At 39.5% G+C, this 142,711-nt stretch overlaps 8 protein-coding genes and 1 long non-coding RNA gene across 14 annotated transcripts; 3 read left to right on the forward strand and 6 right to left on the reverse strand.

Annotated features, from left to right (window-relative positions):
* Positions 1-1,378: 1,378 nt before the first annotated feature.
* Positions 1,379-24,998, forward strand: nt5c2b (5'-nucleotidase, cytosolic IIb). Of its 3 annotated transcripts, none has more exons than XM_032561882.1 (18): positions 1,379-1,617; positions 3,806-3,925; positions 9,820-9,893; positions 15,859-15,976; positions 16,561-16,656; positions 16,797-16,888; positions 16,977-17,034; positions 17,641-17,734; positions 17,853-17,906; positions 18,028-18,111; positions 18,241-18,282; positions 18,390-18,497; positions 18,744-18,810; positions 18,916-19,086; positions 20,145-20,196; positions 20,570-20,630; positions 20,813-20,989; positions 21,617-24,998. In XM_032561882.1, the coding sequence occupies exons 2-18, from the start codon at positions 3,825-3,827 to the stop codon at positions 21,839-21,841; spliced, it is 1,674 nt and encodes a 557-aa protein (XP_032417773.1). In that variant the 5' UTR covers positions 1,379-1,617; positions 3,806-3,824; the 3' UTR covers positions 21,842-24,998. The 3 variants fall into 3 exon arrangements, with proteins under 3 accessions (XP_032417773.1, XP_032417775.1, XP_032417774.1); XM_032561884.1 differs by lacking the exon at positions 1,379-1,617 and adding an exon at positions 1,630-1,962; XM_032561883.1 differs by lacking the exon at positions 1,379-1,617 and adding an exon at positions 1,977-2,283.
* Positions 24,999-25,766: 768 nt separating this feature from the next.
* cnnm2b (cyclin and CBS domain divalent metal cation transport mediator 2b) lies at positions 25,767-83,257 on the reverse strand. Of its 2 annotated transcripts, XM_032561880.1 has the most exons (8): positions 79,902-83,257; positions 40,870-41,013; positions 39,944-40,081; positions 36,218-36,387; positions 33,340-33,433; positions 32,622-32,684; positions 30,405-30,583; positions 25,767-29,532 (listed from the first exon to the last, which is right to left on the reverse strand). In XM_032561880.1, exons 1-8 carry the CDS (start codon positions 81,385-81,387, stop codon positions 29,251-29,253), a joined length of 2,556 nt encoding a protein of 851 aa, XP_032417771.1. In that variant the 5' UTR covers positions 81,388-83,257; the 3' UTR covers positions 25,767-29,250. The 2 variants fall into 2 exon arrangements, with proteins under 2 accessions (XP_032417771.1, XP_032417772.1); XM_032561881.1 differs by lacking the exon at positions 32,622-32,684.
* On the forward strand, positions 43,508-56,623 carry LOC116719386 (uncharacterized). Its single transcript, XR_004339173.1, has 3 exons — positions 43,508-43,520; positions 52,164-52,168; positions 56,564-56,623. It is a non-coding gene; the product is annotated as an uncharacterized LOC116719386 (long non-coding RNA).
* Positions 83,258-85,549: 2,292 nt separating the features above from the next.
* Positions 85,550-90,091, reverse strand: as3mt (arsenite methyltransferase). The gene is made up of 11 exons (XM_032561887.1): positions 89,980-90,091; positions 89,635-89,683; positions 88,688-88,815; positions 88,430-88,580; positions 87,902-88,038; positions 87,756-87,825; positions 87,569-87,650; positions 86,989-87,120; positions 86,101-86,240; positions 85,909-86,031; positions 85,550-85,817 (listed from the first exon to the last, which is right to left on the reverse strand). Exons 1-11 carry the CDS (start codon positions 89,994-89,996, stop codon positions 85,728-85,730), a joined length of 1,119 nt encoding a protein of 372 aa, XP_032417778.1. The 5' UTR covers positions 89,997-90,091; the 3' UTR covers positions 85,550-85,727.
* A 1,238-nt stretch (positions 90,092-91,329) lies between these two features.
* Positions 91,330-106,034, reverse strand: wbp1lb (WW domain binding protein 1-like b). Its single transcript, XM_032562977.1, has 4 exons — positions 105,566-106,034; positions 97,566-97,668; positions 96,054-96,215; positions 91,330-94,605 (listed from the first exon to the last, which is right to left on the reverse strand). The coding sequence occupies exons 1-4, from the start codon at positions 105,650-105,652 to the stop codon at positions 93,803-93,805; spliced, it is 1,155 nt and encodes a 384-aa protein (XP_032418868.1). The 5' UTR covers positions 105,653-106,034; the 3' UTR covers positions 91,330-93,802.
* Positions 106,035-106,563: 529 nt separating this feature from the next.
* LOC116720010 (zinc finger protein OZF-like) lies at positions 106,564-110,439 on the reverse strand. 2 transcript variants are annotated; one of them, XM_032562975.1, is made up of 2 exons: positions 110,175-110,439; positions 106,564-109,140 (listed from the first exon to the last, which is right to left on the reverse strand). In XM_032562975.1, exons 1-2 carry the CDS (start codon positions 110,215-110,217, stop codon positions 107,840-107,842), a joined length of 1,344 nt encoding a protein of 447 aa, XP_032418866.1. In that variant the 5' UTR covers positions 110,218-110,439; the 3' UTR covers positions 106,564-107,839. The 2 variants fall into 2 exon arrangements, with proteins under 2 accessions (XP_032418866.1, XP_032418867.1); XM_032562976.1 differs by having other exon boundaries at positions 110,180-110,280.
* A 1,507-nt stretch (positions 110,440-111,946) lies between these two features.
* poll (polymerase (DNA directed), lambda) lies at positions 111,947-117,797 on the reverse strand. 2 transcript variants are annotated; one of them, XM_032563303.1, is made up of 9 exons: positions 117,727-117,797; positions 116,813-116,956; positions 116,068-116,365; positions 115,406-115,526; positions 114,954-115,307; positions 113,727-113,900; positions 113,158-113,286; positions 112,595-112,763; positions 111,947-112,503 (listed from the first exon to the last, which is right to left on the reverse strand). In XM_032563303.1, the coding sequence occupies exons 2-9, from the start codon at positions 116,925-116,927 to the stop codon at positions 112,142-112,144; spliced, it is 1,722 nt and encodes a 573-aa protein (XP_032419194.1). In that variant the 5' UTR covers positions 116,928-116,956; positions 117,727-117,797; the 3' UTR covers positions 111,947-112,141. The 2 variants fall into 2 exon arrangements, with proteins under 2 accessions (XP_032419194.1, XP_032419195.1); XM_032563304.1 differs by lacking the exon at positions 117,727-117,797 and adding an exon at positions 117,030-117,050.
* Positions 117,798-117,961: 164 nt separating this feature from the next.
* dpcd (deleted in primary ciliary dyskinesia homolog (mouse)) lies at positions 117,962-121,257 on the forward strand. The gene is made up of 6 exons (XM_032563306.1): positions 117,962-118,083; positions 119,368-119,448; positions 119,546-119,667; positions 119,759-119,892; positions 120,056-120,158; positions 120,499-121,257. Exons 1-6 carry the CDS (start codon positions 118,020-118,022, stop codon positions 120,601-120,603), a joined length of 609 nt encoding a protein of 202 aa, XP_032419197.1. The 5' UTR covers positions 117,962-118,019; the 3' UTR covers positions 120,604-121,257.
* Positions 121,258-122,530: 1,273 nt separating this feature from the next.
* On the reverse strand, positions 122,531-127,436 carry fgf8b (fibroblast growth factor 8b). The gene is made up of 5 exons (XM_032563305.1): positions 127,269-127,436; positions 127,098-127,134; positions 126,389-126,569; positions 123,503-123,609; positions 122,531-123,336 (listed from the first exon to the last, which is right to left on the reverse strand). The coding sequence occupies exons 1-5, from the start codon at positions 127,325-127,327 to the stop codon at positions 123,040-123,042; spliced, it is 681 nt and encodes a 226-aa protein (XP_032419196.1). The 5' UTR covers positions 127,328-127,436; the 3' UTR covers positions 122,531-123,039.
* Positions 127,437-142,711: the final 15,275 nt, after the last annotated feature.

Here is a 142,711-nt window from a genome sequence, read left to right on the forward strand (position 1 = left end):
TATTGATCAGTTAATAGTTGGATTGGAGCAGTCTGCTTGAGGCAGAATACTTTCATGTCTAGTATGGGGTTACTGTCTAGAATGAATGTCACTTAGCAATCTTCTCAAAGCTGCAGTTTTCTGTGTTCCCGGCACATCTTTTCTAACCAGACTTCCTCCTTCCACTGAATTTTCTGTTAACATGCTTGGATACAGAACTCTGTTCTTCAGGAGTAAGCTTTGTGTCTCCACCTCCTTGTGAAGGGTGTCGGTGACACAGCTAAACAAACAGAGTCAGAAGCTTCAAATACATCTGTGATTTTAATGAAACTGTTTGAGTTTCAACTGATGACTGTCTTCTGGACAGACTGGACAGACCGTTTAAAGGCTTAAGAAACTTTTATAGGTTGACTAGGGTGTGACACAGCAAGTTTCCATTAATCATTCAATCAGTCAAGCTTATTTGCGTAGCGCATTTCAGCAACAAGACAAGTTTTACATCATAAAAACACAGAAATTCAAAGTCATAAAATACACCACACAGTAAACCGGTTAACGCTGCTTTTTGCTCTGTGCCATCGTTCCACATCAAAATGTAGGTCAGTGTTTCATTTATTGTGGTTTAAAAACCAACTCTAAACAGGTAGGTTTTTAGTTAAAGTGACTCAGTGTTTCAGCTGTTTTGCAGTTTTCTGGAAGTTTGGTCCAGATTTGTGGTGCATAGAAGCTGACTGCTGCTCATCCACGATTGGTTCTGGTTCTGGGGATGCAGAGCAGATCAGAACCAGAAGACCTGAGTGATCTGATAGGTTGATACAACAACAGCAGATCTTTAATGCATTTTAGTATCAGTGATTTATTAAAAAAAACAGTATTTTCAAGACTATTTTATGAGCGACAGGGAGCCAGTGTAAAGACTTCAGAACTAGGATGATGTGCTCTGTTTCCTTGGTTTTAATTAACTTTTTTAAAGTATTTGAATTTTCTGAGACACAATTTTTTTTTTTTATTATGATTATCTGTTTCTTGTAATCATAAAAATTACAAGAAACAAATGTTGGTATTATATCGCTTTTTGTGGGAGGATTCTAGATAATACACTCATTTCACTTTCTGAGACGACTGGCAGGAAATATTTCACTTTTACACAATATTTTTTAGATATACTAGTAAAATAATGGCGGTTTACTATCTTACATGACTTTTTCTGCCTTCTACAATTTAGTATAAACTACAACCCAGAATGAAATGTGTTCCATAGTTTTCCTTATTTATTTCTTTTTTTTTTTAATAAAGAAAACGTTTATACCCTTCTTGCTGAAAGCCTCTTGTGACGCAGTCACGTGTCTCCGCCACGACGGCAGATGGGTCCGCCTCTTTGTGACAGGCACAAACAAGCGCCTCCCTCTGACCGCCTCATAACAACAGCTGGCATCTCCCGGAGACTGCTGAGAGCTAGCCGAGCTCGGACACTGATCTGCCTGGCTTTCTAGCTGAGTTTCCACCGCCGCTGCGCCTCCAGCTCGCCACTGTCAGAGTCTTAGCAGCTCCGAAAGAAAACACCTCTACTTTGACACAGCGCACCGCGCATGCTCAGACCAACGGACGGCCCATCGATTTTTATCCAGGAACTCGGAGGTGAGTGCTGAACCACGTCAGTTGTAGGAGAAATCTGCTTAGACCGTCTTCTTTGTGTTTCATCAAGGGGAGATAGTGCGATATAGTTATTTGAACCTCTGCTTCCTGTTGTCCTTTCAGTCTTTGTCAGTCAAAAGAGGAAAAAAGAAAAGAAAAAGAAAAACAGCCGACGGTTGTTAGCCAATGTAATGAGATGTTTGGAAGCGCTGCGAACAAGGTGTTCTTTGCGGCTGTAGTTTTGAGCAGATAGTTTTCAGCTGAAGCTCATCCAGCCACGGAGACGACGAAACAACTCGAACATAGAGTTGGGGAAAATCACTGAGAAGAGCTGACTTATCTGGCAAAGTCAGTCAAATCAAGCTGTCACATAGACATTAGCTAAACAACACGAGCATAAAAAGTAACCGAGGAAGGTCTCTGTCTGTTATCTCCACCACATAGAGGAATAGGTGCAGACATTGGACTATGGTACAAGCTTTGCAGTGAGAGTTTTAATCAACAGGGGTCGTTGACAGGTCTTAAAACTCGCTTCTATTCTTGCTTCCATTTAAAGTAAAAAAAAAGAAAGAAAGAAGAAGAAGAAGAAGCTACCTCTTCTCCTCCTTTCCTGCAGTATTCAGCTGAAGGAGAAACAGTGTCAGCAAGGGGAGCACAAACACAGTACTGGTAATTACAGCTAACAAAGTCAGCAAATTCACCAGACTGGTTTTTAAAAAAAAAAATCTATTCAGCCTGAACAATTTTCTAAAAATCAATATTTAGTTTGAAATGTAATGACGAAGGATGTTTGAGATGAACAGGTTTATCTCCCATGTCCTGCCCTTTTCCTCATTCTTCACTCTTTCGTCATGCAGTCAGACAAGCTGTCGGAGTTTTCATTGATGGAGTGAAGCAGCTTGTATCTGCACACTGCTAATCAGCTGGCTACAAGAAGCCTGCTAGAGTTTTCCCTTTCTTACATGATGAAAGACAAGTTTTGCTGTTCAGAATTATTATTATTTTCTGTTTCTGAGAGATGTAACACACTTGCTGGTCTGTTTTTCTGCCATTACATTTAGCAGCGTGTTCACGAGTTTGATTGACAGCACTAAGACGCTCTTCCTGGCTCTTATTGGTTGTTTTTGACCGGGAGCAATGCATTTCCTCAGACGGCAATAGGAGCTCGATATTTTCACAGATTATCTATCTCATGTTATACTGTCACTACATGGTAATAGTTTTAACTAATATCTAAAAAACACTTAAAAAGTAAAAATGAAAGTTACATACTACAGCTTTGATATGACCAAATTTGTTGTTTTTTAAAAAATTGCTTATTAGGGATGCACCATTTCATCGGAAAAGGGTTAGCATTAGCTAGTTTTCTGTCGATTGTCTCCGATCTGCAGGTCACATAGTGAAAAATCTGATTTACTTTTTTCTGTTGATGAAATGCCTCAAAACTAAGAATCCCTTTAAAATGATTAAAACAGTTAATGAAAATCAGACAACGGATAGAGAGATATGCTTTGATGCATACATATGGATAATCTTGAAATCATATTACCGTAGTTTTGTTAGATTCAAAACTAAAATCTTTAATAACATTTTTTTTTTGTACAATTTCTCAAGCATTTTAACAGTCCTTCAAATAATAAATTAGATTTAGCAGATTGGACTTAAAAAAATATCAGTATTGGTCAGGAAAACAGTAATCAGTGCATCACTGTTATTTCATCCAATATTTTTTGTTTGTGTCTTAATAGCAATAATTACATTTTATTGATTACCTCAGAAGTAATCATTGAATTCTGTTCAATGACAATAAATGCTATCTAATCTAAGTAATTAGCAGCATGTTATACTGTTCCAGCTGCAGTAGCAGTACTTAAGCAGTACTTGCTTATTTTCATGGAGCACTTTTCATTTAGTTAGACGTCATACGGAATGTTTCACAGGAAAAATATGGACAGAACAATTGGGCCAGAAAATGCTAAATGACGTAAATAAAGTCTTTATCAGACAGAACAAAATGTAGAACAGATGGGCCACAATCATAAGTGTGCATGTAGATACCGTAGAGACAGATGCTAGCAGTTTGAAAACATTAGATTAATGCTTTACTTCAGTTATAAAACAGTGATTATGAGTCAGACATACATTCAGTTCTTTCATAACCTTTCCCCACCTACTTTCTTGTTTTTTCCAGACACTGACACATTTAAAAGATGATGACTTCATGGAGTGACAGATTGCAAAACTATGCAGACCTGCCAGCCAATATGGACGGCGTTACCATGAAGAAGTACAGGAGGGAGCCCTACCACAGGTAAGGAGCTCATCTATGAATGACCTGGAGCACAGCCAGGTAGAATGACAAGCATGATAAGAACTCTGGCGCTGTCAGCTTGTGATGGATAAGACTGACTTTGCACATTTATATTATGTAATCCTGAGATTGAGATTCCTCTGTATCTATTATCATGTTTCACAAAACTGTTAGAAAAGCCAATTTTTGGGCTACATTAAACAATTTTATTGTTTTGTCTCATGAATAAAGCTAACCAGTCTTAATATATGTGGAATAAATGTCTTGAAGATTGAATCCCTCTTTACTGAGCGGATGTGTTGGCGCACGTTTTAAACAAGGGATAATTGGAACGTTTGTGTTATATTTTTATCTAAGAATTAACCATATTAATGCTTAAATTATCAGTGAATTATTATTGCAGCATGTCAGTAATAAGATACAGAATTAACTTATTAGTAATAACACCAATCCTTTCAAACACTTTATTAAATAGTTTAAAGACTTAACCTTTTTAGGTTTTTGGTGTCTGATGTTTACAGAAAGAACTGGTGGCCTAATTTTGAGTAAGATATCCAACAGTATTTTTGAATTTATAAAAAAAAAAACACCTGGGAGAAGAAAAGAACTGGAAGTGAATCAGAGAAGGAAAATCTGAGTCCTTTTCAGACCAGAACCTGAACCAGAGCAGAAGCATGGGTTTTCTTCTTCTGGTTGAAATGGTTTACTCACAGAACCTCATTTGGATCACTGCCCAGCCGGTTTCTCAGTTCAGAAATGGGGAATCTCACACAACCTGCTGTTTATTCTGGGAAAGGCTCCCCAGACTGGTGGGCCGTGGCGCTGACGGGGTCTTTGGATGTCTTTGTGGTTCCTCTCTCTGGATCACACTCAACTAAAATAAAACGGTGAAAGTGAAAAGTCTCCCCTGCATATTTGTGCAGGAAACAATACATTTTTTTTTTTTTACCAGAATTCACATGGAAACACTGGACCAAAAAATACAATGCTGATGGTGCACAAGACCTGTTACCTGCCTAATTGGATCGGGTCGATAAAGCCTGGTTCAGATTGGTTGACCACAACATCTTAATGGATTCTTTTTTGTGCCCTTTTCTTCCTGTCTGTCTGAGCCAGAGCTCGGCTGCGATCAGAGTTGGCAGCTTCCAGCAGGCAGAAGACATCACCAGGCCGTGGTGCGTTCGCAAGCCACCAGAAAAATACAATTCTTCTACTTATTCCCCACCACCTTGTTTAGACTTCAGAGAGAATTGAAATAAATTTCTGTTGTAGATGAGATCTTCCTGTTGCTGGATGGAGATTCACACCATCAGCGTTTCACGTAACCATCTAAGGAATAAAATAAACAATCTGTAAAGTGACGTGGTTTTTTTTAGGGATTATTTTATACTTGTTCATGTAGGAAATACTTTGACCTGGATGGCAGATTTTGATCAGAACAGCTTCAGTTTCGTAGAAACCCATCTTGAAAGATTTAATTTGACCATAACTGATGTTATGGTGAATTGGGGTGCGCCGATAAATCTGTCGCAATTTCCTTAATTTTGGGAGACTGGCGATCGGCCGATACTTGCATGAGAAATTGATTTTATCTACCGACGCAAACGTCAACCAAAGTCCTCTTTTGCTTTGCCGTGAGAGCAGACTGGCTTACAGAACCGCTCACCGGATCTGCACGTGCGGAGTTAGCAATACTCTCCACTGACGCAATGTAGCAAATTTCCAAAGAAAAAAGTTGGTGTCATCCAAAATTGTAATCGCCACGTCAGGCTTTTTAAAGATCGGTGATTATCTAGAACGCTGCAATCGGTCCACCCCTGACAGTGAAGGCATTTCAAAGTAGTAGAAGTAACTAAATGTGTGTAAAAGGTCAAATATGAGGAGTTTGTGTTTGCATTCTGCAATTTGACTCTGGCTGGTTAGAAAATTAATTTCTGAATGGTTTCTTTTCATTTTTAGAAGCTAACCTTCACAACGTTTGCTCATCGATTGCCCATTTTGAAATGGCACCATGTTTTTTTTTGTTTCTAGCGCATTCATTAGCATATAGAAAACCACATGCAGTTGCTTCCGTCATGCAGTTGAGGCAGCAAAACTAGAAGTCTGACTTAAAAGGCTGGTGAAGGATTGTCGGCTTGATAAAATTCCTGACATGGAGAAGTAACAAGTCTGCGCTGCTCACTGGATGAAGTGTTTTTAAATGCTACGAGCCCAAACCGAAGTGTGCTTTCAGAGTTTTTAAGTTGGTTCTGACTCAAGACACTCAAATACATGCTCTCAAGCTAAAAAAAAAAATTATATAGAAACGTGCTCTTGTGGTCTGAGAACTCAGCCACTGTGCAGAGTTTCTGTCTAACAAACTGGGTTATTGCCAGCTTTGATCGCATATTCAGTCACGTATTTCTTAAGGGCGGTTGTTTGGCTCTGTGCAGCTTTTCTTGCTGCCTGGTGGCAAATGTCATCAGACTATTGGGCTCCAGGAAATTAATGCATGAATCAAAACTTTGCTGTCGGTCAGCAAATATGTCTTGTTGCGACTGGCAGTGAATTCAAATGCATTGCTCTGTCCTTTATTTTGTCCAATCGCTGTTGCCTCTGATAGTCTTCGCTCTGTGTCTGTCTGCTGATGATGGGGTGGAGGGATCTCGGCCTGTAGTGAGGAAACATCCATTCATGGTTACAGTATTTTACTGTGAGTGGCTGTTCAATGTTTAACTCGGAGGGTTAGGGGACAATGGGCGCCGTTGTTCCTCCCTGCCATCATATCATATCCCGTGCTCAGAGGGTTTATAAAACTGTCACTTATCTGTTGGGTCTGTGTGTCCTGTCGGGGCAAAGGTCGCTCAGTCCACGACCCCTCCCATCAGATGCCCGTGCATGCAAAAGAGCCACAGGTGCTGTGCGGGACAACAATTACCTGCTGATTTATACGATGCATTTGCATAAGAAGTTCCTGATCAGTTGAAACGTTTATGTAAATGGGATTGTTTGTCACACAGAGCGCCCCCGGAGATCACATCACAACGGACGGATGACTTTGACCCGCACAGATAAAACTCCCAGAGTCCAATCGCCGACTGCGTGAGATTAGAGAGGAGTGGAAAGAATCTGGCAGGGCGTCCCACAGCTGCTTCCATCTACAGCTAAAGTAATTAAGGGCTTCTCTTGTATTCACGGCCCGTCGGAGATGTTTGTACGCTGTTGTCAGCAAGACTAAAGTCGAGGCTGACTACAGTAATCAAGTCGCCCACACCCATTTTCAATATAGACGAGCTCAGGAGGAGCACAGATTATCCTTTATGGCCGTTCATTGCCTCCCACCGCCCTCCAGCTAAAGGTTGCATATTAGATGTCATCCGCATAAAAATAGGAAAGATTTAGATTGAAATCCTTGGCTCAAAGTGACTTATAACCCCTACAGCGCTCAGAAACGTTAAAAATAAAGTAGCACACTACTCTCTGATTGTTGAGCAGTAAATACTAAAGTAGTGAAGTAAATGCTAAAGATTTTACCTCGTAATAATCAGGTAATAACATTTGTATATGTTGTTGCTTAAATGGACGGTGAAATCCATCGTTAAATATATCAGGTTTCAACTTTTTAGCTTAAACTTAAAATCTAAGCAAACATTGTATTCAGTATTTTTTTCCCCTCTTGTTTATGTTTTGACTAGAAGTTTTAAGCAGGGTTAAACAGTCTTTGGCAAAATTCTTTGTTATGAAAAAATCTCTGGTCGTGACTTTTTTATTCCATTCAGTGTGATAAACAGGTCGACTGCTGGTTCAGCTCTTTCCAGATCAAAAAATGGCGACAATCTTAAAATCCCTTTATCTTCTGCTAGATTCAAAACTAGTACATCTGACAAAGAGCTTGTGGCACTTTGTTTTTTCTGTTTTCTGTTTGTAGCCCTGCGACAGACTGGTGACCTGTCCAGGGTGACCCCTGCCTCTCGCCCGGAACGTTAGCTGGACATAGGCACCAGCACCTCCCGACCCCACTAAGGGACAAGGGTGTTAGAAAATGGATGGATGGATGGATGTTTGTAGCCTTTCATAAAAAGAACAAAAAATAGGATCGGTCAGAAATGGAAGGACAGGTCAGAAGTACAAAAATAAAAGCCAGAAATTGGTATTGGGCAGAAAAGGCCTGATTGGTTTGTCTCTATGTAATAGCTACAAGTTAATCTTGTGATAGGGTTCTTTATTATTATTACTTTAAAATCCAGATTTTCCAAAAATTAAGTCTGCAAAAAGCAGAAATGTCAGAGAATAAAGAATAAATGCTGCGTTAACTCTCACATGTAAACTAGAGTACATCTGTTTGAGCTACAGGTGACGTTATCGCCTGGGAAACATTTTGCTGGATGTTTGTCAAAGTCTTCCGACAGTTTGGAGTGTGAATAATAAATGAGTCCAGAAGGTGATTGATCTGAAGCTTATCTGTGTGTGTTCTGAGCCTCACCTGAGGAAAATGAGCAGCTGTCGCTCGGGGCGCCGGCTCTCATGATCCTACCTGACTTGGGATTATTCTAGATGTCTTTGAGGGGCAAACAAACATCATCGCACTGCTCAACAACAACCCCACCTCCCCCGACTGACAACAACAGAGAATGACGCGGAAGGGCCACAATCAGTTTTGCAACAAGTCAGAAAATTTCTGAATGACAAGAAAGCAAAGAGTGAGGGAGGGGGCCTAGCGGGTGTTTATTGTTCAGGGTGCCAGAGCTTCACCGTGCAGCTGGAGCGGATCAGACCAACGCAGAGGCAAACTAATGTTTATTTCACTCAGAATGCACTGCCAGTCGTGTCTTGGACTAAACTCTAAATGGGAGCTTGTTCACTACGGATCTGCTGCCAGGTATTTCACAACGGATTCTTGGATTTTCAACAGGATTATGTGATTCTGACTGGGAATCACATAAGCACCGAGTCAGCTTTGAGGTTATGAAAAAAATCTTTATATCAGCGACTGATTTCTGTTTGTCTCTATAACTGGATTAAGTCTCATTTCTGGCAGATTGAACTTTTGATTTGTTTGGTTTTCTGTTGTATATTCAGCTAAATCAGAGCTGTTGAAGAGAGAGGGGGTCTATTGCCCTTAGGTTGGCGGTGTGGTTCCTCTGTGTCGGCATGGTTACGTAAACATGGCTACGTAAACATTGTGTTCCCACATTTGAAAGATGATTTCAGCAATTTTTTTTCAATTACTCTTTATTATTTATATTTATAAGGAAATGCAATTTCGTCCATTTTTCCTGGATTTCACATGATTTATGACTTTCTCGAGTTTCTGTAGTTTAAAAGTTGATGATGATGTTAAATTTATAGACCAACTGTTGCCAAGATGCTCTCTGCTCCATGTGCTAGAGAGCATTACAGCGTTCCAAGAACAGCTATTCTGATACGTTTTTCATACTTTTGCAATATTAGTCACTTTTTTATTTTCAGGAGCAAAATCCTTTTTGACTTTTAATGACTTATAGAAGTTTCTATAAAGTACACCTACATTACAGTAAAATGCCAATAAATAACTGTGCAGTCTAACATTAAGAGGTCTGTTATAGTGATTTTAAATCTAATATAAACAATCAATGGAAATAGAATTTAATTTTATATTGGTAGCAGAAGAAATTGATAAAATAAAATCATATGACAGATGTGGTTATTTATCCGTCATTTATCAAAATATGCAGACACAGGGTAAATATTTTAACTTGTATCGTTAAAGACGCTCAGATTTTGTTTCACTGCTTCATTTACACTTGTGACATTGGAAAATTGATGTAAGAAAATGCAGCTTTCTTGTAGAGTTTTTATATTTTCTAACTGTCCATTTGTTAATCGTAGCAATGTAACTTACATGTTTCCACCATTTTGTTCATTTATTTCTTCAGAATCTTCGTCAATAGAAGCTTGGCAATGGAGAAAATCAAGTGCTTTGGTTTTGATATGGATTACACTTTAGCAGGTAAGTTAAATATTCATTGACGCGACTCATTTCCGTTTGCAAAAGCAGAGATAAAAAAACAATCTGATCAACTATGAAGAAATTGCACTTAATACTTAGAAGTAAAAACCTCCTCTGTATCAAGTTTTATTTTTAGTCTTGTTTAACTTTATATTTTTGGATTTATTTTAAAGCTTGTCCTTTGAAAATAAATAAAAAGATAAGATAGACTCTAGACAGTTTGGTTGACTTAATGAACGTCCCCTCAGCTCCAGATCCTGGTGACGTATTACATTTCCAATATGCCGAGGATCAGAACAGGTTAGTTAGAGTAAGTTGTGTGAATATCTTATGGGCCAAGCGTTTCTCTGTGTGCCCTACCTTGTCGTTCTCTGACTTCGCTCCAGTTTTTTGGACTCCACACGTCTAAAAATAAATGCTCACCGCCTTTGAAAAGCGGGTCACATTTGTTTGTGGGGCTCAGCAGCGGTGGCTCCCCTGAGGTAGGGATTCACTCGCGGTTCCTGTGAGGCTCTGGAGGCCCTCGCCACGTTTGGATAGCAGGATATTTTCCAGATGCTCAGCTGTTGACATGGCTCAGTTTATGGGGGGCTTGTTACCAAGTGTTAATGTTTGCTAGAAGTGCGGCTATCGTGTATCTTTGGACAGTTTTCATCACTTAAGTGCCTCATCAGTTTCACTGAATAGCTGCTGCCTAACATCGCCACCGGATGACGGCAACTGGCTTTTTTTAGGAACTGTTCACATTTGTGACGCGCATAAACAATGTTGTTTAAAGAGACAGAAAGATGTTTATGATTTGCACTCCAAACAGTTCTGATGTAATGGCTTCTTTTTTGGCGTTTATTGAATGTAGTGCTGTAAAAAGCATTTGCCCCCTTCCAGATTTATTCCATCTTTTCTTTTCTATCACGCTTAAATGTTTCAGATCTTCAATCATGTTTTGATATCAGACAAAAATAACCGTAGAAAACAAAAAGAGTTTTCAAATTATTTAATTTATTACAGGTTGCCCACATATTTAAAAAGTCTAGAATACATTGATCACAGGTCTTAAATTTTGTCTGAACTGGACTATTTAATCGCATATTCCATTTTTTATTTATTTTCTTTTAGACATTTTTAGACAATGAGACATCCTCATTGCATGTGACTCTGGTTGATGCTACCAGTAACTCACTGCTAGCATACCTCTGCTAGCTAGGTTTAAATACCTAACTAGCAGGGAGGTACATAACATGCATAATGTATGTTATTTATTCAATGTCATTTATTGGCAGTTGGCTGAACAAAGTTCATACATTTCTGTGAAGATATAGGTCTTCATTACAGGCTTCAAAAGTCTTACATTTGAGTTGGTGAAACTTGCAAATACCCTGTAATAGAGGGGAAAGACATCAAAACCATCGTTCTGCATACCCAGGGCCACACAAAGATTTGAAGCAGCTAAAAGTATTTTTATTTTGGTTTTACAAGCAGAACAATGTTGTGATCTAACTCCTAACTAACAGCTTATGAAGTGAAAACTCATTAAAGTTGGATCAGCTGCAGAAGGACCAGTGAGACGGCCCTTTACCAAACTGCGCAATCAGAAGCCAAGTTCAGTATTATTTAAAGATCTGTGGAACATGGAGATCACACATTGCTACTGCATAAAGATTTACAAGGTAAATGCTTTTTGAGTCAAATATGGAAAATTACATTAAAATAGAAATGCAGTCTGTATAAGTGTAAAACTGTAAAAAATGTAGAAGAACCAGGTCCTCATCATCAGATATAAATTGCTGGATTGGATTAGGATCCTCCTAATTGTCGCTTATCTTATATCTAAACTAAGAAATATAACTTCTTATGGAGATTTTCTTAATTTAACATTTCAGTTTAAAGATAAATATTCCAAATATTCAATTTGTCACTGGGTTTAGTGATCAGTGTGAATGTGGATATTTGACCTCATTATGTAAAAGATTGAACTAATTAGATTTTTGTGCTTTTTAAAGTGTGCTTATCTATTATTAAGATCACTTTGATAATTGCCTGTATAGATTTTCCAGTTTTTATGCCAATGTTTAATATTTAAATTAACCAAAACTAAACATTCCAGGTTCAACTATTGAAATCTGTATTTTTTTATTATTATTATTTATGTATTTATTTACTAATTAAAAAAAAAGAATTTTTTTGTAACATCCTATATGTTTTATATAAACATTATCAGAGCATTTTTTGTATATCTTGCGTAAAACTTTTTTATTCTGACAAATTTGCTTAACCTTATGAAAAATTGGAACCTCGGCGAACTCTTAAGGGAACACCCCTCAAACATCACATATTTGGTAACATTTTCTAAGGTAAATCAATATTAGACAGGTCAACCTTGCTTTATCTGTGCTGCTGCTACTAACGGGAGCACGTCCCTGCACCAGTTGCACCAGCCTGTTTAGACCGAGATTGCATTGAGATGCTATCAGTTTTGTCCTAGTTTTCCAGCAGACTTTGGGCTTAATCTCGGCCCCCGAGGCGGTGCCAGAGTCTTCGTATTTTTCCACAGTGGGCCTCACCGTGTCCTGATTCTAAAACCAAGGCTTTCATTTGCACACTGATGGAAACAGATAAATTAAGACGCACATTGTTAGCTCCTTAATATAGACGGTTATGTGACATGGTTCAGTCACTGTGTCCCCGTTTGGGAGGCTTGGATTAGATGGTGTGTTTGAAGAGCGATGCGGGTTGTTTACCTTCTGGGTGAAGGGGTGTGCGTTACATTCGGGCCTGAGCTGGGCCTACGAGACCCCGGGGAGACGACACACCGCTCAGCAATGGGAGCAGTGGGACTATAATTATCAGGCAATAATCTGATCAAGGATGTGATCGGACATATTTGTGAAGATGAAGTCATGTCTCTCTGTGGCTCTGAGCAGGTTCTGTTTGTGTGTATCAAATGACAGCAGAAGAAATGTGAGCTACACCTGGTTAGCAAGGACCTCAGGAGAGCAGAAATGCTACACTGTCAAGCACTCAACAAGAAACAGTAATATAATAACGGGCGGCACCCAAATTATGCAACCAGGAACTTCCAATCTGATTATTTTGTTGTTTTTTGGTGGATCCTTCGTTGTAGAAAAATCAGAAACTTTCTGTCGACATAGATGTGAATGAGGCTGTAAGAAAAGCTGCTCAATAATTCTCTCCCATCACGCTGACTGTCTGAAATGGCATCAAGTGACTTTAGTTACTTGTGAAAAGATGCTGTGTTGCTGTGAGAAGTTTTAAAGAAAGGCATGTTTTTTATTAGTTACTAAGAAAAAAAGTTATTTGCACTAATGATAGCCTGAATATTAACGCGCAAAGCTGGAGCTAACGCATCTTTTATTCAGTCAGCCCTCCAGCGTCCTCCACAGCTGCCAAGTGACCAAACCAACAGTGCCATGGAAAAGTGTCCTTTTACAGATTTCCCTTTTTTTTTTAATGACTTTATATTGTCACGTTTTATAAAATAAAATAAATAACTCAATAAAAATCATTTTTATTAAAGGGGAAAGCAATCCAAAACAACCTGTCTCAATGTAAGAAAAGTAGTTTTCTCCTGATCCTAATAAACGGATTCCGATTAATGCCAACAAGTCTTTCTACGTCACTGTTGAGGAATTTTGGTCCTACTTTTCTTTGGAGAATCACTTAACCAGGACCTTTCTGACGCCGCAGAGCAGGCTAAAAAAAAAAACCTCGTATTTCTTCAAAACATTGCAGAAAACATTTACTCAATAGTCTGCATTGACTGCATTGCATTGATTATAATGCAAAGGGATTTAAATGCCTTTTGAAGTTATTTGAGTTTGAACCTAGCCTGTTGGGAGTATGTGTTTCATTTGACTTATGGAGGTGTGTAATTATATTTCAAGTTTTCAAATTTAAAAAAACAAAACATAGTTATGATAGATGGCCAGCCTGATTGGCCTTTCATTCAGCCAGTACTGATTGTACTTATGTGAGGGAACGAGCACACTCAGTGAAACCACTGAACTAAATACAGAGAGTGATGATGGCAAAGGTGATCGAGGGGAAACAACTCTCAAAATAGATGTTTTTTTGTTTTCTTTTTAGATTTTTTTTCAGTTGTTTCGTATTTTGCTTTATTCCTCAGACTTTCAAGAGGATTACGACAAGTGAGCAAAAAGGAGTGGATTGGGATGTTAGCAGCAGCTCTGGGCAGTGAGCCCAAACCCTCAGTTTACTGTGAGAAAAACAGAGGAGAGGAGGGGGGCGCTGAGCTGCAGCACAGTGCATGATTATAATGCAGGAGCAGGCTTGTTCTTACGGAGAGTTTTACTTAATCCAAAAATTAGCTAGTTTTCTTCAGCCCAAATCATTTTTTAGCTTGCGGCTGTGTGTTTTTTACAGAACACTGCAGATGTTTTCCTGTTTGCTCCGTTGTTTACTGTCCCCTTAAGAATCATCAACCAGTTCAGCTCCCCTGGGTCCTCCCTGCGCCCCACTGGGAGGCCGACAACACAGAGAACATTCTTTCTTGCGTATTTATAACATCTGACATATTCCTATTTTTTCCCCCCCAGCCTAAGAAAGCATTTTAATCTTGTGCCAGCCTTTTCTTAGCATCAGCCTATGTTTATATTTCCAGAGTATGGTGTAAATACTGAGTACAGGCGATGACGAGGAAGAGCCTCATCAGTCTCCACAGAGCTCTTATGAACTGCGGATGAAATGTTAAGGTTTTATTATTTTCACACTTGATCAGCTTTCTTTACGGAGCTGTGCGCTGTATGTTCGAGCTGGCGGAAAATGGAGAGTGGCCGTCTAGAGGGGGAGGATCCGCTAGAGAGTGAAAACATGTCAACAGAATAATGATATTAGACTCTGTCTTTTGGGCATAAGTTAAAATTGGAAACATTGTATCAGGACTGAAATGATTAATCGTGATGAATCAATTATTGACGGAATTGTCAACTAATTTAGTAATCGATTAATTGTTAACTAGAGTAGGCAACAAAAAAAAGTCAATATGCTGAAAGAACAACATACTCAGAGCAGTCATTAGGCCCAAACTGTACAAAAATATATACAGTTTGAATTTAGGATTAAATAAAAACCAACCCAGAACTCCTTAGTTGACATAGTGTTAGCTTCACTTGGTTCATAATCTGTAAAAAAATAAATAAATAAATAAAATAAAATATATATATCGTATGAGGCACGGTTTGCCATCCAATTATTAATCAGTTAAACGATACGTATGAGAAGCAGAGGCCTCCTGCAAGCTAAACAAGCTACAATTGTTTTGGGAGCTTCTTTAGCCTAGCACAGCCTTAGCCATGCTCAGTATCTTCTTTTAATTTTCAAGCTTGTCTTGACAGTATTCTCTCGCCACCTACTGGTGTAGCATTGGTACTACAGCATTCTTGGTTTAAATAGCATAGATCACAGGTGTCAAACTCCAGGCTTGGAGGGCCACTGTCCTACAACTTTTAGATAATTAGGTCATTAAGGCTCTGGAGAACTGATCTACACAAGGAGGAGGTAATTAAGTCATTTCATTCCAGTGTTTTGTACCTGTGGCACATCTAAAAACTGCAGGACAGCGGCCCTCGAGGACTGGAGTTTGACACACCTGGCATAGATCATATGTTTTCAGTCCAAATCTCAATCAGACAAATTGTTTAGTTTTTTTTTAGCCAGAAAGCTAAATAACTTTTGTTGAATTAATCACTTAGGGAAACACGATGAGACATTAAAAAGACTATTAGTATCAAAGTTTCAGTTCGTAGCTTCAGAATTTGAACACTAAATGTCAAACATCAACAAAATAAAAAAAATTTGCCAATAGATTAAACACAAACCTGCTCTGCTTCTGTTAAATCCGTTAATAGATTTAATAGTTAATAGATTTGCAGTACTGTAAATCTATTAAAATGTGTTAAAGTAAATATTTGTGTGTTTTGATATTTAGTCTACAAGTCACCTGAGTACGAGTCGTTGGGCTTTGAACTGACGGTGGAGAGGCTGGTGTCCATTGGTTATCCCCAGGAGCTGCTCAGCTTCGTCTACGATCCTTCGTTTCCCACCAGGTCAGACCAAACTGGACACACCAAGAGCTGTTCTGACACTGATGGCCAACCCATTCATCCCCTTTTTCCTTAAATACTGAACGGTTCCTGTTAAACTGTAAAATGAGATGTTAAGTAAAGCATTGCTCAAGTCCCACTACATATTCTCAGTTGGAGTTAGGTCTGGACTTTGACTGGGCCGTTCTAATAGATGAATATGCTTTGATGTAAATTATAGCTCTGGCTGCGTGTTTGTCCTGCAGGAAGGTGAACCTCCTCCCAGAGAAGCTCTATTTGTATTCAGGATAATTTTCTCTCTTCATTTTGCAGCAGAACTCTGTGAAATTTCCAAAGCTTGTGATCTTCTTTTGCAATTTAACTCTGCTTTGAACTCCGCCACAACTGTATCAATGTGTGTGGGTGTCTGATCAAAGGGGGCTGACTATAAGTGCACGCTGCATTTTTCATATTTTCTGTTGTAGCATTTTTTTCCATTCGTGTCATTTCCCTGCCGCATCACAATTATTAATTTACTTGCTGATTGTCTGTCACAAAAAGTCCCAATAAAGTAAAGTTTTTGGCTTTTGTTTCCCCTTCCTCTTCAGAGGCCTTGTGTTTGATACCATGTATGGAAACCTACTGAAGGTTGATGCTTATGGCAACATCCTGGTTTGTGTCCACGGGTTTAACTTCCTCCGAGGGTAAGCAGGTTTCCTTTCTGCATCTCAGAAAAAAAAAAAAAAAATATATATATATATATATATATATATATATATAAATACGTAAATATATTTTTCTTTTCTCTCTCTCGCTGTCTCTCTCTTTGTTTTTTCTCTCTCAGTCCTGATATCCGTGAACGATACCCCAACAAGTTTATCCAGAGGGACGACACAGAGCGCTTTTATATCCTTAACACACTCTTCAACCTCCCAGGTAAAGTTGGTGGCGACTGCTCCAGAAAATTTACACCCAAGTAAAAGTCTGACTGACTTAATTTTATTTTATTTTATTCTTTTCAAAGAAACCTACCTTTTTGCTTGTCTTGTGGATTTCTTCTCCAACTGTGACCGATACACAAGGTAAGAACATCTCTGCCAGGTTACATGTCGTGCAACAACAAGTTTCTGAGTTCTGCATGTTGACACAAAGACATTTGCAAGCCACACAGGGGCGAGAGCAAATGGCCCAAAGCATGGGAGCGTCGTGGTGTCCTAAAGGCTAATGTCAGCTAATTCTTATTAAATGGTTTCCTCATGGGACTTCAGTCAGACCTGTTTATTTTTAATAGAATTACAGAATTAATACCAGATAGTAGACGCATGGATCCTTGTCAGATTAATAGCAGTAAAAGGAAATCTCACTAACTATCCACATAAAATGAAATAATCTTCCATAATCTTTTTAGCACTTCTGTAAAGGAGGATTAATGGCCTGTAATTGATTTTTAATTTCTTTTGAGAATGTAATCTGGAATGGCTGCATGTCCTTTGTCCTCTGAAACCTGGTTGTTGGTCTTTTAGGGGGAGAATGCTTTCCTGTTTGGCTGGGGACCCTCCAACAAGGGAAGGCTATCCCATTTAAAAGCAAACAAAAAGAAACAAATGTCATGTTTTTAAAGACCCTCTGTAAAGATATGGCCTGTCCGACGGCTGTGCGCGTGTCTCTCTTTCCCCCTCCTCCCCTAGCTGTGAAACGGGCTTCAAGGACGGCGACCTCTTCATGTCCTACAAGAGCATGTTCCAGGACGTTCGGGACGCGGTGGACTGGGTTCACTTCAAGGTAAAGTTCATGCAACCATTGATTTAAGTAACATTATGGTGTGGACCCCCCCCCCCCCGCCGAAAACTTTCAGCAAGCCAGAACATGTTGTGTTATACGTCTTTCTTTGTTTTTTCAGGGAACGCTGAAGGAGAAAACTGTGGAAAACCTGGAGAAGTACGTAGTGAGAGATGTGAGTACTTTGCATGCAGCAGGTGTCCTCTGCTATGAGAGCCACACACATTGTGTCACATTCTTTGTGAAGATGCTTAAAGCTTTTTTTTCCTTTTTCCTCTCCTCTCTGTTCCCATCAGGGGAAGCTCCCACTTCTCCTGAGCCGGATGAATGAAGTGGCCAAGATTTTCCTGGCTACCAACAGCGACTACAAATACACGCACGTGAGTGCAGACGGCTAACTGTTTAGACGAAAACAACAGAAATGCTTTTAGGGACTTTTTTGTTGTCTAGTTAGTTGTTATTCAGTTTTTGATACAGCTGATTTACATCCAAACACTTTTTACTCACAGAAAATTATGACTTACCTGTTTGACTTTCCACACGGCCCCAAGGTAAGATCAATTTCGCTGAAATTGCAGGTAGAGAGTGAAAAACGTGTCACTTTACTGTAAGTTTTTTGGTAACTCATGTGGTTTGTTTGGGTTTCCACCCTCCACAGCCCGGCACCGCTCACAAGCCCTGGCAGTCCTACTTCGACCTGATCCTGGTGGACGCCAGGAAGCCCGTCTTCTTCGGGGAGGGAACCGTTCTCCGACAGGTCGACACGGTGAGCGGACACGAAGCAGGATGCAGATTCCGACTCTGTGACCACGTCATATCGTCCTCAGCGTTTGGACAACTTGTCATTTTTGAAAGCAGGTTTCCTCTAAATACATGCAAAGCGATAACAGTTAATGCAATTTGCGTCCGAATGCGAAGGAAATCGATGCAATCGTTAACTTTAAAAATACAGATGTGTTTAGTCTGATGAAGATCTTTACTTGGGCCATTTTAATTTGCGTCTTCAATCCAGACCACAGGACGTCTAAAGATTGGAACCTACACCGGACCTCTGCAGCACGGCATAGTGTACTCAGGAGGTGAGACGAGCACGTCTTCAATTTTTCAGTGTTACTGCTTATTACGTCTTATTTTTAGCATTAAAGGGCCGGAGGTGTAATTAATTAACATGTTATTACCCTAAGGTTCCTCGGACATCGTGTGTGACCTGCTGGGGGCCAAAGGGAAGGACATTTTGTACATCGGGGACCATATCTTCGGAGACATCCTCAAGTCTAAGAAGCGTCAGGGCTGGAGAACGTTCCTGGTGATTCCTGAGCTGGCCCAGGAGCTGCACGTTTGGACCGACAAGAGTTGTAAGAAAGAAACACTGTTTGAATTTTATCTTTTGGTGCCATGAGAACTTCAAAATAAGACAGAATCAGGCCTGAGTCAAAATTCCTAGACAACCTCAAAGAGCCAGAAGGTGTCCGCTACAATTTCTTCTTTTTCTACAAAAAAACAAATTAGTGATTCAATCTGAATATACTTTAATCCAAAAAACTATAAAACCAATAAAGCTAAGTAAAAGTTGATTATGTCAAGCTGGAAGGTTTTGCATCATTTTTTAAATTTAATTCAACCAAGACTGAAAATGACCAAATAATACCAAACTATTTTTTAATATAAATCTGTCTAAAAATAAGGGAGAAACTGTCGCACACTATTAAACTTAAAAACCTTTAACAATGAAACGTTTTGGTCACAGACCTTCACCAGCTCTGTGTTTGCATTGCATTTACCAGGTTGCAATATTTAAACATACATAATGTTTGAAATGTATTTTAACATAAATAAAGAATTACAAACCAGAATTTTATGTAGAAAAAAATGCAGTCTGTTTAAGGGTCAAAGTTTTAAAATACTTTGATAGTTGATGATCGAATTGATGCTGGTTTTAATAATGTTTTACCATTAAGTGTGTTGACCATAAATCATACATGTTGTTTCAGATAGTAATCTAGAGTCACATCATGGCAACAACTTAGCAGGTTAGAGGTTAAAACGGTTTATTATTTGATTCATTTGATTGGGACTAGTCTTTGTACATTAAAAAATGAAAACTATTTACAAATATTTACAGTATAGTAATTTTTGTCACTGTATTTTGCTTAAAATGTTCTAAACACTTGATATTGTTTTAGTAAATGTTTTTACTTGGATATCATTAATATTTTTGTCTCCCTGTTTAGCTCTGATTCTAGTTTTTAAAAAAAAAAAGGATTTTATTTTTTATTTATGTTTTTTATTTAAGAACACATTTTTGTTTGCAGGGGATGTTTCATGTGACGTTATTAGAGACGCATCGAAGGGTTAAATCTACAGGTCCACATCCTCATCACTGACACTTTGCTTTTCCCTTTGTGTTTCGCAGCGCTATTCGAGGAACTTCAAAGCCTGGACGTTTTCTTGGCAGAGCTTTACAAGTAAGAGCTGTTCCCCTTTGGCCCTCTTTTCGTCCACTTCCTGTCTCGAACATACCCCCTGCCCTCCCGCCCCGGCCGCCCCCGCCGCCCCCGCCGCCGGCTCTGCTGCACTTTGCTCTCTGCAGGCCGTGTGAAGGCATGCACGCTGAGAGAACAACGGGGTCAAAAGGGTGAAGTGTTAAGGGGTCGGCCCACGCAGGCCACCTGATAACCACATTTACTGGCCGTATTTATAACCCGCCATGGGTATTTATAGCCCGCTGTTACACCGCCTCTTTGACTTCCTACATTTCAGTGAACTGATATGCGTTTCCGCCCCAGACCCCCGGCCCCTCGCCCTGAACTCATCGTCTTTCTCCTCGTCTTTCCTCAGACATCTGGACAGCAGCAGCAACGAGAGGCCTGACATCAGCACTATTCAGAGAAGAGTCAAGGTACAGCCTGTGTTGCTGTTTTTAATCACTGCGCCACCTTTGTTCCCAAGCTTTTAACACCAGCTGGAGAGTTTTTACAGCATCCGCCGCCTCCCAACGGCTCCTCAGACTGTTTCAGTTTGGCCGTTTTCGCCGATTCAGAATAAAAGCGGCGTTTCTTCTCACCCTTTTCCTCCTTTCAGAAAGTCACGCACGACATGGACATGTGCTACGGCATGATGGGGAGCCTTTTCCGCAGCGGCTCCAGACAGACTCTGTTCGCCTCCCAGGTGATGCGTTACGCCGACCTGTACGCCGCCTCCTTCATCAACCTGCTGTACTACCCCTTCAGCTACCTGTTCAGAGCCGCGCACGTGCTGGTGAGTGTTTGACTCCAACCGGAGGGAGACAGAACTTTAAGGTCACACTCCAGGTCAACGCTTCACTTCACTGGTGCTGATGCAAAACCTTCAACTCGGCTTGTGGAGTTTAAGCTCCAATAGAAGCTGAAAGTTTGTGTTTCTACTCGTATAAGGATTTTGTTTTGATCTCTGTGTAGAATTTAAGTGCTTAATTTGAGCAAGAAGGTCAATTAACTTAAAACAAACAGATTTGATCAATGTGATGAATAGTTTTGTTCTAATTATTATTATTGTTATTATTGATCTGTAAAATTTAAATAAGAGTGGGTTTATATTTTAAATGTTAGTCATTGAAATTGGGGGATTTTGTTTTTCTTTTTTGTTAAATTTGTGTTTTTTTTCTTAGGCCGGTCAGGTGTACAAAGTGTATGTGAGAAATTTTTCAAGACATAAAATGTATTTTTAATACTATAAGAAGAATAAGAAAAATAGCAGCTCTTGAAGTGATACAGAACAACTGAGATGTTGGGAATCAATAGATAAATAAATATTTGTATTGAAACCGCGATTGAACGCTGGACTTTAAACACCGGCTAAACGTAATTGGCTTGTTTCTCCACTAAATATTTGCTCGATGTCCCTCAGATGCCTCACGAGTCAACGGTTGAGCACGCCCACGTGGACATCGACGTGGAGTCGCCGCTGGCCACGCGTAACCGCACCCAGTGCAACGACTGCAAGGACCTGGAGTGCAAACGCAACCACCTGACCCGCTCCTTCAGCGAGATCAAGCCTCCCAACCTGTTCCCCCAGACGCCCCAGGAGATCACTCACTGCCACGACGAGGATGACGACGAGGAGGAGGAGTAATAAAACACCCTGCAGAGTTGAGCCATGTTCCCGTTCCCCGTCGCCTTGCGTTTCTTTACAGAGTCGAATGGTGATCTCGAGACGGGAAAGAGAAACGCCTCCTGTGTGCGTTTGTGTGTACTTACATTTACTGTCGATGTCAATCGATGCACACGAACACGCAAACACTCACACACACACATACTCGGGAGATTTCTAAAAAAAATATATATATAAATTCAAAGAACCATTAGGAGGAAGAGATCACTCACGTCTGTCAGAAAATAGCACGCATGCTCGACTCACGAAACGGAAAGAAGAAAAAAAAAAAAAGCCACCCTGAGCAATCATTTCATGAAACGCTAGTTTTTAACGTATTTTTATAACCAAATAATGTTTACGCTGTAATCCTGCAAATACGGTTGTTATACTATACCTCTAACCACGAGACAAGCTAACAGGGAATGCGCGGGAAAATCGTCTGTGTTGAAAACAGACATTTTTCTGCTGTTTGGGAACAACGTTCAGCTTTTTAATCCGTTTAGCTTGTTTTCTAACTCATGCATGAAGAACTGTATCTTCCCCACGGGCAGCAGGGATCGGTTTTCCTAAACCTCAGGACCTCAGTGTGCATCAGGTTCAGTGGGGAGTTGAGGACATAGTACTGTAGTCTCTGTAGGAGCCCTGACATACTGTAGTGGTTATGTAACTCTCCACATGGCAAACGACCTTTTATAGCTGCGTCACAACAAGCAGGCTGACCTGCACCATTTCATTTTAGTTTGGTGTTTGGAAGATGAAATTTGAACATTGTATTACACTATCGGGGATGTTGATGAGAAAAGTAGAACAGACTCGCTGGGAGTGAAGGGATTTTTTTTTTTTTTTTTAAGGTGCCAATATGTGAAGTTCTTCAGTGTATGAAGGTGTTTTTAGGATGTTTTTATTGTCACATATGCAGAGTTCTCAGCATCAGTAATCGAAGAAAACATGCAGGCGGTGTGTGTACAGTATTCCTCAGTCTGCCTAGTAACGCTGTGGTCATTCTAGTTAAAGCTGTGGTACTTGATTTTAATTTTTTTAAAAAGAGACCAGACTCTTAAAAATTATTATCCCATTCTAGTATTGCTATTTTAATGTTGGGAAAAATATACTTTAAAAAACTAGGTTTCAGTTATGATTCAAATGCAGTTTTACGCAAAGATTTATGGTTTTGTTCCCTAAAAACTACATACTTGGCTGTGTGACTCTGCAGCGTCAGCAGCTTGAAGCCCGTCTATGCAGTGAGCTTCAAGCACCAGATTCCCCCAACATTCCCCAACATAAAACTAAATGTTCAGTTTCCCTAGTTTTACACATTTCAGTAAAATGAACACACTTGGGTTCTTTTAACCACCTTGTTCCTCCATCCTGTGATGCCTTTTTAAATTCTGATTCTTCAGCTGCTTTAATCTTGATTACTCATTGGCTGGCAAGTGATGGCAAATAAGTCTCTGATCGCAGGAATGTTTTGTCTTCACGATGTGATTATCGCCCGATCGCAGGGCGAACTCCTTCCGTCGTCGCCACCGTTTCCCCCCAGAATAAAGAGGAGAAATTTCTCCCAAACTGCAAATAAAGAAAAATTGTCATTTCCAACATTTACTTGCGGAAAATGAGATGGATAAGTTTGATTTGGACCTTGAATTCTTCCGATTAAACGGGTTCATTTTGAATTAACGCAATGTTACCATTTTACCTGGAGGAGAGCCGAGGAGTCTCTACTTGGTGGAATATACCAGATTTTTTGGTATTTTAATAGTATTAAATTATTTTAGCTTCAGTGGGAAAATGTGTTGTTTTAAGCAATAAGATCCCGTTTAAGTGTTTGTCCAAACATGACAATAATATGAAGCTTTGGTATTTTGATCAAAGTTTCAAAACACCTGTGATCAACCGAGCTGAATTGAAACGGTCTAAAAAAGCATAGATGAGTTTTTTTGTGAGACGGTGGGTAACTGTATCGCAGCTTCTGGAGATTTTTTTTTTTTTTATCATATGACATTGCTTACTAGATGCTAAATCTCCACTGACATTTTTCTCCAGGGATTTTGCTCATTTTTACTCCACATCCAAACAAACAAAAAAAAAATCTTCAGCGGTGATCAGATTTGATTCAAGTTTTGCACGCGCAGGGAATGTGTTGCTGGGAAAAATAAGTTTTCAGGGTTTTAAACTTAGGTTTAACTGGGTTTAAAATGGTTCATGTGTGTGTTGAAACGGACTGCCTGAACTTCATTTTTCCTTTCCTAATATGCTACGTTTTCCGGTTTTATTGACATTGTACGGCTCCGATCAGTTTGGCCAGGAAAGGAAAGGTACATGCCATCTATTCTTTTGTTTTTTTTTTCATATTTGGTTTGGTTTGGCGTGGGTTGGAGGGATGTTGTGAACGTTTTTTTAGTTTTTGGGGGGTTTTTTAGCTTAAAGTGTCACTTTTTTATTTGATGTTGATAAGAAAGATCACAGCTGTTTCTTCTTTTTTTTTTCTTACAAAGAAATCTTTTATATTTTCATGTTTTCATCTTTGCAGAAGGGGGCATGTTGCAGAAGGCAGCTGTAAAGCTAATGATGAAAGTTGCATAAACTGCATACATATACATGCAGTTGGTATCCATTCTGACTCGATGGATATTTCCTCTCTAAAAAGGAAACATTGAAAGTTTTCCCAGCGTGTCAGCGTAGTTAACGCTCATAAAACACAGCAAACCTGTACAGAAAATCTTGAGGAAGTGGGGTTAGCATGGAAAGTACAATTACTATATTAGCTGAGGTTTTTATTTTTCTAAATAAGTATTTTTAAATGGTCTTGGTTTACAGAACTGTAGATAGACCTTTTTTTATTTTATTCAAAATAACATTTTATTCTCTTTTTTTTTAACCCTACCACATACGTGTAACGTTCAGACCTTAATAATAAAGCCTTGTGAAGAGCATTAGGCTATAGGAGGTTATTTTTTTTCCATCCTTGTGTTGCTTAGAAACATTAACAGCCTCCTCACATTTTCTAAACTGTCCTTTTGTTTGTATGCATATCAGATTATGTTCCTCTGAACAGTATTTGTTTCCTGAAATGTTCCTTCAGACTGTATATTGAAATCATTACATGAAAATCTAGAATAAAGATAGTTTTTCATAATTTGTGGTTCTGGTTTTGTTGGATATTGAGGGGGGAAATGATGAAATATTGCTCTTCATGCTCAAAGGATGCAAGGCAGCTGACTGAACGACAGTGGTGGCTTCTTCATAATGTAAATAATGTGACACCCCCCCAAACCTCGGCTTTACGTTTAGACTGCCGAAGTGTCAGCTGTTCTGTTCAGTCTCACAGACACTTTTGTGCAGTGCACCAGCATCCACTGACTCAGCATTTTATTTCTGCCGAGTCAGCAGAACCTGAAGTCTCCAAAAACAACCAAATGAGATTGACAAACAGTCACACTATTTTAGAGCTCTGAAATCAACGCCTTGGTACATTCTGGTCTTATACAAATAGATTTATGACAAAAAACAAAAAAGAAAACAAAAACTATCTCTTCAGGCCTTGCACACACGGATCAGCGTATTTTGGCGAACGGATTAAGAAAAAATGGCATCCACACGACAGGATGCAGCGCCACAGAAAATGATGTAGTAGCTATGTCGAGCCAGTCGGTGGCGCTGTAACACTGACAGAAAGCGACACAAACAAACAAAAAAAAAAACACCGAATGGCGCCATGTTTGTTATTATTTGAGAGTGAGGTGCGGGATAGAGTCAGATGGAGCTTTAAAATTATTGTTTCAAAAAAACAATATGCGGCTCAGGACCACAGTGACACTTGAATTTTCAAGAATCATCATTTCTGGTCTCCCAAGACGCCGGATTTGGGTGAATGCGCAACAAAAACTACGAAAGAAAACTCCTGTTTTATCTGTTAATCATTCACTTTTTTATTAAACCACCAGCTGAAAGAGGCAACAGGAATGTTGTGTTCAGGTAGAAGCATCAGAGCAGGTAAAAACACACCTTCACAGCATTCACACAAAGGATGGAGTTGTCAGCTTAAAACAAAGGAGAATGCATGTTTTCTATTTTATGGAGTATTAATATAAACCCCGTCACAGCTGATGCCCCAACACTGTTTCCTGTTGTACGTTCATTAAAAAAAATAATATATTTGTCTTTTTGAACTGCTGCGCTACTTCTTCTTTTGTTAGGCACTGGGACCCACAGCCGTGTTTAAATGTTGCAGTCAAACATTGTTTTATGTCAGGGGAGCGACTGTTCCAGCAGAGCAGGGTGGGATTGCTGCGTGGGAGCACTTTCAAGTAAACAACAATAACAGTAAAAAAAAAAAAAAAAAAAAAACAGCGAGCACAGCTGCAAACTTAGCAGACGCGATCTGTATCTGGTTAAGAAACTGGAGGGGACGCCCTTTCGTGGCGGAACCGATGGGTGGACTATGTTGTCTCATTTCCCAGGCTTTCTCACACACTCAAAACACTCACACATAGAAAAACACGACGAAACAGCGACCACCAGTGGTTACTATAGAGAATTACATTTTAAAGAGACTAATTCAGCCTTAAGAGACATTTTCATCTTGCCATAAAATAAGAAAAACACACACACAAAAAAAAAACACGTGAATGGACAGGCGTGGAAACTCCTATTTTCATTAACATCTGCACAGAGTTACTTTACTTTCCAGCACACAGTGCATTAAAACTCTGTCCTGTGAGGTAAAGTATAAAATAACGGCAAGAGACTACAAAAACAAATATACTCTTAAAGAAGATTTTGGAAAACATGAACAGAACTGCTTGTTAAGATAGATGGGAAGATGTTGGGTTTTTTTTTGTTGTTGTCTGAAACAAATAAACAATGCAACATTTTGTATAATATAAATATTTAATCTTGGTTCATTCTTGTCCTGCCTCTCCTCCAAGAGGAACTACTGTTCTGTATAAGGCAGACATCTTTCATCTGTCTCAACAAGTAACCCAGTAAATATTTTTTCCAATAAAACAAATTCTCTGAACATCCCAGGGATAGGCAAAGACTTTTTAATACTGAAGTATCTGTCCAAAGGTGGATTTCTAACATATTAAATCTGAAATGGTGCTTTTATTCTAGCTTTCATCCACCTTGTGTGTGTGTTTGTTGTGTTTGTTTCCACTATGTTGGCAGATGCTGACGTCTCTCGTGTCGACTGATGTAGAGAATTAAAAGCTTGAAAGATTTTCATCAATAAAACTATGACTGATGCCTTTATAGCATCTACGTTTTAATGCTCATATAGTCTCTACAAGCCATACAGAAAGATGTAATTCTAACAAACGCTTGACAGATTTTTCATACGAGATTTGAAGATGCTTGCTGCAGGTATTAAAATCTGGCGTTGTAGCCAGAAAGCTGGCATTTACACTGTGAAGCTGCTTTAGGATCACTTTAAAGATGAAGTTTGCAACAGTTACAGTTACTTCATAAATAAAACTGTATAGTTCACAGACACTGGAAGAAAGGGACCGTAGCACAGCTAGCTACAGATAGCTATTATGAATTCATTAGCTTTCAACAAGCTAATTTCATGGCTGAAAAAGTCTTCATCATGAGGGTTATTGATAACAAGAATTAAAGCAACATGATCAGTAATAGTTGTGCTGTGTGCTTAATGCTAGAGAGGAACAAGAGGAGATTCAGTTTTAGTTATTTTGTTGCTTTTCTGTCACTTCCCATGTTCACACCAGTCAATGTTAAAAGACTCAAACATGCAAAATTGTTGATTACAGGACAGCTTCACCCTTACTAGAAAGGTTTTAGATTTTCTAAGAAAATCTAAATGATCTGAATTATTTTAGACATCTTCAGGAACGGGTTTGTTGTTGTCCTGACACTTTTGAACTTGTGTTATTATTTACGTAAGTTATACAAGAAGTTGGGAGCCAATATTTACAAAATAATCCTCTAATCAAATTGCCCATCCCTGGAACATCCTTTAAAATATGTTTTAATCATGCAAGTTAAACACAATCAGTAAAAATCAGAACGATGTATAAATATGTCTCTTTAATAGCAGCCAGCATTGTTGAAGAACATCTTAAAATCGGATAGACTCAATAACTATTAAGCTCGGGTTATTAACTGCAATCTGCAGGGAAGCCAAAACAATGAGACAGCCTGGTGTCCAAATCAGCTAAAAAAAAAAAAAAAGGAATAAAAAAAACAGACATATTTATAAGCAAAACAGTGGAGAAGCATTAGTTGTGCATCATTTAAAGTCGAGGTTGCTCTTTCTGACGTGTTAGAACGAGGTCATTAATACTGTGCAGTTCTCACATTTGATTGAACTAAAGGCATAAAAACACTTTAACCTCACATGCATAGATACCTTTGTTGGTTGGCACTGTCACCCCCTCCCCACCCAAACTACGCTGCAGTAACTGGTGAAGGCGTCACTTGAGCCGGACGTGCTTGAGGTCAAAAACGCGACGGAGACAAAGAGGAAGAGACGCAGCTGAGCACGTCTCAAAAACAAATGTACACACAGCACAAACATACGAATACATCTGCCAACTTAGAATACACTGAATTATCTTCTTTTATAATCATCTCTTAAATAAATCATTGTTCATTGCACTTTGTTAAAGTAACTAATTATAGAATTTCTCTCCAAGGCAATAGTGTGATTTTTTTTTTCCTTTAAAAGGTGAAAAATATACTATAAGCCTGATTTAGGATAATAGTAAAAATAATAAGATCTAATAGTAAAAGACTCTCACCTCCTCAAGTACATGAGTGGGTGTTCATATATGTAGCATGTTCTGTGGATGCATGCTCTTAGTTTATTTTTCACTTCTCCACGTGTACATATATACAAACAATATTATAAAATAAATAAATACAAGAAAAAAACATTCTTGGTTCTCGGTTTAGCGGTTTATTTTGGTGCAGTCTGTGCCGAACCGTCGCTCTCTGTGTGAGTCTGATTGGACCAGCAGTCGCCTGAGCCTCCCTGCAGGAAGCACCGGAGCGGAGGGTTTGTTTCAGTGTGACGGGACGGAGGAGGATGGCGGGATGGGGGCGGGACCAAAGTCTTTGGCCTGAGGAGAAAGTCCAGCGAGCTTTGCATTATGTTGCGAGCGGACCTGCACTCCGTCGTCCTCCAGTCCGTTGAAAAACTTGTTTCACTGGTCCTGTCAGTGCAGCGGGGGGGTTCTGGTGACCCATCGTCCCAGCTGCTGCCATCGACACCTACAGTGGAAAGGTCTCACTGACTGAACTGGGGCTTCAGGTTGGAGCAGAACCCTGATTCCGCCCACTTTCCCTCTTCACCTAACGCCACTGCTCCATGCGTGTCCAGGGGACAAGGTGGAGGGTCTCCACCGGCCGCAGCGGGAGGTTGAGGGCTACATGTGTCCCTCGTTGTGGGCGCTGTGGTTGCTCCGGCTCAGGCCCACACAGTTCTGCTGCTGGTTCAGCAGGTGGGACGTCTCGTTGGCCGTGGCGACGGCCACGGCGGGGGAGGTGCTCGTGGTGCTGGCCGTGGTGGTGATGTTGGCCGGGATCTCCACGCCGTCGTGGAACTCCGTCAGCGTGAGCTCGATCTTGGTGAGCTCGCTGTCTGTGGACTGGGGGGTCTTGTCCATCCGTGACGCCATTACGGCATTGTGGTACTGCTGGCGCGTTACCTGGACAACAGAGGAGTCGCTGCTGGGGTCACTTCTCGCAACAGATACCGGACATGTTCATAAAGCATTAATGGTAAACACCATCTGCGGAACAGTGTATAAATGCAACATAATACAAAACAAGAAAATAACTTCTTTCTTGTAAACATATGAATTTATGCCACACTGTGAAACACTTGAAGGAGGTTTAGCTTGTTCAGAAATGGAGATTCATCTGTTGCCTTGAAAGTGCAAGTACCAGTAAGGTCAACCAGAAACTTGTTTAGGTTTTAACTAAGTTTTTTAACTTTTGATGTTACTCTTCAATTGGGAGTTGTTATATCTTAATACTGTCGTTTAATAATTCTTACACATTCCGCACTAGGTGGGTAGATTGATCAAAAATATTTAGAATATCGATAGAAGTTGTAGGATTTCTCATTTGTCTGTGGTAAAAGACTATGAAACATTTCTCCCTCTATCATTTGTATTTACCCAGAATGCCCTGCACTATAGTCCACTTCCTGCTTTTGGAGCTGTGTCTAGTCCGTTTGGCATTAAAAAAGTGCCAGACGTCACTTTAGTCGAATCGAGGCCTAGGTGTAGGCAGACCAGAGTTCACTTTTTTTGGTCTGCATCAGAGTGTGATTATCCGTTCAAACGATCCAGACTTTCTATCAAATGGACTGGAGTTCGATTAAACAGGGCTGGTGTGAATGCACCCTAAAACTCACAAGATTTCATTGACGTAAGGAGCAAAAGTTAGCAGACACAACTAAATGCAGCTGAAATGTTTTACAGTGCATTAATATAAACTACACGAGCTTCAGGTGTACACCTCAGGCTTTTGAGCCTCCGTGTTCTCTGGCCGGATCCTTGCAGCTGTTTCTCACCTTGATGTACCGCAGGTCCGACCTCGCTCTGACAGAATAATCGGGAACGTACATATGAAGCAAGGAGTTGAGCTGGTTGTTGCTGTTGCCCAGCGTCGGTGTGATGGCCTCTATGCGATCACTCCTGTTCAGAGAGTCTGAGTGGTTCAGGCCAAACGAGCGCGGAGGAGACTTGTTCTCTGTGAGGACATAAGAGGACGAGAAGGTCAAAACGCACAGATCTGACCGAGCAAAGGCCAACGGGGCATCACAGAGCGCTGCTTCTCAAAGATAAAAGAGAAGCACTGAAATTAAAGTCAGGTATTAAACACAGTCCAAGAACACAAATGATTGTTGTAATTATTTTTCATCTTACTAGTTTCTATCAATGGACTAATTAGACACTTATTTCACTCACAGAAGGCCAGTTTCATTACAAAGCGACTGAACAAGGCTAGCTGGAATGTTTTTGACTTGTGAAAAGAGGGAAACTGTGTCTCTATGACATCATACACACAGTGTGGATATCAAAACTGTTCACACTTCTTTTAGAATGAATGGCACCTTAAATGTAAAATATGTATCCAGTGCACTCACAGTAAAGCATGGCGGTGACTGCGTCATGCTGTTGTTCAGATAGAACAACAGGTTTGTTTTTTTTTATTTTTCAAGATGGTTTATATTATTTATAGTTCTTAATATTATTATCCAAAATGTTCAGGTTTCAGCAAGAAGGTTGAGGATGGAGAGAGATTCTAGTTCAAACACAAATCAAAAGCTACAGAAGAATTAAAGTTTTTATAGTTGTTACATATTAGCACAGAGGTTTGCTGTGATGTATGGAAATCTCATTTGTCGGTAAACCCTGCGTGTCCGGGGATGCTGCTGCTGACTTTTCATGTGCCACCACCCAGAAGATTTGCTCTGTTATTGTTTTCTTCCCTCTAATTTTTAATTAAAGCCAGATTATGTTTTCCACTCCTTAAAGACGTGGAAATCACACACAACAGTGAAAAGTGAAAACGGCTTGGCCAGCTCTAATGCTGCTACATGGACTGGAATGTATGTAATCCCACGTCAGGACGTGTGTGTGTGTGTGTGTGTGTGTGTGTGTGTGTGTGTGTGGGCCAAAGACCTGGCATGTGAACTCTAGTGGATTAGTACTCCACTTTCTAGGTATCGGGTCAACACACAAAGAGGCGGTGTGCGTTTGTCGCTGAGCCAATCGCCACATCGTAACAGGTGGAAAAAGACGCAAAGAGGCTCAATGTGGCTGTTTTTGTGCAGGCAGAAACATGAGGGTGTGTTTGTGTGGGTACGGGTGGACATGGGTCTGCACATGTGGACATACGTATGTGGATGTATGTGCGCTGTCCAGCAGGGGGCTGTAGCTGCAGGTCTTGTTTATACAGTGGGAGGGTTAAAGGTCAGGGGCTGGTGGGGGCGGAGCCTGGTTCCACTCTGGGGCCTCCAGACCCAAGACACCATTCAGACACTTGACTAATGGCTCAGGGGACGAGGCCCTTGAGTCTGTGCTGCATAAACAGCACTATGAAACAGCAGGTTTCATAGTGAGCAACAAACACCACAACAAGGATCAATGAAAACACTCTTTCAGACGTATATATACTTAAGATTACAGAATTCCTGGTATACAAATACTGATGTTCTCCATCAGTTTAGGAGATTCAGGCTGTAAAGATGAAACCTGTGAAAACAAGAGACTAGGAGAAAGGAAACGAGGTAGAATTCAAGGGAGGGAGGAAGAGAGGAACATAGGAATCAGTGAAGGAGGAAAAGAAGATACGAAGGCAAAACAAGGAATGTCGTAACATAGGTAACATTTAGTAAAAGAGGAAGAAAAGACAGGAAGGAACGAAGGACAGAAGGAAACAGAAACAAGAATGGAAGGAATAAAACAGAAGAAAGAAGGATGGAAGACAAAGACAGACTGGAAAGAGAACAAGGATTGAAAGAAGTAAAGACATTAGGTAGGAAAGTATTAAAGTAGGGAAGAAATGAAGGAAGGGCATATTTTGATTTTTTTAATACAGGACCTAATCCGGAAATACAAATATTTTTCTGAAATCTTACTTTCTTTTTCCAAACTTATCCGGATCTGTAAATCAATGAACTCAATGTCAGATTTTTCCAGATTGTGTGGGAACCCTGTTAGTTCCTGGCTGGAGATATAATTAGTAAAATGGGCATTAAAAAGGACAGAAAAAGTCACCATACCTGGAGATCCCGCTAATGATTCTGCCCTACTGACGGTGAATGTACGAGACAGAGACAGCGGCACTTGGGAAGAAGAGGGAAAGGACATCGTGAGGAGAAAAGACCGAAAGAAAGGAAGAAGAAAAAAAAGAGTGTCAATAGTGTAGAAATAATCAATAGCTTTAAAAGTTATTCAATCCGTGAGAGGAGTTTCAATCAGAAGCAATTAGTTTTCAGATAAGGAGGTCTGAAACATCCCTGGGTTTGGTTTGATTTCACTTAGAACTAGATGGGATGTATGTTCCACCATTTCACCACTAGGTGTCTCCCTAAATCCAACCACAGAGAGAATCCGAACATGGCTGTCTGTGAAGTTTATGAATGAACTGGGAGGACTGAGTCAATCACCAGCTGATGTTCTCTGGTGACGTTTGTCCATGACGTCATGCTGCCTCTTTAAAACAGCCTCAATCACTGGGTCTTTGCTTAGAAACAACAAGCTTTTTAGGTCCTCAGAACACAAAACACGAACAGAAAAGGGCTACAAAAGATATTTGCAAAAGTATAATCTCGAATTTGAGGTTAAACATAAATCATATATTATAATCTTTGGACGACTTACAATTAATTAATATTAATGACAATCAAAAAACATCCATTATGGAGAAAGTGATGGCTGATTTTTTAGTTTTCCCCCATATGGTCCCTCACCCTGACGACAAAGACCCAGCGCTCTTACCAGGTGGCGCTGTTAGAGCCATCATCCCGTAGAAGGAGAACGGTCCTGCTTCAAACTTCATCTCCTCTTTTCCTGCCTCCACTTCCACTTTCCCCTATAGCCATAAAAAACAAAGGTTATTTAGTTAGAGCACTTTTTAAATGACGACTTCATTTTTTTGAGGACAGAAAGACACCCAAAAGTAATGATCTCACTTGTTAAACCATGTATTAACTCGACTTAACCCCATTTATTTGGGAAGTTTAATTTAATTTCACTGGCCACCTAGCCTAAAAGATGTGAGAAGGCAACACATGATCTCCTGATCTAAATAAATTCAAAAATAGATGAGGAGCAAAGTCATTGATATTAATTAGTCAGCAAGGGTGACAAAGTCAAGAGCCTTCGAAGGAGTGGTGGTCGGCCTCTCTCGCATCAATTAAAGTCATTCGTGATCAAAACTGGTTGAAAAGGCCATCCAGGGGAGCGTTAAAAAAACACAAAAGCCCATCTCAAATCTGCCAATACAAATCTTGTTTTGGGAAATATTCAGTTTACAGATTAGGCAAAACTACCTTGTTGATGGCATGCGTCCCAGTACAAAACAAGGTGGTGGTAGTGTGATGGTCTGGGGCTGCATTGCTGCTTTAATGTTCTGCATGAGTTGCTGCAATTGAAGGAATCACAAATTCTGCTCTGTACTTGAAAACCTTAATGTCTGACCATCACATTAAGGATCTTAAACCAATTTATCCTTATAGGATAAATTAGGTTATGGGATCCAAAAGACTTATTAGCTCTGAGCGGCTGAAAGCAAATAAAATAAAGGTTTTAAAGTGGTCTAGTCAAATTCTGGAACTAACTTCTACTCATAGTGCCTCTTGTATGGCTTATAAGCCATACAAGAGGCTGAATTAAATCAGTTCTACAAAGAAGAGTAGGCCAACTTTCCTCTACAGTATTAGAAAAGACCAATTATCACAATGACCTCAAAGGCAGATGTTGGTCCCAGCAGTGGCATAACCAGTACTAAGATAAAGGGGCAACTACTTTTTCACATGGGGCCAGGCTGATTTTGGTAGCTTTGATAGCAGTAAACAAAATCATAATTTGAAATTTACATTTTTATTTACTTTGTCTGATAATAAAAAGCAGAAACCGAAGAGATCTGTCAAGGTGGTAAATGTCCAAAACATGGTTTGGAAACGACGGGATGGTGTTAATGAATGTGTACATTTACACCATCTCTGCCTCAACATCTTGAAACAACTTTCAGGAAGGAAAAGCGGCTACACAGTAAATTTATTGAGCCGAGAGGTGAACCAGCTTGTTTGATCTGGACCTGGACAGAACCAGCCGATGCTGTCTTCATCATCATGAGGTGTGAGAGATGAGCGTAGGAAAAGAAAACCTGGACTAATATGTGTTTTATGAGGGAGCTGTTTTAAACTGCGGCAGGACATTGCTACGCCTCCAGCAAAGAGCCACAACTGAATTCTCAGAAAGATAAAACGTCCCTCTAGAAATCTGCAACCCAGATTTTCTTTACATGCTAAGGAGTGAGTCAGTCATAACGAAACTGACAAAGTATTGAGCGATGTAAGATTGAAAAATAAAAAAAAGAACAACATAAACCCTCGTGATCCTCCATACCTGTTTACACTCCTGCTATTAATAGTTTGTACAACTAAATTTGCAGACAGGATTAGTCTAGTCTTTTAACTTTTCCTAATCCCGGAGTGTACAAACAAGGATCTTTAACCAAATCTTAGCTGCTAACTAGTCCATCTAGATCATCCAGAGTTTCTCTTGGGTTTCGGTGTGGGGACTGCAGTGGCCACAAAAGAAAGTTGATTTGATGTTTGTGAACAATTTCTGACATGGTATGATCACATACAGGCGAATGGAATCATCAGATTTTCATTTGAATTGACCTTCATCAATCAGAAGCCTATCAGTGACAGCAACACTCTTTGGTGTGGATGCTGTAACTGAGCATCCACAAAGTTATTGTGAGTGTTATCTTTTCTATTTACAGCTCGTTTTAAACATACAGAAAAAGTAGGGCTTTTGAATAACGTTTATTTTAGTAATTGATTATTTTATCAATTATTCTGCCGATTAATCAGATTTTTAAAAAATTGGCACGTGCTGCAGATTGTTTATAAATACAAACACCATTTTTACACATTATTAAAAATACATTGAAAAGTTGCAAATAAATCATTTAATCCCCTTTTTAAACAAGAAAATACTGCCTAAAATATAACAACATAGCATTCCTTTAGTGGAAGCTTGATCAATTGTAGCAATGGATCTGCAGCTAAATAAAATATGAAGCCAAAAATGCCACTTAAAAAATTCTGGGTAGAACAGATTTATTTCAATAATCAATTAACCACGACTAATCTAATTAATCGTTTCAATCCTAATAGAAGGACTGTACATTTTAAGGCTGTAAACAGGCTGGCATGTGAAAAATGATGAGGTCAAACATCTTTTACTACTCATGAGTTGTTTATCTTTGCCATTGCTGCTGTTGTAATCTAAGCCAGCCTGCATTAAAACCATAGCATGCATGTCATTTAAGGATGCATGGCCTCTGTGGGAACGAACCCCTGCAGTCTGTACAGTGGAAAAACATTATGGCCGAGGACAACAATAGTTTATTAAACTGACAAATTCATGATTGATGAAAATTCATCAATGTGATGTGAAAAGCGTGGGAGAAGCTACATCTTCTCCACTTTTATTGTCTGATTTTAAAGAGCTGAAGCGCTGACATTCACTCTTTTAAATGTAGATAGTATTTCTAGTAATGGCAAACATGCTGGATTAAAATCTTTTTAACTAAAATCATGCTTTTTTTCCCCTCCACTGTGCCCAATTGTATGCGCACCTGCAGGACCAGGATGAAATAATCCACAGGCTTGTTCCTGTGGTAGAGGTAGTGCTCTGTTGCCCGCTTGTTATTCGCGTCATATTTCAGCTCCTGGATGACGTTGGGGAGTTTCAGTAATCGCAGCAGGATCTTTTCTGACATCTGCGCCGGAAAGAACGGCTCCAGCTCTGAAAAACCAAGTTTTGGACAAAAAGAGACCATCAGGTGACTATGAAGCGGTTTTTGAAATGACCTCACATTTTATGGGTTAAATAGGACAAGATTTTTATTCAAAACATAACTGAAAAACAAATGAGTATATGCGCTTATTCATTCAAAACTGAAAAACAATGAGTGGATATTTTCTACATTTTCTGAATCCCATGACCAGACACCCTCATGTTGGGTCCTGAGCATCTGTCTAGAGGAAAACACGATGTTTGAAGCTCCATAGCAGCAAAGCAAGTGCCTTCTTGAAAAAAGCACAGCTAAATAACACAGGCCTCTTAAAGGGTAAGAGACATGGCTGCACAGTGGAACAAGTCCTGGGTTCAAATCCCAGCCTGGGATCTTTCTGAATGTTCTCCCTGTGCATGTGTGGGTTCTCTCTGGATACTCTAGCTTCCTCCCACAGTCCAAACATATGACTGTTAGGTTAATTGGTTTCTGTAAATTGTCCTTGGGTGAGTGTGTGTGCGGTTATTTGTCCTGTGTGTCTCTCTGTTGCCCTGTGACGGACAGAGACAGACACCCCCCACTTTCTAGTTAATTCAGCTAATAATCATTTGACCACCTGGGGGCACTAATGAACTGCGTAAAAAGCCTTAAACTTTAATCCCCAGATGGTCGGCCATCATTAACTATGGAGACACAACAAACAAGACAGTGACGTCACTTCAAGTGCATCTTCCTGTGTTCTGAGACAGTAGAACGTTGTTCATTTCACAGAAATAGCTACTATTGAGTTGTGTTATTTATTTCAATTTACCTCTGTTTAGTGTGAAATTCCGACCCTGATTCCAATTTACCTTTATATAGGTAGAGGGTAGAGAACCCTATTTCAAACCCTGATTCCAACTCTCCTTCTGAACCAAATTCCAACCGTACTTCCCATCCTACCTCCGACCCTAAGTCCAACCCTTCTTCAAACCCAATCTCTGAAAAAGCATTGTTTTACAATGTCCATTTTCATGCTAAACTTGCTTGTAACCTATAAAATAAATGGCACTCATTAACAGCACTTGACCCTGTCAAGGTTTTTCTTTTTAAGGTTTTCTTCAACAAGACAAGACAAAACAAGTAGGCAAACAAATAAGAGAATTGTCAGGCCTGAGGAACTAGAGCAGATAGATATTATCGGATATTCGTAACAGAGAAAAATATGAAAGTCTCACAAAATACCACAGAGCTGCATCATGCATTAGTTTATCACATACAGTGCTTCCAGTAAAACTTAAAGATTTCTTCTGTTTTTCAGTTACATTTAAATGTAATTGAAATGTTTTAAATCATCCAGTGGATTTTAGATCTAACTAATATCAGACCTTCAGAATCAAGACATCCCTTCTGGCAACATCAAGTTGACAAATAGAGCTCAAAAAGTAAAAAACAGTAAAACTTATACATTACAGAATATAAATATTGTGCCAACAGACACACACAAAAGTGGTAGTGTGTGTTGAACTCACTACAGTGTGTGTGAGATGAACAATGAATTGTGCAAAATACCAGAAAATCCTGAAGAATTCTCATCCATCAATTTATAATCTGAAGCTTAAGCACACCTGGCTTGTTCAGCAGGACAGTGATCCAAATCACACCATCAAGACAACCTCTGAATAGCTCTAAAAATGCAAGAAAAGCATTGGCCTAGTCAAAGTCTGATGTTAAATCTAATTGAGGTGCCCTGGCCTGACCTTAAACACTATACAGTCAAACTCAACAAATTAAAATGAGGTCTGATGAGGCTCATTTTTCAGATAAAAAGCTACTTTTGAAAATAACCTTTAAAAAATAACCATATGTTAAATAACATATTTAACATATGTTTCAATGAGCTTATTTTAAGTACTGTAATTCAACATCTTATTGGCATCCAACACACCTACATATGATTACTGGAAACAGTTACCCTATTGTTTATCTTTTATCTTGAAAAACTCTTATTGTGGCGAGAGCTTTGATTTATTGTTGTCATGATGAATCTCAGTCATGTACAAAAAAACTAAATTGGCGCTATGATTGCAAATGTTACTTTTGCTTTTTTCTCCACATATTGCACAAAAATATCAATAAATATGAGTAGATTCAAAAATATGATTGAATACAGTTACTGTGTGCAGCTTAGTGACAAACACATATTTATTTATGCAAGTCAGTGGCATCCTGAAGAATCATATTTCAAATGGACATGTTTTCCAAGAACAATATTTGTGTTTGTGGTGCTACGAATGCTGTACCATGCGGCTACAGTAACCTAAAAAAAGAATAAATTGGTATTTTTTATTCATAATATTTATCATTATCACAATAGTACCAAAAAATATCGCGATAAAATTCTAAGTCCTTATCGGCCGCCCCTAGAAACAACAACAAACAGACATTACACTCCATCCATCCGTTATGCATGTCCACTGGTCCTAACTCTGTTTAGCATAAGATAAGGTGCCATCCACACTCCAGTGGTCGCCTTCCAGGTAAATGTTGTCTTTTCTTTCCAAAATAAGATCATATTTTTTACTTTATGTATTTTCCGTGTGGGGTTTTCTCTCAACCACTGTGGCTCAGTCTAAGTTTCAGAATGCTATCCATAAATGTTCTGACCAAGCAATTGAAAATGGACAGAAAAATGAGGGAAAACAAGGCCAATGTGTTCAGAAGCCTAAAGAAATACTTATCGCCACCACTTAATAAAACTACACACACACCCTGCATTTTGGGACAAACTGGGGCAGAAATGAGGAAGTGTGTATCCCAACAGCAACTGGTCAGCCTCAGCCACCTGTTGGGCCAATCAGCTCCTTCAACTCAGCGGCGGTGATGTGTGTCAGCTGGCTGCGGGCGTGAGGAACTAAACTCCCTAATAGCCTTTAGAGAAACTTAATCAACGCTTAGCCGCGAGGTCAAAGTTCGCAAGCAAATCCAAATGCAACGAGGCACCGTCAGCCGCTGCCGTCGTACTACAACTCCACCGTTCTGCTGCCGCCTGCTCCGCTTCCCCGGGGAAAGCTGCTGAAATGCCTCACATTTTACACCAGCAAGCACCCAAGTATGTCGACTTGTGTGAGAACCGCGATCATAGGCCAAAAACGCTGGACGTGATGTCATTGAGGAGGAAGTGTAAGCAAACAGGGTGGTGTTTTTAAAGCTGCGAGCAAAGACTGCAACGTGTAACCTTCGGTGCATGACATGCAAGCAAATAAACGCCTGCGTTTTTTTCTTTTCTTTTTCCAGGATCTCTCCACACAGCCTGTGGACATCCCGTGCAGCACGCTCAAGGAGCCTACCACCTCTTCACCCACACATGCATACCAACACGCTTGTTGTGAGTCTTTACACAGCTCATTCCCTCACACCCACTAATGTACACCCAGATACTCATTCTACACACATACGCAGTCCTCCTTCCCTTACAGCCAAAACTCAAAGCCCGCACACTCCCACACGCACACACACAAACCTTCCCCACATTTAGGAGCTGAAGGCACACTAGGGGAAGTCAAGCAGCAACGCAGCCCTACTTGCCTGTAGCTAGGAAACGCAGGGCAGCCAGCAGAAGCTGAGGTGATATTTTAACCTTCATTTCATTGTCAGTGGGCTTGAAGGCCGAGAAGTCCTGCTTCCTGTCCCGATGGGTGATTTTCTTCTTCGTCTTGTTGTCGGCTGAGGAGAAAAGATGAAAACACAACCTGAAGCCGTTCCTCCATCAAGGAAAACATCACTTTGAGGCACGGACAGTGAGCTGGTTGTCCCAGGTCACAGGGTGCCTAAACTGGAGTTACCCAAAGCACTTTGGCTTTTCTGGAACAGTAGCTGTGGCCACGTTTTCAGAAAAGGAGACCTTTAGCGGGCGACATCGTTACCACATTCTTACTACATTCTTACCACATTCCTGACGTTACAGAAAGCCATATGTGTTAGGATTTGGTGTGGTGCATTAGAAAAGGGTTGATATTTCGGCAGATTTGTAGAACAATCTTTTGCTGCAATAGTTCTTTTTTTTTGTTTAGTTTTTTAAATCCATAGACTACGGTAAGATTATTTTCAAAGAAACATTGAAAGTAAATATGTTCCATGAAAGACCTCAACCCAAAACACTTCTGCTGGCGATTACCTTGGCAAACGCTTTGGAGTGAAAATGATTAATCAACATAAAACAGAGAAGACTGAAAATGATTAATTTAAAAAAAAAAATCTCTTTCAAATTAAAATCTGAGGATTTGTAATCGGCTCCTTTGTGTCCATACTTTGTAGAACAATCTTTCGCTGCAATCAGCCGCGAGTCTTTCTCAGCTTTTCACACAGGAGGTTAAACTTTTGGCTCATTTTTCTGTGGAACCTAGCAAAATGGTTCCACATGAAAAACCTTTTGGTAAAACAACACCATCTCATTTGACACATCTCTACATTCAAACACTGAACTATTTATGAGCTTAGAGAAGGAGACCTACTGTATAAGTCAGTCTCATCCAGGATCTCTGACTTGATTATTTCTTCAATAACGTCCTCCAAGGTGACAATTCCCAGAACCTCATAGAAGGGGTCTCCCTCGCCTTCATTGTTCACCCTCTGAACTATGGCCAGGTGGGATGTTCCTAGCAAAATATACACACACAGGTTGTAAAGTTAGGGTTATATAGTAATAAAACAAAGCAGATGTAGTTCAAGCATCAGGTTACTGGGATACAAACTGGTTGACACAAACCACTTCTCTCGAAGAATAACTTATGGGTTTTTATTACCAAATAAAAACAATCTTATGACAATCAAGTTGCATGGCCAGTTCTGTTAGGTATCAAAAATATAAAACATATTTAAATATAAAAAAACTTCCGGCACAGAAAGAGACAGATCCGACATCTCGTCATATCACATCTGTGTTCCCAGGACCCTCCCGCGTTCCGCTACCATCTGAAACACAAACAGCAGCGTACGCGGAGAATAGCTGTCAGGCAAAAACACTAAACAAATTCCTTGCTTTTTCTCAGCTTGCGATCATTTAAAAGGAATTTTCCAGAGGCCCGGGCTAATATTAGCCCCGGCAAAATGAAGTTTCCATTCCACCCCGGTGATATTCTCACTGAGCTCCAGGAACAGACCGGGCGAGGGAGTGGTGGAGTGTGGTGTGTGTGGGGTAGGGGGGGATCCTCCGTGTGAGCAGACTGTCAAGGAATGGCCGGTTCACATGCACCTGGTTGTGCAACAAAAGACGGACGCCTGCGTAGAGAAATACAGCTAGGTCGATGCTGCTTCAGCTGGCTGGGCGCTCTGACCGCAGTGGTGCAGGAAGGCGCAGGATGGAGAGACCCTAATGCTGATTACTGAGAGTTTTATCGCACTGCAGCCCTCCGCTTCCCCACAACACGACAGCGAGGCGTCCCAGTGGAGCCCACCGGGCCTGAATGGGAGAATGCAGGAAGTGATGGATAGATGGAAGACATATTTTCAGATGGATTCCTGAAGACATTGATTAATGTAACTACAAAGAGAGGAAGCACAGCCTCCTTATAAATCGTCCTCGTTAAGAGTGGTGAGCTCGTCCGTGAAAAACACACGTAGAGCTCTATGGGTTAAAGCACAGGCGTAACTTCCTGAAGGACTGGTGTGGACATGTCCCCACCATCTTTGGCCTGACGGGGACAGTCCCCACCAATATTTCCTGCTCCTTTCTTTTTCTTCATGTGCCTGCATCCATGTCCGGACAGTAACTCGGCAGCAGCTGCATTCAAAGCATTAACAGTTAGTTAATGATTTTTAAAATTCCTTTGTAAATGGTAAGTCCGCTCATTGACCTAGTGCAGTGGTCCCCAAACCCCGGGCCGCGACCGGTACCGGTCCGGGGACCAATTGGTACCGGGCCGCGCAAGAAATAATTAAATATTTCCGTTTTATGTATTATTTGAGTCTGGAGGATTTTTTATTTTGAAAATCATTTAACCGGATCCTCTCGGTTCCGTCTTGCACGCCAACATAACATTGAGCCCACAAGCAGCAAAATGAGTAAGAAACAGATCAGATGTCTTTGGAAAATTTCTTTGTGAAGGGAAAAGGCCCAGATAAGAGACAGGGGGCAATAAAACCTTCAAACTGCTTCACCAGTAGAGACCGGGCGGGCACCCTGTGCATAAGCAACACTTCGGGTGTCATTGTCTCTCATCACCCCCAGGTGGACCGTCTCGTTGCAGAGAAACAAGCTCAAGGCTCCCATTAGTCGTGATTTAAAATTTTCACGAAAGTAAAATATCCGTTTTTGTGGCGCATCTGTATCTTATTTTGAAGGGTTATGTACTGTAGTTACCATAGCGACCAGAGTCAGACAGCGTTAGGGCAGCGGTCGAGACGAGATGAGAGGAGTGGAGCTTGTGAGTCTTAAGTCTGGTTCACACGGCACGATTTAAGGATTGTCGGCCGATTTCCCAAACCTCTGTGACCACAGAACTGATAAAAGTCCAACAGGTTCGGTCGGTTCGTGTGTCCAGCCCACACGGCAGGAGCAGCACACCACACACGAACCGATTCCACTCACGAACATCCCGATTCCAGAAGAAAATCCAGTAAAACCCCCCAACATACCATATGTGAATTTAGAATAATCAAACACGGATGACGATGTAGAAGCAGCAGTGATAGTTTGTGGACTCATTTTAAGCGATAAAAGACGAAACAAAAAGAAAAGCCGTTTGATAAAAGATGGCGGGAGCAGCCACTCTATGTGCTGCTCTATGATTTGGAGGCGAGTTATGTTTGTTTGTAGTTAACATTTTTAACTGAATAAACATAACCACATATAATAAACATATATAAAAATGACCTTTACATATAGTAATAAACATTTCCACACATCACCTCCGATGTCCACCGGACTCTCGGTTGCGCCATGTCAGCTGTTTGGGATTCCCCTCCGTGCTTACGTCACGCCGCTTTCTGATTGGCTACCTGTCACATTCAACTGGCTGCGTTCTCGCTCCCAGTCAGGGAAAAAACCCCACAAGGGCAAGACAATGTTGAATGTGGCAGCAAAATTGGTAAGTCTTGACCGGTCCGCGGTAGTGGATTGGACATCACGTGACCCACTGCGCTGTTGCTTTGCATTGAGACAAGGGTTAGCTATGCTAGCTTAACTTTTATCAACATGTACCCTTGCTGTGCAGTTCGGAGTATTTCGGTTCAATTAACAGAAAATAAGGTAAACTACGCACATTTTCTGACAGATAATCAGGAGTGCAGGTGTTTAAGTTGGCTAATCAACCACAGCGAGTGTTCAGGAGTGTCATATTTTTATATTAAACATGTTTCATATGGAAGACCAAAACTGACATAATTAAAAATAAAAGCAGAAAAAATAAAAATGTAAAAAGATTTGTGGGAATAAATTAAATTGAAAACATAAATGTATCTGTGAGCAAAGGGATTTTTTGTAAAACAGTCAAATTTGTAATACGCGCTTAATATATAATTTTTGGAAGTGAACAGAAAAAATAAATGTAAATGTCAATCAAATATTAAAAACAAGATAAATTTCTCCTTTTTAAAATCATGCTGTTAATTATTTGGCCATTTATATAGTTCAGCTTTTATTTTTAATTATGTCAGTTTCTGTCCTGTATATAGTTTAACACAAACAAAGGGCTTAACAAAATATATGTTCAATAACTGAAAACTAAAAGTACTTTTAACCTGACAAATGAGTCTCATTGAAATGAATATTCTAATTTATTATGACTGAATATAAAAGTTAATACTCAAGACAACACTGTCCAGCTTAGCGGTCTTGATTTTGAGTTTAAATGAACTTAACATTTAAACGTGAAGATAAGAAACTTGAGATTGAACATAAATATTCTGACACGATTACTTTATATATCTTTTTTTGTTTACTTAGAAATATACTCTAGACTTTTTTGTAGAAAAGCTGTAGAACATTTGATTATAGGCGTGAGGCACACTACATGCAACGTATATTAGCGTAGTTTATCATAGAAACTACATTTGAGAGGGTAATGCTGCAGGTTTTAGTTCAAAGGTCAGGTAAATCACAAAACATGCATAAAAAGTTCACAAATCATGCTGCAGAAAGATGATTGTCTGGAATGAACAATAGACCTGATGACATTTAGTTATTGATATGTCTATTTGTCATTTAAACCTTTTTGTTTCTTCTGGGTTTAGATCGAGAACCTCCGTCTCAATTAAAATGTTCTAAGCTTAGGCTGAAAATTATACATTTTAAAGCTCCACAAAGAAGCAGCAGGGGTGTCCAAAGTGTGGCCCGGGGGCCATTTGTTGTCCTTGGAAGGATTTTGTTCAGCCCTCCTGGCTACAAATCAAATTGGTAAAAACCTGGCCAACAACAAAGAAAGCAATTGATGACCCCGAAAAATTGGAAATTATTTTTATTTTAATAAGGCCCCAGTCTGGCATAGCTTTATTGATATACATATTTTATTTAAAAAATGTTATTGTTGAGCAGAAGATCACAGAAAGCGACTTTTTTGCGTTTTTACTTTAATAAATGTTGTGGCCAGCCGATAGTTTAAATTTGTCATTTTTGGACAACATTTTTGTAAAAATTTGGACATCACTGCTGCAAAAGGAGGAAAAAACTAATTCTCAAAGCCAATTTCATGTGATCTAGTATTGTTGCGTAATTTTATCCATTTTACACTCCTGACATTGCAGTAAAAATACCAAGAATCAGGAGAATACTGGTAAATATGTTGACATGTTAACAGTTTACTGACAGATGGAAACATGTACATTAATTGAAAGCGTTAAACGTAAAAATGTTTCAGGTGAAGTATAATTTGCTAGATAAAAAAATTTTTGTTGTGCAGCAAGAACTGTAATTTCCAACCAGAACCATAACTACATAATTGACATCTCCAGACCATTTATATGTAAAAAAATTTTTATATTTTTTTGTGATAATTATTTTTCTTTAGCTGTACTAAGCTATGCTGAAACAAAATGGACAACCTCATATGTTCCAGGTTGAGTCTGAGTTCAGTTCTCTGAACAAAAAATATGCCAAACTGTTCCCTTGATAAAAGAGAGCGTTCGTCAGTATTAAAGAGAAACACGAGCTTCCCACAAGTGACTTTGTGTCTTTTCTGCTGAGTTTGCACCAAGAGATCGGGAAATTTTAAAACGTTTTTTAAATCAGTTAATTGGCGCAATTTTAAGCCTGGCGCTCCGGCGGCTGTAGCGCTGTTTCGTATCTGCATTTTACATTCTGCACAGTGTTCAACGAGGGACAGAAGTCATATATACTAATAGATGAAAATGGAACAAAATACCCCTTCCCCACCTGCTGCTGCACACTGCTGGCCAGCTAGTTGAAAGAGGTCTGCTACGCTTTTCCTGCTCCTGCAAGAGACAAGAATTCATCTGTTGGGAAATATTTTTGTTTTATTATGTCCTCTTGTATTTCTCTTAAAACCCTACCAGTTTATTCAGTCATTTTTGCTGCTTGGTGGAGCATTTTGATTCACTGGTTGTTTCATTGCCCAGCGAATGGAGTAATTGCAACTGTGACTGTTGATGTGGTTTATTTGCATACACTTTAAGTTGTGAGCACATTAGATTTGACTTTTTTTGAAAAGTCACTAGAGGGTTTGGAAAAGATGTTAAGTATAGCGAACTTACTGACATAAAGCTTACACCAAATCTCCATAACAAGTGAAGTAATCCACTCTTAAAAATGTTATCGGCACTAATATCAGCATCGGCCGATATTGGTCATTTTTTAACCTGTCAGTATCAGTCCAATAAATAAAACTGGGCTAATGTTAACATCAGCCCAGTTTTTACTTCCAATATAACAAATATTTACTTCCATCTTGTTGATATTTGTTTCTGGAGGGATAGGGAAGGAGATTGGTTACTCGGTATTTGGTTGTGTGCCAGTGATAGTGATGCAGGATTGTGGGAAGTTTCACTAAACCGGAAAAGTAACAGTGAAGTTGACTGTGTGGTCATGTCTTTCATTGTGTCGAAATGGTAGTGAAATATATGTAACATATACAATATTGGTAAATATAGGTTATCGGCCATATCAGCAATATTTATATCGGCTCACATTTTCATATCGGTGCATCCCTAAATTAAATCAAAACAGATAATCCATGTAGTAAGTTTTGCTTAATAACTTAAAATGACTTTGGCGTAACGAACAAATAAAGAAAGGAAGATGAAATGAAGCAGAAAAAGCCAATAAAATAAAAAAACGGCTAAAATGTGAGTTTGTTGCCTATCAGGTTGCTGAAAAAAAAAGTTGTTAGAATGACCCAGTTATTTTGAATTTAATTGGAAATCTCTGGACAAAATTTAGATCAGAGTTGACAAGAAGAAGATTCCAGAAACTTGGATAATCTAAATTAATCTACTCGGTGTATGTAATAAGTGGCTTGACTTGTTTGAATATATAACATGGGTTTTTACAGACAACTAAAATGAACGTCATGTAGAATAGACAAATACTCAACAAATACTCATTGCAAAGCTAAAGTGTAAACTCAGAGACCTATTTCTCTATGAATCTCTTACTTTATCTATGATCAATAAATCCTTTCTATCCAGGCATCATCAACAAAACCTGGCAACCTGTTGAGTACCAGTGGGAGAACATGACGTTTTCATCCGGCTTTATCAAAAGTTGAAAACCTTAGCCTCACCTGGAACATAAGAGTTGACCTCTGACCTTTAGATAAGCCAGCTGATAAAACATGGAATACCCAAGAAAACCTTTGCTCTTCAAGCAATCGCGACAACACACGTTCTCACACACTTGCACACACACAGCTGACCTGTCTCTTTCCTCTTTCTTTCCCTACCAACTTTAAAGAGCTTAATTGGAAGCACCAAAGGTCATCACTTTAAAATAAGAATAACACAGACAGCATCAAAATGAAAAGAAAGACAGTCTGTGAAAATACCACAAAAAAGCATGTTTATGCAAAGTTTAACTGTTTATTTTAGAGTCTGTCCCACGAGCTGCGATGTAAAGGGAAAGAAATTTCTCCATGGAACAGAGGGCAAAGGAAAAATTATACACAGAATATTTTCCCAATACTAGTCTACATGCTGGAAGTCACAGGACTCCATATTTATCCAGGGATATGTTGGAGTGAATAGCTTGCAGCATACCAAGCCTCCATGAAAGGCAGTGTGGCTTGGTTCTTGCAGCAGATCCGGTATATTCAGAATTTGTATTTATGGGCACATATGCTCACTACTACTAGCCCCTTTATGAGGTACGCGTAATAAATAGCACATTACATGGCAGTAAGTCAATGCTATCAGAGGGGATTTAATAGACTTTCAATGTGACGCGGATGTTGCTGCCAGACGGGCTGGTTTGACTGTTTCAGAAACTGATGATCTTCTGGGATGCACATCTCACAAGATCTAGAGAAACTCATCCATGCGTTTATCTTTAGTCGCATTGATTACTGCAACAGCGTCTTCACAAGTTTGTCCAACAAATCAATCAAACAGCTGCAGCTGATCCAGCTGCTCGCGTTCTCACTAAAACCAGGTAGATAGAGCACATAACACCAGTTTTAAAGTCTCTACTCTGGCTCCCTGTAGCTCAAAGAATAGACTTTAAAATAATGTTAGTTTATACAGTACAGACCAAAAGTTTGGACACACTTTCTCATTGAATTCAATGAGAAAGTGTGTCTCAGGTCTTCTGGTTCTGGTCTGCTCCTCATCCCCAGAACCAGAACCAAACGAGGAGAAGCAGCATTCAGCTTCTATGCACCACAAATCTGGAACAAACTTCCAGAAAACTGTAAAACAGCTGAAACACTGACTTCCTTAAAAATCTCGACTAAAAACCCACCTGTTTAGAGTCGTATTTGCAACGTAATCAATTACAAATTTCATGATGGCATTTGACTTAATGTAATGTTTTGATTGTTGAGTCCATGTTGCATGACTTTGTGTTTTTGTGTTTGTTAGGATGTAAAGCACTTTGGAATGCCTTGCTGCTGAAATGTGCTATACAAATAAAATTTGATTGATTGATTGATTGATTACACCCAACCATCTCATAAAATATTTCAAAAAGGAGAAAATATCAAGTGTGAGGAGGATATGGAAACAAAAAGACCTTGTTAACTCACTGAACTGCATGTTACACACAACATATGCAGAATGACCCGTATGAGCACACTGAGCCTGAAAGTGGCAGAATGCCACACTCGGGTACCGCTCCTCCTGTCATCTAAGAGCAGTGAACCGAGGCTACAAACTCATCAAAGTTTAACAATGACAGACTAGAAAAACATTTGCCGGCCAATTTAAACTGCAACATTCAGATGGTAGAGTTGTAATTTAGAGCAAACAACATCAAAACACAGATCTATCCTGTGCAGTATCAGTGGTTCAGGCTGCTGCTGGTGGTGGTGATGGTGCAAAGGAAAATTTATCTCAGCGTATAAAAGTTCCAAAAAACATTATTACAATTAAAAATTACTTGACCTATTTTAATGAAAGGAAACCAACAAAGCAAATATTTGAGGTTCTGTGGATGACCTACCTATGTCTTATCTAACAGGACAATATAACAGAAAGCCAACTATATGACTGTTTGACATAAATATTGTAAATAGGATTGTTAAATAGCCTAAATTATTATGGCCATGCATTATTTAAGCAGCACTAACAATAGTAGCACCAGTTATTGAATAGAATCAGTTAAATTATGTTAAATGTGTTTGATTTTATTATCATGATTCAATAATGCCATATAATTTTTGATTGAAAGAACATGCACCCATTCATTCTCTATACCCGCCTATCCTTTCAGGGTTACCTGGACCAATGGAGGTTTTTCTCCATTGGTCCAGAGGAACTTCCTTTGGTCTGTAGGGTACACACGTACCCTACAGACCACTTAACCTGATAGTTGGGGATTTGGACTGCAAGCAAGCCAGGGTCCACAGAGAGAAAATCCAAAGTCATTCTGCGTTAGCCACATCAAAATATTGACTTTATTGTCCTCGAGCCACTTTTGTAAAAAATTAAGAAGTATGCATACTATCATTGTCCATTTGGAAGACACATTTCTTGTCTTTAAATGTTGCTTTAACATTTCCATATAATGTCCTTTCCTCATGTGGAGTGCACCGGTCACTCCTGCAGCATCCTGTCACCGCCATACATCACAGTTGGAAAGGAGTTGTTAACACTTCAGACCACAGGACATTTCTCCAAGAGTTCGAGTCTTTGTCCCTGAGTGCATTTGCAAACTTAAATTGGGGTTTTATGTTTCTTTCGGATGTTCTTTCAGCTGGTTTAATCTGGTTTCAACTATTTCTAATTCTTATTTCTGTGCATTTTTACGGGTCATGAAAATTAACTTACAAAAAAGAAAACCATACTAGACTGACCATCAGACTAGCCTGACTTGAACCCCATGTGTAATCTTTAGAGTATTGTCAAGAGAAAGATGACTGACACCAGACCCAACAATGCAGATGAGCTGAAAGAAACGATTAAAGCAATCTGAGTTTCCGTTCCTACAGGCTGATTTCCTTCATGATACATTGATCAAATAAGTCATGTAAAAGGGGCCCAGACCAAGTTACTTTGCATATACTGTACAGTGCATGGAGACACTTTTCATTACTGGAAGAAGTCTAACTTTTAAAGAACTTAAAGTACTTCTCAAATGGATAAATAAATCAAGATTTCTATCACATCCTTTATTGAGATTTAACTGCATATGTTTTAAAAATATATCTCAGATCTAAACTGAATTTTAAAAATGTAGTTAAAAACCTGCAGTTGCCAATAATAACCTCAAGTACCCTCTAGCTCAAGTAAAACATTCAAACATTTTAGCCCAGTAGCACTACTTTTATATTTTTCACCACGAGGGGCACATACTTTCCAGTTTTCTACAAAGACTAAACAACATGGTGCCAACAAGAAAAATGTAAAACGCAGCTTCCCTACCATGATGAAAATCTTAAAATATAAAAACATGCTGTTTTTTTTTCCTCCTAGCTTCCCAGCTGCTGCAGAGGCAGTGGGTTTTTGTGAAGGACCGGAGATACACAGTGGAGGCTGAGCGTCTGGAGCTTGGAACTTGCCAGTGGCCTCAGGCGAAGTGTGTCCATGTGAAGACCAGTCGTCTAGGGTCCTATAACCTACCACTGACATCTGGGCTGTCTAGCTGGGCTGAGGCTGAATGCATGCTGGGTCGTCCAGAGCACAACAGGGCCAAGGGTCAGCCCGCTTTCAGTTTCATACATTAAGGAATCAAGATAAAATACAACATTTAGGTCAATAAATGGCTTATTTGTAGAGCAGCTCTGTAAGTAATAGTTATATCACCAGTGTTTTAGTCACATGTAGAGAATGTTTTTTTTTTTTCAGTATGATGTACAGGCCCAACAACAGAAAGGGGTTTAATTCTCTAAAGACTGAGTTGAGTTACTTCTTTTAAACTCTTGACTAGAAAATCAAACCTCGTAAAATAATCTAAAGGTCTGCAGTCCAACTTACAGAAAATATTCAAATCAATCAATCAATCGACAAAGTCACAGTTGTACAGTACACATACACAGTAGTATGTGTATGTGACTCACAAAGGAGATAACCACTAACCAAAGAATGCTAACATTTATGTATCGAGGAAATGTCAAAAAAATAATATTTACAGCCTCAAACTGATGTGAAGTTCTACTCTGAGTATCATATGTGACCCCAGTGAAACAACACCAGGATGCAACAAGGCTTGGGCTGGTTACCGTTATGAAGACGTAACAAGCTTAAAAAGGAGCTACATTTTCAAAAACCATCAAGCTCTTCCCCAATAACATTCTGTTTTAAAGTCATCGATGCCTCTGTGGAGCACGGTACCACAGCCCTGCCCCTCCCACACCTGTTGCTGTGTGCTATTGCTCAGCTGCCTACAAAAACAAATTCAAGACAAATTCAGCTGTATCTTAAATGTTTCTATTACCAAAAATGCACACAGGAAACCGAGGGAGTTCCAGTAATCTCACCCTTGTTAAGGTAACTGGCTGCATGTCTGTTGAGTAACTGACTGCAAGCTGCACCTGAGCAGACAGCCTGACTAACCAGCTAATATTAGCTTTCTATACTTTTGTTACTCTGTGAAAAGTTTTAACTCTGAAAATCTACAAGTTTCACAGTCATATTCAATAAATTAGATCACATTATATAGATTATTTGTTTTCCATCCTTTAATTCTGGTAATTAAGATTTTTTTTCCACTTACAATAAAAAAAATAAATCTAATATTAGAATATTAGATCTGCAAAGGTTAGGCAGGTGTGTCACATGAATGGACGTTTTGCGGATTTGTTGAGCATTCAAAACTTTCTCAACTGTTTTCTGTTATAATGTCATCTGTCCTCAAAATGATACTTTCTCTTAGGAATCAAACCTTTTTCTCTTGCTGTCCTGCTATTTGCAGTGCACAGCCGGTTGCCTGTAGGTTTAGCCAGAGGCAACGTTGGAGAGGTCAAACTACTCGTGTGCACATCCTTCGCTGCTGTTAATTTAGATGCACGTTCATATGGGTCACAAAAGCTCTTTAAAGTGAATGATTTAAAAAAGAAAAAAACAACTTGTGATTAAATAATGATCAGTTCTAACTTTTAGAGCGTTAAATTGTTTTGCAATGCTGTGTTTCAATGCAAGCCAGACCGTATGCTGCGTCCTGTCAGTGATATTGTTATGTAATAGTTTTACAAATGTAAATGAGATGTGGTAAACGCTGAGTAATCTCAGAGCCAAGCTCTTCATGCTGAGTCAGAAGAAGAGATTTAGAAACACAGTCAGTATCAGAAGCAGCTTCATTGGCCAGCGTCCTGCATACTAACAAGGAATGTGACTGCAGTTTCAGTTTCAACTCTCAATGTACAAACCTTTCAAATGCATTTGGTGCAAAATGAAAAGGATTCTTTTAAAGAAGAAAAAAACTAATAAAAAATATGTACGTATGTTTTACAAAAGAAGACCTGGTTGAAAAGATGTAGATGTGTAGATATTTTCCTAAGTCAACCGGGTCGTCTTGTCCAGTTGGTTCTGAGAAAGTCAGCTGCTGTCTGCTAAACCTAACAAATCCATCTTGTTTTTGAATTTTCTTTTTTATTCTAGTGTTTACAACTACAAGTGATGCACAGAAACTTTGCGTTTGCATTTAATCAGCTAATGCAAATGGTCACTGAACTGCTTAGTGAAATTACGAATAGGAGCAATGCTGACTCTATAAGTGACAGGATCCAATTTAATTTTTGTAGCTGAAATGTCAACGTTATTATTATGCAAATAAATCTATTTTTGTAAAATACAAATCTCTAGGACTCAGTGATTTACAATAAAAATCTCCCTGCAGGAAGATTGTAAAAAAATAAACCAAAAAATATGAGAAAATTAATATGTTCTATCTGTGACTGACTGCTGACCTATCAAGAGTGTTGCCTTCCTCTGACTGCTGGGAACAGACACTGTCTCCATGAGCTGTGACCTTATGCAACAACTCTGAACACAACAGAGGGACGACCAAACAGTAGCTGGAAAAGTCATTTTTAGTGCTAGTAAAAATGCACCAAAATGTTTCTCTGGTTGTGAAAACCCAAACTACTTTCTTTCTGAAATACTGACGAACTGGCTCTAGAACCAAGTTTGGGACTTGTCCACCAAAGCACCAGCAGTGTTGGAAAATGGGAGTTGGACGCCCGTTTATTTCCACCACCCAGTGACGTCATCATTGACTGTGTTTGAGTGCCGAGTCTGAAATGGTGTTTCTGGGTTGGTAGAAAAGATATCAGCTCGACACAACCCTGCCTAAACTCTGAAAACGCTGATATTAAAATAAACTGCAGGAAGATCAGACTACAAGCAGGAGTAGATTATCTATACAGTACATACAATAATGAAAAATAGCTAAAAGTGCAGGTAAATAAGTGGTATATCAGTCCATGTGTTGTTTTGTATATGAGAATACAGCCATCGTTGTTGGAGTTCAGGTGTGTAACAGCTGTGGGGAAGAAACCGTTACAGCACCTGGTGGTCCCAGTCCGTATGCTCCTGTAGCGCCCAGAGGGCAGTAAGGTGAAGAGTCTGTGTGCTGGGTGACTGGGGTCTTTGATGATTTTCCCAGCCCTTTTTAGACACCGCTTCCTGTAGATGTTCTCTATGGCAGGAAGTGGTGCGCTGATGATGCATTTAATCAGCTGGCCCAGCTCAGCAATGGTGCTGAGGCACAACCAGTTTATCAGGGCCAGAGGAAGAGCTTGCTGCAGTGAAAACATTTAGGTATTTAACCAAATGGTTGACCCAAACATGCCAGAAAGAATAAAAAGTAATCCCACTGGTTGTCAACAGGATGCTCCAATCCGTAAACTTCCTCCTCTGGGAAAGTTTAGCTGCCAGCACGAGATTTGGAAGACATCTTTAAAGGGGAGGTATTATTTATTTTTCAGGCACATAAAGCCATTTTATAGCAAAATCAAGTAACTACATTACCTTATATACAGGTTATTAAAAAAAAAACTGGTTATATTAAAAATGACTCAAAAGAAATTTGACATGGCAATTTGACGCCTTGAAATTGGACCTCTGTCTCTTTAAAAAGCTCCTGCTCTTTCCGACAGTCTGCCTTTGGCAAGTCATCACAGCAACACTCCTCCATCATGCCATTAACAATCATTCTTAGGAACATTGAACTGGGAAATTGTTTGCATGATGAGCTGAACAGACTTCCAGTTAAACTATGCGTTTGCTAATTCCTGCTGCTGCTAGTCTGAAGGAGCTTAGGCGTGGGGGAGGAATGCTCTGTGAGGCGAAAGGTCAGCTTGGAAACTGCAGCTCCGGGGAGGAGCTTTGTGTAAATAGACAACGGTTTGTCAAAGAGAGCGTTGAGGCATCCCTGAATTCGCTGCCTTGGGAAATTCAAGGATTTCTGAAACATGCATGAAAGAATCAAAGTAACACTCCAGGTATGATTTTGATGAGAAATTAACATTATAACATGAGGTAAAACTAAAAAAAAAGTCAATTTTATGGAATACATCCTCATTGCAAACATATTTTGTTCAAGAGTAATACATCAATCCATCCATCATATGCTGAAGGAAAGCCTGAGAACCTCCATTCAGGCCTTCAGAGACAAACCCATGCGCTCTTTTCCACCATTCCCAGATTTATTTATGGAATGCAGCTTTGTCATGTTTTTCCATAGCGCAGTTTTGCCTTCTATAAATAGTCAAGTAAGACTTAGAAAATCGGGGTGGGAGTATGAGAGGTCAATATCTGTTGTAGACATTCATCACTGCAACACCCCTCCCCTTCCCAGCTTTAACTCTCCCCCTATTTTTCCTACTATTTGAGCAACGACAAATATAGTGCAATGTTAGGGTGATGGGAACCAACAAGATGATCCGTCTCTCGTAAATCTACCTCTAGTGGAAAAAAAGGATCAGAGTTTCTGACCCATTTTTCCACTGACATGGATAAAAACTTTACCCTGATGCTGGTAACATACCGAGGATTTATTGCCCCCGCTTTCATAAACAAAATCTGAGTTCACCCCACGGTGACATAATTCTGAGATTTGAGATGTATTATCTGGAGACGTGGACAGGAATCTGTGTCTGTCTGTGTGTGTTTGTGTACAGTTTTATACTCTAGTATTAGAGATCATACAGATAAAGTAACTCCTGAGAGGGTTATTATACAACATTTAGATAAATAAGGAAATAAGCCATCCGTTATTAGACGTACAGTGGGGCTAATGCAGTTGCTCTGCTGGAGATGCTTTGCTAACCTCCAAAAACACTTCACTGTTGTCCTAAAATTTTCCACACATGGAAACTAGAAGCAAAAGGCAAACAACACAAATAAAACCACGTATTGCAGACATCAGGAAAGCGCTTGGAATCTGCTCTAAAAGGGAGTAATAAGAGGATGCTTTTTAAAGGGCAGATCTTTGATTATTGCATCTAAGTGGAATATTTTTAACACATACAAGGTGTATTCGACTGTCCCTCAATCTCAACTTTGTCCAGGACCTAACTTCTTGCCCTGAGCGCTGACTGAGAGCGCTCAGGGCAGGGGCGTTTTTTTCTGCGCACTCAAACAGCGGAGTAGACATCTCAAGTTTGACAGGCATCTGGCAGGGCAGGAGTTGTCAGAGAGCATGTGCCAGAATGCTGCTGAGCGAGCGTGTGTGAGATCTAGACACACACACACACACCTCAACTCATCGTTCGTTCACACAGATAAATGCTCTCGGATCAATGCCAGACGGCACACTGTGCACTAAAGTTGGTGGTACAAATAACGCCGCAGAGACGTTTTGTAGACTAAAAAACTGCTTTGACTATGAAAATCACTGAAAATGATAAATGCAAAACCAGAAAAGACATGAGAATTGACCCCAGGTTCAACATGTTGCATCTGTCCTGCTTCAAAAATCATTTACCTAGAACAGCAGTCTGTTAAATGGAGTCTGAAAATGATCTCGTTAAATAACTGAAGGAGAAGTACTTCAGGCTGTAACTAAAACAGCCTGAAGTACTGGCTGAAGTACTGGCAATAAAGTAAAACGTCATTGTGAGAAATGGATTAAATGTGGTCTAGTTGATCAGACAGTAAATTAAATACCTTATCCCTCAGCTTGCTTAGAATTGTATACAATTCTCAAAAACACTCTTTTCTAGCTAGTTTTTTCATCCTTTCAACATTGATTGTGGTGCAGATCTTGTCACATTTTTCCTTCCAGAGCAGAGCAAGCTTTAGTGCCATTAATAGAAAGCCCAGTGGCGTCCCTCTTTAAATGGGACACCGTTGTGGCACTTGCGCAATCTCGTTCTAAGGGACAGACAAGCGAGTGCCTTTAACTTGGCTCTGCCATTATCAATAGAAAATGGACTTCTTTTGAAAGCTTAGACGGTGTGAAGGATGTTGCATAACAGCCAACCTCTGTGGACAGCATCTAGGAAAAAAAGTCTTCTTGACGCGGCTAGATTTTACAATGATTTTTACTGCAGACCATTAAAATACGCTGGATAAATCCTGTACCATCTCCTTTCACTAGTTGACAAGTTGTAAATCCTGGATGACTGCACTGCAACATCAAATCATAAGTGATTTAATGAGCCATTCGCAGTTTCACTGTACCGGCCGTGTGTACTTAGACTTGCATGGCTTAATCTTAAGTGTGACTGCAAAAGTATTGAAGCCCTTTGAATGTTGTCACACTTTGCCACATTACTACAACAAACTTTAATGTATCTCGTGGGGATTTCACATTTCTGCGGTGAAAGGAGGAAAGTAAATGAAAGTTTTCAACATTTTATTTCTAATTAAAAACCTGAAAAGTGTAGCATGACTTTGCACTCAGCACCCTTTACTGTGACACGCCTAACTAAAAACCAGTTGCAACATCTCACTTTTTTTTATAGTTTCAGGTCCTGCGACTTGTATGTTTTTTTTTTCTTTATACCAAAGATTAAACATTATTGTCTGCAGTGGTGAGGAAAGCTAATCGCGGGCTGAACAGCAGGCCAGAGGTGGAGGATTGACTGTACAGATGGATACTGTAAGTACATGTTTCCGATGTTCTGGTGATCTGTGCTAACTTGTCAGATTTCCCTACTCTAGCGAATCTAGACAGCTGTGTCTATCTGATGGTGCTTCCTTTTGAAACTGCTAGACACCTGTTGAGGTTTGTGAACAGAGCAGCTACGTTTCCACACCTTGGTAGTTACCAAGAAGATGAGCATTAATGACTTTGCAGACGGTGTTACCGCTTCATGCAATGCAACTGCCTCTCTATCACCCTGGATTTACTACATGCGTCTCTGCTCTGCCCTGCAGCGCACTTTGCCAGCAGAGCACAGTTGTTTCTGATCACCTGATGTAAAACACGGATATCAGTGCATCAAAATCTGCCAGCAGACGTCCAAATCGAGGTTGATAGTTTCAGCGAATTTGTAGAAAAGCAGTGAACACAACGTGTCACCACATCATATCATTAACACAAAGTTCCTCTTGTGCTAAACAATTCCAAATTAAGTATAACTTATATTCCTGTGATTCTCACATGTGTTTTTCTTCTTGATGTCGCATTTTTTGTCTAATTTTTTGTACTCCACAGCGACTTATAGTCAGAAAAATTCAGGTGTTTCATCTTCTTATAAAAACAGTTATTCTGTGAAGGCAATTCTTACAGTGTAAGTGCATGTTTAAGGAAGGTTAAGTCATAAAGCAGTATTTAAAGCTTTTAGCATCTCACAGAGTGCTGTTCAATTCACCGACTAACTGAGTTGGACAGGGAGAGCATTCTTCAGAGAAGCAGCAAAGAGCCACGTGGGAATGCTACAAGAGCTGCAGAGAGCCACAGCTCAGTTGGACGAGTCTGTCAACAGGCCAACTCTTAGTCATGGACTTTGCAAATCCGACTTGTATGGAAGAGTGGCAAGGCGAAAACCAAAAGAAGTTGAATTTATTTTACAAGTTATGCGAGACAGCAATCATGTACAAAATGGTCTCGTCAGACATCAATGAACTTTTTAACTGAATGCTATGTGTGGCACAGAACAAATGCTGCACATCATAACTCCATAGCATAACTCCAATGTGGAATACAGGTGTTAAGACCCAGAAACACAGCGGACAGGCCAGGGAGGACGATGTGAAGCTGTATAAAGCAGTCAGGTTATAAAACAATATCCCGAGCTTTGACATCTTACTGAGACACAGTTCAATCCGTCATCTGATAAAGGGAAGAGTGCAGCACAAGCTACTTCAAGGTGGCAAAGTAGCTTGCTCAACTAAACAAATGAAACATTGTGTTTCTGTTGATGGAACAAATCTGTGGGACAATCGGTCTAAAGAAATCAAAGAGTAGATACATTTTTACTTTTAAGAAAAATATATTCTATCAAGGTCTCATCATTATGTTTAATAATATATGTTTATGTATCATTAAACACATATCTTTTTTTCTTTATTATTATTTTCTAAACATTGCCTGTTTTGTGTTTAAAAATGTATCTATACGGATAGCTGACTGATTGTTGCTTAATGTATAGTGAATTGACTTTTGTGAGATGGGATAGACTATATAAGATTTTTTTTTTTCCATTTAACTACTGCTTTCCATTCAAAACCTTTGTTCATCTCAACATGTAACATGTTCATTTCAAACTGTAAATGAATGAAATGCACACAAATAAAATACAGGGCAAACCAGGAAGAGAGCCGGTAGTTAGAGTCTGCAAAACACGGTGATAGTGGAGTCGAGATTCACCTCACAGCAATCTTAAACATCCACAGCTACGATGGACTGGCTTAGATCAAATCGAACCTAAATCCAATTGTGAATATGTGGAAAGACTTGAAAACCAACATCCACAGTGGTTTTCCACCCACTTAGACTTGAACTTAAGCAGTTTTTCAAAGAATGGCCGTAATTTCAGTTTAAATATGCAAAGCTGGTAGAGCTACAGCGCAGAAAACCTACAGGTACAGACAAAGGAAGGCGGTTTAGTTGTAAAATCTTACAAAAACAATGTATTTCTTCCCTTCACTCATAATTATAAACTACGTTTTCTTTGTGTAACCCATAAAATTTCAATCATTATCTAGGTTGTAGTTGAATGAATATGGAAAAGTTGAAGTGGCGTGAACGCAGCCCAAGGCATTTTACACGTGGACATCTCAGTCCTTGAAGACATATCTAAAAATGTCTTCTTCCAGCCCCTAACTGTCATTAAAGGGCTTTGGTCACTCTGCTGCTACTAGCCAGTGGGGTTTGACTAAACTCACACACACATACAGTACAGTCTCTCACACACACACTGCTGGAAAATCATTGTTGTTCATTCAGAGAAGCAGCTTGCTGTTGTAGCTGGCTGCGTTTGTTGTTGAAAGGTCCCCTGGGTGGAGATTCCTTTGGGCCTCAGTCATAAGGCAAGGCATCAATGGGAAACCAGTGGGGATAAATGAATGGCCCTGCGGTCAGGTGCAGCTCTGTTGTGTGAGTGTTGCAACTGCTGAATGGTGATCACATCACGGAACAATGAGAAGAACGAGGCTTTACCAAATTACAATAACCAAGTAAAAGTGAAACTGTGACCTGGGGTGTGAAGTAACGAAGTGTGCTAGTTTATAGCTCAAAATACTCTGCATCACATGCCACTGCTGTCGGCACCACTTTCAGCATCTGATTCGCAAAGCAAATAGGACAATAGGGATTAAACCGCAAAAAATACCCATCAGGTTTGGAAAGTATAAACAGCAAGCTACGTAAGCAATGCCAAATGTAGATAAACAATGAATTTCCATTCTCCATCCAAATGACCAAAGCATATGGTGGACAAGCAGCGTTTTAATGCATAATATAATAGAAAAAATTATCAACAGCATTGGTTCCACTTGTATTTAGATGATTTATCTCTGGTACTCAAAGTCTTTAAGGTTGTGAGGCCTCCTTGCCATCACCCTAATCTTTAGCTCCCTCCACAGTCTATAAGATATATATAAGATTCAAACTGGTACTCCACCTAGGCCACTCCAAAATCATTAATATTACTTTTAGTCAGAAGAAACATGTTGGTAAAAAGCAAATAGATATCTTTAGGTCTAAATCTGCCAGAGCTATAAATAATTTAGGGGTTATTTATACTTTCAAATTAAAACTCATTCAACTAATTCAATGTAAAGCAACATGTTTTGGAGTGTTTCTGGAACAACATCAATTTTTTTCAACAATGATGCACTTTTGCAGCAGCATTTCTCAATGTACAGGCGTTTTATTCCCCAAAAATCTTCCAATTCACAGATCCGATCAATGCCCTGGAACGAAAGCGTTATTTGTCTGACCATGTTGACGTGCATTAATTTAAACTATTACTATTTTTGTTATTAGCAATTCAAAATTGATCTTTGATAAATATACTGGCTTCTTTTATATTATGTGGAAGTTTTAAAATGAAAAAAACAAAAGCATTTTCAACTAAAAATGAGAACCTTTTAAGAAAAGTTATCTTCAATCATGAAACATTCATGAAAAAACATAAACAAATAAATCAGGCCCACAAATAAAAATAAAAAAAAATCAAAGAACACAAACAAACATTACTGGCCAACATTTTAAATAATTTTGTTTGCCATAATCTCATTGGGTTGATGGACTAAGGACACAGGACTATCTTAAAAAAATTCTGATCTCAAAGTAAGGCACACAGAATGCCAGAGCCTATGAGTCAAAACATGCTTTTAAATCCAACATTAGTGCGTCCAACATGTGGACATACTAAAAACAGATGCGGCAGGTGATCTGAACCAAGCAGTTTCAGAAAAAACAGAGCATTTGGACATGTACTGGACATAAAAGGCAGCGTAAGGTTGCTGCAGGCAGCTTTACCCCTGAGGGGCTACGCTGCTCTGAAATCGGTAAAAGCAGTTCCAATGGATTCCAGTCAAGCGACATACTCTGTATTTATATGTATTGAAATAGCAGACTCAAGCCTCTTTGTTAGGATTGTTAACAGGCTGAAATGTTCACTTTTTGGTTCTGTTCCTGGAGGCTCAAAGTAAACATCTCAGCCAATCTTCTGAAATCTGCATGATTATAACCAACACAAGCAATAGGAATACACACAAAAATCTGCAATGGATGTTTCCAAAGATACAGCCACAATGGATATGCTAAAAGCATACATCTTTATGAAGAAGTATTTCCAGCCTTACAGATTCCTTTCGTTTTTGCTTTTTTTCCCCCCACACCTAAATGTTTCAGATCATCGAAGAAATTTGAATATCAAAAAAAAAAAACAGGCCTCACCTACCTCAGGCCAATGTTTTTAATTCAACAACAGGCAATAGATTGGGCACCAATTCATCCATCATACCTACATTCAAACATGGCAGGTAACACACTATTATTTCCAATAATATCAGCGGACGTATCATGTGAATCATTCAGCATCATGTGCTGAAGTTGTTCATACACGTTGATGATATGGAGCTTTTTGAAATGTGATAAAATATGCAAGTCTCAAAATTAAACACAATAAAATTTAAAAGTTGTTCTATGAATTATTTTCTACATAGGCAATCATGACCTCGAGAAGTTATGCATAGATTATAGTCCTACAGATGATAACATCAGCATGTTATAAACCTCGTGTAGTTCCTGAGTCTCAGTTCTTGGCCTGGCATCTTTAATTTAGACAGCTAAATATTTAGAGGAATTATAATTGCCCAATGGACTGTCCTCAAGGAAATAACTCCTTCAGTAAAAGATCTGACAACCATCAAAGGCACTCAGCTCTGCAGTACGTAGCGGAGTCTTTTACACACGCTTCAACAATTAAACACAGGGAAACACTCATTTCTGGCACGGTCTGCTTGGAGCTTTGACAAACGTCTGCAAAAACAATTAGCTGAGCAAAATCCTTAAAGCTAGAATGAGCTAAGTACTTCATAAAAAAAAAAGCTTCTGTGTTTTATGCAACAAGCTTGGAGAATGCAGCAGAAAAGTGACGTTCTGACCTATCGCGTTGTTTTAAGTGCACCGCTTGTCCCCAGGTGAGTTCATAATGGCTTGCAATTAGAGGGTTTGCGACATCTTTCAACGTTTACATTAATTAGTACATAATTTAGTACAATATATACAGTTCACTAGAAGCAAAATCATCAGTCTTCCACAGGTGTTTCAACCCCCAGACCTAAATCCTCCAGAAAACCTGTGCAATTAGCTAAAGAGAGGAATGCACAAAACAAGACAACTCTGCATTGTGACAGATGAATTCACATGTCTGTATGCTCCACCACCTTTAGGAGAAAACTAAGAAGTATTGTCAGAGCGTTGACAGAGGAGACGGTAAGGATTGTGCCACTGGAGATTTCATTTTTTTAAAAATATATTTCTTAACCTTTCATGTGTTTTTTTTTCTCTTTCTTCAAGTCAAAGGTTAAAATTTCTAAAAATGTTTAATGTGAGATTATGCTACTGGAATAAAATAATATTTTATATGCTTTTTACACACCTACACAAGGAAGCCACTAGTTGTGGAAAAAACTGTAAACACCAGAATCTATTTTCTGGACGTTACATAATAAAATTCGTCTCAGAGAATGAAGGTGCTGACGCTTCGATGCTCAAATAGTTATAAAACTCTGAACTACAACAAAGATTGACTTTAACTCCAAAAGAACAGGCTAAAACAGATCTTAAACATGCAAAGATGACATCAGAAACCAACCAGCAGTCTGTCAGAACCAAATATCTTCACACAAAAATAAAAACCCGGGCAAAAACAAACCAGAACCAACAGGAACAATAATTCAAAGCTGGCGGATCAGGTTGCAGATGGGGTTAAAGCTTCGATATTGAATCTGGATCTGGAGGGTCAGCTGGAGCAGTGGCTGGGGCCTGCAACCCATAGTGGGGCTCTACTAGCAGTTCCCTCCCTCGCTGTTCGCCAGGAGACTCCAGAGAGTGCAGAGGCATACCAAGAGAACTGAATGACCTAAAAATGCATCTGCGCCTTCATAACAAAGTTGCTTCAAGAGAGACTACAGTGCTGTGTTGCCTCATAAGGATGTGTGGCATTAGAAAACTTCTTCACACTTCCCCATCATCTGTTAAATCTGACCAAGATGTGTGAAAAACAGTCTAAAGGGGGGGTTGAAATGACATTACCACTCTCTGGAGTCAACTGTATTTATGCACCTTGACATGTGTGCTTAGAGGGAACTAACATAAACTGTGAAAGTTTGATTTGCATGACTCTTCCACAGTGAAAATGAAGGAAAAGGAACAGAAATGCCTACAAAAAATAGTGGAATCTAACTCTGGCATTTAAAACCCACTACAATATCTGCATACTTCTTCATAGGTCAATTTTCTTCCTGATATCACTTCAGGAGGGCTTGAAACAGTCACATGCCCTTTGGAGATTGACACTTAATGCCTCATTGGCTCCTGCTACTAAATGCTAATGGCGGGCTGGTGCCAATTTCTAAGAAACAGAAACAATAGTGTGAGAATTTTCCAAATGTTCCCCCCAAAATGACTGACTTCTCTCCTGAAGGATTTTGTAATGTATTCCTTTGCTTCGGCACTAAACCTTAAGGTTAGCATTAGGAGTCTTCACTCATCGTTGAGGTGTTTCACATGTCCAGATGAAATTAAGGCCTGCCACTGCCGAAGTCTCTGAAAAGTAGGTTTCATCAGCTGATTGCAAAAAGCGCTGGTGTCTTTCGGGTCTGTTGGAGGGCCCGTCTCGGGCCTTTTCCCCCTGCCAGTAAATAAAGGGACGGACAGTGTGCCCAGTGTTATCAATGAAGCCGGCCTCTCGGTTCTCCAGAAAGTGCAGCTTGGAAGGCGTCCATAGCAGGGCATTAGGCCTGGAGGTTTGTGTCGTTTGTAATTTATAACACTGAGGGAAATGGGTAAGAGGACAATATGGAGAGAGGCGGGAGAGAGGGAATTTGGGAGAGGGGGGAAGGGACTTCGCAGCACAAGCAAGTGGTGCTTCCCTAAAGTGTGTTGCACCGAGCCTGGATACCAGTCTGATCGGGCTGGAGGGTTTTCTGGGAGACAGAAAAGCTGAATGGGGCCCAGTTTTAGATAAATGTATTTTAAATCGACAGCCCTCTTCCACCACTCAATGTTGACCCATCCACATGACAGACTTAACACTGAGTAACTGCACAAATCAACACATCTACATCGGAATTTCTTTCGACAATTACAAAATATGACTAGGAGTTTTCTGGTTTAAAATAAAGTCAAAACTATAAGAAAATAAAAAAACACAATACGGGGTGAGATTTAATTTAGTTGTAATTAAACTACTTTGCCTAGACATCGCATAGATATGTTTACGGTACATTTATGTTTTGGCATTCAAGGTCCATTTTCACAATAACACCATCACTAACCAGCACAGCCGTATGCTAATGACTACTTTTTTATATTTAGTATTTAGAAAATGTGCAGTTTTTGTTAAATTGACAGTTTTGTATGAAAAAATGTCACTGTTTTTCTCTCTCTGACCAAAAGCGGATATTTTAATGCGGCATCAATATTTGCTTTTACACCATGTTCCAAATTATTATGCAAGTGATATTTTTTCAGATTTTCTTAAATGGTCAATGCAAATCATGATCAGTATAATTTTCAAGTCATGAACTATTACAGTATAAATCAAATTTTACTGAACAAAGCTCCCCATGGTAACAGTTTTTTTTTTCAAAAATAAAAAACTCAAAATGCACTGTTCCAAATTATTATGCACAGCAGATTTTCTAAACATTTTATGGATTATAAAGAACTGCAAACGGTCATTCTTTGAATGTGCAGCATCACATGTACTAAAATCAAAAGCTATTTCAATCAAAAACATTTTAACAGACCGAGTTACATGTTAACATAGGACCTTCTTTGATATCACAGCACAATTCTTGATCCACTGAACTTGTGAGTTTGTGGATAGTTACTGCTTGAATTTCTTTGCAGGGTGTCAGAAAACCTTCCCAGAGCTGCTGTTTTGATATGAACTGCATTCCACCCTCAGATCTTCTGCTTGAGGAAACTCCAAAGGTTCTCAATACGGTTGAGGTCAGAGGAGGATGGTGACCACACCATGAGTTTCTCCCCTTTTATGCCCATAGCAGCCAATGACACAGTGGTATTCCTTGCAGCATTCATTGTCATGTATGAGGATGATTTTGCTACTGAAGGTACGGCTCTTCTTTTTGAACCATGAAAGAAAGTGATCAGTCAGAAAGTCCATATACTTTGCTGAGGTCATTTTCACACCTTCAGGGACTCTGAAGGTTCCGACCAATGATTCTCTCCCTATGATTTCGGCCCAAAGCATGACTCCACCACCTCCTTGCTGACGTCACAGCCGTGTTGGGACGTGGTGGCCGTCCACCACCAATCCACTACTGCGTCCATCTGGACCATCCAGGGTTGCACAGCAGTCATCAGTGAACAAGTCTGTTTGAAAATTAATCTTCATGTACGGCTGGGTCCACTGCGACCGTTTCTGCTTGTGAGCTCTGGTTAGGGGCCCAATAGTAGGTTGATGCACCACAAGCCTCTGGAGGATCCTCCACCTTGAGGTTCCAGAGGCACCAGCAGCTTCAAATAACTGTTTGCTGCTTTGTAAGGGCATTTTAACAGCTGCTCTCTGAATCCGATGAATTTGTCTAACAGAAATCTTCCTCATTATGTCTTTATCTGTACAAAGCCATCTTTGTTCTGAATCAGCTACAAATGTCTACACAGTTCAATGATAACGCTTCAGTTTTTGTTAAATATTAATGTTTTCATACCTTGTCATACGGCACTTTGCTAGCTGATGATTTTCGTCAACAGAGATCCTTTCTCTTTCCCATATTGCTTGAAACCTGTGGCCTGCATAATAATGTGGAACATCCTTCATAAGTAGATTTCCTTTAATTGAGCTCACCAAACAAACTAATCAACCCAGCTCTCTGAAATTAATTATAGTGATTCAAAGAGCCCTGGCACACAATACCATCTATAAATTTAATAGCACAACAAAAAATGTAATCTTTATGACACTTAAATCCAATTTGAATAATAATTTGGAACATGGTGTAATGCCACGTTACAGTTGCTGAATCAACAACAGCTTTGCTTGTTTACATTATCCTGCCTTCTCCTTCACAGCTGCTGTTGCGTTGCCGAACTGCTGTATCACAACAGCCATGTGTTTCATTCACAAAGACAACCTTTCCTCCACGGCTGTTGCTGCTCGCAGCGTTTTCAGTTATACAACGCAGCTTTAGGACTGACAGAATCCATTTCCATGTGGCTAAATTGTGGGAGGTATAAATATGGTTAAAAGAATATCAATATATCATATACAACCCAGTCAACACCCTTCAAACTACTGCTGTCTCACCAGACGATCTTCCATTTGCCATCCAGCAACTTCGGCTTATTTGCCTCAAATCAAATGTTGAAGCGCAGCTGAGGCTCAGCACTTCTGTCTTTAACAATTAATGTCAAACAGGATTCTTGCTTATGAGTGAACCTACCAGCCGCAGGCTTTCTTATGGAGCTTCTAGCACACACCAACTCACTGTCAGCAACTCTGGACTGGAGATGCACAGAGAAATCTGTGGAAGTTCAGATTTATTGGTCCAGACAAAAACTTAAAAATCCCAACTTTCCCAATCAGTGAACCACACTGCTCTAAGTGTAACCAGATTATCCTGATGTCAGACTGGACGGCGTTAAATATTCTGTATCCTATTTGCAGTGAGGTGTTTGATTCTAATGTCGGAGGAAGCACAGAAAGTAAACTGAATTTTGTGATATATCAATTCAGACTGAAGGAGAGAGAGCGAGGTTTCAGCAGGTAACAGGAAGGCTGAACGAACTGTGTCAGATTTTTAACCTTTTGAGGTTTCAACCTTTGTCTGTAAATGGATTTGGAAAAGTTAGCAGCTTTTATTTTTTGAGCTCTCTGAGTTAAGGCTCTCTACTCTTTAGATCAAGATCACATAAGAACCATGCCAATATTAGATGTCGACATCACACCTATGTGAAGGAAGGAAGGGAGGTATTTGCTTCAAGAAAGATAGAAAAACTGTATTTTAATTATTTAAATGGCAAGACGTGGGTAGTTTTAGAATTTTAGCAAAAAGATATCAAAAAGATATCAAGTGATATGAACTGATAGCTTTTAATACAGTGATGCTCTCAAATTTAATAAGCTAAGAATGGTATTATCCTTCTTAGCTTATTGGACATGAAAACAAAACGTACACCTGTTGTCACAAGAACATTTAGCAAACATTCATATTTCTGTGTTCTGTATAACTTAAATGTAAAACAGTCTTGCTGAGACAAGCAGTAAGACTAGCTGAATTCTGACATGTTCAGTCAGTTTCACAGCATATTTGATGCTAACAGGAAAACGGTACCGACTTCTGAGAACTCCAATCTGCTATTAAGACGCACTGATCTGAGCATAATCCCTCTCCTAATCATCATACAGCGCAGCGACAGTAATGGCAGTAATTTCCGTTCATTTTACATGAGTGACGTAATGTTCAACACCCAAATGACTCAGATAAAATCTTAAAGACATAACCACAGACAAAACAAGCATTTCCTCCTTTTCAAAGATGTAATGAATTGTTTTTTTTATGAGAAGAAAAAAAAAAACAAATTGAGGATTTTTCTTAAAAAATTATATTTGTTAAATAAAACAGGTCTGCTTTATTTGCGAACTATATTTACGATGGCTCTGGGAAATTCAGTGCCTTTGTGAACTTGCAGTGGTTGTAAGGTATTTGAGTTGAGAGCAGCTATCCAAATAAACATGAGAAAATGTTTTGCATTGGAGATTCATATTTATACTGGGCCTTGCAAAGGTAGTCATAACCTCTAAACTTTACAACCATCAATTTTAATTCATTTTATTGGAAATCCATGTGATTGACCAACACAAAGTAGTTCTTAATAGTAAAGTGAAATTAAAAGGCTTCATGGTGTTATGGGTACATACTGTATCTAAAGAGTTATAGTTGTTCCCTTCTTTAAAAAAAAAAACATTGCTGTCTTAATCAGACTAGATGTCTGTGAAAAGCTATTTTAAAAACTTAGACTGTATTTTTAATTGACACTGAGTCGAACGAACTTATTCATGTGTGATTTTAACTTCATTTTTGATTTAATGGAAACACCGCAATTGGAAAATTGTGTTTCGTCAACAACAGCAGAATATCACCTTAATTTTCGTGATGTTTTAAGCTTTAAACTTCTCCATCATTTTCTCCATGACCTTTTGGCTCAGCTTCTCGCTCCTCATGATGTTGTTTGCTAGATAATGTTTGCTAACAAATCTTTTACTGAAACTGTGGCAGCTGGTTGCAATGGATCCTTGCTAGTGCTTCTAGAGTAAAGGGGGACAAACACAAATGCATGTCACACTTTTCAGATTTTTATCATTAAAAAAACAATAATAAAATTAATGTAGCCACTAAACAACTACATTGTGTTAAATCCCACTAAAGTACATTGGAGTTTTTGGTTGTAACGTGACAAAAATAAGCCTGAGGGGAGTGAATTGTTTTATAAGAACTGTAATTTGTTTTTGGTAAATGTAGCTCTGGCCCCTTTGGATCTGCTCTAAGGTTCAGTAAGAGCTTCTGAGTCTTATAGTTCTGTGACGACATAAATCATAAAGTCTAAATAATCTGTTAACAAGAGAAAAAAATCAAAGACACAGAGGTCTGGTGCGATCGCTGTTGTGGGAAACAGATTCATAAAAGCAGCGTGGGGGTGGTTGCATTCTGAATTGCATAATAATTTTTCCACCGTGGTGCATGGCAACAGAACCTAGGCAACATGCGCCGAAGGCAGGCTCGGCCCCTTAACCACACGCACAACACAGAACTACAAAAGCAGTTCTTCAGGAGCAGCGCATCATAAGAGGCTACCGGACGTGACAGGAGTCACTAATGAGTCTGCAGCCGGGTTGATGCAGAAAGATGTAACAGGGTCATGTTAATGACAAAAAAAAAACAAACACCATTTGGTCTTTGATTGAAGCTAAATCTACATATTTGACCACTTCAGACAATTTGTAACTGTTTTGATCTCTGTTTTGACCAAAGGAAACACCCTAGTACCACAATATCTGCTACATTGAACTATCCCTAAAACGTAGAGTGACTCAGTTTGATTGGGGACCAAAATTGCAACATCTGTTACCTTTTCAACCGCTTGCCTGTGGTGGCGCTGCAACAAGAACCTCTTAAGGAAACAACTCGAAAACGTCTGAAGAGGATACTGAACCCAACTTCCTTCTTCACAAAAGTTAGACAAAAATGAAGTGGTGTCAGATTTTAGCGTTTGTAGGATTTCTCTTTTGTCTTTAGCAAAGGACAATGAACCATTTCTCTCGCTAGCGCTCGACTTACCTGTTTGTTTTGGTTATATTTATCCAGAATGCCCTGCGCTACAGTTCGCTTCCTGCATTTGGAGCGGTCTCCAGTCAGCTTGCATCCACATATTCATTTAGACCGCACCAGAGTTCACTTCAATGAGCTGGGGATTAGGTATTTAGGAGGACCAGAGTTCGCTCTTTGGTCCGCATCATGGATCAATTATGCATTCCCACCTCCCCAAATTAACCAGACTTTCTAGACAAACAGTTTGATTAAAGCAAACTAAACGTTCTGCTATAAGCAGCCTCTTGATTCCACAGGACTGCAAATGGATAAAGATGACATCAGAAGGGACCAGGTCGGATACAGAGGGGATAAATCAAGCATCTTTCATACACAACAGGTCATCAACAAGGGGTTAGCTTTTCAGAAATACGTGATTACTTCTTTCACAGCAGCTTACTGTGTTTCTGACTGCCCTTTTGGAGACGTTTGCCAAGTGGAGCAAACTTGGAAAACGTGGCCCTTTAATTCCAACTATAGTAAGGTAATAACTTAGCAGTTCTTTGTTGAACAGCCCAGTCCAGGCTTGCATTGCATGATTTCAAACTTAGCTTAATGCAAGCAAGTTATAATCTACATTTAAGTTTGTTGCAAAGTTGGCTATTCCGCTGTATAATGAAGATGGTTCTGAGGTGAGTGACGTAGTATTATGAGATCTATTTAAAAAAAAAACTAACAAATGTAAAGCAAAGTTATAATTCCCCATCAGACATGCTCTGGGAATGCACCATGTCTAGATTCACACTCGACTGCTGTACTAATCGGGTCTTAAAAGCCTACTCCATGTTGCACCAGAATCTGAAGAATGTAGGCCAATTCTAAAGCGAGTCCTGTAACACAACACACACCAGAGTTCGGTCCAGTCAACACCTTACACGCCAGAAGTCAGTCATTTATTTCCCCATTGACGTCCAAAGCTGCAGAGTTTGAATGAACACGAACAAAACAAAAAAAGGCTAGTAGTTTCTATTTATTCTTTAGGTTCTTTAGGACTGGCTTCCTGCTAGCTCAGATTTTCACTGAACTTATTTTATACAGTATTAGAAATGCATTTCAAAATGCTAATAAATAAATAATTCCATTCAATTTAAATGACAAAATTAAAATTTTCTTGCCTAAAATGCAACAGCATAACATTCCTTTAGTGTACATGTGATCATTTGTAGCATCAAAAAATAGCTTTCCGGGTAAGCCTGTCGCTATAACCAATTCTGCTGGACTACATTTATCCCACAAGTTATCGCAATAAACAACAAAATAGAGTAATATAGTGGTAATAGTGGTATAGTGGTAATAACGAAGCACAGGTTGCTCTACTGTGATTTTGGCTACATGCCTTCCAAATACAAACGACTGCACCTTTCTAAAAGAAATCCCCTTCCACACAGGAGAACATCTCCGAATAACACTTGCGCCCTGTAAAAACAAGTAAACTGAGATGCAGAAAAAACCTCTTCATTTCTAATAATGTGAGCAGCTGGCTGATTAATTCTTACTGAGTTCAAAGGAAAGTCCCTCATCAGGAAACATTAAGTGTTCTTACCAACATGATGCCTTTTAATCCCCCGGTTTACCAGGCACTTGCTGTCATATCCTCCACAACAACACCCAGAGAACAGAAAACCAAGCACAACAGTTTTGTCAACGCTGGAACAGGAAAAACAGTCCCCCCCTCCCTTTAAGACAAAGCGCTGCACACAGAGGTCGTTTAGGTTGCTGAGTCTGAATTAAGCATAGATTGGCCTATATTACAGGAATCAGGGGAAGTAGTTCAGTGTTTTTACCCAAGATGCCTTACTCTGAAACTGAAAGAAAAAAAAAAATCATAGCTGAATACAAGGTAATATTCACAACAAGCAGGGAGCTGACAAACTAAAACAACAGTTTACAAGCGCTAGAACCGACTGAGTTTATGGTTACCGTAATACGTGCTGTGACGTGAGCAACGCCCCGTCCGCTGACTCACATTGAGTAACTTTGACTTTCAGGAATAGCACACCTCCCTCTAAAGCCGAATTCCTGTTTTTCCCTCTGCCACTCGGTTTAGTCCCAAATGGCATGCACTGACCCACTCATTAACCAGTGACCCTGCAGCTGGACCAAACAACCCCTGCATGACGGTAATTGTTGCAGTCGGAGACACAGCAATTAATGAAGGGGCCAGAAGTTTCCACAAGGGTGTCTGACTGCATTAAAAGGCTCCTGCGTGAAGCTCGCTGCGACCCCTGACCCGTTGGACTTGTGTTGCGGAGACCTGTGACAGTACAGTGTGTCGCTAAGATGTGGCCAAATATTCTGTATCGAATCACGGTGTTACACCTCTCTTTCTTTTACGGAGAAAATGAACTTTTGTGTCGTTTCTGAGACCAGAAACCTCAATGAAAGTATTACAGTGAATTATGGAAGAGTATAAAAATCATCTCTAAGAAATTCCCAATATCTACGAGAGAAGAAACACCGTCTGCGTCAGCACAATATTCAGTCTCTCCAGGAAGTTGCGGCCGCAGCCATTAATGCAAATTCACTCATCGAACACAAATTTCCCTGCAAGACAACGATGCAGGGGGGGGGGGAGAGATTATAACTTGATGAGAAAAGAGGGCAGCAGTTTCAACGTTTTTTGTAAGACCATTCTATGGAAAGAATAAAGATTTAAATAAATTGCAACTTTAACCACAACTTTTTGAAAAAAAGTCTTTCAAATTTTAGGCCACAACAATCGCAAAAAAACATCGGACAGCGTCCTGGACGTACTGCTTGTTTGATATACGTGGCCTTTTATTCTTTCTGTAACAGTCTTCGGACACGCATGCAGCTCTGCGAGAGGCAACAAATTAATTAACAGTGACTTATAACACAAAGCACTTTGAAGTGAGAGTGCACTGTGAACAGAGCCAGATTGACTGGAAACTCTGACCCCGCCGCCCTCCCTTCAACAGTTGCTTATGACTTCCCCAGAGGGAGGCGAAGGGAAGGCAAATTCCCTCTGGTGTGCCGCCAGTCGCAGGAACACACTGATTCAGCCACTAAAGCTAAACCGACTGGTTTACTGTACGTGTGTTGCAAATATGACGTGGACACGGACCTGGTGCTGCTTTCTTCCACTGATGGGATGCACAGCAGGCTGACAAAAACTAGTGTGGAGGAAAAAATATTTACACCAGTTTTTTTTTTTTTGTTTGTTTCCCACATTACAACTAGAAACCCGAGTGTATTATATTAGGATCGTGATGGTTGAACACAAAGTGATGCAGAAATGTCAAGATGTCAAAAAAGTCCTCAAAATCTTTAACACGTCAAACTCTGAAAGGGTCAATTAGCATCCAGACCCTTTTTCTCTGACAATACCAAATGAAAACAACGCAACCAATATGCTTCATGTTGACCTAATTAGTAAGTAGAGTCCAACTGCGTGTAGAGTAATGTCTACACCTAATAAATAGGTGTAGACATTACATTAATTGACCGGCCTGTCAATTAATCTGACAGGCCGGTCAGAGAGAGCATTTTTTAGAGAAGCAGTCAAGAGACGCGTCGTGATCCTCAGCCAGAGTGTCTGCGCATCTTTAAATAGTCTTTAAGGTATTAAATTCTTGTATCTAAAATGAATGTCTTATAATGTTCTCAATTCATTTTGTAAGTTAGCCTTAAATACATTAGGTCTTACATTTTTTCCTAGCAGAACTTAGTCATGCATGTCTACGTTTTTTTTCTTACTGGATCTCTGCTAATAGGCACTTGCTAACTAGCTAGCAAGTTTTTTTTGTGTCAATCATGTGTAAGGGAAAAGTTATAGGCAGTCTGTGGTACCGTGTTCATTTTCATCACTGCTTCACTTCTTTGTACCTCTGATGCTGGACACATTCTGTGAAAGAAAAAAAAATCTTGGTACTATGGGGGTAAAGGCTGTAGAGAGCCATATGCCGTGTGAGAAGCACAAAGCTGCTGCCAAAAGCCTCAAACAGACCCCAGAAATTTCACAGTTTTTGCTATGAATGTAATACAGAAGAATCCCTCAACATCCCTCAACAGTCCCCAATGTTTATAGTTCTTCAGTCTTAAATTTGACTTGCTGAAAAACCTGCAGACATCCTGCTCTGCTCAGGTGAGGGATTCTGTTGACAGGACAATTACCCATCATGCACTTTCCAAACCTGGTCCGTACGAAGGAGTGATAAGAAGAAAACCATCCTTAACAGAAGACCAGTAGAGGTCTGCATTACAGTTTGCCAAGTAGCGGACAATGTGTTCGAAGGTGCTGTGGTCAAGTGAACCTTTTCACACTCCAAGATGCTTCAGACTTGGGTCTAAGTTCACCTTAACGTATAAGTGGTTTAGATTTTAGGATATTTGTGGGATAAAATGGCCCAGTAAAAGTCCAGATCTAAATCCAACTGTGAATTTTTGGCAAGATTTGAAAACTGATGTTCACAGACACTCTCCATTCAATCTGACTGAGTAGAAGCTGTTTTGCTAAGAAGAACTAAGAAAAAAAACAACTACAATCTCCAAAACATGAAAAGCTGGTAGAGACAAACCCCAAACGACGAGCAGCTATAATTACAACACAGCATAGTTGTAAAAAATACTGAAGCTGGACACTTTTCTGATTTTATTTTGGAAAAAAAAAAAACTTTGGAAAGCCATCTCTTGTTGCTTCCCCTTCCCACTCATGCAGTACTTTATGATGGGTTTACAATTCTAACAGAGCATAAACATTTGCTGTTCTAAAATGGCAAAATGTGAAAAACTTTAAGGTAAAGGAAATCTTTGTCTCAGTCAAAAGCACAAACTCAGAGAGAAGAGTTTCTAAATAAGAACATGACCAGGGAGAGTTTTTTATATTAATTTTTGAGCCTCTGTATTCCTGGAAGTTTCTGTATCCAAAAACTAAAAGCATAAGAAACCATTTTATAAAACTCAGTAGTCTCAGTAGTTAATTGTACAATTAACATTTAGCATCAGTCAAGTTGGACAGGTCAGTAACTGGCTTCAAAGCACAGCTTTCTTCGTTTTAGGATTAGCATAAACAATGAGTAGTCCCTGGAGACTCGTCCTGGATTATTTCGTGGTCGACTGTAACTTCACCAAAATGTTAGTTTTTTTTAAACGTACGTCAATAAAAATGCAAGATTCCACATCAAAAAGGAATGTGGACTGCAATCACTATCTATCCAGTTCTTGTAAACAGATAGCATAAGATTTTCGTAAGCTTCAAAGATAAGCAAGGTGAACAGAGGAGAGCAACGCAAATGTCCCCATGGGGACAATAAAGTTTATCTAATCTAATCTAAAGATGAGTATTAACCTGAATGTACCATCTTTCAGAAACTGCATACAAAAGATCTGACAAAACACATGAAAGACGGATCACCCTGTAGTTTATCATCATCTTGTTTCATTTTTTATTTAAAGATTTTTTTAGCGGTCAAATTTGTGTTATTTTTAAAATTTGCCATAAATTCATCAACAGAAAAGGGAAGGTTGCTGGTAAGAAACAGATCTGATTTAAAGCTGCTCCTTTTCTAAAAAGTTTACCACACATAAAACCGGACATGAGATTATTGTGGTAAGACAAATTTTCTCTCTAGAAAACAGACACCATTACGTAACTGCTTAAATTAATAGCAGAACGATATTCCAGCAAGTGTAAAAACAAAATGATGATGATTTTTACTTAATCTATGGAAAGAAAATCAATTGGATTTAGTATTTTAGTTTTAGATCTTATTACACAGATTAGTGTATCTGTTCTTCATACTGTAACACGAATATAACAAGCCGATGTCAGCTAGTTAACCATCTGTTTGGGTAGATACACATAAACTGATTGTTGCTCGGCAACTGTGTTTAAATCAGCGTTGCCTAATGATTGGTGTTATAGTCTCCATGCCACAGTTGTGTATATAAAGACTGGAAAATCGCTATAAAAGTTTTGAACCACTTGCTTTTTACACCAATGAAATTTAATGCTAATCCTTTGTAAAAACAAATGATTAATTATGGTGTTGGCCCACATTGCATCACACCAAGAACTTGAAGGCTTTAAACAAAATTGAGACTGTGTTTGTGGGAATTTTTGACCTTTCTTTTTTTCAAATTCTCATTTGTGAGGTCAGACACTGACGTTCAAGCGGTGCTCCTGCGTCAGGGCTGTGATCTGGACTTGGTGCAGGACAGTCATGTTCTTATGTCCGAGTCCTTGATGTTTATAAGGGCCCTGATTTATGCACTGGTAAAATAGTCATGTTGGAAAAAGAAGAAGCCATCTCTAAACAGTTCCTAAAGACTGTGAGCAGAAAATTGCCCAAAAATTGTCTTTTGTGGAAGCATTAAGTGTTCCGTCCAATGAATTCATAAGGGCTGAACCCAACCATTGAACAACAGCCTCTGCTCCATAATCCACTCTGCACCAAAGGCTGTGCTTGAAGAATACAGTCAGCCCGGTGTCGTTCTCCTGGTTCCTGGCAAACACACAGTCGTCCACTGGATTGCAAAAAGGAGAAGAACATGTCAGAGAGCGCAGCTCCACATGCCACCACAAAGACAAGTGGCAGCATGCTTCCAACTCATGCTTTTTACACTGCACTTGGTGGCGCAGGGCTTGGGCACAGCTGCTGACCACTAAAAGCACATTTCATTTCATGCTCTCTTTTTCTGCTAATCAAGTCTGTAGCTACTGAAAATAGCTATTATGTGCCTCACCGTCAACTAACCCCGTTTGGTGATTTTACGTGCCCTTTCACTTCAAATATCACTACTAGTTGATTTAGAAGGCATGATTGCATCTATCCTGGAACCACACTGGCATTCACTGAGCGCCTCAGAGTGACCCATTCCTTCCCAAAAGATTGTAAAGTTGTTCTGCCTCCCTAGGTGTTGATCTTAGAGCTACAGTCCAGAACGCAGCTTTGAAAGTTATTTAGTGACTATTAGTGAAGACCCAACACCGTAAAGGCCAAGAACCACAGCCAAGAAAAGGTTACGCAACAAAATAACATCCCCATCACTGGATGATGTTCAATCTATCATCTGACAATGGAAACAGTACAGTACAGCTGTAAACCTACCAGGACATGGCTGTCCATCTAAACAGACAGACTGGGCAAGGAGAGCATCAACCAGAGAGATCCATAGTGACTCTGGAGGAGAAGCAGCTCTCATCTGATGACAAGACAACTATCGTCAGTAGATTATCTAAATACAACATAAGATGTCGTATTATGAGAACATATTATGATTAGTTCAATAAAATTAAACTAAAATGTCTTTCTATTTCCAGATTTTAGAACATCATGAATCCTCTGTTACAAGAGAAGAAAGAAAAAAAAAATTGTAGAGTGAGGTGAGCCTAGTTTGAAGCTTCTAAAAGTGTTGTAGATGCACTATGCAGGTTTTGCATAAGAACTTATGGAAAAACTCCTAAAATGACCACTTCAGATAGCGTCCAAAATCAAAAACATTTAATTTTTGGTTTGGTAAGAGCCACCGTGGAGGGGGTAACGAGCCGAATGTGGCTCTGGATCCACAGGTTGCAGACATTTTAAATATCCACAAATAACAAATGGGGAAAAAACACCCGTCATAGATGTGCAAAGCTGGCAGTAGGTCTGGGTAATATAGCTTAAAAATTAATTTTTTAATACAAAATTAGTCTTTGTTTCCTTTAAAAAATCCATAAAACATCTTTAAAAACTGGCTTTCATTCCAATCAGTCCTTCTGTGAGTTGACCAGTATTCAAAGTTGATATAAATAAAAGATGTCAAAAACGACGACAGTTCTCTGGTGGGCTAACATCACTCTGAACGATGGAAATAAAATCGTTCTATTCCCAAAAATGAAAGCTTCAAAAACAGAAAATGTGACAAAGTGCAATAAAGCTTAAAAGGTATCAATACTTTTCCACTTTACATGGCGGCAACAATACTAATAAAATAACCCCGAAAGACGGACGTTTGTTTCCTCTCAATAACATTGCCTGTCTGCAACCAGTCAACTGTGATGAAAACAAATAGTACGTTACGTAATGCTAATTTGGCATGGAGAACTTCACCTAATTTCTGGTAATGGAGCTGAATGATTTGTTCTGTTTCACCTCCTAATTAATCCTCTTAAAAGTAAAGTGATTATTCTAATGAGCATGCGAGGCTACCAATCATGCTTTTTCCAACATTTAGAGTATTGGTAAATGAGCCGCGGACGGCCGCGCCTCGCTGTCCCCCCGGCAGCTCTGTATTTTTAGGAGGAACTTGCATTAAATCCAGCAGCAGTTGTTTTAGTCAGACACAACCCACGGAGCGAGGGTGGAAATCAAACCGCCCCCTCCGCCAAATAAACCACAGGTGAGGTAAGCATCTTTGTCAAACGACATGCGCGGACAAACACTCGGGGGCTCAGAGGTGTTAGAGGCTGTTATTCATTATCCACTCAACCGCATTCCAGCGCTGGACAAAAGCTGTTATCGCCACCATCGCTCGGATGCGAGCACGAGAGAGGCAGAGACGGATTTAAGCAGGTTCTCAAACGAGATGCCCTCACCTGATAACCCCGGCACCGACGTTGCACCATTCCCACATGTCCCACTGCTTTACAAATCAGAGAGAGAGAGAGAGAGAGAGGGGGGAGGCAGGCAGGGGAAGCTTCAGAGGCAAGGTAAGAAGCTGTGGAAAGCTGGAGGAGAGTGGGAGAGTGTGAACATTAACACTGAGTGGAAGTGATGGAGAGTGATAAGGGCACCTCCTGCTTCCCCGTTTACAGGAAGCTAGCGGCTAAAGATGTGGCTGATGAGGCTGAAACAAACCCAACGTGGTGCTCCTGTGGTTTTTTTTGTTTTGTTTCGTTTCCTTTGCTTTCACTGCAAGGAATATGTTGTCAAAAGGAGGGCAGAAATACGTTCTCCTCACTCTGCTCCTGAAAATCAGGTTTAGACTATTTGAGGTCATTTGAAACAACCTGGCCTGCAGCTGCAACAAAGGCATCCAGAGCAGAATGAAAGGTCAGCGTTGGTTCATAAATTATGACACAACTCATCTCAATACCTTACCTGACTCAAGAGGAAGGGCAGACAGGTGAAACACCAGTTTAAAAATGAGTGAAGATGTGAGAGTCCTGAAACATTTCACATGTACAGACAATACGGGCGCTACGGAGAACCAAAAGTGCCACAATTCAATCAATGAAAAAGCTACTTACCTGCAACTACGTATTTATAATTTTTTAATCTATTTATTCAATTTATGTTATATTTACATTTTAAACGCAAATATTTATTTAATAAAAAAATAAATCATGTATTTATTTATTTTTTTATCTGCCAGCAAATCTCCAGACAGTTCACGCTTAATTTTATGCAGATTTGCAAACAAGTGTTTCAGCAGAGCACGTGTTCTTTTTATTGCTTTGCAGGTTTGATTTCAATACCGTGATGTATGTTGGATCCACTGAATTCAGTCTTATGCTAACTATTTAATTGCGTAAAGACAAGAACACACTTGAAAGACATAACCGAATTGTATAAAGGGCTAGCTTAACTACCCCGTCTTGGGGGCACCATTGAAATAAAGTTCCTATATTTTTCCCTCAATTACAGTTTAGCGTTTCAGAAAACAGGGACAGTTATGGTTTGAAAGCAAAAGTAGTGCCATACGATTGGCTACCATCAGTTCATCTGTTAAAACTGCTGACTACAGGCTACCTGAGCAGATAGCCTGACTAACTAACCAGTTCACATCTATTTGTTAGACTCGAGTCAGCCTTTACAGAGAAAAACCTTTGGCAGGTATAATTTTTCAGACAAAAACTACAGTAAGTACTGCAGAACTTAGCATGTTTATTCTACAATTTTTCCTTAAGTCTAGGAATCAAAATTACAATGACAATAAACAACTGTGGAATATCTTCTGACAGCACCAATTTGAATGATTCATGCTTAGGCTATCACATCTCAAACATTGCGTACCTTGTTACAATTAGACGTCTTGAATGTTAGACAGCTGTGTATTCTACATATCTACAGAGCATACAACTAACTATTTCTGACAAGTATTGTTTCACTAAAGAAGAGGTCCAGAGGCAAACACAAAAAGTAAAGTGAAAAGCAAGTATATTACAAAATGAAGCAATCAGAAAAATGAATAAAAATATAAGAATGAAGAAATGAATACTAATAAGAATTAGTATTAATGTTTATTCTGAAAGTGAATAAACCTGAGTGAAGATGATCAAAATGGTCGAAAATATATATTACAGGAATGTGATCAGACACACATTGTGGATGAAAAGCAGTGGATTAATAGCTTTGTAACTACCCTGACTTTGACACAAACTATGATTTAAATATTGAATTGGCGATTGAATTTCCCAATTAATTATTGTAAGTCATACATAAAAGATAACTTAACTAAAAAAAATAATAATGTATTGGATTGTGTCACTTTTGGCTTTCCATACAGAGACAACAAAAAATCGTGCTTTTCTCACCTTTTTTAAACTCCTCCAGCATCGCATCCAGCTTGGTGTCATTAAACACAAAATGCAGCGAGTGGCTGTAAAACTTTGTGATGGTTTTGAGCGGCGTGCAATCATCCGGGTCAACGAAGGCCAGGTCCTTGACAAACAGCAGATCCACTATATTGGACCTCTCGCCCTCGAACACCGGGATGCGCGTGTAGCCGCTCCTCATGATCTCGGCCATGGTGTTGAAGTCCAGGATCGTGTCCCCCGGCATCATGAAGCAATCTCTCAGCGGCGTCATGACGTCCTCCACGGTTTTAGTCCGGAGCTCCAGCGCGCCCTGGATGATGTTCAGCTCCTCCTTCACCAGGTCGTTGTAGGGGTCCGTGACGCGCAGCATCTCCAGCAGCTTCTCCCTGTTGTACACGGTGCCGATCTCCTGTCCGAGCAGGTAATCCAGCAGCTTGCTCACCGGGTAGGACGCGGGGAAGGTGAGCAGCATGAAGAACTTGGTGAGGAAGATGGTGTTTGCCCCCACGGCCAGGCCGTGTCTGGAGCAGATGGCCTGCGGCACGATTTCACCAAAGATAACGATCCCGATGGTGGACATGACCACCGCGATGAGCCCGGAGCCGGCGATGTCGTCCAGGAGGATGGTCAGCGTGGTGTTCACCAACACGTTCCCGAGCAGGAGCGAGCAGAGCAGGTAGTTCCCCTGGCTCCGGACCGGCTCGATCTTCTTGGCGTAGTTCTTCTCCCTCTCCGTGCCGCAGTTCTGGACGATCTGGAGCTCCATGGGATCCAGAGCCATGAGCCCCAGGTTCAAGCCGCTGAACATGCCGGACAGGCACAGCAGCATGGAGATGAAGATGACCTGGAGCCAGAAAGGCAGCAGGAACTTTTTCTCCTCCACCACTATCACTTTGGTGTCGTCCCCGTCGTGGTAGATCCAGGTGTTCTCCGTCCACGGGTCGTGCAACCCGGCCACCGCCGGCGTGGAGGTGGCGATGCAAAGGTAGTACGCTTTACTCCTCTCGGTCTTCCGCAGGGGTTTGACCTCAATCTCGACTACTCCGGATGTTTTCCGACTCAATATGATGTTGGGTAATATAATTATATCCGAAGTCCTAATTCCGCAGGGATGCGAGCCGGACGAGTCCTCCCGGCTCTGGTTATCCCCCGAGGAGCTGTCAAAGCCCCCCACCGCCCGGCTCCGCTCGTGTTCCGTGAAGGCAATCTTGGACCAGGTCTCGTTGTTGATGTTCTGCCCGTAGACCCTCAGTTTCACCCGAGACCGCTCGCTCACCCGCAGGTAGCCTTTATCCATGAAGGAAATGTCGTCCGTGTCCTCCAGCCGGAGCCCGATGATGACGGTCTCCTCGGAGCCCTCCTTGCCACTTGTCGGGGTGACACAGCAGCCAGTGACAGTTAAGAAAATCATCGCCAAAGCTCGGACCCGGCTAAGTGACGCCATTTTTGCAATGCTGGGTCCCGGGGATAATGGATCTGCCATATCGATGACCGTCTGGGCAAGCAAGCTCCTGAATGAAAAGGGCTTTGAAAAATCAGAGCCAGTCGGAGTCCGCCTTCATCTCCGCCCAGGGCTGCCGTGACTTGTGCATCGGGACCTGCTCTTTCCCACTACGTGTCCGACACTGAGAAGCAGCCAGCGCAGGCTTACAGGCCAACTCGTGCCTCTCTCTGTGTCCCCAAGACGGGCGACGGGAAGGACCAATCGGGGGCGGCGGCCGAGCCGGGGGGCGGGGCGTCCGCAGCTTCCTTGGCGAATCAGATTCCGGAACAAGTGCAGCTCATCTTTGAAGGCAGAGAGAAGTCAAAGCAGGCTTCTTTATGCACCCTGCACTCGAGGGCACGACTCCTGGCTGATTTAATAAAAAGATAAGCCACATGGGTCAGCATCAGACTGTTTCTAGCAAAAAAAATAAATAATGTTTCTGTAAGTGTACTTAAGGTAAAGCAAAACTATAATTCAGTTAGAAATTAAAAAACAAATTATTTGCACAAGCTACTTGCAGAAGAGTGTCATTAAAACAGGAGCATATCAAAAAAGTTTGAATAATATAAAAAAGTTAGTGTGTGCCAACAATTCTACTCTAAAATGTGCATATACACATTAAATTAAGTGCAGTTTGTTTATTTAGCACGTTTTCACAGACAAGGTGTCAGAACAGCACAAGAAGGAAGCACAACAAAATACACCGGCATACAGTATAGTTTTAAAAATTTGTTCAAACAGGTACAACTTATTTCACTTGAGTATTTTAGGTTCAACTTATCCAATTCATTGCTCCATTTAACCTTTATTTTCTGATTTTCTTTCAGCTTTTTTCAGTGTCCTTTTAAAGTATTTGATAAACAAAAAAAAAATCTGATATATTTCTATTACTTTTTTTGCTGCTTACATAAACTTAGCTTTTGGGAATTTCTCAATTAGGGATAAATATTATATTCCATTACAATTGCCAATTAAAATAATTTTGTAAGGGTTATTACAGCATTCATTAGAACAAGCTACGTCCATGTATGAATGGTATGAAGCCTACGGATTAAGACGAGCGAACAAAGTGTAGGTACATTATTTTGTAGTTCCCATTTGCATCCACTTCCATTTTTTTCCTCTGGTTTGGGGTTTCAACATCATTACTATCCTTATGTAAGTGAGGAGATTAAGGTGAGTCATGACAAACACACTCATCCAACAATGAGTCACTTATTGGTGATTTTTTTCGATAACGCAATCATCTTTCAGGCACTGTGAGTAAAAATCCTAAACGCACTCATAGAGCAAGTGTTTATATTTCTGCATAGTTCGAAATACATGCAAAAATGCAAGCCTCATTGTAATCTATTAGTACTGCTGGCCTCCTGCAGTGTCGAGCAAAACAAATGACGATCATTCATAAGTAGGCGTTAATGCAGTTTCATTGCATCAGTTGGAAAATCACTCATGCACAGCATGCTGATGGGCCTGTGTTCCCAAGTCCTCTTTGCACAATCATTTGCAGAAGTCAGCAGATTTTGTGCTGTAGCATCCCCCTGTGGCTGAAATGAGGCCTTGGGCTGGCAGACTGAAAGGCCAGTTTTAAGGGATTTACCATGTTAGCCTGCATCAATAATTCAACAGCAATAAAGACATCAGAAGTGTAGAACGTCCACACGCGGACAGACATACACACACAAGAATGTACTGTATACAACCATGTCTCAATCACGATAACCAAGCTTGTCGTAATCATTATGCAGCATTGTATTTGGCACACATTTGTAGTCTTGCTGCACGGCTAAGTAGCACTGTGGATGTTTAGGAAATCACCACTTTCACACCACTCAAACACAGCAAACGATCCCCGTGACCCCTGTGTGAACGATCCCAGGGTCACGTTCACTTCAGGGGTCCGGGGGCGTCCAGAGGGCAAACCGCATTAGGATCCATCTATAAGCCTCGACAGTGACTGTGTTTCCAATGCAATCAAATATCAGTGACTCTTGGAATGTAACACTCATTTATTATTGATGGATGACTCTTAAGGACTCATTTTACGTAATAAATAAGTATGTGTATGTGCGCAAAATGACTATAGGAGCTGATAAGATGGCATTCCATTGGCTGAGAAGAGAACATTCCTTCCTGTTCAAGGTTCCCCTGCATGACTCCACACTGTAGTTATGACTTCGAGACAGCTGCTTGACCTTCTTGCATGTGGATGTGTGCGTACGCATGTTGGGGTGGGTATGTGAGTGGGAGTGAGTGCAGCGTGCGTCCCGGTGCACACATGTGTAGTTGTGACTGTGCGCACATCGGTGCTCCCTGGGTGTGTCACACACTTTGGATTGATCCCAGACACATACTGACCTCCAGTGGTTCGAAACAAACAAATAAATCGGAGAATTCCTCATGCAGGAATTTAAATATGACACTGACCTTAGGTTGGACACAACAAGACTCACAGGAGCCACCCGGTGGCAGGAAGCTGAAGTTCTCTGCAAACCTTGAATGGGTCAAGATGCGTTCTCTATCCACCTTCACTGGTCTACTGAGTCTAGACATATTTAAGATCCTGAAGACAGTGCATGCATCTTGCTTCTTTATCAAACAGGATACAGGATATGCAAACCTTAAAAGTGTAATGATGGTCAATTCGTAAGCGGTCCTCTGGCCCTGCAATCGCTTCACTGAAATCACTTGACAGGTTTTGGTGTTGCCTTAAGAGATACCTTGAAAAGCATCTGCAGCCACAGTAAGAGACTAGGCGAAAATGGTATCCGGAGGAGACATCCAACACTGATGCTGACCAAAAAGAGCCCACAGATTAATTTCACATTTCCAAAAGGAAACAAAAAAACAACAGCTCAAGACTTTCGGGAAAATATTCTGTATACAAATGGAACTTTGTAGAAAACGTGGGACGGGTAAAACCAAAACGTCATTTCAGAAAAAAATATTATAGCTACAGAGTGATGGTCTGGAGCTGAGTGCTGTAATTACTGGAGTCATGAATTCTGTTCTCTTCCCAGAGGACAATGTCCATTCATCTGTTCTCACCTTTAAACTCAAGTGAACGTGGGTTATGCAGCAGGATATGACCTAACTCACACGGTCAAGTCAATGCCTAAATAATATCTACTATTATAAAATGGAATACGGTAATTTAAGGTTTTAGAATGGTCTAAATCTGAAGTGAAATTTTATTTCATGGTGTGCTATGACTTTAGGCACAACCTTCCTTAATAAATAAGGTCAAAGCAAACACAAGAGAAATGGCTAAGGAAGGTAAATGAGTGTAACCATGGAGAACATTTAAATATACATGAGAATCCATAAAGTCAAGAAACCTTTTGCTTCTGTGTGAAATAAGATTTAGCTAAACAGTTAAATTAAATGAACATACAATCTTTCATTTGTGACCTTTGTGGACACAAACTTTACTAAAAACACTTAAGAGTAGGAGTTTCTTGACTAAAGAGGAAAAAAAGTCAGAAGGTCCTGAAGACAAAATAATGACTTGTACTGTCATTACAGATAAAGTATGTTGGAAGGTCTGCCTCTTACGTATGAAAAATATATCTTGTATGAGAGGGAAACTTACAGGATTCAGTTTTCATCAAATTAAAGCAGATGTTTAACCTGAAAGTTTCAGGGTATTTTTTATGTAAAAATACTTGGAACTTTAGTATTTCAGTTGAACTATAATTTTTTCACTGAAAAGTGTAAAGGTTTGAGGATTTTAGTAATTCATTAAAGCCCAGCAAAAACTAAACCATGCATTTTAAAAATTATCTGTGGAATTCTGTTTATAAATGTTCACAAATAAAGACAAGATATCCTGAAGACACACAATATTTCTTCACCTACACAAAGAGTATGTGTTACAGGAGAATGTCAACAAGTACAGTTCTGTAAATCCCCTCAGAACCTGAGTGGTTGCAGAAACTAGAGCTTCACTTTATGAAGGTTAAGTAAGGATATTATGGTATTAGAGCCTGTTGATTAGAAAGAACTGCTAACGTGTGTAGAAAATAACCTTCACTGGTGCTCTGTGAAGGATAGCAAGTTCTTTTGTGATCATCTTTACTCACATTTCTTCTGATTCTTCCATTATCCTTCATTGAGAAAGTGATTTCAGGAAAGCCACAAAAACACGGAAATCCATATGTGACATTTCACAGCCATCTCTCTTCTCTTAGAAAACTGTGTAAAGGCACATTTGGAACAGGGACAGTTTGAAATTTGACTACCTTATTCATCTGAAGTGTCTGATTTTAGTCTTACTGAAAAAGGACAATCACACAGCACATAGCATGCTGCTGCATTTCTCAGTGCTCGTCCTATGATCATTTGCAGCAGTCAGCAGATTTGGTGCTGCAGCATCCCCCTCGAGTGCCCAACAGAGAGGCCAGGTCAAAAGGATCCACCGTGTCAGCCTGTATCAATAATTAAACAACAATAAAGACATGAGGATACATACAATAAACTGGAGAAGTCCTCATGCAAAAACTAAAGCATGACACTGACCCTAAGCTTGGCACAACAAGGCTCACAGGAGCCCCCTGGTGGCTGGAAAGTGAAGTCTTCTGCAAATCTGGAATGCCTCAGGATGCAAGCTGCTTCTCCGTCCACCTGCACCACTTCATTGGTCTATATTGAACACAGCCATTTAAACACGGCGCATTTTTTTTAACGTCATAACGCAGGATGTGTACAGACCTTAAAGGCGTAGTGACAGTCAAACTGGAAGTTATCCTCTGCCCCAGTGATGCCTCCATTATATATGACCTGGCAGGTCTTGGTTTTGCCTTTAGGGACTTTGAACAGGCGGTACGTGGCAGAAACAAACTTGAAGTCACCTGTATGAACACATGCATGTACAATCAACATAGTATAAGTCATTAAATGAAATTCACTCATGTAAGTGCACTGTGGTGCAATGTTTCTTACAACTTAAGTTCACTGAAATGTAAAAAAGGAAGTGGTTTTGCACAGCCAGAGAAGGTGCAAAAAAAGTAAAAACACAACAAAAGAGCTCTTGGTAATGAAGATTTTCCAACGTTTTATGTAAAATATGAGCTGTTAATTTTACACTAAAGTATTAAAAAATAATCAAAAAATCTCAAATTACATTTTTCTTGCTACATATAGATCAAAAAATCTGTAACATCAGGTCATGTCTGCTTTAGTATGTTTATAGTGTTTCACAATTATCTTGAAAGTCTTGGAGACCGGAAAACTGTAAAAAGCAGATCCATAAGCTGAAATAAGTCACCAGATTAAACCACATGATCACCAACTGAACACCAGCTCAAAGACCAAAACCATCATGGTTCATCCATTTTTTAAAATAGTTTCAGTACAGGTAAATTAGTGCAATCAACATCAACACATCATTTTATTTTCCTCACCGTTTCCATTGGCAGGCGGAAATACACCTATTTTTCCGCTTGTGAAACTAATAACGTCATGGCCATCTTACAAGTACAAATAAAAGCTAAATATGAGTGCGCAACATTTCTGTTCGCCTTAGTTTTACAGTCAATAACATGAAGTAGAACGGGTTGTTGTACAAACAAACAAACAACTAAGAAAACTGCATCAAACCTAGAACGTCCTGCAGTTCTTCATTGTCAACGGCGACGACGGTGGCCGTAACCAGCCGTGGCTGACTGAAGCCCACCTCCTCAGCCAGCTGCAGCAGATCCTTCCACCACAGCGCTCCACCCAGACATTCACCTGCAAAGATGATCCAACCTTTATGAGACAGACAACAGAAACTACGGAGCAAAGCCTTAATGACACTAATCAACTATGAAGGTGTGTGAACTGCTGATTAGCTGACAGTACTGGGAAAACTTGCAGACATTCAAACCCCAAAATGATTTTGTTGCGAAGCTCTGAGAGGAACTACCGCACTACTACGAGACTGACATAAAAATATTTTGAATTACAATACAATTATTATAAAACAAATAAAAGTTATCTGTGTCAGTTTCATCATAAACAGGTGTAATTACTTTTTAACAGAACTGTATTTCTATCATCTAGTCAAACTGATGAAAATGTTTTGTTTGGTTTTAAATAGAAAAATCTTTTACCTAAAATTTAATTGACACTAAATTCTGATTCTTTTTAATACCGGTTTTGTTTGATTATGTGGTGGCAGAAAATATTTGTGACCCACCCCACAGCACTTTGTGATTTTTAATTTCCTCCGTCAGTCTTCCACTGGAGTAGATGTCACTGAAGTATAGCTCACCCCCATCCTGAGGAGACACACGTTTTCAGAAAATATTGCAACAGCAATCTAACTTCAAATATATAGTGATTAAAAATAAATAAATAACTGGTAAAAGCATGAAGCTGCGCACCTTGAGTGCATTGTATGCTTCAACCAGAACCTGCTTCTTGTCTGGGGAGAGGTTCACTACGCAGTTGGAGCTAAGCAACATCAAAAATCAACAACGTTAAAAACAGAATAAAAGAACAACAAGAAGAAAACCTGATGAAGTCTTACATGATGATGTCAAACGAGTTTTTCCCCAGACCCGCCGCAGATAAGGCCTCAATGTAGCCCTGAACAAAACTCACGTTTGGCTCCTTGTAGCCGAACTCCTTCGTGTGGTAATCCATATATTTTCTGGCCACTTCAAGCTTTGACAGAAGAAAAATATCTGGGTTTTCAGGATGTATGCTGTTTATTCTGAACATTTGCATTTCACATTCCTTTCGAGTCAAACGTGTTTAAACATTTATAAAGTTAACAGTTAGCCAATTACACTTCTTCTGAACATGCTTAAAAACGTTCTACTCCTAAACAAGACTTAGTTTAACAACTACTCTGCATTTTTTTCTTCAATAATTTACACTAAAAATAAATCAAGTCATTTTTCAAACTTGTTACAGACTTTTCCCAACTGCTTTGTGAAGTTGTCCCAATGAATGGCATTTTTAAAGCCAGAAATTATTCCTCTTTAACTTGACAACATGCTGAGATGTTGTGGTCTGTCTTAATGGCTGCATTCGCAATGCCGTCGCTCCGTACCTGGGCCTCAGTCATGTCAATGCCGGTGACATGACCTTTTTCCCCAACTAGCAAACTTAACATGTAGCAGTCCCTTCCACTCCCACAGCCCAGGTCCAGAATCCTGCAGCCCTCCAAGGACTCCGGCACCACCAGACCACACCCGTAGTATCTGGTCGGGGGGAATCAGAAACATCAATCTCAAAGCTTTTTTTCAATGCCAAAATATAAAAAATAATAATTTTTTTAAATGAAAAAGCATTCTCCTCCCCTAATTACTTGTTAGAGACTTCGGGGTGAACTTTCTTCAGGGCTTCCCTTATGAAGGTTGGGAGAGGCTGAGCTGGAGCCACGCAGGCGCCTGTCTTCAGGTCCGACGTCTTCTGGAGCCTCTTTCCATAATAATCCTGTTTAACATAGAAAAGCTCAAACACCGAAGATGGGGTAAACTAGCTTATTCCTGATGACGCAGCTGGAAGACTTAATATATTAGCAAATTCTGCAACGATAGCAGCAGCTGCAGTAAAGCTCTTTATTCTGGTACCAAATTATATGTAGTGGGCTTTATTTTTGAAGGAGGGGTTTAGTTAAATATCTTCTTGTTTTGCCTGTTATAATTCTGACTTGGATATGTTGAGCCAGGACTACTTGTTGCGCTGATTTTAGGCTGAGCTTTTAATAGAATGAACGTGAGGTTTCAGCTGGTGTGAATTAAAGATGAATTATTCCAGTCGTCAGCGGATTATTTTTCATCAGTTACAAACAAACGAGGACAAATGAGGCTGAAGAATTTACCTTTAAATCCTCATCTCACTGATTGGGATTAAACAGTGCTGCAGTGGGCGAACCTGATATGATTTTAGGTTTCAAAAGTATTGAGTGAAGTAGTTTGTTTTTTTTAATGATCGCTGATATAATTAATTAGTGCATGACATTCTGGGTCTTTCCCTTGCTGCATTTTCAACTTACAAAATTCAATCACCTATCAATTGAATCATAATTACTAAGAACTTTCAATAACTGAATCATTAAATTAATTCACTTGAGATTTACAACAATTGAGTCATAGCACCATAGTTTGCCATCACTGCATAAAAAAAGGGGACAACTGGATGTCAATAAACTTCCATTTATCACCTAAAACTTTTTTTTAAATTTAGCCAATTTTAGTGACCTCAAAATAAATTTTAAATTGTATGAAGGAGGGCAAAACGACGTCACATTACCTTGACATCCGCGTGAACGCTGCTGTCAGAGAAATCATTTCCAATGGCACTTAAAAAAAAAAAAAAAAAAAAGAATAGCCAATCATTAACTGTCAATGCCAACGTTACAGTCTTGACGGCGACAATAGCTGTATTTACTTAGAATAAACAGGTGGCTATTGCTGCAGAAAACTTACAGAATAATTAAAATGTGCAGAGTAACTTAATAAATGTAATTTTGACAAAATTTGATGTCCCTGTTTTTGGACTACATGTGTAACATTTAAGTCGGAACACAGATGACCATGTTACCTGTAAAATGTCACTTACAAACAGTACGTAGTGGGAAGATTAAGTGCTTCTTACCTGTTGTGGTGAGCCATTATCACGGGTTCTTACAAAATGTAAAGCCTGAATAGAGAACTTTGGTCACGTTTAAAAACGAAGAAGAAAGGATTTCATTTCCTGATCGGCCGCGCCCTCTGCTGGACGTTCCCCCAAATCACAGTCCAAAAGATCAATCTTTTCTAAACCGTCCTGTAACTTTACAAGGTTACGTCTTTTAAATCATAAAAGAGTTACTATTTATCCAAATCAGTCAAAAAGATCAGAATAGATGTCAGTAAAGGGTGCATTTAGACTGTGACTGTAGTGTATCACAGGAGCCTGTGTATATAAATGTGAATTTAATCTGGATTTTATTGATTTATGCCTTCCTGTCATAATTATTGCCTCAGGAGCTCAGCTTGTAGCTTGTCTGCTCTGTTGTGTTTATAGTCTCTCATCTTCCTCTTGACAATACTCCATAGGTTCTGTAAGAGGGCTTAGGTCAGGATAATTGGCTTGTCAGTCAGTAACAAAGGTACCGTACTGATTAAAGCAGGTGCCATTAGTGTGGGCAGGTACCAAGTCCAGGTGGAAGTTGGACTCAACATATCCATAAGCTTGTCAGCAGAAGAAGCCATGAAAAATTCCTGGTAGATGGTTGTGCTTGTCTTTGGACTTCAGAAAAGACAGTGGACCAACACCAGCAGACGACATGGCGCCTCAAGTCATCACTGGCTGCGGAAACTTCACACTGGACTTTAAATAACATGGATTCTGTGGATATTCCTCCTCCAGCCTCTGGCACTGCATTTTCTAAATAAAATTAAGTTTGTTTTAATCTAAGTAGAGGGCTTTGTGACAGCAACAGTGTAGCCAGTTTCCTCCTTGGTCAAGAGACACTTCAGACATTGTTGAGAAGTGGCTTAACACAGAGAATGTGGCAGCTATTGCTCTTGATAGGCCTGTGTGTGGTGGCTCACTGAGCTCTGATATCAGCATTTTTGGGATTAAAAATAGGTCTTCTGTAGTTTCTGAAAGTGGTTGTACATACATTTCCCCCATTCACTCAAGTCATTCATTGTCTGTACCTGTACATCCTTGTAGGATTGTATAGCACCAGCACCCATCTCCAGCGGTCAGTAGACGAGGCTCGTTAAGGGGCGGCACACAAGACAAACAGCCATGCACTCACTCAATCGCACCCCGAGAGAACCTACAAAACTACTACTTAATAAATCTTTTATTCCCATCTCACAAAGTTGCAAGACACATCGTCAGTAAGTGATGGGGTAAAGATTTGCTATAGTTTCTCTATATTTATCATTCCTCCACACTAAACTTCCATGGCTGATGCCAAACCAAGATGACAGGAAGTCACCCAGACAACACTGTTTGTAAATTTTGTATATTTATTGAACATACATTCATCTTAGTTGCTGAAATAAATGGCTTATGATCAGAACATTCACAGAATATGTGCAAAACACACACTTAAGTCAGAAAACCATCTTTGGCTACACTGCCCTGATCTCTGAACAAATACTTATTGTTAGTCCAACGTACCTTTCACACAACCTCGCAATGCAGGGAGATTTTCTAGAAGAACCCAATGTTAGCCTTAATAATAAAATCTGTCCATGAAAATAAAGCTAAAGATTTTTAGAAAACATTATAAAGCAACTATATGGTTCTCCAACTCGCTACAGGTGATTGTACACAATTTGCAAATATAAAGTGGTTTTAGGATTTTCTCTCTATTACACTTAAATGAATAGGCAGATATGAAAATAGCTCTTTTTAATAAGACAAAAGTACACAATACTTCTTCATCTGTAGCTCACAACATACGCTAATATGTAAAGCACTTAAAAGTGTGTCCACGTCGCGACGCATAAAGGTCAATCAGCTTACTGGTAATACAAGAAGGTTTTGCATTGCACTGTAACCCCATGCTGAAGAATGTGGGGGAAATAACCTCCTGCAAGGTGCTTTCAGTATACATATACATATATATATATACCAAAATAAATTTGTCTGACCAATTGTTAAAATGTCTGTGCTTCGCAGAGATTGGACTTTGTGTTTTGATGCAGTTGTAGGAAGGAAAGTCTTACAAAACATATTACAATTTATTGTGGTCTCTATGGAGATGGGCAGTTGAACAAAATAATGAACTGAATCCTTGGTGAAACAACTCTGTTTGCGAAGGTTTCAACAAATATTAGCAACATCGTCAATAATAGGACTTAGAGGACGAAAGGTGTGGAATGTCATTGTCGTGGAACTACAGAAACAACCCTGGAACCTTTCACATTACAACCATAAATTTGTGTGAATTTCACTGGAATTTTGTGATTGTGAAGTGGGCGGAAAATAATAAGTTTTACAAATAAAAATCTGGACTCACAATCACAAGAAGTTCTGCTTACAGCGGCAGATGGTGCTCTGAGGTGACCAAAATGAAACCTACTGGGCATCATGCTGAGGGGATGCTTTTGTCCAGTAAGAAATTAAAGTCCAGACCTAAATCCAAAGTTTTTTGTAAAGTGAAAAAAAAAGAAATTCCAGGGTGTGAATACTTTCGAGTGGATTTTATATAAGGAGAACCCACACAACCAGGTTTTAATTGGTTTATCCAGCCCTATTTTAACATACATAAAAGTTCAGATCGTTTTCTTCTATTTCATCTCTTTACTGCAGAGTGCAAATGCAAAACATAAAAAAAAAACTAACAGACTAGGACATAATTTTTGTTCTAAATAATAATGTTACTGACAAATTTAATGACATCAGACTAGAAGTTGCACCATAGATTCAACACCAAATATTAAGAATAGTTCTCGATGTTTCTAACGAGGGATTCATTTTTTGTTTAAGAGCTGCCAGGGTTGGTAATCTGTTGAAGTGACTTACAAAAGTAATCTTGAGGTTTGCTTGTTGTCATTTCAGTTTTAATCTCTCTGAAGCTCGACATTCTTGATATGAGTACCTGCTTTTTCAGGGTTCGTCAGTTTCACTAAAGCTTATTGTTCCTCGAACTTTCACACCGAGTTCTGTTAGGCACCAACTACATACATTCAGCTAAGTTAGGCTGAAATGATCACATTCCAAGTAAATGTTACATTTCCTACTGTACTAACACACACACACACCTATCCATTTAAACATGTTGGAATGGAAACTAATCACAAACCATGCAAGACTAAATTAAGTAAAAACTCAGCCTTAAAATGGTGGGGTTTGTTTTACTTTGCAAAATATTTTCACTTTTAGAGAAACTGTGCAAAACTGGAAGTGTTCACGCTTTATCTATTTTTTTTTCTTCTAAACACAGACACTACCGTATCGCTTGTAAGGCTGATAGAGCAACACCAACAGAAGGCAGAGTGGTTTACAGTTGCTGAAAAAGCACTTTAGAAGCACGACTACTGGGACGCCGTGCAGTCTGCTCCTGTCGTGGAAGTTGCAGTATCCTTATGAACGCACCAGTTCATTCAAGGTTTTTCCCGCTGTGTATGTTACACCACCATGTAATGTGCTGCAGCTCTACAGATTTCCTGCAACTGAAGAGTTCCTGTCCTCATCTTCCCACTGAAATCATTGCCAAGTCAGTGCTTTGGGTTGAAGGAGAAGGATGACTGCAGAGAGGAGAGCTCTCGCTTGCTGCAGGCTGTTGAAGGGGCTTGCACTGCCCCTACACAACCCATGTTACACTGGTTAAGGCCACTGGGACTAGTACGGGGAAGAGCAAGGTGTCTCCACCTTTGCATTCGAATCATTTTGCTGCTCCCTCATCTGGTTATTTTAAGACGGGCTCATTTCGTAAAGCAATCCGAAGGTGCCGTTGACACCTCTTAGCGTTTCATCCCTGCGGATCCGGGCTGTGAGCCGGGCCGTCCTGTTCGCTGATGGTGTGGAGGAGAAGGCACGCGGGGGGACCGAGTGAGCCGCCGCCTGCATTCGGAGACGTCAGCGGGGGCCCTCGCCCGGCCCTCCTCTCCGGCCCGCCCAGCGCCTGCTCCTCCTCTAAACTCAGGGAGGCTCGATGACCGCAACTGTCACAGAAGTCACCCGCATCCTCTTCCTCGTTACCGTCATCCACGCCGCGCCCCAGTAGACTCTCCTGCTCCTGGCCCGTCCCGCCAGCTCCACCACAACCGCCGCCTCCGCGTGTGCCGCACACACACACCTCGATCCCAGAGTCCCCGGTGAATCGCCGCCTCCTCCCGTTGGGGAGGCGCTCTTTATCCTCACTATAACCCTCTGACAGCGACAGGTCCTTGAGCAGGGGATCCTTGCAGGAGTCATCCTCACTTCCACTTTTTTTCTCCTGGCTGCCCAGCATCTCCACATTCAGCCCATCTGATAGAAGAATAATGCTGGAGTCTTGGGCCGTTTGATGGGGTTTATTGTCGGGCTTCGGCCTAAAGTCAAAGGAAGGAGGCTGCGCTTCCTCTGTTGCAGGTCTACTGCAGAGACTGTCAGAGACCGGGGGCGCAGGAGAAGACTGGGTGGATGGACAGTGTCCCGCCTGCTGCTCAGGAGCCATGGCAACAGAAGCCACTGAGGAGGAGTTTAAGTTTAGGGCGGTGTAAGGAGGTGGAGGGGTCGGAGGTCGGTTGACAACCTCTTCATAGTCAGGAAGGAGATAGTTTGGTAAAAACCCTAGAAAGAAAAATAGATGAAACTCAGCTTTGAGATTCAAAACAGATGTTTTACATTTAAAAAAACCCTATACAGCCTGGACAATCACCAACATTAAATCAGACCAAAAGTTTGTTTTTGGACAATTTTTGGTTTGTTTAGATTCCGATCTTAATTCAGAAGCTTACATCCACTCCCTCAGTGTTTGCCTACAAACTTTACGATTTGAGTCAAGCCTTTTAGGTTTCCTCCTCCAGCTTCTTACACAAGCATGCTGGAAATTCTGGCCCATTCCTCCTGACAGAACTGGTGTAACTGGGTCAAGTTTGCAGGTCGCCTCGCTCCCTCACACCTTTCAGCCAGAGTCCAAATTTTTCCATGCGAATCAGATCAGGGCCAAGTGACGCACCAACAGAGAGTCTTTCTTACCTAAAGCAAACTAATCTGACATTAAGCTTAGGGTCATTGTTCATTTGGAATAATGTTTGGGCCGAAGCTTTGACATTCTGGCTGATGTCTTGAGATGTTGCTTCAACATTTCAACATAACCTTATTTTATTGTAATGCCATCTATTTTGTGAAGATCATCAACAATTCAATTTCAGATTCAGACCACAGGACATCCTGTCCAAATATTAAGGCATTGTTCCTGAGAGCATTTCCAAATTTTAATCTGGCCTTTCATGTTAATTTCAAAGTAATGGCTTCTTTCCTTCTGAGCGGCCTTTCAGCTCACGTTGGCATTATTTCACTGTGGTACTACTCACACTGTCAAAGCAGCTTCAGTTTTTGCTTTAGTTTTAGGGGTTTGCATCAACACATCCAGAGACACACAAGCCCTCTCCTTCCTGAACATTTAGTGTGATGACTTCACATTTCTACATTTCTATTATTCTTCCATCAGCCTAATAAAAGTGTGTTGCAAAAAATATATAATTCTGGTAATGTCTGCCACAATATTAGGCAGAGAAATAAATGGCTATGCATCTTTTTATACGATGTATAAAAACATCTGTCTAACCTTGACTAAACATTTCTCCTTAAGGCCTCACAGAGCTTTCCAGATCATTATTCAAGCCCTCTCACAGTATCAGGAGGTGTAAAGTGACCGAGTCATTTCTGGATTTTCTTTCCTGTGCTGAAACACAGTGGGAGCAGGTTTTGCAACGTTGGCAAGAGACCAAGAAAGCAATGCTCGGCGTTTCCTGAAGGCCGAGACATGCAAACAAGTAAGGTCCTGATGCTGCAGGACCCCCAGGATGGATCTCAGTGCAAACATTATATCTCAGCCAAGCTCCCACTTTGACTTAGAAGACTTTTTTTTCTGGTAACCAAATGAGAAAAACATGCCCAAGCTGATTTTCTTTTAAGTCAGTGGTGAAGCTACACCCCACCATGGTTAGATTTCTATACTAATCCCCATATCTGCAGGTTTCACCAATGCAAAATTCAAAGACTTGCATACTTACGGAAGTAAAAGGGAACGGAGGGGTAGTTGTGTGCTTCACGGTAGGCGATGAGGTTGATCTCGTGCTGCCGTTGTTGCTGCTGCATTCGGTGTTTTGTGCGCCGATGGTGGCAAATGCAGCAGAAGCACAAAATAAAGATGATTGCCCACACCAACCAAAACCCTAAGATGGAAAAAGAAACATTTACTTTAGACATCCTAATTTCATGGTTTTGCTTCTTATTTCAAAAATAAAACAGGAAGCAATTAAAATATGCTTCTGTGCATCCAAATAATTTATTAAGAGAAGCAATTCACCTAATACCTAACATAATGGTTCAAAGCATTCCCATGTAAGAAATTATTTCATTTGATGGCACAGGTTCAATTTGACTCTAAATACATACATTCATAATTATCTGAACAGAACAAGCTCTTATTAAAGAAAATCTATTTCACATTTCTTGCACTGACTCACATTTTCAAAATTATTCTGTTATTCGTGCAAATAATTATAATGTGCTTTTAGTAATGCCCTCTCAGCTACTCTAGACTTAAGCTTAAACTGCAGCAGGAAGCAGGAGAGAACTTTGTTTACTATGTGTGGGAAATTAACAGATCTCTGTTGTGTCGTCACAGACAAATGTGAGGAATTTAATTTCAAGGACGAACAAACAAGAAGGCGGACACAAACAAAAACACACAGAAAACATTAAATTCAGGCTCCAAGACGATGAATCTCTGCATCAAATTATTGAATAACCTTTTCAGTTACATTTCATACTGCTCTCCTACCAACAAACTAAGAGAAATTTATAGATTAGATAATCTGACAATCAACAGTCTCTAAAGTGCTGCTTTTGATCCATGATACATTTGTTTTGTTTGCAGAAATCCAAAACAAGTGAAACATGAACCTTTAGTTTGAGATCGAAAGGACAATTAATCTCAGAACCAAAAGTCTGGCTTAAAACTTTAATCTAAGAGGCCACAGAAACTGAAAAAGCCCTTTTATAAGTAAGAAGCTGCATTAATTTGTGGGTTCTGTCAGCACCTTAAAAACCAAAATGATCAATGACAAATAACTTAAAGGACAAATATCCAATTATAGATTAGATCCTTTAAATTGGGCTTAATCTATAATTATTAAGAGATAGAACCATTAGTTATCCGATTTCTGTGATAATAAGAGAAAAAATAACTTTTCTGCTGTACTTCAACTCACGTCTGAATGAATGTTTTAAAGTGACATCAATGAAGTGCACCTTAGTGTTAGGAAGAGACAAAACCTCACACTTCAGGCAATGTAACCGTCTCCTGTTTTGCCTGAGGTTTCCTCATAGTTTTTAAACTTTAATTTGTAAAAAATACATGTATTTCTATTATTTTAGGCTGATCTTTAAAGACTAGGCCAAAGGGGAAAATAGTGATCAGTTACACAACACAAACAATACAAGTTGCAGTTTTAGTGAAGTTAGAAATAAAGGGATACAATGTGATTGTAAAGACGAAAAGGAAGAAGGTGGAAACGTACACCAGAGCTCATAGTAGTAACTGCAACACTGGGACTCTCCGCAGCAGTGTCCATACTCGCAGAAGTAGCTCTGGTTGTTGACGCCATCACAATGGATCAAGCTCTGCAACACAAGGACAGCAGAACATTGTGAAGGAATGTTTTTGCATAAAATAAGTCATCTTGTCTAGCCGTATCATTTCAGGCCGTGGGTAAAAATGAAAGAGCAGCACAATACGGATTCCTTTAAATTTCTTCATTTTCTGGTATTCATCCCTCCATCGTCTACAGCCACTTATCCATGCAGAACGTCCTGCAGAGCCTGCTTCCAATGTGCTTGGAGGAGGACAAAGACCAGGTGAGGTGAAGACTGCAGCAACAGTGTGAGTAATGAGAAACTACATTTATTAACAGACTCACACATTTTTCACCACTATTCTGCAGTTTCAAGGTATAAGGATTGATGATTTACACTTCGGGGGAAAAAATTATTTGAAAACTAAAACTGCACTACATACTGAATTAAAATTGTCATTGCAATTTCAATGCTTGCAGCATTGTAATAGGAGAGGACTACTTGGCATTTTAATTTTACATCACAACCCACTCTTCCCAGTAATGAGGTATTCATAAATGTTGAAACTTCTCAGGTTTGAATCGACCCAGCCTTACAGAAGTGGCAAATAACCAAACTAGAACTATTTGTTCATAGAAATAATTTCTTTTTTTTTTTAAAGCTACCAGGAATTATTTCTTCTTAGTTATTTAAGAGCTTTGCAGAGTGTTGCTGCATCCTTATAAATAATGTGGCAATAAAAGACCCTGAACATAAACTAAATTATCCAATCCAAGCAAATCCCTGCGCCAGTAGTAATTAAAATCCCTCCACGCATTCCTGAAATATTACATCCAGCAGAAAGGGATGGACGTGCGGTCACACTGACCTAGACCTTTGACCAGAGAAATCTAATCTGTTGATCCTCGAGTCGCAGAGAAACCGGACAAATCAGAATAAATTCCCTCGAGGCGTTCAACAGATATTCCTTTCATGGGAGGAAAAGGTTTGGAAAGGAGTCTGACAAGAATAAAGTTCTGCTCCATGAGTCATTAGGGGTAAACACTGCTATGTTTTAAGTGCTAATAAAGACACTGGCAGAAGTTTTCCTTGAGCAAAAACCCACAGTGCTGATTGTGTTTAGTCATCAGTTACCATTACCTCCAATGTCTAAGTCATAGTTTTCCAAGTTCACTCATTAGAAAAGTAACAATCAACTACATACGACTCTGGAAAAATTAAGAGCCCACTGCACTGAATCCCACTGAAACCTTCATGGTTATTCCACCAAATATTGATTTCTACATTAGTATTGTTGTTTCTAAATCAATACGAACTTGTTTTCTTTGCATTATTTGAGGTCTGAAAGAGCTGCATGTTTTCATTATTTTGACCATTTCTCATTTTCTGCAAATAAATACAAAATTTTGGCTTGGAATTTCAGAGACATGTTGTCAGTAGTTCATAGAATAAAAGAATAATCTTCATTTTACAAGTTGATCATTTTAAGTGGTCTCTTATTTTCTTTTTCAGAGCTGTAATGACTTATAATGTGATTTACTTTTAGCTTTTAGTCGTTTTCTTTGACTTGTTTACATAAATGTGTTGCTAACATCAAGTCATAACAAACTACTGATGTACTTAGTGAGTTTCTGCTGCATAAGCCAGGTTAACAGGAAACAGAAAAAGTATTGATTATGTTGGTCACAATGATTCACCACAGTCACTTGATCTGAAATTTATATATTTAAGAACAAATGAAGTTCAGCATTTCACTAAAAGATAAACTGTATTACTAGGCTATTAGTTCAATTGCAAAAATGCCATTACAGCTGTTATTTCCGATTAGCAACAACATAGGACAAACTGTATCTATTCTATTGTTATTTCTGAGAAATCAGCGTCGTGAATGTTTCATTATTAAGAAGGTGCAGGTTGTTTTGGCTTTTTTCTGCTCTCTGGTGCTTTTGCAGGTTTGTTCGTTTTGATCTTGACTTTTCCCAAATGTGACATCTTCCACAGGACATTTTGAACTTAGCCATGCAACAATTCACACCTGTCCTGGGGGTGTTGTCCCCCTGCTTTAACATACGGGCACAACATGCATTTGGGATATTGCTGTTTAATACTGAAGATACAATATTTGACTTCCACAGTCTGTTTCCACAGCCTGTTTACCATCAACATATTGTCACTTTTTGTGAGTTTGAGTGGTCAAGCCACTAAAATGAGGTGTGGCCGTCACAGGCAGTGAAAGTCAATCCAGCAGGGTCAATCATTTAAATCTAGAGTAGAAATGCATAAAAATTAATACATTTCATAAGACAATATTTCGAAAACAACAGCAATTCTATACATTTTAAACATCTAATTTAGTGTAATGGTTTTCGGGTCACTTGTATTGTTTAATGTAAGCAAGCAGTCTAATGAGGTTTATGTGATTCAATGTTTCTGGGCATTATTTCAGTTTGATCAGTGAACAAAATGTGTCATCATTAATATGAGCCAACAAGCCCACATGGAGATCAGAAGCACAGTTAATGAACATAGAGTGTAACAAATCGATCTATACAGTCTTCAGAAAATTGGAACATGTTATTTATCTTCACAATTAATTCATACCTGCTAAAATACATAAAGTGATGCAATGCTTCAGTACGTGGGTTTGAATTGGTTTGTTTAGGAGCATGAAACAGAAGAAGGCTGAGAGAAAATAGTAAGACGTAGAGATGGAATTAGGATGCAAATCAGTAAAGTATATAGAGATACTGCTGAATGCTGCAACTATTAAATAAAGTTGGACCAATTATGATGGCAAATGTAGATTACATATTATATTTCTTAAAGTAAATCTTCAGAAAATAGCCACAAAATTCTGACAGCCACATCTCCAACTCAAACCTTGAATTTAGAGTTAATAATAATGACTAGAACCCAATAAATGTATTGGCTTTACTCACATTTCAGTATGTAAAAAACAAAAAAACAATGCTACCATGTACTGCCTGATAGGCCACATGTATCACTGAACTTAAAAGCTTACCCTTCATTATTGTTATTGCAATCTTTTGTGTCTTGATAAAATATCAAAACTGTTGCTTGACATTTTTCCTAGTGCAAATCAAGTGGAACTGTTACATCACAGCCAGCACAAAAGCCCTCAGTATGTTGCCCACAATGCAAATACACAATGTAAACCTAAAACATCAACGCGTGATCCATTTTGAGGTCATTTCCAACAGAAATCCTCTAAACTTTTGACTCCCCTCCATCAGCCTGCTGTATGTTTTCACTGTCAACACAGCGAACCTGCAGCCTGGTCAAAAGTTAACCAAACAGAACCTGTTACTGATACCCATCAAACCTGTGAAAAGCTAGGAAGTCAAAGAAAACAAGATGGATTAGAAGAGAGGATGCCAAAAAAGCAGTACAGATAATTAAAGAAAGCAATATGCGCTGATGGGCTTTTCTGAGAAAACTTCTTGGACTTTGCCAAGACTTATCTTAATCGTTAGCAACCAAAGGTTAAATATAAAGATAAGTTTTAGTTTCTATAGATTACCATTGTAAGTCCTTGACTTAGAGGCATGACGATTCCAGATCCAGACAATCCCTCTTTCACCTAACGGCTTGTTCTCCCCACTGAGGAAAAGTCAAAAAGCTCTTAAGCATACCCCCTCTCTTTCTGCTTACCTTCCACTGCCTTCTTCGACTCTACCCACCGAAACACTCGCACACGCCCACCCCACTCCAACACAACCCAAACAGCCAACAAGGATTGCTTTACGGAAATTTCCAGGCAGCGGCTGAGAACAGGCTCCTGGCTGCACCGCTCCATCATAATAAGGTAGTGAGAGGAGTGTGTCGAGTGTAAGACGCATAGAGCGAAACGATGGACGCATCTAGGCACAAAGGAGGAACACGGGAATAGCAGAAGTTGTACAAGACGCACTGGATGAGAACAAAATCTAACTGCTGACTCTAAAGCAGCAGCCTGGTTTTAAACCATCAGATGTTTCGACTTTATCAACATGGCCTTCTAAAAAAACAAACCAGTCTGTGAAAAGATTTAGAGATCACATGACGTTCTGTTCTTCTGTTGCAATAATATCTGTTGTTCTCCTGACTTAGTTGGCATCGTATGCTTCTCAGACTGAGGCTCGTTTTGCCTAAAAGAGTCTGGTTTGGTTAGTTGGTTTAAAGCGCCGATCTGAATACTAAAAAATCCTATTAAAATTAGGAAAAAGCATTCAAATAAAACCTGTGTAATTTTTTTTTAAAACAATTTATAAGTTCCTTCTTTAGTTTGGACCAAAAAGGCAGACCTTCTGTTGCCGGACCTTTGCAGCACATATTAAAAAAAGATTTGTAAAACTAAGCTTTTTTTAATCCAGCAAAGAGGACTAAAGAAATGCATCAAACTTCATTTTCAGCTTGATTCTTGCTGACCAAAAGACTCGCCTGAAGGTACATCATTTGCCATCACAACTCCCTTCAATGTGGAAGTTGATACAAAGTGAAAAGGACCCAGAGATTTTCTGTATCAATAATTATCTTTCCATTAAAGTTTTTTAATCTGAAGTAGCGCATTAGAAAAGGTTGATAGTTATGGCAACATTTGAATTAACTTCCTGAATTTCACAAATAAATTATGTTCCACACTCGTTTGAGGTTTGCTTGAGCAAGCGTTTTGGCACCGCAGATGGTTGCCACGGGAGATTAAAGCATCAAAGCAACACTTCATGAGATAATCAAATTTTAACATGATATAAATTTATAAAAAGTCAAATTTACATCATACACCCCCATTTAAACACTTGTTTAGCTTCCTTTTAAACCAGAAACATGGCTTCTTTTGTAATTAAAAATACTTCAAAAACTTTTATCTTAAAATTTAATATTGAATGCTTGCTATGACTGTCAACTAGTCTTGCTGTAGTTAACACTGTTTCCTGATGGTGCAGATGTGTTGAAGTTTCATACAGAAAACAGATCCTAAACTCAACAAAGACGGACTGAATTTCACTTACGACACTTCTATTTTTATTTTTCATTTCATAAAGCTTCTCCTTTATATTACATTCAATCAAAAAAAAAAAAAAGCTTTTTAAATGAAAACTCCCTCTTTGCCATTGTCTGTGTCAGTACGGCGTTTCACAATTAAGAGAACGCAGCAAGCTTAAAAAAAGTGACCACAACCTTATGGTTGGTATCTCTCTAGTTATCTTTAATGATTTTTATAGATCCTCTCCAACATGAAGTCAAATAAACATCTATGAGAATAAAAATAAAGGTGACAAATGGTCCACTTAAAAACTGGCAGAATAACACCAGGTCAAACTTCAACTCAGGAGCTTTTGAAACCTGTTTTATGAGGAACCTTTAAAAAAAAAAAAAAAGTTGTTTTAAAAAAGCAGCAAACTTTCTTAGACTTTGAAAGTCTTTCAAAAACCCAGAAGAAGTGCTGATCAACGTCATCTAAAAAAATTACATAAGAGCAGAATTTTGTACCGCCTTTAAGTGAGATGCAGACAAAAAGTATAAAAGATCAACTTTAAAAAAAAAAGAACAAAATAACATTGAGAACAGTCTGTACGGATCAGATTCTCCTGCATACCCAAACTGTCCACCTCTCTCATTCTTTACAAACAGATTAAGACACAGATTTGGTTACCATCCCTGAAAATCTTTGCAGCAGAACATCAACCTTAATGAAAAGCTGCTGAGAACCTAAAAGATGTCTTTGTGACCATGCGATACTGCGTCTGGAGAGAGGTGTCTGCAGTTCTTTGTTAAGCCAGACTTCACAGCCAAAACTGATCCACTTTCATGCAAGACTATAAGGCAATCAGCCGACGCTCACGGGCCCCTCAATGAACAATTATTTCTTAATCCGATTAACTGTGAAAGAAAGAGACCTTATTATCATCGTCAAGGTCACTAAGAGAAAGCTCAGATGATGCAATGGATTTGTAGCTGCACTTGAAACCAAAAAACACATCTAAACAAGATGCTCAGGATGAAAGTTGCATGTTAAATTTCCTCTCACATTGTTTATGTTTGTATCTATTGTTTGATTTTAAAACGACATATTAACTGGAAGTTGTAGCTATGTCTGAATGACGGCGCTGTAACTCCATACCGGTTGTGCATGACAGCGTCGACCACACAGTGATCTCATTGCTTCAAACTTCCAAATACTCAACTTCTCATTTCAGAAAATGGAATCAAACTTAGGGGAAATTTGATTCCCCGACTACATGTAATTAAAAATACTTCAAAATGCGTTTAAAAAATACATTTAAAAAAAGTCTGATTAAAATTACTTTGTGTCCGAGTACACAAAGTGATGATGACACTGATCTAACAAATTCTTGGGACAATCTCTGTTAAGGTTTGTAGGTTTTGTTGGATGGACCATTGTGTTTTATTAAAATGAACAATGGCTGGAAACAGTCATTAAAAACAACAGGCAGAAAAACAGCAGGAAAAACAGGTGGCATCATGAAAGGAAAGAAGCCAGTGGAGAACGATGCTCACCCTCTTATGGTCAGCTAAGAAAGGTTGGTGGCATCAACTAACTAAGCTTTTCTTTGGTTACCTAGCAACAACAATTTCAGGTTTTGCCACTGTGTCTCATAACTGTTTTAAAATAAAAAAAAACTACTGACCCTAGTCAAAGTAGAAAATGAGTACAACAGTTCAGGCATGTAACATCAACAGCGTAAAAGACTGCAGATGCTTTGAAAACAATTTGATATCTGATTTGGTACGACATATGGAGGTGGTGCAATGCGGATTTGTATTTGGGTGAAAAGATCGGGGCATTCAGACTGACATGACAAAGTCAGATATGGGTTGCATTTGCCTAATGTGTGAATGTAGCCCAAGCCTGACTTGTGGTTGAAGTCTTGGTCAGACAAAGCCAATTTTGATTTATTTGAAGAAGAACAGTAACAGCTTAAAATGCTTGCAGCCAAAAAATACAATTTAATCAACAAATTGATTAGCCAGTGCAAGGTCTAGACTATTATCAATTTAAAAGTTTTTTTAGTCTCAATTATAGAACATGTAATTCAGGAGTTTGATTACAAATGCAAGCAAAATGATATTTGTGTTTCAAAGGAGGACAATCACTTGTGATCTTTAATGCTGAAACAACAAACATGACCTACTGGTGGAATAAAGGGGCTGTTACAGTGAGTTTAGACTAATATTATCAATACAAAACAAAAAAATCTATTGAACAGCTCCAGGTTTCACAACAATCTCCGTTTTGATTTTAATTTTCTATTCGTGTGTGATTATGCTGTCACATCTCTTCACAAGTCTGAATTTAAAGCCATAGCATCACCAGAATGTTGGCTTTTGAAACACTTTATCCTAATTTTCAACCAACAAACATTATGTGGTTATTTGAATTTTCTAACAGTGCTTTTTTAAATTAAACTGTTTAGATAAACACCTCAATCTACTTTGCAAACATAAAGAAAATGCGAATCAGTCTGGAATCGTTTAAAGACAGAAAAATGCAACCAGACTGCTGTTAAAAGATGATGCAGCTTGGAAGTAAACGACAACAGATGTTGTTGGCACCCAATTTTCCACCAATAATACCACCAACTGTGTTATGCTCACTTGTAGAGTTGTTGTTTCTAAAACTTGGCTCTACTAAAATATCAACCCCCACCCCCAACTACAAATATAAGAAAGGCCGCGACAGCTTCTTAGCTTTAGCCTCGCTAGCTGTGGAAGCTAACAGCTAGCAGGCATGCTAACATCTCAGTTCGTGTAGCACTGCTTATGCGGGTCAAACAACTCTCTGTAGTTAGCATCTAAACCGAGCAGCTAAAACAAACGACTCAGTATTTAACATGATGTAGTAAGCTTATGAATAGAAAGTGTGCCGACCCGTTTGGGGTTTTAGCCAACAGTTCTGGTTAAGAACCTTGCCTTCCAACCTTACCCCCTCTGGTGCGGACTCCGTGGGGCTGACGGAGCCGACAGCATGCAAAAACAACCCCATCTTTAGAGCCCAACATACGCCTCTCATTCCTCCAAGAACCGGCCGCGGGAGGTAAACGTCTACTGTCCACAAACAGCGTCCCCTGACTGTGTCTTCAACTTATGTATCGGCTCGAGTTGCGCTCAGAGGCCGCCGTATGCGCCGCCTCCTCTGGGACATGGCAACCAGAATCCGGGCCGGAGCAACTGGTTGCTTTCGGTGCGCCGCTGCCCGATACCGCTGTTACACAAGACATCCCCTTCCCGAGGCAGACACTCTGCTTCGGTCATTTGGGTGTGGCGTGGTCACTAGTGATGTGCAAATCCTGAACGAATTGTTTAAAACTGAATAACTTAGTGAGTGTTTGGTAACTCTAAGCATCTTCTATGTAACTCATCCCGTCAGTGAAACGAACCAGCCCATTCTGACGCTGTTGTGTCCTTCAGGAAGAATTAATGAAAAGCATAAAGTGGATATAAACACTTTGGAAGGTGGCCTCGGAATTTTTGGAAATAAAAGATTTGACCCTGGTTCCAAACTTGACGTGGTCTTAAAGGGCCAGCATTGTGTATTTTCTAGGCACATGGTGCCATTTTATATAGTCAAGTAGCCTTAAGTTGTTATAAAAAAAAATAAGGCCTTGAAATTGGGCCTCTATGTCTTTAAAAATGCCTGCTCTTTCCGAAACTCCACCTTTTAACAACAATCTATTAAACCTTTAACAACGTTTTTACCAGTTCTGCACTGAGAAGTAGCTTGTACAATGAGCTCAGCTAGCAGTTTCACCATGTGTTTGCTAACTGCTGCTAGCTAGTCTGAAGGAGCTGAGTGGGGACATTACAGAGGAGGCGTGCTATGTGAGGCAGAAGCTTGGAAGCTTCTGTGGTGTATTCTGTCAGTGTCTTCAAGGGGTTGGTGAGGTGATGGTTCAGGAATAAGGCTCTTCAGGCTGGACTTTAGTTGAAAAAGGCGAAGATTTTATTACAAACTTACAGCCTAAGTCAACACAACCAAATTACAAGGAAATCGGCCCAAGGTAGTGCTGGAGACAGCGGGGGACCTAGAGTGGGTTGGAGGCACACTGTTATTGGATCCCCAAGTACCATCCCAGATGATTAACATAACACAGCACTGGACCATTCCTGAACAGTAGTTGGTGCTATGTAGCACAAAGACGTTCTACTTTACCACATCATGGGTTGTCTTAATTAGTGTTGACATTAGTGTAATGTGATGTTAATTTACCATCACATTACACAATTACCAGATTTTCTTTTGTTACAGGACAGATCTCCAGACCGTATTAAAAAATACTGGCCAGAAAAGTTGACATGAATGTCCAATAAGGAACCAAATAAATGTATGCAGGGAAGGTGAATCTGGATAAATTCCCACATGAAAAAAGAAGAGCATAGTGGGAGACAGCAACTTCCAAAGAACCTACATTTACGCCCTCAACATTTCTCTCCAGAGAACATTGTGTCATTTATACGAGCAAAAGTGACAAAGGCTAATAGGTGATCATTACCTTTGCAAGCTAAAAATAAATACCATGCTGAGTCAGGCAGAACTGGAAGCTCTTTGAAATGCTAATGGAGCTACACTGTCACCGGTACTGAATATGAAATCAACGATCCAACCGACCCCAAACAGTTGTTAGAAGTACTTACAGGATCACACAGTCTGACAAGAGGTATGTATCATTCATCGTTTCATTTATGATGCTGAAGGTGGCAACAACAGCGAAACACAAGCTCCTATAGCCAACTCTGTCCTCTTCATCTGTTTGTTTCTCGTCATTTTCATTACCTCTTGTGATTTCTGCACTCCAATGGATTTTAACGTGCTCTGGTTCAAATTAAAAAGGCTTAATGAAGTTTGTCATCGCTGGTTTGGCTGGACGGAGCTAGTGCAGTTGGACCTATAGATGGCATTTACCCAAAATGCATTGCAGCGTGAACAACATAGTGACTTTCGTGTGACAATAGTTTCTTAAAATTTCTAAAAACTAAACAACCTGCAGTATCGTTACAGTATTACTGTATTGTTTTTGTATCTAAAATAAATATTTCTCAAATAAAGTCTATTACAACTAATCGTTTAAGAAATAAAATACAAAAATGTACCTCTAGATAATACTGAAACCACAGAGAGAAAACTCTTGACTTTAATGACAACTATGTTGTCATTAATGTTTAACATCTAACTGGTGCCGTGCAGTTTGAGTATTCATAGCTAAGCATTTTTTCCTTTTGTATGGATTCTCATGTGTGTGTTTAAATTAGATTTTTGGTTAAATCTTTGTCCACAGAGATCACAACAGAAAGGTTTCTGTCCAGTGTGGATTCTCATGTGCGTGTTTAAATGTGATTTTCGGCTAAATTTTTGTCCACAGACATCACAATAGAAAGGTTTCTGTCCTGTGTGACTTCTCGTGTGTGTGATTAAATTTGATTTTGCGGCAAAATTTTGTCCACATATATCACAACAGAACGGTTTCTGTCCTGTGTGGATCCTCATGTGTATATTTAAATTTGATTTCTCACCAAATTTGTGTCCACATAAATCACAACCAAAAGGTTTTTCTCCATTGTGGTTTCTCATGTGTCTGCTTAAATGTGATTTTTGGCTAAATCTTTGTCCACAAAAGTCACAACAAAAAGGTTTCTGTCCAGTGTGGTTTCTCATGTGCCTGATTAAATGTGATTTTTGGCTAAATTTTTGTTCACAAAAATCACAGCAGAAAGGTTTCTGTCCTGTGTGGTTTCTCATGTGTCTGTTTAAAGTAGATTTTTGGTTAAATCTTTGTCCACAGAGATCACAACAAAAAGGTTTCTGCCCTGTATGGATTCTCTCATGCGTGTTTAAAGTGTATTTACCAGAAAATGTTTTACCACAGTATTCACAGCTCAACTTCACTCCTGTCTGGATCTTACTTTTTGAGTCCACATTTTTCTTCTCTGTAAAACATTTATTACCCACAGTGGTTGAAGATCCTATTTCTGAATGTGCCATATCTGTCTGAAGAGAGCAAGAGTGAACAAATTGTTCAGGAAACTCAGAAGAGTTAAAAGGTTTGTTAATGTTCCCATCTGATTCTGGAGCTCTTCTCTCCTGCCAGTCATTGTGCAAGTTCTCAGTTTTCAGACCAGAATCTAACTCAGAAGTAAACTCGTTTACATCATCATCCTCAGTATCTTCAGTCTTTAAGAAAATAGAACCATCTCCACAGTTTTCTATTTTGATGGATTCTTCCTCATCGATTTCTTTTGGAAGATCTCTGTCTTTAATTTCGTCTTTATAAAGATTCCGTGAGAGAAGAATGGACTGTTTATCACCCTCATTCTTTATCGGAGTAGCAGAGACTGGAAACCTGATGGCATCAATATCCTCCTCCCCCTTAAGCTGCTCTGCCCCCAGACTGATGCAGATTTCTTCCTGCTCCTCCTTTATCTGCTGGGGTTTTGGGTCATGCAGCTCAGCAACAGATCTGTGGTCTTCAGGAGCTTCTTTAACCATCAGCATCTGCTTAACATCTGTAGCAAACATGGAAACACATTATGCATATTAGAAAGTATTTGGGCTGTAGCTTGGACTGAACTACTTTAATAAAGATATATTTAGATTATTTGGTTAAATTTAATTAAAACATTTTCTTATCCTTTATATTGCAGGAAGGTTTCTGTCTATTTATGTGAACATCTTTTCACCCATTCTCAACAACCACACGATGAAACCATTTCTGCCTCTTTTTGTCTCGATAACTCCTGTATAGAATTGCTATCAGTGGCACAAAATATATTTTTAAACTAGTTTCTATGTGGAAAAGACAGGTTTTAAAAAGGAGAAAATGAGTAAAAACCAACCTTAAAACCAAAAATCTAATTACAGACCCATTGTGAATCTTCCATTTATTTTAGGAAATTTAGTATCAAACGTCACTTTGCATGAACATATTGATGTAATTCTGATATATTTTGTGATGATTTATAGCCTGTTAAAATGAACACACATTGTTTAATTCCTGGTTCAATAAACTGGTCCTGATTAGACAGTAGTCTAATCAGGACAGTCAGACTGAGAGACAAACATCTGCCTCAGTCTGATGCTCCTACCAGTTCATCTATAATCTGAGCAGATTCTGCTTTGTCATTCATCTACACATAACAGCAATACAACAAAATTCTACACATTTTTGTTTTGGTAGATTGACTGATTTCAAGTCAACAAAACTACAAGACCATGTCTGGATATGTGGCTTGGTCCTTTTCCTGAATTTCAAACGGAGCCGATGTGTTTAAAAGCCTTTTTAAAATATAAAAATCATAATTATTTTTTTTTTTGTGCAGCAGCATAAACAAAAAATAACGCTAAACTAGCCGAAAGAGATTTTAAACCCCGCGGTGTCTCAGAGCACACTTTAACCGGTTTCCAAACCCTCTTACCACTCACAATATGGCGGACGTCGCTCGTCTAAAATGTCTACTGGCTAAATTTGAGCTTTAAGCAACTGATCCATTAGTCGTCTTAACATGTTCCTCAACTGCAACTGTCATGAAAACATACAAACCTAATCCGTCTAGCAGAACCTTGTGGTTAAAACCAGCCTCCATGATGTGTCGCAGGTTATTTTCTTTGTCCCTTTTTAGCTTCTTCAGAAATGTCTCCGACAGCAGCTCACCACCACCATTTGAGCTGCTGCTGCCTCCCCGTCTTTGTTGTTACCTCCTCTTATGATGCTCTTTTAGCAATTACTGAGTGGATAAAGTTCAGTTTTCATCCAAACTCAGAGAAGCACGCTGTTCTTCCTCAAATTCATACACGGTCTTCTTCTTCTTTAGTTTTTAACCGGAGCTTGCACCCATCAATGTCGCACTACTGCCATCTATTGGATTTTACTACTTATCGCCTTTCCTCAAATTCTCCAGTACTGTATTTTTCCAAAACAGAAAAATCTTTCCGTTCATTACTATTTATTGGAACAATATGGAGCTCCATACAACAACAAAATTTTAAAATGTCTAATCTGTATTAAAACCTATTTCCACAATCAATAATCTTCTTTGACCCTCATATTTTCTGTAACTAATAAAAACGTGTTCTATAATTTCTACACCAATAAACCAGTAAGACGTTCCCCATTCAAAAAACTATGACCAGTTTTATTGTATTTAGAATTATCTCCTCTCTCCTGTTTATTCCTCTAATTATTATAACATCAACTGTATTTTGTGGTCTATACAGCAAATGGTTTCTATTTATTTTATTATCGCACCTATTTTCCATAACTTCTTATTTTCTTTCCAAACAATGCTTTTGCCTTTGATTTTAGATAATTTTATTGGCATATCAATAACTCCTTTAGTAACCACCTCCTTATCCAACTTATCTGCTCTTTTGTTACCTAAAATACCCTAGTATATGAAAACAATCACACTTCTTCACCTCCTCCCTGAGCTCCTACTCTGCAGAAATGCACCTTTCTCAGTCAAAAACAACCAATCAGAGTCAGGAGGAGTCAAGTCAAGTTCGTGTATGTGGTGCTAAATGTGCTAATGGCAGAAAAATAACTTACCAGTCCAGGAAAACTGTTTATCCACCGCTATCATTAGGTATGCTAACTAGCCTGAGCAGTCATTACCAGAGAGCAAGGGCGAGGATGTGGGCAGCGCACACAAACATGACTGACAGCGCTAAGACCTTCCTCCTGGGCATGAGTGGTTGTTTCTAACCTAGCGATGTATTTCCGCAAATGGCAGAAGGACCACAGGGTGGAGGCAGAGGAGCTTGTTTTTTTCAAATTATTTCTTATCTGTCACAACAAAAGCTGCAGTTTTTAAAAATATGTACAAAAAAATATATTTTTTATGAAAGTTACATACTGCATCTTTAACAAAAGACTGTAATAAACAAAATCTAAACCTCAAGGAAAAAAATTAACACATATCTTTGTGGGCTAAAGGACTATTTCACCAATTTTTATGAGCCAATAGAGAATTTGATCTCATGTTCATCTTCAGATGCAAGGAATAGCCAGTCTTTGCTGAGGTCCCTGAAACATGTCTCATCTCTGGAGGGAGGGGAGCTGCTGCAATGTACCACGACATTGAGTGCAGAACTAAATAAAACTAAGTGTTGGAGATGTAAGTGTATTTATCGTAATTTCTTGTCAGGAGAAGTTTTGAAGTTGAATAGGTATCTGGAAACAAGTATTAGTATGTGTATTTTCAGCCTTCATTTTCAATAAACATATGCGTATATAATAAATATAGTCCAGATTTTCCAAAGATTCCTTGAGACAAGAGCCTCATTTGCAGTGAAGCTCTACAGATCAACAAAGCAAATGTTATCATAATAACCTTTATTATGAATCCAGACTTTTTATTTTGCTAAATAAATTGGCTAGTGAAATACTTTCATGATTTTTTTTTATCTTTAAATATCAATGAACCGTGTGTTTGCATAATTCCTGATTTACCATTCATAAATACATATCAAGCTCTCTTTTTCTAAAAGCACATGTTTTTTTGGAGATCATCACCAGTCCCTTTCTTGCGGTGGTCTGTACGGTATCCCTAGAAGTCTAAAAACATCTTTCTCCGTTGCCGTGGGAAGTGGGTTGCCACCGTGCGTCTTCAAGCTGCCTTGACGCACCACGTCTTTGTTTAGAGAGTGCTCCGATAAGCTCATATTTTTCGTCTTTGCCAGTGCTCTCATGGAGCGGTTGAAGTGGGCCGAGCCGGTGAAATACATAAGCGAGCAGGCAAACTCCTCGTAAGGCACGACGATGACGTCCAGCCTGCGGTGGCGCCGACCGGGCCCTGGCAAACGGCAAACGCCCATGTATTTCTTCTGTTCTCCGTTGTCTTCGTGGCTCACCAGGTCATCTGTTAGAAACCCTTTGGAACACAGATTGATGTTCTTTTCATTATTATAAATGAAAACAATAAAAAAAAAAAACATGTGTCTATCTGATAGTATAGGGCTTACCACTGTCATGGAGAATCTGTAAGACTTTACTGAAAACTCCCTTGTGGGACTTGCCGTCAGGGTGAGAGATAAGAACGTCCACATCTCCGCACGTTGCTTTCCCGCGACGGTAAGAGCCGCACGCCATTGCCACGAGGGCGGCATCGACGGCATGTGCAGCATCGCTCACCTGCAAAGGATAAAAACTTATGAGTCATAAAATTTATTTTAGAGCCGAATAACTTGGTGTTGTCCTTTATATCTGCACTGATTGTAGCAAGCCCAACTCGCAGTGTCTCGTTGTGGACTTTCTCTTCTGCTGTCCGTGTGTTCGCTAGTTTCTCTTTCCAATATGACTGGAGGTTGTATCACAACTTTGCTTTTGGTTTGTTTTTACATCTTTATTTCCCTCACCCATAATTAACTGCGTTCTGCTAAACAACACAATTCTATTTCAGGGCTATAAGATGAGGTTGATTCCCCCCCCAATTTCTTCCTAAACACATTGACGTGATAAAAGGAACAAAGGTATTTCAGCCAGAGAGTACTAAATGCTTGCAGTATTACAAATGAATATACATTACCACTTTCTCTATGGCTGCCGCCTCTTCTCTAGGCATTCGGTCTAGAAGGTCATCGTAGTGCTTCAGTCCTATTTTCTGAGTGCTGGTTAGGTGGGCTTTGGTTCGGATGTCGTCCAGGGTGCGAAAGCCCTGCAAGACATATCAGGAGATTCAGAGATTATGCTTTTTTTCTCTAAAATAATTTACCTTTAAACAAAAGGTAAAAAAGTAAGTAAAAAAAAAATACAAAAAGCATATTTATAATAGGTTTCAGTAGTAGTTTAATAACATTCAATAACATAACATTAAAAACAAAGATTACAAAGCTCAATTTTGGATATGCCACAATACACAGGCAAGAAACTGGGACTTGGTCAAAACACTTAGCTAATGACTCAATGCAATCGGCTGAGTTTCCCTAGGTAGAAAATTTTATAAACAACTTGACTAATAAACTGAAGTCGATGCATTATTTGAGCTTTAATCACGTGAACATAATGTATAACGTAATAGATATTAAATATGACTTTAATGGGCTAAGGTGCTACAGCCCAGGATCTCTGTAGTACTGCCAATGTTTTTGTTTTTACCTGTTGGTACCAAAGTTGTGCCGTTTTCGCTCCTGCTCCCCAAATGTTGGTGAAAAGCTCCAAGACAGGCACGGCCTCTCCAATGTGATCGAGCTTCCTCAGGTGGCCACTCTCCATAATTTCTTCTATTTTATCCGCCATGCGTTTTCCTATTCCTGGGATCTGACAAGCTTCCTAACACCAAAGGTGTGGGGGGGAGAAAAAATAATTAATCCCCCTCAAACTGTTTTACATTGCAACCATGAACATCAGTGTTATTTATTGACATTATGATTGATCAACAAAAACAGGTTTGGGGTGTGTATGTTTATTCAGCTCATTTCAATTTGGCACATCCAAATAAAATCCCAGCGTAATTATTTGCCTTCAGAAGTTACCAGATAGGTAAATTGAGGATTACACCTTTGTGTAATTTAAAGAATGTATTTTCTAGGAACATAGCGCCGTTTTATAGTACAATCAAGTAACTATGTTGCTTTCTGCAAAACGGCTGAAACACCAAGTGCCTTTAAATCTAGACTAAAAACCCACCTATTTAGAGATGCCTTTAAGGCATAATCAATTAAGAACTTAACAATGGCGCTTGATTAAATGTAATATTTCGATTGTTGATTCTGTGTCGCATGACTGTGTTTTTTTGTGTTTTTATGATGTAAAGCACTTTGAAATGGCTTGCTGTTGAAATGTGCTATACAAATACAATTTGACTGATTGATAAAAATGCTGCGTATATCAAAGATGACTAAAAAGAAATTTGACTTTGTAATTTATCGTCTTGAAGTTGGGACTCTGTCTCTTCAAGAAGCTCCTACTTGTTCCAAAACTCTGCCATCATCAATAGTGAGCCACCATTATTCCATTTACACTAAGAAATAGTTCGTATGATGAGCTCAGCAGACGCACAGTTCAACAAGGTGTTTGCCAACTGCTGCTGCCACTAGTCTGAAGGAGCAACGGCATCATGAAGACCAGAGACCCTAAAGTGAAACACGGTGCTGGCTGCATCATGCTGTGGGGACAGGGGAGATGGGTGGAGCTAAAAACAGGGCAATCCTGATAGAAAATACTTTGAGATGCAGGTGGAGATTCACCTTCTGGGAAGGCAATGACCCCAAACATACAGCTAGAGATAAAATTCACCAGTTTAAATCATATATTTGTGTGTAAAGAGTGGCACAGTTAAAGTCAATAATACAAAACCAGCTAATAAAGGTTTCTATAGGCTACCTGATATGATGTGATGGGCTTGTGGAAGCTCTTCAGTGCGTTGATAGCCTTGGAGTAGCCCAGTGCTCTCCACTTGTCTCCTTGGTGTGTGTAGGCCTTGGCCAACACTTCCAGCTTGTCTGTGATGCATTTGTTGAAGTTGTTACTTTTGCACTGAGAAGACTGAGCACAGACCCACTTTCCTGAAACGGGTTTCTGAGCTTCAGCAGCAGAGGCGGCTGCATCTGGACCGGAGTTTGTGCTGGAGTCGGGAGTCTCCTCTTTAGGGTGCCGTCCGGTGATGAGGGCTTCCAGGTCGCTCTGAGAGACGCCATCTTCTTCTCTGTTAACTTCTTCTTTGGCCTTTGGGATTGTCTGGAAGCAGAAGCAACGTAAAATGTGAATGATGATGCAACATGTCTAAGCATAGTTGTCGACAGAAGTAAATATGTAGCTGATACATGGAAACTTACTATGTCTACAGTCTCCTCTTGCTTGATAAGATGAATTTCTGGCTCTGTGGTTGTTTCAGCAGGATGTTCAGTATTTTCTGATTGCTTGTCTTCTGTACTTTTATGCTTCGATTCCGAGTCTCTTTGTAAAATCACACGAAAAATATTGTTAGACTGATAATTGAGTTGCTTTTCTCTTAAATGAATTGTCAAAAGAATGTGTAAAAGGCCAATATGGACTTAGAACTATATCACAGTACTTTGTGGTATTATTGTGATAATGTTAAAAATGACCAAAAAACAAAAAAAACCTTTTACTTCTTTTTTAAAAAAACTTTATGGCTGTGCATGGCACAGTATTCATAGCAGCACAAACAAAAATATTGTTCTTAAATAAACATTCCCACTTGAATTGGGCTAATTCAGGACAGCACTTGCTTTAAGAACTGTGATTTAAACTGAACATAGGAAGTGCATTGAATCAAGCGTCTAATTTACTGACGCTCTCGTGGAACAAACAAGAAATTTTTCATGACCAACGATAAAATGCATGATAGGTGCCTACCCCTAATGTGTAAGTGATCATGTGAAAACTGATAAAATATGACAGAAATAAAAGTGGCAATAGTTTAAAAACATTATTGAAACCATGTTCTAGAATAAAGAATAATTAGACGACGAACCTTTTGGGTAACAGAAGGCTGTAGTTTTCCTCATCCAGGACTTTCTTCTCACTAATACACAAGCTTAACCACGTGCATTTCACCAGATGAACGTCAGATGGCAGACGATCCACCTTCATCAGGCGCAGAGCCCTGTCACTGTCCATGGTGTCATCAACAACAACATGAGTGACAGAGGGGGACAACGAACTCTGGATTTGCCCTCCATTCTGCTGGATTTGCCTGTGGAAGATCTGGCATCTGGCATTTCCGATTCCAGCAGGTAGAAGGTACACTGTGACGCCATTGAAGAAGTCTCCTGAAGCAGGAAAGGAAAAAATAAGCAATAGCAGCATGCTTAACGGATTCTGAAGGGTAGTGAGGATTTGTTTCTCTTGATAATTTGCTTCATACACCACCCATAAATAATCATATCCCTTAAACCTTTTCCTATTTTATGACAACAGGCAATGTATTTTTTTTTACAAACTTCTATGTGATAGATCAAAACAAAGTAGTGCATAATTTTGAAGTGAAAGGAATCTGTGAAATATATAGGAGGAAACCTATTTTCCATCTGCTTCGCAACAATGCCCTACTTTTTTGGTCTATCACAAAATCCATCATTAAACATGGAAGTTTGTGGCTGCAACTTGAGCAAGAATTTGTAGAAAAGGGGCATAAACATCTTTAACCAACAATGTACCAATTATATTTTTCAAGCTGCCTGTGTCAGACTACAGCTCACGAAGGCAAAAATAGCAACCTGTGACATCATGTTCCTCTGCTTTCTTCTTGAGGGGAGGCACGTCCTTCCCCTGCAACATTTTAGCCCGTTTAACTTTGGGGAAGGCTTTCATGATCCCGTGTCGAGGCTCCATCCTGGTTGTTGGAGCGAGGAGCCACCGCCCTGTTGCATAAAGCAGGTTGAAACAATGCAGTATGGAGCTCTGCAGCATATACTATTTATCAGTATGGATTACCAGAAGAGGGGCTTAACGTGAATCATCTGTAATCATAAAAAAGCCTGGATTTACTGTCACCAATGACAAAAAATATAAAGATTACTTCAAATCCCTGCACATTATCTCCACGTAGGATAGCTCTATCAAATTAAAACTGTGTGATTTTGCATTCTAAATAATATTGATCATGATTATTACTTTTGAGCATATGTAAATACAAAGTGTATATATTATTTAACAATAGGTTAGCTGGAATGCTAAATGACATAAAATCGCTCTTTAGTCTAATATTTAACCTTTCTCTTAAAGATGGAATAGAGCTTAAAGATATAGGAATCTGCAACATGGAATAACACTTGAGTAAACGATCACATCAACTCTTGCAGCAGATCTATAAATACCTCCTGCAGCCCCATTTAAAGTTTTTACTGTGATATTTAATCTGGACTTCACATCACTAACATTTTCAAAAGGTTAACAAAATTACATCTTCGCTACTCTAAAACCGTCTTACCCACTAGTTTTTGCTGCTTAGATCAAATAGCACTACTTGTATTGTGCTAGTGGCAAGCTAGCTGTAATTTAAGATGACGTTAAACGTATAAACATGTGTGTGTTTAATAAATCCGTTTCGATTTGGAGCCCAGGTTTGACAACGTAAAGAAAACTGCGTAGCTTAAAAGTGAAATCTCAAACTTAAAATCGCAGCTCTTACCCCACTTCTACTCTAACCATAAACACGGTAACGAGGACAGCGGAAGTAAAACGTGCAATTTAAATGTTTCACTTCCGGGTGTGATGCAATCGTTACGTTAAGCCCAGAGTGTGTCTTTGGTACATTTTCAGAATTTATATTGTAAATAATTACGTTGTGTACCTTTATTTGTTTGTTTACTTGTTTACTGAATTAATTATTTTTAACCATGCTGTGTAGAACTTCTCTTTTTTGTGTACGTCATCAGGTTGCTGGGGTTACAAGTTGAATACGGAAGTGGCCCTCATGGAAACATGGCCGTGCAAAACTGGATCGATGTCCTGAAATCTTCGCAGAAAACGGCCTTGATACAGGACGGTAAGCACTGCATAACATATTATCACCAGAATTTCTTTTGTCTCGTAGGGACTATGAGTTAATTTCTGTAGTGTACGCTGGTAGTTCGTGTTACTAGGCAACGAACTCGTTTTGCATTTGAGCGGAAGCCGCACATACTTAATAATAAAGAATGAGGTTTTACATGCGAATAGTAAATAATACACACAAACTAGCATACGTTTGTTGATAGTGTAGATGAACCAGTAGTACCTCAAAATTAATATATCTCAACGCCACTTCTACTTATCACGTATGAAATCCGTTATTAGTCAGACAAAAGTGTACTAAAACATATTGTTGAAATGAAAAATGTAAAGATTCACAGAAATATTCTACACAATTTTCATATCACACAACAGAAACGCAGTTTTAACACAGAAATGTTGTGTTATGGTCTACACAAATACAACTGATTTGACAGTTGCCTATCAGGCAGTCATTGGTTAGTATATGGTTCAATATTTTTCAGAGTTAATAAAAGTTAAAAAAAATAAATAAATAAAAGAGAAAAACAAAAACCTTTTTTTTTTTAAAAAAAATTCCAAATCACAATCTGGCCACAAGAGTGCGGTACAGAGTTGTGTTAAAGACGCTAAATACCTTCACTGGACAGGTAAACCCAAAATTATTCATTCCCCTGATAGATTTAGGTTTAGGACTATTTTCATTCAACCAAGAAGTTTGTTTTGGTAGGAAATCAGACGGGTATCTATCAGTGGATCATACAACTAAGAAAATAATAATGAAAAGCAAAATGAAAAAAAAAAAAAACACATACAAGAAGCGATCCAACTCTTCAGTAGCTTTTGGTACATTTTCACTGAAAATTTAACAGCAATTTCATTTTATTGAAAATTTCCAGCCCTTTAAGAGTGGTAAGCCTCTGTCCCATCACCCTTATCTTTATTTTTTCCCCCACAGATTCTCTATCAGATTCAAGTTTGGCTTAGTTACTCCAAAACTTATAATTGTAATTTACATTACTTTCAATATTAAGAATCACGTTGTTAAAATTGAGATATTGCATTTAACCTAAATCTGCCAGTAATGTGAATAATTTTGGGCTTCTCTGTATAATTGCAGGTAAACGTTTATTGGTATTTTTTAGAATAAACCCAGATTTTTAATTCTTTGAAGATAAATAACAATCTGTTCATCCAGAATTGCTATTTGACAAAAAAAAAATCTAACAATTTTGATTGGTACTGTTTTTATTTTTGTGTATATTGGAATTGTTAATGTGTTTCTATCTTTGACCTTCAGGGAAAAGGAAGATCCATTACCTCTTCACAGATGGAAAAGAAATGGCTGAAGAGTACGACTTGAAAACAGATGAACTCATCTGTAAGCAGCGGATTTTCTGCTTGACACATCTGCAGATTAATAACGCATGGTGTCTGTAATATTTCATTGTGTTTTACTGAAACACTGCGCGTTACAGCTAGAAAGTGGCGGCAGAAAAGCACGCTGGGAGTTCAGGGTGTTTGGCAGGTAGAAGTCGGGGAGCCAGTAAACGTACCTGCAGCTCTCAACTCCGATGTCATTAAAGAAAACTGCTCCAATGTGGGTTTTTTATTATTTATGTATCCAATACATTTAAAGCATTAGTTCTTTTAAATCAATGCATTTTTTAAATTCTACGTTGTCTCTTTAGCCGGTGTTTACGCGCAAAGACACAAAGACCAGCTTTCAGTGGCGAATCCGTAACCTCCCCTATGCCAAGGATGTCTTCAGTGTTTCCATGGAGCCCTCTGAGAGATGCATCATCATAAAGACCACAAATAAAAAGTACATTTGCTCAAAACCAATGGCATTTTCCTGAGCACCTTCTTGTTCTTGTAATGTATGCTTACTGGATTCAGTTCTTATGTCTTAAATATAGATGGCACTGTGTGCAATACATTCATTGGTTCTACGGCTACATTATGCCATCTTCTTCATGTCTTCCCAGGTATTACAAGAAGTTCAGTGTTCCTGATCTGGATCGAAGCCAGCTGCCGCTCGATGGCTCTGCACTCAGTTACACACATGCCAACAACACTTTAATAGTCAGTGTAAGTCACACACACTCTAATGATTATGTTTTTTTTCTCTAATGTTGACCATTTTTAACAATAAAAAAAAAAAGATGATTTAATCTTTTTTTTTTTTCTAGATCTAGCAGATCTAGAGTGCTAGATCTGTTTTGATCTGAAAGCCTCCATCATAGTTCTCTTCAGAAAAAAAAAAGTTTTATCAGCACTAAAAAAAATTTTTTCTCATTGTGTCTCCTTCTGTTCCTTTTACAATTAAAAATTGCATTCTTATCTAAAAAAAAAAAAAGAGAAGTATATATACACTATATATACCAAAGTAATTCTAGGTTGACCGTTTCCTTTCTTTTCTCTCGTCCAGTACCAGAAACCCAAAGAGATTTTAACCCTGGAGCAGGAGCTGCTGAAGGAAGTGAAGAAACTGAAGGGGACCGGTGAAGGGGACGTCGACTGTACAACCCAGTGAATTCTGAGTATGACGAAAAGAAAATGATAGAGGGCTGCATTTCAGGCAGAGCCTCAGATTGTCATATCCCTCCTTACTCGCAGGCTTGTTTTTAAGCTTTTTGTTTGGATCCTCAGTGCCTTGTCTCTGGGCTAGTGCTTTCAGTTTTGATGGTTAATTATTCAATCTGATGTAGACAGTATTAATAATAAAAAGACAACACACAGACATGCATTTTCTAAAACCTTGATTTAAGAACTTTGCAAGTTCATTTATTTTCTTAGTTCCCTAAAGATGTATTTACTGTTTTACTGCACTTCATTTGAAGGTGTTTTCTTTTTTCCGGCGGGGGGTGGTAGGAGGGTCACATAACCTACCACTCCGCTTTCACTGATGTCCTTGTAAAACACTCCGGACACACAATGCTTTATGCTTGTTCGTTCAGAGGTCACGGTTACGACGACGTCTCATTTGTGTTAAATGAATTCCCTCATGTTGTTTGCACGCTGTTGGCCACCCTGACAGCCATCACACAAGCTTGTTTCACCGTTTCCTGTTAAAACACACGTCGGTTGAAATGCTGCAAAAACTGTAAACAGAAATAAATTCAAATCGGTGAAATTATATTTCCAGTTGCCTTGCACTGCCCTTTTGATGAAATAAATATGAAATACATTTTTTTATCTCTTTCTTTTAAAAGAAAAAAAAAAATTCCAAAAAAAAAAAAAAGACAAATTGGTATTTTTCCCCACTGCATATTAAAGAAATACAATCGGTTCGACTGAAGATGCTTAAACAGTGGATATAAAAAAAAGCGGTAGTGCTGTTTAAATGGGACAATGGCACTTAAATATAGATTGTCCCAACCTTGTGATTCCTTGCATTTTTCACCGCTTGTCCAAACCCAGAAAGCAAGTGCAAAAAGCAGAGACAAAACCACAGGTCCTCTCTCACCATTGTGCTTTGTCTTCTTCCAGATGGAAAGGACAGGACACAAGAAAACATTTAAACCAGCCAGTCCTGTTGTTTTGGAAATTCTGTTGGGGGACTTTTTTTTTTTTATTATTTGTCAAACCCTGAAGTGACAAAATAGCATTTGATCACATTTCATTAGGGGATGGTCCAGCTTGTCTTTTTTTAAAATATTGAGTTGAAGTAAATAGTTACCACACAGAATACTACTTAAATAGGTTACAGTTTGTGGTTGTAAGTAGACAGAAAGTGGAAAAAGTCCATGGTCCTGCAGCAGGAGGCACAAACTTAACAAATTTGACATCCAGCTCATGCTTGGTGAGAGAAGCCCAACTCCTCTGTTTAGGGTCTTCCTCTCCCCTGTCATTTGGCCTTTGACGGTCATGCTCAACTGCTTCTGGGAAGAGGGTTTCTTTCTTGCTTCCCTTTCATTCCCGAATGCCTCTTCCCAGCCATTCCCCCTCTTTCAGTTGATGCCACATTTTGCCACACAGGCCCTGGTGCTCCCTCCCCCCCCCACCCCTCAGCTTCCTCTCTGCCACCCCTCCCCCTGTGTGACTGGCTTCTTTTTGATAACTGACCCCTCCTCGTGTTATTATTCGAACCCACTATTGTATAACATGCCCTTTTATATGAGGTCCCACAAAGGGCCCATTTGATCAGAGGGTTACGGTGTGCGATCGTGAGAAATGCAACTACATGGTGGTAACCTTTGTTTGAGCCAAAATGGTGGGCTGACCTCATCGCTTTTAATGCATAGCTCAGACCATTCAGGCCCAAGTCTCACTTGCTGAGCACATTGAATTCAGTAGCCTGTCACAGATATTGCCCCTCAGTTATCTAGGTTTTCAGCTTGAAGAAGACGAAGAAAAAAAACAAAAAAGCAGCAACTTTTTTTTCTTTTTTGGGGGCTTGGAGGAGGCTGGTTGGTATGCTAGCTTCTAATTTCGAAAACAACCACAAGAGAGCACACAAGCAGCTTACGAAACTCTTTAGTGGTTTTAATATACACTCTACAATAAATATATCCATCCTTTGATGTAATTTACATTTTTACAGTAAAAATATATCCTTATATGTAGAAAAACAAAACAGGTTACATAATTCTCCGAGAGAGCACGTCGACTGAGAGATGCTGTAACCACAGATAGCTGCCACGTCTAGCTTCACTTTTTAACATTCTTTTTAACGCTGAGCTGGCTAACGTCTAACTCATCATGAGACTTCTTTGTCTTTTTTTTTGAGCTCTCCAGAACGTAAAATGCCCTGATTTAATAGCCAAAGATAGGGGGAAATCTTGCTACAGTCTGTAAATAACTAGCAGATTAGATAGTGTACATAAAACCCAGTAACCAAGAAGTACGTAAGAAGTCCAGAAATGAGGCAAATAAAAAAAAAAAAAGAAGTGTGTGGGCACTTGAGTTCACACTATGCTTTCTCTTGAAGTGGTTCTTCTGTGTTGTTCCTCTTCAGTGGTTTCTGTCCTCAGCGTCCCCCAGAGCGCTGGTGATGGGAATGTTTAGTCCGCCTGCTGAGAGGCTGCGCGGGGACGGGCAGAGGGAGGACGTCGAATGGCCTCCTGTCGCTCAGCAAGTGGCCCCTCGGAAGACGCTTCATGAAGTGGGCTTCCCTCTGGTGCTGCTTGGTCTTCGAGGCCTTCCTCGGGCGGCCCTTGCGCGTGAAGGCCATGTACCAGCCCTCGTACTTGGCGTTCTGCAGGGCTGTGTAGTTGTTTTCCAGGACGATCTCGGTGAAGATGCAGTCCTTGCCTCGTCCTTTTCGCTGGGGGAGAAAAAAGCGGAGAGGTTGAGCTTTTTAGGGAGAGCTGAAACATCATCTTCAACTTCCACAAGTTTTCGCTGGCTGGTTTTATATGTGTCCCAATGACGTGTAAGAGCCACAGTAAAAGAAAAGCATTCAACATGTTGCTTCATTAAGACCAAGCCACCTTGCCAATCAGCTTCCCTCTCTTGTTCATGCATATGTAGTATCCCGTCTTCACCCCTTTGATCCGAACGCGACTCCCAAAGGAATCTGTCTCCACTTCCAGCTTAGCTGCACAGACAAAAAACAAGATGACAAGATGAGCGTGATACAAATGAAGCAGATTGTTAAACGGTGCTGCTCAGCCCAAGTTGTTAAAACGACATGAATCCCCTCTTTATCTCCCATAATCCAGCAGCCCGCCTTTAACAAGCAGCATCAAGGGCTTCCAAAATAGCATCAAATGACAGTGATTTCACATGGCCTGGCTGATGCCGAGGGCCCGTCAGGCTCTGTGCTCTGTGGGCCAGCTCAGACGGGGATAAAGGACAGTGAGAAATACTGTGGTCAGAGGGACACAACCACAAGCGCGGTGCAGCGGTCTGGGTTTGGGCTGGTTTATGGGAGCGACTCCCACCAGGAGGGTGCAGCCGAAACGAGCAGGGCAGACCTCTCTCTGTGAGCCTGAAGAAGGCTTAAAAAGTACACGAAGGAGAGAAGTGAAGAGAAAGATGCGAACTTTAACCAGTTCTTATGAATTGAGTCATACATTGACTTGCAAGGCAATGAAAATTACCCATAAAGTCGAAGTGGGTAGGAGAGAGCAGCTGGGAGGACGGAGGTGGGAAGATGGGTGGAAGCAGGGCCAGGCCAGGGTTTCTCTTAGACCCTGTGTGGAATTTAATAAGGGATCAACCTGCTGTTAAAATCATGCTTAACCTTGCATAATCTTTTGTACCATTTTCAAATTATTTTTTTTTCTCTGAACTAGTTGAGCTGGCAGTCAACTTTGATCCAGACTCAAAAAAAAAAGTCAAAAAGGAGGGGTCAAGTTTAATTGATCTGATCTTATTGATGAATTGCAGATTAAGACTTGTTGTTTAACAAGTACATCATGCAGGGAACCTGACCTCAGATCAGACACAAGCTTTAAAAATAATTCAGGTACATTAGCAGTGTCACATTTTGTTTTTTTTACAATAAGGCTCCCATATGCAGTGCTGTCAAATGACAAACAAATTATTAAACTATTAATGAGCATTAATGGTACATTAGTTAATTTCTTTTTAGCGGGATTAAATTTCACCAATGTTTATATTGAGACATCAAATGCTGAGACGTCCTTTAACTCTACTTTCCTGTTGCTTTTCACCTTTTCATGATCTACAGTCTCTCTATTAAACAAGTCTGAGTAGGTTGTTTATAAACACATCCAACTAGTAGTTTGGAAAAAAAAAAAACATTTTAAAAATGTGTGAAATGGTGAAGCAAATTAATGAAATAACTGTTTATGACTGTAATATTAACACACTGGACTAGGAAAGGTAGCCTTATAGCATTTATAAAAGTCTAGCAGTAGTAGAAGTTAAGATGACATGTTTTAGGCTTTGCAATGAAAAAAACAAACAACAAGAAAATACAAAACAGTTTGGTATCGTACATAGGAGAGTCCAGTTAAATACTCCCCTTTGGGCAACATTCGTCTCCTCTCTGGCTCTTGGCTAATGCGCTCCAGACGCTTCTTAATGGTTCATGAGCTGTATTCATAATAATTAACAATTTGTTCTGTAATTATTTGTTAACCATCTTAGGTGTGCCCTATAACAGTATCATAAAACGTTGTCCGAAAGCAGTAAAGAAAATTGTCTTAAATACGCAACTCTGAAAATATGCTCATAACAGGAATAAAGGAAACATTTCAATCAATAGGGATTCCTGGATTAAGAACTAAACTGGGAGAGAAAGCTTTTGGGTTTTCAGCAGCTGGTGTGTTTGCATATATTTACTCTTACACTGTGCAAAAGACAGGGCGTCGGCTAGTGCTACTTGATTAGAGAATTTGTTCACCCATAACAATTTTTTTTCTCTTGTGCATAAGCGCAAGAGATACTGCCCTGAGCAGTGAGACATATCAACATGAAAAATGGTTGTTTGATCTTTGTATTTAAGCTGCATTGCTGATTTCTTGGCCACGTCTATCTTGCAAAGAGACAGACATATCTTTGTATAGAAATTAATGAACGAATGAGTAAATGAGAGAATTAAATAAGATGTCTGCAGGGTGAAACTAATGAATTGTTTCTTCTACTGTTTAAGCCACCAAGTGAGAAAAAAACACCAAACACAAAGAATGTTTATTGTTTTAAATCACTTCTAAAATAAAATGCATCATTTTAGAAAATGAAAAGATTTTTTTTTAATCCACAAAATCTAAAATTATTAGGACAATTTTATTTAAAGCATATTAATTGCTTATATGGCTACAGTCATAATTATTTGACATTCATAATATGTAATGTGAAAATTCAAAAGCTCTTGGGTGCCCCCTGTTGGCCTGGGGGCAAAAAGCAGGAGCTTAGTTCGCTTATGTCTCAGACCTGCTCTACTACCAAAAAAAAAAAAAAACCCAACAAAAGACAAAAAGAAAAACTCAGCTGACTTCAAGAACAAATCTTCATTTAAGGATTAACACAGTTTGTCCATAAACAGAGGACTTTCATTCATTCATTTATTGCAACTCTTAATTTGGGCACTATCAGTTTGCTGTTTAACAACAGAGTGTCAAAACCCCCCAACTCAGTTTAAACATTTTTATTGTTTGAAAAAATGTCTCGCATTATGTTTACTTTGATGTATATTAATGAGTCTTCTTTACGAAGCTGCATTTTTTTAAACAAATATTACCGGAGAGAATATTCACCTTAATTTTTCTGCCCCCGCCCCCTCAAAAAAAAAAAGAAGAAGAAAAAAACATAGCAGTGTGTTATTTAACGAGGATTAATTAGTACAAAGTTGATGTTACGATACACACATGTCTTCTGTCTGGTCATTATATAGTGTGTCTACCTACCGTGCACCGCGCCGTCGTCCCCGTTAGCATTGACCCGCTTGTTGGCCAGGACCTGGACGTGCTTCCCACTGGTTCGGCTGTACAGCTGGTAGGTTCGGGTCAGTCTGCGGCTCATGCGGTCCGACAGCCGGCTCTGTTCGGTGACGTGCTGCTTGAAATTAGGAGGCGACTGCACAGTGTCCTACCGAGAAAATATGAAACATGTGTCATATCACAGAATTATTATTATGCATTTATTTTATCCCGATAGCTGCATCACTCTGCCGTCTAAACATTGATTTATGGGTGGCCTGTTTTGGAGACGCGTTCACTCTGATAGGCTTTTTTTTTTTTTTTTTTTTTTTTACCACCGATGATCTTTCACCTTTTCATGACTTCTTCTTATCCCCCCCTCCGCCCCTCCTTGTGCTCTTTTCTTTTTTCGCCCTCATCATTTCAACCGTCCTGCAGCCACATGTGTTTTAACAATTACCTTTTAGGCTGCAGCTTAACATTTTTCAAGATGTTTGAATAGTTGCCAACAGCCATAGCGCTCATAATAAAATGTTTTCATTGTTACTGCAGCCTGTTGAAGGGAGTTGCTACTTGCCGTTAAGTCATCGGCCAGGTATCTTTTTTTAAGTTTTACTCAAATTAATAACAACTTTATGCAGCATAATTGTTTTTTTTTAATAATTATTATTATTATTGAACTGGAAGTGGGAGTTACCTGTGCGTAAAAGCAAAGCGCCGCGAGCTGGAGAAACCTGCGGCATAAACAGCAAATAAAATAAAAAAAATAAAATATCTGTTTTTGCACCAAAAAACAAACAAACAAACAAACAAACAAAAAAAGTCAAAGTAAAACATGTTAGAATCTGCTAGCGGCTCCAACACTTACAGATAACCTAACCTCGATGTTCTCAGCCTCATCCTGTAATAGTTCAAATATTGCTTCATGAATACTTCGCTGATTCGGCTTTGGATGCCCTCAGAAATACCATTCCTGTAGATGGATGCCTTCGGTTTAGTTTGAATTAACCTCCTTGTTGCGCACCGAAAGCCAAACCCATGACAATTAAGAGATCCAGAACTGTCAGGAGTTCCGACGCAGGTCCTCTCCGCAGTCAGGAGGGGAACGTCTGGGAGAGTTAAAAGGCGCTGCCACGCTAATCCAAAAAGTTAAGTCTTGTGAAGAGCGTCGCTGTCAGCCCAGCTCCTCCATCAAATCCTCTTTGACTCATTCAGCTGTTCAAACAATGACGTTTTTGAAAGCAGAAATTAATCCCTCTTTATCGCTCTCGAAGAGTGACGATCGTCAGTTTTACGAACGGATTTCTGCGCGTCATGGAGGAGATGCTTTTTCCCCCCCCCTGAAGAGTGCGGTCATTTGTGAGGAAAGATGATGCGCGCATCTCCTTAAAAAGTGGCAAACAAAGTTGCCTCGGCTGTCAATCTATACGTGCGGATTGTAAAGTCCCTTCGTCCCCAGTCTTCCACCCACACGCGTGTTCCTTCTTTTCTTCTTCTTTTTTTTTTTTTTTTTGCGGTCGCCTCCAGTCCACATACAGCATCTGTCTCACTCTACATTTAAATGCTTTAACTTGCGGGAAAGTCAATATCCTCGGCGAGAGCAGGCGGAGCGTTCAGACTGGAGCCAAGATGAAACTGAATCCTTGTTAGGACGTTCAAGCCTGCAACGATCCGCGTGCGAATCCTTCAACAATTCATACGGAGGGACTCGTTCATCTGTACAGGTGCATCTCAGTAAAACTGGAATGTAATCAAAAAGTGAATTCATTTCAGTGAGTCAATTTTAGAAAACGTGAAACTCATAACTGGACTTGTTTCAAGCAGATTTATGTGTTTCAAGTTATTGTCAATCTAAAAAAAAAGAAAAGAAGAAAACCCTCAAAAACAAAGTTTTTTTAAAACAAATTAGAATATTATTAGAATTTAAACATTACACCAGTCCAATAAAATAAGTATTTTAATCCAAAATGTCCTTCCTAAAAAAAAAGATGTCCATGTATTCTGCAGTAAACCCCCTCAGTACTTGGCCGGAGGTCTTTTGAGTGGAATTACTGCCTTAATGCAATGTAACATTGCAGCATTGTTGTGCCGTTATAGTGGCCATTCAAGCACAGTGATAGCACCGTCATCAAAGCAGGTGTTAGTACTTTGGGCAGCGTGAGCAGGTCCTGCAGGAAAATACATTTAGTGTCTCCATAAAGCTGGTCAGAAGAGGAAAGCTTGACGTGTTTCCTGGTAGCCGATTCTCTGCCTTTACCTGATGAAACCCCGTGAACCAAAACCAGCCGATGACATGGCTGCTCAAGTCATCCGCTGGCTTTGGAAGTTTCCCACTGGACCTCGATCGACCTGGATCTTGTGCCTCTAAACTATTTTTCCTTTACACTCTCAAACCTCGATTTAGAAACAAAATGTGACCGCTTTAGACTGCTGAGCATAAGTTCAGTTCTTTTTCTCTTTAAGACACTTCTGAGTTTATCTTGGGTTCATTAGTTGCTAACCTACAATGAGGCCAATTATAGCTCATGTTATTTTTGTTGCTCAAGTTCTTTTTCTACAACACTTTTTCCTTCCTCTCAACTTTCTATTAATATGCTTGGATGTCTATGAGCTGCCACGTCTTTAGCAATAACCTTTTATGGCTTATCTGCCTTGTGGAGGGTGCTGATGGCTGTCTGCTGGACAAGTCAACAGTCTTTCTTGTCATTGTGTAGGCCGTATCTTGACATGGAAGGAGTTTGGTTCTGCTATGTTACTTTTGTGTTGAATTCATTTTCTCTTTGGACTTATTTTGCATTTTGGTAGATCCTTGTGTCTACTAATGCTCTGTGTAGATATTGGTGTCGTTCCTTTGTTCATGTTACATCACCTGTGTGTCTTAGTAATGGCCGTTTTGAGCCATCAGCACTTAGTTGCTTGGTTCATGCTTCTCAATGGCTGCAAGGCTTTTGTATTAATTCGGCATCAGGTTAATTCGTCACCTGATGCTGGTCCCATTAATCACCCTCCTCAGAATAAGTACTCCTCTGCTCACTCATCCCTTGTCCCTTCTACTGCAATGCCGTTCTTTCCCCCAATGTTGCTGGTTTACTCCTTAATCTTTGGGTTCTTAATTTCAACCATGAAATATTTTAAACATGGCCATAGCATGACTTTTCAGTTTTTTTGCATAATGTTTTTTTTACCTGAAAAACCGAGTTTCATCTAAAGTGACAAAATGTGAACGCCTGACTTGGATCACTCTGTGTGTAAGGAATCTACTAATTCCACAATTTGAAATAAATGATTGAAATATGTGAAGTTTTCAGCGACATTCATTCCTATCAGTTGGACATGCACATGATAGACATGTAATGAGTCTAAGACACTTTCTGCTGTTTCTGCATTTAAAGGCAGGTTAGATAAAAAGACAAAAAATATATATATATCCAGCCATTATTCCCAATCACATTAATCTCATTCAAGTCCAGAATCGCAGAACACTTTGTTTTCTATCAGCACATGGAAAAATTCCCTGGCATGTACTTAAGAAAATCTACAGTTACATTAAGTTATTCCCTTACTGCAGGTTAGAGGTTGTTTGAGGGGGGAGGTCTCTCAGGACAGACCCCAACATACTTTTTTTCATCTTACATATTTAAGTAATACGTATTCCATGTGAACACATGAAGCACCATGGTTTTCACATAACATCTGAAGCCGTTTTTCACATGAATACACATGCTCTCTCGCTCACAAACACCCCTCAACGACTGCTTTAGGCCTCAGGTTTGAGCCTGAAAACCTCGTCCAGGGCCTCAAGTGCTACTTTCACAGCATGGTTTCATTTGATACATCATGCAGTTAAACTGTAATTATTCTTCGTGACAATAGAGGCGCAGGGTTTCCTTTAAGCGGACGATGACCGCTGCATGTTTGCACAACAGCGGCCGCTGTAAATAACTGCCTGTCGGTGAGTAATTAATGCATTTTATGTACATGGCACCTTACAAAGATGTAAATCACAAAGTTCTTTAATGAAAAAGAGAATAAATATTGAAGTGTAATTTAGAAGACAAAAACCAGTTCAATGATAAAGATAATAAAATAGAAATATAAAGTGACATTCAACTAAATTTCAATTTGAATAAAGAGTGTATTCAAGATAGCGTAAAAAACGAAGGAAAATCATTTAACAGTCGACGTGCTACAGTCTGGAGAGAGCGACCCCTTTGGGTTTTATGCTTTGGACTATGATTAGAGTTTGGTTTGAGGACCTAAGGCCTCTAGCTGGAGTGTGTCTTTGTCTTTGACAGTTAAGTTAAATAGGAAGGTGCTTGACCTTTCATTCAGAGTCTTGAAAGTTAAGGTCAAGATTCTAACATTAATTGTAAAATGAACCAGTAAGCCAATGTAAAGACATTAAAACAGGAGTGTCATAAGCTTTTCTGCTTCTTCCAGTTAAAGAGTCTCGCTCCGCAGTTCTGGATTAACTGAAGGCGATCAAGGTTGCTTTATGTTGATGTATGTGAAAGTGCAATGCAATAGTCTAGACTCTAGACCAGGGGTGTCAAACTCCAGTCCTCGAGGGCCACTGTCCTGCAACTTTTAGATGTGCCTCTGCTGCACCACACCTGAATAGAATAATTAGGTCGTTAGCAAGGCTGGGAGAACTGATCTACACAAGGAGGAGGTAATTAAGACATTTCATTTCAGTGTTTTGTAGCTGTGGCACATCTAAAAACTGCAGGACTGCGGCCCTCGAGGACTGGAGTTTGACACCTGTGCTCTAGACGAAGGGAAATAAAAAGAATGGATGTTTTCGCAACAAACTTATTTGTTAGGAAAGATTTTTATGAATAGTGCAAACAATTCAGACTAGTAATTTTGTAGCCTAACTATTTTCAGCTAGATTCGCTATTTCTTCTGTGCTCTGTCTGGACTTTCTCCCATTGAAATGGATTTCTCCAGTAAAATTTCAACCGGACCAATCAGCGAACAGAAATTGTGAATGATGGATGCTGTTTTACAATTGTAGTCCTCCTGTAGTTTTAGCAATGGCAACAGAGGAAGTGAACAAATCCATTCAGTCCGTGTTGGACACACTTCCAAATATTGAAGTGTGTTAGCAATAACCTTTTATGGCTTATCTGCCTTGTGGGGGGTGCTGATGGCTGTCTGCTGGACAAGTCAACAGGCTGTGGCTGTTATTGAATTAACAATAACAGCCACCTCATGTGGCTCAGCACTTCTAGCTTCACAGAGGATGGTTGCTTACAGTGCAGGCAATTTCTGGTAAGCTTTACAGTGCTGAATTGGTGCATTACCTATGTCACGGCCAAACATTTACCATTGGGTAAAATGTAAAACTTTAACACAGTCCACAACTCCAGGAAGCAGTCGTTTTTCCAACCCTTAAGGCCTTGGACATGGAGCTGGTTTCTACCAGGCTAGTAATTTTTGAGAAATCGACTGGTAAAAACATGAACATTTCTTAAGTTTGACTAAATGGCAGAAGTCAAATGACCAATGTGTTGCCTGAGTAGAGGTACATCTGTATATTCAGTACACCTAAATGTCATCTGCATAAAAGTGACATGAAATAATAATTAAAAAATCAAAAGTACAGTAATAAAATGAGTCAAAAATAAAAATATGTGCCACATATCAGATCAACACTCTCATTCTGTCATACTCTTTGAAATAACACTTTTAGCTTACTGTTACACTGAAATAGACTCACATCAACAACCTGGTCATTTTCTGTGCCCACTTTTGTACCCGGTCTTAAGGAGTAAAGAGGAATATTGCATGCAACACTTCCTTAAGGTCCTCTGATTTGTTTCCTAAACAGTTAAGTTACATAACAAGTACAAAAAATGAATATTGGGAAAACACTTTTATTCTGATATCAGTGAAAAGTTGAATACAGTTACTGGTGCACAATTCAAAATCCAAGAAATAATTCGCCGAACACACAAAAAAGGCGTAATTTCTGCTAACTATCCAAGATGTGATGACACCAAACATTTCTAGCAACATAAGTGTCACAATATGCATTTTTTTCTTAATCAAGGCAAAAATATTACAGCAGAGATCTACAGACGCCAAGCCTTAAATGCGATTATTGTCCCTTTGACTCCGATTTGTGAAGCTTTATAAACGCAGGCTCTCACCCTCCATGTGTGAACATGATGGGAAACTGCTGCACAGAGAGGCAGTATAAGAGTAAATTACATTACATATATAATTATGAGAGTTTGTTCAACATCTTAGCTGTAAATCAGTCATTTTGGCCCATGCTGGAGACTTAAAGGGTGAAAATGGACTGGCTTATTAGTTCCAGCGGGACACTGCAACAAGTGAATTCGCCATATGGAACAGTTCAGCACTTTGTTTTAATCCTGTTTGAAGCAACAATTAAAATATCTTGAAATAAATTCCACGTGAATGCCATTAAACTTCAAAAGCGCACACTTATCTGACTAAAAACAAATGATGCAAAGAAATTAGTCAAAAGAAACCTGGAAGCTTTAGATTAATCATCTCTTCAGAAACTGCTGTTGCAGCTTCATATTAAATGATTCAGACAGAATTTTCTGTTTTAGGGTTAGACCAACTGAGACTTGAGATAATATGACATTTATTGTTTTCTTAGCTGCATATTAAGTCAGACTATTTTATATGCCAGTGTAGGCTGCGCAAATTCTGCTTAACACTTAGCAGGTGTGACTATTCTTTAACGAATGAAAACTCCTGGTGCCTTTTGCTGACTTAAATCTCCGTCATTTCTCAGAACGTTTTTAAAAGTACTTATAAATATTCTGATAACTATTGTTATTTCAATTCCCAGACTTTTAATTCACTGGCAGGAACCCACACATTTAGGTCAAGTGTAGAGAAAATCCTGAACAGATTTTAAAATTCAGACGGTCATGATGATGTGATGTAGAGTTCAGATAGTGAATCTACATTATAGTTGGAATAAGGCTGACTCTTTATCGGCCATCTTTGCCCCTAACATGCTCTTATACACCCAATCTTTTTTGACCAGTCAACTTCAAAACAAACTATGACAGGTCTTAAAAACAGCTGCACTCTTCTGTGTGGAGCTTATTTCTATGGAAAGAATAGAATAGAATAGAATAGAATAGAAGTACTTTATTCATCCCAGCAGGGAAATTACTTCGCAGTTACAGCATAGAGACAAGACACAATAACAACTACCACTGAGTAGTAGTTGTAAATAAAATAAAAAATAAAATATAAAATGCTATAAATTGTAAAATATGAAATGCTGTTCATATAAAAAGCAACTTAAGAGCAGTCCTTGCAAGATTAAAAAAAAAAATGCAGATATGTATATGTAAATATATGTACAGCAAGTGTGCCACAGTGCAGTTGTGCAAAATTGGACTGATTAGTGCAGAACAATGATTTAGCTTTTATTGTACAGTGAGATGGCATGTGGCAGGAAGGATTTCCTGTATCTGTCCCTACGACAGCGGAGCTGGAGCAGCCTATGTGAGAAGGTGCTCCGCTGTCTGTCCACTATGTGGTGGAGAGGGTGCTGTTTATTGTCCATAATAGACAGAACCTTCTTCAGTGTCCTCCTCTCCACCACAGTTTCCAGGGACTCCAGCCTCAGTCCCAGTACAGAGCCAGCTTTCCTGATGATTTTGTCCAGTCTATTAGAGTCGCTGGCTCTGATGCTGCTTCCCCAACACACAGCAGCAAAGAAGATGGCACCGGCAACAACACTGTGATAAAAGGTCTCCAACATCTTGCTGCACACATTGAAGGATCTCAGCTTCCTTAAAAAATAGAGTAAAAGATAAAGATTTAAAGTCAGGGATTTTCAATGTCAGCGAGCTGTTTAGAAATTAAATCAGCTGTAAAGTTTATAGAAGCTTCAAGAAAGGAAACTGTATTATCTACAGAGGCATGTCATCGTTTAGGCAGTCTGGCACCAACAGGGTCGGTCTTTCGTGGAACATGCAGAATTTAAAAATGTTGGCTTTTAGGAATCTCGAGACTGCAGAACTGTGCGACACCTACTGCTCTCTCTCCACCATAAACATTGTGCCAATATGAGTGTCATCTTTTGTTCCATCCATCTTCTGTTCACCCTTTGTCCCTAATGGGGTCGGGAGGGTTGCCGGTGCCCATCTCCAGCCTTGTTCCGGGCGAGAGGCGGGGTACACCCTGGACAGGTCGCCAGTCTGTCGCAGGGACATACAGGACAAACAACCATTCACACACACACTCACACCTAGGGAGAATTTAGAGAGATCAATTAACCTGACAGTCATGTTTTTGGACTGTGGGAGGAAGCCGGAGTACCCGGAGAGAACCCACACATGCACAGGGAGAACATGCAAACTCCATGCAGAAAGGGAATCGAACCCAGGACCTTCTTGCTGCAAGGCAACAGTGCTACCAACTGCGCCACTGTGCAGCCTCTTTTGTTCCTAAATTGATAATTAATTATTGTTTAAAGTAAATAATTTAACATTTTTTACACCTTCAAAACGCTGAAGCATTTTTCTCCAATGTTCTGACAAGATGTGTTCAAATATGTGATGATATGGTGCACATCTAGGTTTTGAGGAGTGAAAATCAGTTTCTTGTAAAAGAGTAAATAACATATATTGGAATTTTTAGTTGGTTTTTATTTGTACAGATTCCTACATCTAATAACTTGGTGATTTTGTTTTTGCTTTAGTAGATTTACAGTAAAGAGAGAGAGATACAGCTCTCTACATCTGTCCTTTTGAGTCAATCACTGATTTATTTCACAGTTTTGTGTATACAATTAAATTTGTTAATTTCTTCAAAAATACAACATATGTAAATATATTTGAAATGTAAATAACTATACACAAATTGAAATCAGAATTGACTAAATTCAGTATCGTCAGAGAATTACAAAATTGAAGACTGGCCAAAAACATTTCCAATCAGTCCATTTCCAGGTTAGATTGTCTCGAATAAGTCATTTAGCTGAAAAGAAGGCAGGAACAGCTCTAGGTCAAATATCTGATCATCCTGGGAACAAAGAAACAACTTTATTGGACTAGTTCTAAATATGCTTCACAAATACCAAATTAGAAAAGATGTAACACACTGGATAAAACAGGCTCCGTTTCACACTTTTTTTTTAACATGTGGATGATTGTAAGCTTTCATGTTGAGATGTACCATAATCAGGTGACAAAAGCAGAAACTGATGAAGTTGTTTTTATTTTCCATATCGGTGCCCTTCTTATTTTACAAAGGGATTAAAAGTGCAGTAAAGTGGATTTCTTTGGAGAGCATTTAAATGACCTTTCATAAACTTTTCTTCACTTTATCCTCTACCTCTACTCTACCTTAGTGAGATCCTGTTAATCAGCACTGACTTGACGCTAACAGGCTCTGACCCACATTAACACCTCAGTTTTTAAAACCAGCCTGGAAACATTTGGTCCTGCTCTGCACGCCCTGCAAATCCTCTGTTCAGCAGTCATCAACAACAGCCACTCATAATTTAGAAAAGCTTCAGTCTCTGCAAACGCAAGAGCGGCCTGTCAGGAAAGTTTAGTTAAAATTCTCCAGACTGAACATGAAAGGTTGCTGCTGAAACCTGATCAAAAGCTATCATTTTTTTCCCCCTCTTTGCTTTGTTACATACCTAACTGTCGGCTGCCTGGATCCTCCAGCGAGAAGCTTTTTGGCCGCTTCAAGAGGAGAGTTGAAACAGGACCAAGCTTTGCCCCAGATTTTTTTTTCTTTTCTATTAGCCTCCTAGTTTATCTCATTTGAATCCTAATTTTTCATAAAGTCTTACATTGACTATCATTGAACACAAAACGTCCCAGAGAAGACCACAGCTACTAGTTTCCCAGGTCAATGGAAATGGTGAATAAAAGTAAAAGAAAATCAGCAAATAGTAAGTATGGGTGTGTTAGGCTGGGAGGAAAATGTGTGATGGTGTAATTCACTCAGTGTCCTCTGCTAGTCCTTCTCTTTGCCCAAACCTCAGTGGCTTTTGAGAAGAAAATCTCTCCAACCACCTGTTGTAATTATGCGCTGCTGCTTTGTTGCAACAACCTGAACCACATAATGGGCCTCAAACCACATCACCTCGACAGCAATTTACCTTGAGCTGGCCCGGGAGTGTGCTGGCTCACATCCAGTGCGTCACAGAAAGTCACAGTTTGTTTCTTGCGCAGGAGGAAGTGGAAGACGGCTGCACCGATGAGCCTGAAACATCTCAGGTCTTTGATATAATGTTCACCCAATTTTAAAACTTTGCCTCACTGTCATATCTAACAGACAGACTAAATTTTTAGTCCAATGCATTTTCATAGCTGGGTTGGGAGTTGTAAGTAGTTGTCAATATTTTATGACCTACATATAATATTTTTATTTTAGGAGAACAGCTGAGGATTGCAAGATTGTTAATCTCATTTTATTTGTGCATCTTTCATGCCCAAAAGTAATTTATCGCCACAGCATGTAAATTTGAACCCTTTAAACATCTGTATACATTAGACAGTTATAAAAAGTAAGTTTCAATCTTTTAAAAATAATGTTGTAACCACGGCATTCACAGTGATGCAGAAGTAAGCACTGCCATCTTGGATTAGGTCTGGAATCCCTGCCTGGTGTGTTGGACAAAGAGTTTGCATCTTCTTCCCATTAATCAGATTACTCTGGGTAATCTGGCTTTCTCCACAGTACACCAACATGACTGGAAGGGTATCTTTGTACTCTAATATTGGCCTTTGGTATGGGGAATAGACTGTGTGACTTATCCACTTCCTCTCACCCAAGGACTGGTGGAGAAAGGCACCATCCACTACCCTGTAAGGATAAGCAGAAACAGACAATGGATGGATGTTTTGTTTATTAAAAAAACGAATAGGTACAATTCTATTGCGTTTGTTCCACAACCGGTGGGTTGCCAGTTCGATCCACGCTCTGTCCACCTATGTTGTTGTGTCCATCGGCAAGACACTTCACCCGTCTTGTCTCCTGATGGTGGTCAGACTGCCACAAGGCGCCTGTGGCTACTGTCCAAAAGCTTTCCACCATCAGTGAATGTGTGAGTGAAGGCGTGAATGACAGAATGTAAAGCGCCATTTACAATTTTCCAGTTTGATGCTTCCATCACCATTGGTATCGATGAATGGGTACTTTGGTAGTTAAAGCAACTTTCGCCAATGTCCTGCAAGACTTGACCTTATCTGCAGTAGAGATCTTGACTATGGACCGTTCATACTCCATGTCCCCAAACTCTCTTGAGGTGATTAAAAAGCTTCTTGGTAGTAAGGCCCTGATGGTGGATGAGATTCACCTGGAGTTCCTTAAGGGGGTAGTTATCCTGGATTGGCAGATCTGGGTGGTGGTTGAGTGTTTTCCAATTGCAGCAGGATCACACTCCTAAGACACCCAGGTATGGTCTCGAAATACCACTTGCCACATGCCACGAAATACATCTTGCATTAATTAGTACCATGTACTTTTCACTGATTGATCAGTGTTGTTGTTGGTATAAAGTAGGTATGCCCTGAATGGGTCACTAGCCACAAGGCTAACACATAAACAGATAAGATGAATCATCATGACTCAGACTTTCAACCATGTCTCTCATCAGCCTAACATATTCTGTAGATTGGGGAGAAACTCGGAGTACCCAGAGAGAACCCACGTCAGAGCGCTTCTGGTCAAGACTGGAACACTGAGACTTCTTGTTGCGAGGAAGAGCCACCATGCATCCCGCATTAGTAAATCTCTGTTAGAATCATCAACACCAGAAAAGTTCAGGCAGAATTCTGACTGATTTTTATGACTGAATTGGGTTTTTGGTCAGTTCCCATGTACGAATATTGAGTATGCCTATTGGGCACCGTAAAGTATCCATGAGAAAAAGAAATAGTTAGTCCTTCAATGAAATTAGCCCAAAAAGAAATTGGATTTCATTTACTCAAAACCAAGTTTTGCATTAAAATTTTGCCCTCAAAATAAAATTTTTGGGAGGAGAAAGTAACTGTTTTTGTGATATACCATAGAAGTGAGGCTATATAAATGTGGGAAGGTGGAGAGGTTAGACATCACCTGGAGCGCTCCAGTCACACAGTGGTGGTTAGTGAAGACTGTGTGTGGGTGGTGTCGCTCTGCCGGAGCCTGAGAAAATTGTAGCAGTGAGAAAAGCTGGAAAATCCAGCATTCAAGCTACATCTGAAGTACCTATTCGTGTTTGAGTGGAGATCTTGAATAAGTCTCTAACTGGATGAAATGACTGTCTGGGAATGACCTCGGTGTGTAGAAGTGATTAAGGGACGCAGTTTTGCATAACGACTTTGAGCGCGGTGTTCCCAGTGACATTAAAGAAGTCCTGCTGAAGTTCTTTACCAGTTGTTGAGCACACTGACACTGTTTTTCAGTTTTTGCTGCTGTTTTATGTGTTCCAGCAATAACAGCATTATACACTCAGACTTATGGAACTTAAAAATATAAGTAATTTAGCTGGAAAACCAAAAAGCCCTGCAGTGGCTTCTCCATCAACATCTGGATGGAAAGAAGTATGTGTGTGAGAGAGCAGTTGTATGCAGTAAAACAAAGCTGCAACAGAAAGCTTGTCATTAGCTCAGTCTGAGCCATTTTGGATGTTTTCTGCTGAATTTAAACCCTTATCCCACCCGCTTCAGCGTGACTTACTCTTGTAAACACATAGAAAGTAGCATTGAAAATGCTCTAACAAAGTCAATAAGAGCGGACATTGTTAACGTCGTGGGGTTGGTGCCCAACATCAGGTAACCTCTTCATAGTTCCTCACCTGTCTCTTCGTTCTTACAAATCGTCGCCATGATGCTCTTTTTCTGTCACTTTGTTCAAACTCTGCGTTTTCAAGTTTATCTTCATTTTCCTGCTCATTCTAGTGTAATCCTTCCCCCCACTCTTTCTGTCTTTCTGCCTTTTTTTTATTTCATGCGTTAGGCAGTGGACAGCCAGAGCAATGGCTTTACCAGACCTACCTGTAGGGCTGCTTAAGGCGGCTCTTTCATCTGGGCTCTGGAGAAAGAAGCCCCTGGCCCTAAAACAGCTGTGTGGAGCTGGGAGTGAGAGGACTGTGAAAAAAGGCAGAAAAGAAAGAAGGGAAATTCAGTGGTCTTCTGGGAATCCTGCCTCCGTATACCTCTTTGCTCCTTTTTTCCCCTTCTTTGTCTTTAAGTCCATCTTTCTCCGCCTCCTTCTTTCTTAATTTATATGTTATCATCACTGCCCAACAACAGATTTGATTAAACTATTTTAAGCCATTTTAATTCTGTCTCCTGAGTTCAATCTGTCCTTTGGGCATATGAGCTTATTCTTCAGGTATATGCTTCTGATATTATTTGTCTCTCTCTGATCAAGCTTATTTTACTTAATACCAAGACAAAAATCCCAACATAATGTGCCATTTTATTAATATTAACACAAAAAGGTAATCTGGAGTACGGTGAATTTTAATGAGGGGGGTAAAAGAAATGTTAAAACAGGCCCATATATTGCAGATTTATTTGTTTAACAGTATTACTAGAAATACTTAAGTACCACATGTAATTTTAGGTGCTTAAGCCCAAAATTATCCATGCATCTAATTGGATTAAGATTTGAATTTACTGTCATTAAGTGAAGAATCTGGTCACTCAAAAGATGACAAAAGCAGTGTAAAAAGAGTGCCAGTTTAACAATTACTAATAAAATATCCGTTTGTATGTCAAAAATGATCATCCCTAAGAAAATATTCATAGATCATCACAGCAATCAAAGCCTTCTCACAATTGCTGATCGGATTTTTGTTTATTTATCAGAAATAATTTTGATGAATTATGTCTGACACTGAGTTTTCTTGCCAACTGTGCTTAATTGTATGAACAGACATTTTGAACCGACAGAGAACGCACAAAAAATAAAAACTGATGTACAGAATTTTCTTACCTGATTAACTTTATGCTCACAAACAACTCACACAGTTGCCGTGGGTGTCAGACTAATGACATCCTTTTTGAGGTAACAGTTTTGCGGGTTGCAAGAACTGTATTGAGTCCCGCTCCATTGGTAAAAGCAACCAACTATGAAATGAAATCCAAATGGATTTAATAGCTGCAAAATATTGACCAACATTTTGCTTCAGTATTTAGGAAAGAATGTTTCTTCCTATCTGACTAAATGTGGCAGAAAGGCTCTAATTTCTCCTATTCTTTGACAAGAGTCCTCACCTAGGAGTATAAGAATGTAAACCTAATGTTGCACAATAATACTAAGACTTTGTATGAAATATATACTTTCAATTGTAACATTAAAAAGGTAAGAGCAACTCAAAAAAATGAGGAATAATGAAAAAAGTGAACTAACTTCTGCATCCTCTCTGTACATACTAACACACTTAATTGTAATAAGATTTTATTTTCCTGACTACTTCAATGTATTTTTTGTATGAAGGATAATAAATCAGTTAGCAGTATATGTCATATAGATTGTAATAGCAATTCTGAGAAATTGCTTAACAGTCATGTAAAATCTATCAAAAATCCTCCATGAAAAGGTTTTAAAACAGCGCGATTCCAACTCATTGCTATTAGAAGAGTTAGATCGAACAATCTCCTTTTTGTCCAGAGTCTTAGAAGCCACTTAAAAATGGAGAATTTAATAGTAAGTCAGCACTTTGGGATTACTTTTTGAATATTCCTACAGCGCTGGTTCTTCTTGCAGTTTAAAGCATTCTTTAGAGGATGTACAAAACTGATCCGTAAACTGCGTCTTTCTTTTTTTCCCCTCCATTTTTATCTTTCTTCCCCAAGAGAATCGGCAGACAGAAAGAGACTGCCAGACTTCAAAATCTCGAAGAACAGAGTAAGATGAAAAGATGAGAGATGTGGGAGGGAGGGCGACTCGAATGGCTTGGTATGGCAGGTAGCAGAGCGAGGAAACAGAAAGAAAAAAAAAGGCCGCTTTGAGGAACAGACGAAGAAGAAAGTCAGCAGAGGACGTGGCTGGTGTTGAGTGCTGTTGTGTTTGTTTAGTTCTCTTCAAAGGTAAGCCTAATTATTTTACCATGCTGGGCCTGCAGGGACTTCAGGATTCATGGCCTCCTTTCAGCTCCTATCTCCTCCGACTGAGTACTTAACCCTTCGTCTCCCACCGGCACTGAAAGGGCCGGTCAAGCAATGTCATGTTCAGAGGAGCATAAGGACTATTAACTAAATACTTTGACTTTAAGAGCTGGATTTTATTCATTTGGAAATGTTTACTTGTTCTTTGCACATATAATGCTGTGAAAAAGTATTTGCACCTTACACATTTTTTCTGTTTTGGATTTTTATCACACTGTTTCAGATCATTTAGCAAAGATAACTAGAGGAAATTCAAAATGCAGTTGCAGTCATTGCGCCATAAGCCTAACAACTGATTGTCCCCTTGATGGCAACAACTGCCATCAAACATTACTGACAATTGATAGTCCTCTGGACTTGATCAATCGTATACAAGTACAGACCATTTACCATTTGCTGGCGTTCTTTGGATCATTGTCTTGCTGCCTAATTCAAGTGTGATTGAGTTTGAGGTCATGAATGGATGGTCAAACCTTCTCCTTCAGAAGTTTCTGGTAGAGTGCAGATTTCATGATTTCATCAAACATGACAAGTAATTGGTGCTTTGCTACCTCTACTGAAGTAGCAGTGGAGATTATTGTCAAAATGTAACTGATTAATATTGATTCTTGACGACTGAATAAAGAATTGCAGGTGACAAAGAAATACAAATGGAGAACACGTGTAATGTCGATAATTTACCAAAATAAAGCAAAACTGAGCTGAAGTGAAGTGAACATGCAGATCTGTGTTGGAGTTAGCTGAGACCTGCGAGACTCAGACCGACGTAGCCGGGTTAGCAGTTGCCTGGTGATTGTTTCTCAGTTTATTCCCAAGGTAGACGGCAATGGAGAGCGATGGAAGGTGAACTTGACGATGAATCCAGGTGAGTGTCGTCATAGGAGCAGTGTGAGGAGCGGCAGTGACACTGGAAGGAATCGAGTGGTAGGAGGTGATGAGGAACCAGGAATCCATCAGGGGAGTCATCTGGCGTTCACCTTTGGGAAGCCGGTCCTCGAAACGCTGCCCCTGATTGTCACCTGATGAGCTCCAGCTGGAACCAATCCTGCCTTCACACCCTGCAAAGCCAGGGTGTGAAGGCAGGAGAAACATTCATTCACACACACACCCACACACACCCACGCACACCCACCCACACACACACACACGCACCCCCCCACACACACACACAGAGGATGCATACAGCTCA

This window comes from Xiphophorus hellerii, chromosome 5 (genome assembly GCF_003331165.1).
Source record: "Xiphophorus hellerii strain 12219 chromosome 5, Xiphophorus_hellerii-4.1, whole genome shotgun sequence".
Taxonomy (NCBI): Eukaryota; Metazoa; Chordata; class Actinopteri; order Cyprinodontiformes; family Poeciliidae; genus Xiphophorus; species Xiphophorus hellerii.

Excerpts from the sequence above, each read along its gene's own strand:
- nt5c2b (XM_032561882.1), top strand. The coding sequence starts at position 3,825 with ATGATGACTTCATGGAGTGACAGATTGCAAAACTATGCAGACCTGCCA. Across the intron at positions 16,889-16,976 it reads CACACTCTTCAACCTCCCAG|AAACCTACCTTTTTGCTTGT; the intron begins GTAAAGTTGGTG and ends TTCTTTTCAAAG. Across the intron at positions 20,197-20,569 it reads TTCTTGGCAGAGCTTTACAA|ACATCTGGACAGCAGCAGCA; the intron begins GTAAGAGCTGTT and ends GTCTTTCCTCAG.
- cnnm2b (XM_032561880.1), bottom strand. The coding sequence starts at position 81,387 with ATGGCAGATCCATTATCCCCGGGACCCAGCATTGCAAAAATGGCGTCA. Across the intron at positions 32,685-33,339 it reads GGCTCTAACAGCGCCACCTG|TGCCGCTGTCTCTGTCTCGT; the intron begins GTAAGAGCGCTG and ends CTTCTTCCCAAG. Across the intron at positions 30,584-32,621 it reads ATCATTAGCGGGATCTCCAG|AGAACAAGTCTCCTCCGCGC; the intron begins GTATGGTGACTT and ends ATGTCCTCACAG.
- as3mt (XM_032561887.1), bottom strand. Across the intron at positions 87,651-87,755 it reads AAGCATACAATGCACTCAAG|GATGGGGGTGAGCTATACTT; the intron begins GTGCGCAGCTTC and ends GTGTCTCCTCAG. Across the intron at positions 86,241-86,988 it reads AGAACTGCAGGACGTTCTAG|GTGACTTCAAGTTTGTTTCT; the intron begins GTTTGATGCAGT and ends GTGTTCATACAG.
- wbp1lb (XM_032562977.1), bottom strand. The coding sequence starts at position 105,652 with ATGAGAGGCGTATGTTGGGCTCTAAAGATGGGGTTGTTTTTGCATGCT. Across the intron at positions 97,669-105,565 it reads CGGAGTCCGCACCAGAGGGG|AGCTTGATCCATTGTGATGG; the intron begins GTAAGGTTGGAA and ends CTTGTGTTGCAG. Across the intron at positions 94,606-96,053 it reads CTCCGTTCCCTTTTACTTCC|GGTTTTTACCAAACTATCTC; the intron begins GTAAGTATGCAA and ends TTTTCTTTCTAG.
- LOC116720010 (XM_032562975.1), bottom strand. The coding sequence starts at position 110,217 with ATGGAGGCTGGTTTTAACCACAAGGTTCTGCTAGACGGATTAG. Across the intron at positions 109,141-110,174 it reads GGTTCTGCTAGACGGATTAG|ATGTTAAGCAGATGCTGATG; the intron begins GTTTGTATGTTT and ends TGTTTGCTACAG.
- poll (XM_032563303.1), bottom strand. The coding sequence starts at position 116,927 with ATGGAGCCTCGACACGGGATCATGAAAGCCTTCCCCAAAGTTAAACGG. Across the intron at positions 113,901-114,953 it reads AGCCCATCACATCATATCAG|GAAGCTTGTCAGATCCCAGG; the intron begins GTAGCCTATAGA and ends CTTTGGTGTTAG. Across the intron at positions 112,504-112,594 it reads ACAGATTCTCCATGACAGTG|GGTTTCTAACAGATGACCTG; the intron begins GTAAGCCCTATA and ends TGTGTTCCAAAG.
- dpcd (XM_032563306.1), top strand. The coding sequence starts at position 118,020 with ATGGCCGTGCAAAACTGGATCGATGTCCTGAAATCTTCGCAGAAAACG. Across the intron at positions 118,084-119,367 it reads AACGGCCTTGATACAGGACG|GGAAAAGGAAGATCCATTAC; the intron begins GTAAGCACTGCA and ends TTTGACCTTCAG. Across the intron at positions 119,449-119,545 it reads GAAAACAGATGAACTCATCT|CTAGAAAGTGGCGGCAGAAA; the intron begins GTAAGCAGCGGA and ends TGCGCGTTACAG.
- fgf8b (XM_032563305.1), bottom strand. The coding sequence starts at position 127,327 with ATGAAGCAATATTTGAACTATTACAGGATGAGGCTGAGAACATCGAGG. Across the intron at positions 123,610-126,388 it reads GGACGACGGCGCGGTGCACG|CTAAGCTGGAAGTGGAGACA; the intron begins GTAGGTAGACAC and ends TTGTCTGTGCAG. Across the intron at positions 123,337-123,502 it reads GAGGGAAGCTGATTGGCAAG|CGAAAAGGACGAGGCAAGGA; the intron begins GTGGCTTGGTCT and ends TTTCTCCCCCAG.